This window comes from Electrophorus electricus, chromosome 15 (genome assembly GCF_013358815.1).
Source record: "Electrophorus electricus isolate fEleEle1 chromosome 15, fEleEle1.pri, whole genome shotgun sequence".
NCBI classification, from domain to species: domain Eukaryota; kingdom Metazoa; phylum Chordata; class Actinopteri; order Gymnotiformes; family Gymnotidae; genus Electrophorus; species Electrophorus electricus.
Window position 1 is genome coordinate 16,448,804 of NC_049549.1, and position 141,664 is coordinate 16,590,467.

Consider the following 141,664-nt stretch of genomic DNA (forward strand, 5'->3'; position numbering starts at 1 on the left):
GATAGATAGATAGATAGATAGATAGATAGATAGATAGATATTTCCTTATGTACCCCTGTTTTTTTCCCTCAGTTTGGACAGAGCACTCTCAAATGATTTCACTGCAGGTTATACTGTGTATGACTATGTATGTGACAAATAAACCAAACTTGAAAAAGCACACAAGTGAACAGATGGACAGAGGAGACCGATCCACAACATTCCCGATCAATTCCATGAATGTCATTTTGACTGCTTGCTTTTTGCTTTTTCACTTAACTTTTTTTGGTTGCCTTTAGTGCGTCCGTCAAGTCGTCTATCTGGCAATAAAAAGGTCGAAACATCCAGAATGTATAACATTGTATTTTTGAAAAAATGTATAAAGTGAATTTTATTGTAACATATGATAATTCAGGACATTCAGGAAAGTCGTGGATATAAGTCATCGTGGATATAAGTCACCGATATAAGTCACTGTGACAGCAGAGGTTTCTGAGGCTTGCTGTGATAAAGTGAGACTAAGCAGTCAGTCTGCAGTAATCACAGCATTCATTATCTCTGCTCTCACTGTGGAAGAGCTCAGCTAGAGAGGGAGATGGATATGAGATGGAGAGGGAGATGGAGACAAGATGGAGAGGGAGATGGAGATGAGATGGAGATGAGATGGAGATGGAGATGAGATGGAGAAGAGATGGAGAGGGAGAGGGAGATGAAGACGAGAGGGAGATGGAGAGGGAGATGGAGATGAAATGGAGATGAGATGGAGATGGAGAGGTAGAGGAAGATGGAGATGAGATGGAGATGGAGAGGGAGATGGAAATGAGATGGAAATAGAGAGGTAGATGGAGATGGAGATGAGATGGAGAGGCAGATGGAGATGAGATGGAGATGGAGATGAAGATGGAGATGAGATGAGATGGAGATGGAGATCGAGATGGAGATGAGATGGGATGGAGAGGGAGATGGAGATGAGATGAGATGGAGATGAGATGGAGAGGGAGAAGAAGGCTCATAGCCCGCTGCAGTCTCCACTTACATGGTAGCATTTGGCTCACCGCAAAACTCATTCCTTCTTCCTTCCTAATGACATATTTTCTGTTTTTTTCTTCTGTGCCTCATTAAACAAAAGACAAGTGTTTATGTTAGCACAATGTGAAGGAGAGGCAACAGGGTCCTAAATCCTAAATCCTAAATCCTAAATCTGTCATGTATTCAAGGACTTCTAAGTACTCATGATACATGATTGCATGAGTACATGATAGCCCAGAAAACTGTCAGTATTTGTTCGGTATTTGCTGAATTCTTTCTCAGTGTGTGGAGAGTCATTTTGAGGTCAGGCAGAACTTAGTCCATCATGATGATACTATTCCCACGCTAAGGCCGGATGAAGCATCAGAGGAGGGTGCACCTCAGACATGGCCTCATCGATCTGCTTCAGCTCTTCATAGTGGTCTCTCGAGTCCCGCAGGGGCTGAACCACGATCTCCTCAATCTGTGGGAAGAGCTGGACACACACACATACACACACACACACACACACACACACACGACATATGCATGGTTAAAGGAGACTTTTCAATGTTACGTACTTAACTTTATGCATTTAATGTAGCATATACTCTCACACGCATGCAAAGGATTATGTATTATGCTGGCATTTAATTTGACTGCCAAACATGACAGATCATCGTCTTTCCCACTCTCCGGTTTGTTGTGCCACAGCTGGCATGGCGTTAACAGCCCTCTGCAAGGCCATGGTCCTTACCTTCATGACCGTTTCAAACATGGGGATAAGGACGAACTTGATGAAGCCAATCTGGGCAGTGGGCTTGGTCACTTTGTCTCTGTCCATAAAGGGAGCGACGGGCAGACCCTCTGACTTCTCTCGGTCACTCTGAGCAGAAACACACATGCCCCTGACACCCACTGCACTAGCTCAGCCTAGGAGCCCAGAGTGAGGGGAGCACCAGAGAATGGGAAATGCTAACCTGCATGAAGTATTCCTCCAACAGGCAGTCCACCCACGGCTCGGCCACTTCTGTGGGTCGGACTTCGTTGGAAATGTCACAGCACTTAATCAGGACCATCTTCAGCTGCACACACACACACACATCAACAGAGACACAAAGAGAGCTTTCAGACTAAGTCTTCATGGCACACCAGCTCCACTGCAATAAAGCAGGCAGAAGACTGCTCTGTTTCCTGAGCCACATGACTGCGTGACACAGTGTACGTACACAAGTCACATGCTCCTCGTTGGTGAAGTCAAAGTTGTCAACTCTGTGCTTGAAGGAGTTCAGGATCTCTCTGTGGCGGGCCATATCTGTAGCCAGAATCAGCGTAATGATTGCCTGCAGATGGGAAGTTAAGCATGTATAATTCAGTTCTGTAGTATTGTCCACCTCTGATCTCCTCTAACAAAGCAATGTCTCAGTGTTGGACTCAGAGCTATTTCAGTGTGGGCCCGTGTGAACTAATTCCAAGCTCAAAATGCAAAGACTGCATGTGTGGACTGGCCTGCCGTATTTGTTTAAAGGCCTCAGCGTCCACATTGGCAAAGATATTGCACTCGGGCAGCGCGAGGATCTGGAAGGCAACGGCACAGTGGTGGTTCTCCAAAGGAGAGATGTCATTGTAGCGCACCGCTAGTTCTGTGCGGGCATTTATCTGATACCTTTAAGGAAAAAATCAGAGTTTAATTAACAAACATGCAGCGTACAGTAACAGGTTACATTTGCAACAGCAGCTGGACTCGTACGTGTTGTTGTATCCAGGGTGATCCAGGTCGTGGCATATTGCAGCTGTCATTAACATGCCCAGATCTGTCAGTGTGAGCTTGTCCTGTGGACCAATGCCACCCATGCATGCACACAAACACACATACACACAAATGCACATGCTGGGACCATGTGTTTAACTCACATGCAGCTATCAGAGCTCCTGTGACCTCTACCAGAACCTCTGTGAGCTCTATTCTGTAAGTGAGGTTCCATAAGTGATCTTACTCACGGAACTCACTCGCAGAAGCTCTGTTAGAACTAGCTGAGCTTCCATAAGTCTTCTATATGAGCTTCAATGAGTTCTATCTGGGATTCTGTAGGTGAGATCTATCTGAGCTTCAGTGAGATCTATCAGAGCTTCTGTAGGTGAGTTCTATCAGAGCATCTGAGCTTCAGTGATGTCTATCTGAGCTTCTGTAGGTGAGATCTATCAGAGCTTCACTGAGATCTGTCAGAGCTCAGAGATCTATCTGAGCTTCTGTAGGTGAGTTATATCAGAGCTTCTGTAGGTGAGATCTATCTGAGCTTCAGTGAGATCTATCTGAGCTTCTGTAGGTGAGTTCTATCAGAGCTTCAGTGAGATCTATCTGAGCTTCTGTAGGTGTGTTCTATCAGAGCTTCTTTAGGTAAGCTCTATCAGAGCTTCTGTAGGTGAGATCTATCTGAGCTTTTGTAGGTGACATCTAGCAGAGCTTCAGTGATATCTATCAGAGCTTCTGTAGGTGAGATCTATCTGAGATACTGCAGGTGAGTTCTATCAGAGCTTCTGAAGGTCAGATCTATCTGAACTTCTGTAGGTGAGATCTATCAGAGCTTCAGTGAGCTCTATCAGAGATTCTGTAGGTGAGATCTATCAGATGTTCTATAGGTGAGATCTATCTGAGCTTCTCTAGGTGAGATCTTTCTGAGCTTTTGTAAGTGAGATCTATCTGAGTTTATGTAGGTAAGATCTATCAGAGCTTCTGTAGGTGAGATATATCTGAGCTTCTATAGGTAAGATCTATCAGAGCTTCTGTAGGTCAGATCTATCAGTGCTTCAGTGAGCTCTATCAGAGCTTCTGTAGGTGAGTTTCTCACCTGAAGGTTGCACAGGTGGATCATGCCATACATCATCTGACTAACACAGAAGCAATGGCGGAAGTTATGGAAGGGGTTGCTACGGTAATTCTCCTGAATGGCAAGCTGGAAAGAAATGAATGATGAAATCAGAATGATGTTTGTACAACACCCACACATTTAAGCCATAAGCCCAAACACAAGCCAAAAAACAAAAACTTCAAATTCAAATTCAAATTAAAATCACGCGGTTCTAATTGCGTGTCGGTGTTGGGACATTAAAGCATTAGACAGCGAGAGTTTGGCAAACATACACTGAAGGATGGTCAGTAGTCTGGAAAACTAAATGGACTTTTTTACAATCAGATATGATCTGCAGCTCGACCGGTTCGAAAACAGCCAAAACTAAATTTTCCTCTATTTTAGGTTAGTAGACCGAAGGCATCCCCAATCTTAAATGGTCAGCAGTGGGTGACATAAGGCACTCTTTCAAGGTACTCAGCAACAGTGCGTGGCATAAAACCGTGAAAGCCGCATCGCACCTGGGGGCACCACAGTTAAAAGCCGCCGGGACAAAGTCTGGTTTTGAACCCTTTTTATCTTAAAACAGCGCTTGCGCTTCCAGCTACCCTGACCTGCTTTCATCGCAAACGCACATGTAACCCGTTATTTTCCTCATATCAGACAGACACATAAAGACACGTCCACTTTCCCACAACGGGGTTTTGACCACGAAGATCACTAAAATATTTATTCCCCAATTACTAACTAAATACAGCTAATTTATTTATTTTTCTCATGAGGAAAAACAATTCTGTTGTGATTATGAAATTTGAATCATGCATGGAAAATTATATAATAAAAATAAATTAAATAAGTAATATCCAAATTATGTAAATATTGATTTTATGCTCATCATAGTGAACAGCAATAATAATCATCATCATCATCAGTGCCATATATATCATCATCAGTGCCATATCTATTATCATCAGTGCCATATATATCATCATCAGTGACATATATTTTGGCTTGGATATTATATGTGGCAAGCTTAACCACACCTGGTGATCATGTGACCCAACCTCTTTTTGTAATTGCCTCGGATTAGTGCCTCTGCCGCGGGTCATGAAAATACCGAACGACACTCCTGCTCCGCCCACATGTGCCTGCGCTGTGGTCTCATGTCTTACTTCTGTGCTGGCGCTGTGCCCACAGTCTTACCAGCCAGCGTTTGAGAGTGATGGGATTAATGGTGAACTCCTTCACCAGGCCTAGGTCATGGTACATGTACTCCAGACAGCTCAGCATCTGAAACACACATGGCGAAATCACACCACGGCATGCCAACGCCACACGCAGCGCGTCGTATGCCAGGACTCATCACACGTCTAAATATTTACGTTCCACTGAGGCCAACTCACTTCGTTGTGCTCCCAGTGCCAGACATCAAAGGTCGGTTTCTTCAGAGCTTCAATCGTCTCCTGAGACAGTGTGTACTGAGGACATGGAAAAATGGGTGTGAAGACGTATTTTCTTTCTTCCCTTAGGCTGAATGTAATTCATTCGAAACATGTTGCTGAGAGTTAAAGCACCTTTGGATAGTCAGGCACGTCACGCCTAGGGGTTAATTTCTTTCCATCATCCGAGAAGTTGTACTTACATGGGCAATTCACTCTAAAAAGGAAGACGAGCTTAGTCACTGAGATAAAGTAGATTTCAACTGAATCTCGAAGGATCCCCAGTGGACTGGTGAAAATCACCCCAGATAATCTGTCTGTCGCGTCTGGCTTGGTTTGAATGAATTCCAGTAGTTCTTATGGTCTACTTTATTTACTTGCCTTCCTCCCCTAGACGTCATTTCATCTCTTAGCTTCTTCATGTCGTTCTTACACTTCTCAATCTCCACAACCTTCACACCTTCTACTGCGAAGAATCCTGGCATCACAACTTGCTTGACATCACAATAACTATCACCAGAAATCACATACTCACAGTAAGCAGAGTTAAACATGAGCTACGCCCAGAATACATACGCTCCACTCTCTTCTCCAGTGTAGCCAGCCTGTTTGCTACTTCCGTTTTCAGTTCGTCAATCTTGAAGGCCCTGGAGAGTAAAAGAGTGATTTCAGGCAGGCAGCGGAGGCCGTGGAGGCAGCGTGTGAGTGGCGAGAGAAGCGACTTCCTGTCGCTGGGAAAGCAAACACGTCTGGCACCTGCTGAACTGCTCTGCCACCTGTGATATCACGTTCTGGAACATGTCTTCCTTCTCTGTGGAGGGAAGCAAACAGGCTGTAAATCACAGCAAGGCCTCTGAATACAAATGTGTGAGGGAACAGCCAAGCAGAGCTATAAATGTCATCGGTAAAGAGAATCACAATAACTGAGCATAACTGAGGGCTGATACCTCCCAGCTGTCTGTCGGACACCGGGATGACTTTGTACAGTGAACTGCACAGGGGGAAGGACGTGAAAGAATATTACCAACTCAGTTTCACAATCCAAAAGTAAAAGAAGGGATGGTATAGTGACAGTGTGATGTAGTTATCTGGTGATCTGGTTAACCTGGCAGAGTTTGTAGGCATGGTAGGATCTATAGACAGCAGAGACCCCTCAGGGTCCATCAGCATTATAGCTGTGTTTCTGTGGAGAGACACGGGACCTTTCAGAGATTTAGTGAGCAGAGATTTACAGACTTGTGCCTTAAAATTACAACAGGTAGTTATGTAATAATACAGCTGGCTGACCTGGGGATGTTGGATGAGGAACACAGCAATTCTTTAATGTCACATGGGCTACAGTGACGACTGAACAGGACCTACAGATAATGACAAAAAGCAATAATTCAGCACCTCATTTTCATTTTCATTAGTCACTATATATGGGGTCACTACAAGAGAACCTGTATGCATTTCTGTAAGCTCATGTATCCACAGCTGTTTTGTGGAATATTTTGCTGACATTTCCCACAGTCACTGTGTGCCAGGGAGAATGAGAGCTCTGTGCAGAGTCCTGTGGACGTGTAAGTGGACCCCTCCCTTCGTGGCAGTCATGTGACCCTCGGTTCAGTCCTCAGGGACACACAAAGTAGGAGGTGCTGATACTGGAGGTCTAATGTGAGCACGCTAGTGGCAGGTGTTGCCATGGTGTACTATGGCAGTGGCACCTGTGACACAGGCCGTCTCAGGTGTTATTATTAATCTCAGCCCATTCCTGTTCCTGGGCTGCTCTTGAGTGCCCTGATGTAACTGTGTTCTGTCTGCTTGGTGAATTGTGTGATAGAAATCAACACTATTACACTGCTGTTTTTCGGTGGGCCTAACAGAGGTCATACAGTGCGTTCCATTATTAAATATGTTATAGTCTCCTCGTAACGTGTCCTGCAGGCTGAGTGTAGGTCATGGCCCGACACAACAGAGTTAGATGGACTCAGACCCGGGAAAGCTGCACACACACCAACACAGGTCATACTGTATCTTCCACGCTCCACTTTGGTTATATCATCTCAGGTTCAGCTCCCTGGAAAAATACCTCCAGGCTCCATCATGCTGAAAGCTTGAGTCAGGCCTATGTTTTTATCCATTATGGATAATCTAGGATTATTTTAGATTACGCTGAACATGACAGTGCTGATTCACAGCCACAGTTAGAAATGGATGAGATGGCTGTTTACGCACCATTATTAGATTATTAGATCATACAAAACATCTCACAAATCATTCTTGAAGCCACAATAGAGTAGGTAGTGTAAGAGAGAACATGGAAGGGAGAAAGAATGCATAGAGGGGTAAGAGAACAGATGGAGGGGTGAGAGAACACATAGAGGGGTAAGAGAACAGAGAGAGGGGTGAGAGAACACATAGAGGGGTAAGAGAACACATGGAGGGGTGCCCTGCCCACCTTCTGTACTTTGCCTTCCACATCCAGGTAGATGGTTCTGGGGGCATAGGATGAAGAGCTGGAGCCCATGTCAGCGTTGCTGAATTGGTGAGCTGACGCTACGAACCCTGAGAGCCTCTCTGCCCCTGTGGAGACAGCCTGACCCAAGGCAAACTGACATGGGGTCAGACCCTCCGAGAAGATGAGAAAGCCCCACACAGAACATCTGCACATGACTAGATGAGCAGACCAATAAGATCAGTCACTCGCTCTCATACAACAGTCACTGCATCCAATCTGATATGGAAATGTACAGATTAAATCCTTCTGAGGAGGGTGAGTTGGTCTGAAATACCTGCGATATCATTACCGTAAATTCATGCAGAAGGAAAGATAAATATGGTCATTTCAAACAATATTATTAAAATTATTCATTAAAATATTTCTATTTAAATTAAATCAGTACAAATCAGTTCCTTTGTCTTGTTGCCGCCCAATTAAATCCATTATCCAGAAAATAATTCACACCCCAAATCACCTAATTCATGCAAAAACCAAAACTGTCCCAAATAAAGATGCACACGTCTGTATGACTAGACAGGGTCATCTCCGTGCTAATTTGGAGTAGGATGTTGAGGGACTATTCTTACGCCCTTACCAGAGGTGTGTTTGCTGTGCTGCTCCCCTGTCGGCTCGGCTTCCTGGGTGCTGTGAAGGCAGTCAAACAGGGCAAGTGAAATGGGGAACCTTCTGGTATTGGAGGATGCTGGAGTGTTATTGAATACAGTTATTATGCTCCACAGTTGCCAGGTGATGGTTACCACGGTGAGAAAGCAGGTTGCTCAGTCCTTCATGGATGTCTTCAGTTGTGAATGCGGTCAATTTTTATACGTGGAATCAGGAACGATGTCACCTGATTCAAGTTTCTTTGTGCTGGGCATTTTGGTTTAGTTTGAATATATTGACAGCATTATTTAATCAGGGAGGCTCAGATGAAATTAAGATGGTACTTTAATTAAAAAAATCTCCTTTTTAAAATATAATCATTCATATACTTAAAAAACCCACAGACATGTGTGAGAGCAGGTCTGGACAAGGGTGAAATAAAATCACACAGGGAAAACATTCCTAGCATAATGAGTTCTCTCTTACAGACATGCCATTCCACTGGTTCACAGCTTAATAAATAGAGTCATGCACTGTATGTTAGATTTATTTTCATATTAGTTTCAACACACAGAGTTCTGCATTGTTTAACGTGTGTATGTACAACAGGGTGAAATGAATTAGACTGGTATTGCTCATCTCCTACCCAATTTCCCAGACACCAAACAACAGCTGTGCCCATTGGATCTCACTGGGTTAAGAAGAGGACCAGCTGTGCTCACTGGATCAAGGGGACCAGGTATGTTCATTGCAACCACTGCAGCCTTGTATGGAAACCTACTCTTTAAACCCATTTCCTAGCAGAATTATTCAGACAGGCTCCCCAAAGCTAGAAACCACACTCACACTCTCTTCCTCCCCACATTACCTCCCAGGGATGCAAGGTCATTATGGAGTCCTCGTGAACATGGGCTCTGATCATTAATGCCACAGGCAAGCGTGAGCCTGCCTCCCAATCCCTCATCCAACGAGCCACTTCCCTGAGGGAGCAGGCGCCTCCATTCACAGAGCCTACACCACACCTGGAACATAGAAAGAAACTGTAGGCCTGGTACCGAGGGGCTTACTACTGGTGAACCAAGACCCCTGCCTGGATAGGACTGACAAATCAGACCTTGGCCAATAACGCAAGTCATGGCTTTGAGGATAAAATCTGTAGTCTCCCCACAAACCATTTGCCTAATAAAGTTGTTAGTTGCTGTGTATTGGTATTGGATGGGGGACTGGAGTTTTATAGCAACTACACATGGGCAGAGACCTGAGAAGATGACTCTGAACACTGTATACCTTATCTGTGAATGATGACTCTGAACACTGTATACCTTAACTATGAATGATGACTCTGAACACTGTATACCTTATCTATGAATGATGACTCTGAACACTGTATACCTTAACTATGAATGATGACTCTGAACACTGTATACCTTATCTATGAATGATGACTCTGAACACTGTATACCTTATCTATGAATGATGACTCTGAACACTGTATACCTTAACTATGAATGATGACTCTGAACACTGTATACCTTATCTGTGAATGATGACTCTGAACACTGTATACCTTATCTGTGAATGATGACTCTGAACACTGTATACCTTATCTATGAATGATGACTCTGAACACTGTATACCTTATCTGTGAATGATGACTCTGAACACTGTATACCTTAACTATGAATGATGACTCTGAACACTGTATACCTTATCTGTGAATGATGACTCTGAACACTGTATACCTTATCTATGAATGATGACTCTGAACACTGTATACCTTATCTGTGAATGATGACTCTGAACACTGTATACCTTATCTGTGAATGATGATTTTGAGTGTTCTGGGACACATCATAGTCAGATGTAGGTGAGTTACAACAATAAAGGCTTAATATCATTAATACGCTAAAATAAAAGTGTCATAACTACACTAAAAATCTTTAGTCTTTGATTTTGATCTTTTGCTACAATTTAAAAAAAATCTGCTTTCAACTCCACTAACTACTTGTATCTAACAATAGTTTATTTGGTGAATTCATAAAATCTGAATATTTTAGGTCTGAATGAACTGAGAGAGTAACTACCAATAATTAAAAACTTGAGTTAACACTTTACCTTATAGATCAGGTTATATTGTAAATGTAGGTTTTACTTTTACTCACTTTTCATTTTATTTAAGCACAGTATGCTTTTTGTGTATGCAGGACTTTCTCCTATTTCTGCTTTTGCTCAACCTCATTTAATTAGTTTTAATTGACATTTACATTTATCCAAAGCAACTTAGAATTATGACTGAACACAACTTGAGCAATTGAGGGTTAAGAGTCTTACTCAGGGGCCCAACAGTGGCAACTTGGCGTTGGTGGTGCTTGAACCAGCAATCTTCTGTCACTTTAGGACCAGGACTGAGAAAACACACAATTCAATTTGGCTGCAGCTGACAGAGCAGAATGCTTTGCTAAAATGAGGGTGACCTCTAGCGGTTATGTGGGGTAAAGACAGCGGCCTCTAGTGGTAATGAGGAGTAAAGACAGCGACCTCTAGTGGTAATGAAGAGTTAATGGCCTTCGTGCATAGCGAAGGCTGCATTTTCATTCCAACTTAAGAGTGCAGCTGAATGCAATTGTTTAACCATTTTAAACTCTTAAAATGCTGTTTAGCTGATAAGCTGGCAAAAGTATGTTTGAGTAACAAAACAAAATGTATAGCGCAGGAAGATTCGAGCACCATACTTGTGCAAGGCAGTGTGAGATTAACAATGTCAGTACTACTTCAGTGTTAGTTTCTGAAAATAACACAAAAAATTGTTTTATATATTTCCCAGATTTCATTATTCAGTTTAAGTGTGTCACTAACCCTTCCTCTTTATTACCACTGTTTGATACTAACACTCCCGCCCCACACACTATTTGACACTAACACTCACACACTATTTGACACTAACACTCACATACACTGTTTGACACTAACACTCACACACACACTGTTTGACACTAACCCTCTCACACACTGTTTGACACTAACACTCACACACACACTGTTTGACACTAACACTCACACACACACTGTTTGACACTAACTCTCTCTCCCCACACATACTGACACTAACCCTCACACACACACCCTGATTATATCTCAGAGCACTAACGCTTAAAGAACTGCAGGTCCCTGATTAAATTAATTTTTTTTTTTTATTGTTCGTATTCTATCTTTACAAATATAGTTGAAAATTTAAGGCACTCATATGGTTACTGTGAATAATATATGAAAAGGTCACAGTAATATGGACAGATATTCAACATATTTACACAAACATATACATACACAAGACCCCATCCTGGTATCACATGTAATCTAATGGTATCCTGGCAAACAGGTATATGGTTATAACTATTATATTGGTTATATTTATATGTTATAAATATGTTAAACATGAACTTGAGTGTACATCATTCACACAATATATGTGGACTATACAGGTGTAAACACATAATCCACATTCAGAGCCACTTCGGACTAGACATCCTGTTGGACTTCTTCTTCCTCCATTTTTACTCATTATCACTGATTGTTGCTGGATTTGATAAAGTGGTTTCCAGCTTTCATTACACAAAGTTTTGATCCTCAGAGATGGAGGATGGAATATCTCTGGTCATAATTGAAGTAGTTTTACTGTTTACACGTTGAAAAATTAGATTTTTTTGAACAAATTGTCATAAGTACTAAAATTGAGAAGACACAGTTTAAGTCTCTTTAGCACTATTGCGCCATCATCTGGTGTTTCCGGTATTTTGCCTGTTCCTGTAAGTAATCTCTATTTTCTATTCATACCATGACTATTGATTACATTGCCATATTTACTTGGATGAACGTGCATTCTCTCTCTCTCTCTCTCTCTCTCTCTCTCTCTCTCTCTCTCTCTCTGTCCCCTTGCACTGTGTTTAGATGTGACTATGAATGCTGGCGTCTTGTGCAACAGGCAGTTCTTCTGTGTGTGAAAGGGCTGGGAGGCGGGGCTTGCGTGTCAAGCTTCGTAGGTGTGATGGAGAGGATGAGGGTGGGGTTGGGCTTGGTGAATGAGGGCTTGTAGGTAGGGAACGGACAGTAGTGCATGGATATCTTCTTCCAGAATGGACGTAAGAGTCCAGAGAGCTGGCTGGGAGGGAGAAGGTGCTGGGATAGTGAGGTGGACGCTGGGGATCCAGAGTGTGGATATAGTTACACGGCGTGTCGTCCTCTCCTTCAGGGAAGTCCTACGCACATATAAGAAATAACAGAACAAGTTCAACCAACTTGAAGTCATTTACGTTTGTATCTTTAAGATTTATGAGACATGAGTGATTCTAAAGAACTTTCTCTTACCGATTCTTTCAACACATACAAACCACCTGGGTTTTTGCGATTATGGTAATTTCTTCCAGGAACAATATCAACTGCAACTACAAAATATGGATATATTTATTGTTAGCATTTTAGAAAAGAAATACTATTTTATAGCTATTCCACTGTATCATCAGCAGAGCATGATGGCGGCATTTATAGAATGCATGTTCCTCTGAAACAGGTAATCCTTCCTGAAAGATTTTTAAGTGGTGTTACCTTCATGGTCTCCATTGCTCAGTGCTGTGTTTCGCCTGCTCTGTCTGAGTGGCTGTTGCTTGTTTCTGCACAATTGGATTAACAAATGAACATGGTGTTAACATGTGAAATAATCGAATTAGCAAATTGGCCAAACTGCTGGGTCACTTTGCTGAATGTTCACAGTAAAACAACACAGACTTGCTAAGATTTCCCTGCATGTGTTCTGTTGTATAAGGGTCAGCTCTTGACAGTGAAACACCAGCCTGACTGTAACCACAGCAACGTGAGCCAGGCTGTTAGAATATATGCTTCAGGATCCACAGAAGAAGTGTGAACAGGAGATCAGGAAGGTTACGTTTTGGAGGGCTTCCAGCACGCACACACGGTCACCAGGGTGATGAGCAAGAAAATGCCACCGGTGGAAAGGATGATATAGAGAGAGCTCCGCCCTGCAGAAAGACAAAAAGAAAAGTGTGTGGGGGAGGGGGCAGCGTTGTCATGGCACCTGTCTCTAGTCCCGAAGACACGCACCACGGCACAACCGTCTCTTTTTAGATATGTTCAACACTGCTGACAAATGATATCGCTTCAATAAAACAACCCCCCCAAACGTTTACAGTTACTGTGAAAATGTGTTAGAGCTCTTCAGACGCCAGCTTGGAGAAGCCAAACAGGCGGGTGGGCCCTATTGGAGTTTTGGTTGCCAGGTTTCCCAAAATGAGGCATGACTGGGGCTGCTTTTTAGTGGACACAGTGTTCAGTCCAAACTGCAGGGGACTGATGAAGGACAAGGAAGAGGAACGTATTAGCAGATCTACTGGGGAAGAGCTTGTCTCCTTGCTTTTTTAACCAGCCCCTTTGGAAACCCAGTTTCCAGTTCTGGGGCACATCAACCCTGAGTTTTGTGGGCTTAAAACTTAGAATGTAATGTAAAGTATACAGTGAGCCTGGTGGGCAGGTAGAATCACTGTACTGATTGCAAACACAGCCTGATGGGCAGGTAGAGTCACTGCACCTACTGTAGACACTGAGCCTGACAGTCAGGTAGAGTCACTGCACCTACTGTAAACGTTGAGCCTGATGGGAAGGCTCTTCATGTTGCTGATAGGGTTCTCCACCGTGCAGCTGTAGACATCATCGTCTGACAGCAGGACGCGAGCGATGGTCAGGACTTTCTGATCATGGGAGAGAAGCAGGCGGGAGTCATTGATCAGCGGCTTCCCACCCTTCAGCCATCCGTAGACGGGCTTGCTGCCGCTGTCGTGGGTGCAGTTGAGCGTGACCAGCTCGGTGAGCTCCAGCACGGAGGATGCCTCCAGTTGCACCAGTGGCTTGGACACAGGCACTGGGAAGATCAGAGCCATGGGCTGCTGTGAGGAATGAGCTTGTGGAGTGTGTTCTCTACGCTCAAACATATCTGGCATACTTACAAATCAAATACAACTATACACCAACTAATTGTCCTGCTGTTTCAGAATTTGGTTCTTTAAGAGCAACATTTTCTGAGCTAAAATGTCAGGAGGTTTTAACTGAAGATGCACTAGACAGAGCCTGACAGGAAATGCCCCCTTTTCCTGCCCCCACCACCCACTTACCATCTACAGTGAGGTTGACAAGCTTCTCGCCGGTGAAGGTGTCATCTGTGATGGAGATCTCCACCTCGTAGGCGCCCTCGTCAGACAGGCGTAGGTACCTGAGCAGGAGTGAGCCGTTCTCGAACAGGTGCACGCGGCCCCAGTACTCGGGCCGCAGGTTGCCGATGACATCCGTGCCGATGGACTGCACCACGGTGACGGGCTTGTACCGCTTCAGCTGCCACTTGATGACAGGCCGGTCAGAGCTGGAGCTCGAGTAACGGACGGAGAGCAGTGCGGATCCGCCGAGCGTCCCTCGGACCACGGGCCACGGGCTGGTGATGTTCACTGAGCTGGCAGCTCCGGGGGAGAACACACAGAGAAACGCAGATCCTAAGTCATGATGCCAGTCTTTCTTGTGGAAGACATGGACGTGTGGGCATAGTGGACAGATTCTCTAACCAACTTTGTGAGGCACGCGTGATGCCAAATTACTTCACTCTTCCGTCTATGCCTGATCAGGCGTCAAACAGGACAAAACAAGACAATAACAAGACTTTGCTTAACAGAGTGCTGGAAAAAAGTGAGTGTTAGCCTACAGTGTTCTCTCAACCCTCTACAGCCTCACAGAACTGCTATACCATTACGCCAAACCCTTCTGGATCCACGCTGCCAAACCCAGGCTGTGCAAAGCAACTCAGCATGGCATGTTTCCATCGCCCTGGTAACAGTCCTCCATGTTCACTGCCTGCCAAGATGAGCTAACAAAGACCAGGATTGTGAACCTTCCCTCATCCAGTAAGGGACAGCTGGGAGACAGCCATGCTCTGCTGTTATTGGCCGATGGTAGACAGTAGGGCACAGTGATTGTGCTAATCAAAGCCCAGCACAGTGACACAACAGTAGTGGTTGCAGGCAGAATTCGGCAGTTACGTGTCCTCCTATCCAAACAGGCCTCCTGTCCTTAATATCTCCATCCACCTTCCCCACAGGGCAGCAACCACACCATCCTCACACACTCTCTGTACGCTGAACACAGTGTCACCCTTCCACACATCCTCACACACTCTCTGTACGCTGAACACAGCTTAACCCCTTCACACCATCCTCACGCACTCTCTGTACGCTGAACACGTCACCCCTCCACACTATCCTCACACACTCTCTGTACACTGAACACAGCTTAACCCCTTCACTGCATGCCTTTCTAGAAAAAATACACGACAACTCTGAAAAATAAATTCATCACATTTCACATAATATGTTAAAGTCTCAGATTGTTTTGTTTCAAGTGTTTCACCCCAATCACAGACAGCCACAGGAAACATTTTTGTAATAAATCCTAATTTAAAATAAGAAATGTTTTCATGTTTAAATATTTTTAATTTAGCTAACATCAGGAGACATATATACAAAATTCAACACTTGGTTCAAAATAGTTCTTTAATCTGTAAATTAAATCATTCTTCATGCTACATCACAACCATACAAAAGCACAGCAGTGATCCTTGCAGTGCTCTAAGTGGCATCACACAGAAAACGTAAGACGTCGCACTCTTTTGCATTTTCTAACTTTTCCTTGCTAAACTTCTGCCTTTCACTTCCTCATATAATAGAGAAGGTTTTGCTGCTCCCGACTTACCTGCCACGAGAAAGACAAGAAGGCAAACTTTTTGGGAAAGTGCAGAAGTGGCTGGCTGTTTGGAGGAAGGCTGCCTCTCCGCCTTCATCTTGGGAACAGCACCGCGGCTCTCCCCCACACACACAGCATGATTTGGCCACACCAGGCACGTCCTGCGAGACACACAAAGCTTCCTGCCCGAGCGGAGTCTGTCTGTCGTGAATCTTTCTCTCAGGACCCCTGCCTGAACAGCTTTGTGTGTGTGTGTGTGTGTGTGTGTGTGTGTGTGTGTGTGGTGTGTGTGTGTGTGGTGTGTGTGTGTGTGTGTGTGTGTGTGTGTGGTGTGTGTGTCTGTGTGTGTGTGTGTGTGTGTGTGTGTGTGTGTGTGTGGTGTGTGTGTGTGTGGTGTGTGTGTGTGTGTGTGTTTGTATTTAGCTCTTTTTTGGGACTGAAGTTCCCTGATGCATGAACATTTTGATAATGTGCTCAGTCCACATGAGGTAAAATACAAAAATACTATTACTATTACAACTGCAGTAAAATCAACAATGCAATGACTATACCACACAATAACAGCAATACAACGATGTGTGTGTGTATGTGTGTGTGTGTTTGTTACTCTAGTCACTAGGCTGAGACAGGATGAGCCAGTGTGAGACTGCATTTGCTCTCTAATGCCAAGTACCATTACACTGTTTTCACTGCCTGAGAGAAGGTTGTCACATGTGGGTTTACACAGCAGCTACCCGTCATCCTAAACTCAACACATACTACTGAAATAAATACTCTCGTATCACGTCAAGTACACAGGAACGAGAAAATAAATGCCATGGGACTCTGATGTACAGCCTAATAAGAGGCTGAAAGCCAGGAACTCTGACCCCCTTACTCAACATAAAAGAAAGTCAACTGTAGAGTCGTTGGGCTCATATGTGAAGTCCTCAGAGCCTACAATGAATAGACCTGCTGTTCCTGAAAAACACCCCCCCTCCAAACTCTGCCACCCAGACACCAACCCACCCCCACCCCCAACAAGCTTCTTTAAATGGTACAGAGGACATGGTTTGCTTGCCTGCTAACAAACCTCACATCTGCCCCCCTCCAAACCTCCACAAAGGCGCTGAAGAGATGCAGTGGTGGAATGGAAAGAAAACGGGGAAGACCTGGAGGAGGAGGTGAAAAGGGGGAGGGGCTGAAAATGTTGATTGGTTACGAAAGGAGAAAGAGTTTAAAGTTTATTTCATGCCTTCATAATTTTATATGAAATTTTAGAAAGATTTTGGTAGGAGATGTAAAAAGATGGCTGCTGTTTTGCATGGTGTGCTGTATTCTGTATTCACAGTGCAAGCTACATTTCATTACTGCTTAACTGGAAGCAAGTTGCATAATTTTCCCATTTTTCCTCCATGACATGACATGTGACTAACACTTGCACCATCACAACTGTCTGAAAGCTGACGTCACTGTGCTGTAATTGTTGTTCTGACGAGTCTGATGTTTGTTGTTAAATATAAATACTGAAATGCAGGACACTTAGCGACCAGCAGGTGTATGTGTTTTAGAAAGAAAACATTCGCTGGAAAAGCATCAGACAAGCAGACATTTCACACTACATGCTACAGTTTCAGCTGATCAAAGCGACGGCCACCTCCTGCTGTCCGGCACTCAGGATAAAAGACAGCCCACCCCCACCCTGTAAAGCTCTTAATCATGTGACTGAAATACCAGTGAAGAAGGTCAACAAAATGTGAAGACGAAAGGTGCACGGAGCAAGCTAGTGTGCTCAGACATAGAACCTATGACCATTAAGGTATTATTTAGGCAGAACCTATGACCATTAAGATATTATTTAGGCAGAACCTATGACCATTAAGGTATTATTTAGGCAGAACCTATGACCATTAAGGTATTATTTAGGCAGAACCTATGACCATTAAGATATTATTTAGGCAGAACCTATGACCATTAAGGTATTATTTAGGCAGAACCTATGACCATTAAGATATTATTTAGGCAGAACCTATGACCATTAAGGTATTATTTAGGCAGAACCTATGACCATTAAGATATTATTTAGGCAGAACCTATGACCATTAAGGTATTATTTAGGCAGAACCTATGACCATTAAGGTATTATTTAGGCAGAACCTATGACCATTAAGATATTATTTAGGCAGAACCTATGACCATTAAGGTATTATTTAGGCAGAACCTATGACCATTAAGGTATTATTTAGGCAGAACCTATGACCATTAAGATATTATTTAGGCAGAACCTATGACCATTAAGATATTATTTAGACAGAAATTGACTGAGAGAAATAAATGTTATTTGAATTATTCACTGATATAATTTGTTATATCTCTATAGCAACATACACGCCGTTTCTTTTTTGAAAAAAAAAAAAGTATTCGACAAATCAGACCCATGTTTCATCTAATCGGATATGCCGGAATAAGTTCTCATCTGGTGTATCTGATCTGTAGGACGCCGCGATGGCCACTAGAGGGCAGAAGACTGTAGAATTACGAAAATGATGTCATCCCGTGAAATGCCTCCTACAAAACCAGTGTGTAACGTTAAGCCATTTTAAGAAAGTTAACTTGATTACGTCTCTACCTGAAGGACTACACAATATTTTACATTACCCTATCTTGCATTATTGTCTTGGCCTCAGGAATAGCCTACCTTATATTTGTGGGCCGCGTGGGACATGCCGCACACAGCTGTCAAGCGCAGTCTGCAGGGAACAGCTTCAGAGAGGTCTCTTGCGGCGCCTTGGGTTGCCATTGGCAACCTGCAAAACCCCGCGCTGCAGCCTCTAACTCCTGGAGCCGGTGACAGGAGTCGGCGCGCGCCCGTGGGAGGACGCGTGGGCGGGGAGCTCGCGCCACTGCTCGGATCACTATCTTGGGGGAGAAAAGCCAAGCATGCATGACAAAGATGACACGCTGTGCGCTTCTCTGCGGTTATTTCAGGGTGCGAGCTCGGGTTATTTCTGGGCTGTCGAGCGACTCGCTCTGCTCGCGCTCGTCTGTATCCAGTGGTCATCAAACGGAGGATGGTCGCCTTGATAGTTGCAGATGAGTTCGTGCAGCGTGATTCAGACACGATCGAGAGCAGCGTTGCTCTCCAGACTGATGAACTACGGCGTGTTGCGGAGCTCTATTCCTGAGAAGCATAACGTACAGGCAGCCTGCAGAGACGTGCTCGACCTCCTGCCCTGTGCCTTTGTGTAATTGAGATCCGCACGGCGCACTTCATTCATGAACCCATGTGTGCCATTAGTAGTATATAGTTAAGAAATGGACTCCTTGGGTTGTCACAATGAACTATATTTCAACACGCTACATTTAAATACAAAAAAATAACAAGACAGAGGAAAAAAGGACAACTGGCATTCATAACCACAAAGTCAAGTTCACCCAACTAGACTAAATCCACCCAGAGCAGGACGTGATGTGTGATGTCAAGGCTTCGTTTGACCATTATAAATGATCAGCCTGGCTCATTACCTGAGTTTCCAGCTGGGTGTCCCTAGTGAGATCCCTGAGTGGGACCGTGGGGAGAAATGCGTGGGGACCCACACCCAACAAGCTGCCCTAGCTGCGGCAGACATCTAAAGACTAATGATCTCCGCGAACAGCACAAAAATACATTTCAGAGCCTTTATTGGGTTTACTGGTGATACAGTGCGTCGCTACTCCATGTACATGCAATACAATCTTTAAAATCTTGCAAACTTACAGTTCCTAGTCAAATCAGTTCTTATGTTCTTCAAAATACAGTAACTGTGATGATTTCAAAAGAAGGAAGGAAGGAAACCCAGCCATGCTAAATGCAGGTTCGGAAGCTCTGGTTTCTTTGTCTGAAGCTACAGACTGAGAAAAAAAAGATTAAAGGGTGCAAAGCAAACAAATAACAAGTTAAAACAGATTAATTATACCAATAAATACATTATATCTTTCAATAAATTACACAGCCTTTAGAATGTTTTCTAAACACAGGCACAAAACCCCCCAAAACCCCCTAAGGATTTAAGCATCCTATATGACTACGATATTGAAGCAATCGTTCGAGCAAATATCAAATACAAAAGACAATCATAATGCATAATTTCAAGTCTAAAGTTACTTAAATAACTGATTGGAGCAGTGTGTAGCCAAACTGCAAGGGCATTCCTTCTCACTTTCACACCAACATTTGGAATAGGACATAATGCATGCCTGTGAAATACAAATGCATGCTGGTTTGGGCAATTACAACCCCAGACTGATAAGCAGAAAAGATTGTGTGTCTGTGTGTGTGTGTGTGTGTGTGTGTGTGTGAGAGAGAGAGAGAGAGGGAGAGAGAGAGAGCCCATATGGCAGATAAAGTGTTTAGCCTATGACTACCACTTTTCTATACAAAACAAAAGAGAGAAAATAAGAAAGAGAGGGATGTATCCTGGACCAGGGCCACTGTCCTGCTGTCCACAGCGCTGGATCCTCACTGCTCCGGCACTGATGTGTCTTCTGTGTCTACTCCGTCTGATCCCCCTGTTGTCCAAGCACACAGACGTTTTATAGCTTTAGTGTCCTCTGCCAATGGCACTGCAGGCCAAGGGTCACAACAACAACACCAACACCAACAACAACAATTATAACAACAAAAATAATCATTTTTAGAAGTATTTCTTTTGAAGCCTGAATATCAGGTTATATTTGGCCCAGAATTCACGGTCTATGGCTACAGCTTTCAGAAATGTAACGGCTGCTCTTTCAGTGCCAGCAACAATAAAACCTTTTTAACAACCCTGGAATCTTCACCTATAAGGTAAACATTATTGCTTTTATTTTGTAACTATTATTTTGTAACAGTATTATTCTTAACTATGTAACTGAGTATGTCCAGTATAATGCATGCTATTACAAGTAGGTCAGGATGAACAAATTCGCAATGCTACATGTAATTAATATCTTTTTGTTTCACTATGATCTCCATTGTCAATGCCGCTTTATTGAATGACATCTAATCGATCATTGACTGGCCTGGAACACGCGTTAACAATCGAAACATTACGTCCGAAACAAGTTATTCAAAATGTAATGCTTTCATACGGCTTGGTTGTGAACCATGGTCGTCCGGATCACCTCCAGATGTGATCATCGTTTCTAGGCCATTTAGCTCTAGCTTCCTCCTCCCCTCCATCTAGCCCAAGCCTCCCCAAACAGCCCATTTTCTCACCCTCAGCTCCGTGGTGCAGACGCACCTAGAGATAAAAATAACAGCTCCATACATAAAAATGCTTAGCGACCAAGAACTGGGTTGATGTTTCTCGACAAAAAAAAAAAAAAAGGCCTAAAATTCCCCGGACCTCTTCAGCGTTGGGGTAGTGTGAGCCGGAGTGGCTGAAGGTGACAAATCTAGGCCTGACGGTTTGAGCAGCTGCAAGGACACACTCAATCTCATTGCCTGCCCCACTTTCCCCAGGAAATGACCAGGTTTCTTCACTTTCTTCTCTGGTTTCGTGAAAGGACACCAGTACGTAAGTTATATGGAATAGATCTCATAACAGGGACACAATGCTTATGCTACACTGATGTCATGTTTTTCCCCTGTGCTGGATTTGCTGCTGCAGCAAAGTGGAATATCTGTTTCCCTGTTGAGGACCGAGTGTTTGGAATTAATTTGCATGGAAGCTGAGCTGATGAAACAGGTCCCTACTTATCTGTAAAACCGTGTGACTCCACGTATAACACACGTATCACAAAAAAAGACTTTGAACAAGAAAACCTAATGTGTTTGAGAACAAATGTGTTTGAGGTGTTTTCAGATTCAGCTCTGGAAGAGCTGGGGAGGTTTCAGCCACCCACGATGGCAATTACATTTGAGAGATTTGTCTCTGCTAAACCTGAGAAGCTTGGTGTCCTGTAGATGGGAGGATCCCCTCTGTCCCTATGTTAACTTTCTCCTCACTTGTAGCCTGCGGAAGGCAGTAAGACTTGTTGCAAGCGCTCTTCATTTTAATGGCCATCGCAAATCGTTTGTGTGTTCATTAATAATTACTGCAACATTTCGAGTTAGAGCAGCGGAAAGTGCCCTCAAGCATGTCTGGCCATAATTTATGCCAAAACATCTTATTAAAGATGCCTGATGGATTTTTATCTTAAACCATTTTTAAAAATATATGGTTTCCTTAATTCTCAGTGGTGATTGGTAATTGGTGAAATTACTCAGAGTTAGTATGCCTCATTCAAGTGTGGATGTCTCAGTTTCTTATTTTAGCCTCTCAGAACACAAGTTCAACGCATGTTCAGAAGTTTAAACTTGAAGAACAAGTTCTTTGAAATGTAATACAGGATCTTCAGGTCAAATCTTGGGCGTAAAATCTTACTGTGGGACTGAATGAAGAAGGGTAGTGGGACGGTACCTCTGAAAGGTCTCATGCTGGCTCTGAGGCTCTGACCTGTATTGCCCTGAGGCCCTGACATGTGTTGCCAAGGCACTGACCTGCGTTGCCAAGGCACTAACCTGTGCTGCCAAGGCAATGACCTTTGTTGCCGAGGCACTGACCTGTGTTGCCCTGGCTGCCGTTGAGGGCCTCACCGCCGCTGCTGCTCACCTCCTCACCAGGCTTGTCGCCCGGCTTCAACTTCTTCCGGGTCATGTGGCCACGGAAGCCCGCCTGGATCTTGGCCGCCGCCTTGTTGGCTTCTGGGTCGTCCAGTGGGATGTCCATGATGTCCTCCTCCTCCTGTGGCTGGTTGGACTCCTCCTGTTCACCAAGACATCTGATATCACCATTTCAGTGATGCACAGACGTCCATCTGTTTTTCTGCCTTCCCTTGCTTTGGAAGTGTTCCTGAGCATCTCCGGGGGAGCTGTCCTCATAAACCAATGAGATGGGTTTGGGCTGTTCTCTAACCAACTTAAGTCTCATTATCCTGAAGTGAATCCTTGTGGATGTGAAACCAGGATGTGAAACTAGGGGATCATTTACAGAAACAGGACTTCAATGGACTTCATTAAAAAAAACAAAAAACTCTTTTGAACCTAAAAAGCAGACCTTCTTATTCTCAGAAGAGGAGGATCCCCAGCCGTCCGAGTGTTGAAGCTGGGGGTTGTGGGAACGGACCCTGTCACACTGGCTATTTACGATGCTCAGATTACGTGAACCTTTCCTCTCCTGCAGCATGCGTAAAGGCTGGCAGGGCTGAAACAGAGTCCATGTGAGGGTGACGAGTGTAGGGTACATGTCACTGTAAATGTCTCCGAGTAGGAGGGTGACCGCCCGCTGAACTAAGAACCTACCCAGAACATTCTGACACGTTCTCATGTCGTGACCAAAGGCAGAGGTGTTGGACATGTTGCAGTCCTTTAATAACCATTCCCACATTGTACTGGCAGTTGTATAATCTTAATCTAAGGCGTGTGTTGGTTTAAGTTGAATCTAGTGACATTGAATCAACGCACCCAAAGATCGAATCAATTTCTATCCCAGGTGCGCAAGTCTGCTTGATGTGTCCTGGTTGCGCATGTCGAGCAGGTCGAGCGTGTTTCGGTAGGTAAAATTTATTTGCACTTTTCAAAGAAAACAGGGCACAAGCACTTTAGATCAGGGTCCACTATGGTAAGATGGCAAACAGTAATCACCAAGGCGTGGCGAGGACGCGCAGCTACCTTTAGCCATGCCACTAACGCGTTCCAAACGCGCGCGCACGCGGACTCCTAAAAATCCCTTTACATTTACGAGTAAATAAGTTGTGCCCGAGCTTTAACTAAGCACCGCATTCAAGCACGTTCAAACAAAACTTAATAAAGTTGCGGTAAAATTCCGCCCAACGTTAGCAGACGTAAAGGGAAGGCGTGTACGTTTAGAACTCTTTCTTAGGTGCCCAGCATCGTATTGCTCTGCACAGGAGGTCAGGAAACGGAGGCAATACTTACGACACGGCAATCCATGGTGCGCTAGGACGGACGGTGATGCACGCCTTCTTGGAACGTGCTAACTGCAAGAAATCATAAACCTCGAGCAAACACGGCTGTCTTCCAGCTATCCCTACTGCTCTTAGTCTGAAGGCGGGAGGGAAGGAAAGGGAGTGACGGAGAGAGAGAGAGAGAGAGAGAGAGAGAGAGAGAGAGAGAGAGAGAGAGAGAGAGAGAGAGAGAGAGAGAGAGGGAGAGCACCAGGAGCGTATCTCTGGAACCTAAGAGATCTTTATCCATCACAAATGACTAAGCCTACTACAATTTACAATATCACCCTGAAATACTAGTCTTGATATATAGGATTTTCAGTAATGCAACAAATACCACACACACACACACACACACACACACACACACACACACACACATATATATAAACTGTAGTGGAGTACACATGGTCAAAGACACAGGACGTTTTTTTCATCAGCTGTGCAAGCAAAGTGCTTCTGAGTAACCAAGAGGAAGAACGATTGTGTGTATGTGTGCGTGTGTATGTGCGCGCGCGCTTTTGTGTGTGTGTGTGTGTGTGTGTGTGTGTACACACAATATATACACAAATATTCTAGGTGAGTAACTGCATAGTACTGTAGTAAAAGGTGTAGAGATTTTTAAAATTGTAGTGATGTCCTTCATCAGCTGTGCAAGCAAAGTATATATATTAATATTATTATATGCAAACGCACTTGCATAATACATATGCGCACATTAACACTTACAGCAAACATGCAAAATGCAAGGTGTAGCAGGTAGAGAATTCACTGAGAGAAACAACAACATATGAGCTGGACCCCCCCCAGGTCCAAATGGAAGGAACCACTGAGAGTGGTAGAGAACAGCAAGGCTGAGGTCCTGCGGGACCTCCAGACCCAGACAGATGGAGAAGTGGTGGTGAACCAACCAAACTGGGTTAAGAGACAAGATGCAGAAAACAGCATATATAATAGTCCCAAGTGAAAGAAACACCCAAAGGAAGGAACATGAAAAGTTGGGAAATTACTGGGGCCTGACAGAGAAACAGAGAAATGGGAGTGGCTCCAACAGATCCCAGGAATGACAACATTAATCTCATTCCAGTAGAATGCAATTCCAGGAACAGCAAATACTGCAAAACACCCAGGCCTCTGGTGGAACTATGGAGTGTGAGGAAAAATATATGACCACCCACAGGTAGAGTGGGACAGGGTTTTTTATATAGTGATCCATATTACATTTATTGCAAAACCTAAGAGTGCACAATGCCCCCAAAAGCTCAGTGTCTAACTCTCAGACTCACCCTCCATGTGTCAAACTCTCTGACGCTACTGCATTGTGTTAATAGGCAGCCAAATCCTTTTGAACCTATTGTGAAGGACTATAAAGCTTGCCCCCAAAACTAGCACTCCAAACAAGCTAAAGATGTGGGGGTAAGAAAATAAATAACTGTAATATGTTTTCCTGTAATGTGTATGTTTACCTTCTCCAATATGCAGAACAATTAAATAAAATGAATCTCATGTAATAAATCAGAATATATAAAAAGACAAGATTACATTACAACCATTTGAGGGATTGATGAATGTCATAAATCTTACTCCTGAAAATAGCAACTACATCCTTCTCTGCTTTTCCTAAAATGTAAAAGTCATTGGACATGATATAGGTCAGGTTAGATGGCCTACATGACAGAGAGAGAGAGAGAGAGCGAGAGAGAGAGAGAGAGAGAGAGAGAGAGAGAGAGAGGAGAAACAAAATTACACAGATCAAATTATCCTCTCCAGAACTGGATGCTCATCTGTCAAGTACTCTTTTACTGTTTACTTTTTTTTATGAGAACTGAGGTATTTATGGTAAAATCAAATTGAACATATCAAGAAAGGAAACGAAAATGGTTGGTACTCTGTTTCCATGGAAACACACTAATAAATCTTTTTCCTCCCAAACTTCTTTTGAGAAATTCATCTGACATTTTGGTCCCACTATCAGACACCCCTTCATTTTTCCATCTGAAATCTTTGGGATGGGGCTATTCACTGCAAATCGTATCCGTATTGAGAACAAAGTAACGTTAATGTAGATTGGAGCTGTGCATCTGAACGATACAGTCTGTTACCCAGAAGCTGAACTATTCCAGAGGTATCTTCAATCACCTTTCTCCAGAGGCCAGAACAGAGCCACTATGTCTCACTGTTCATCAGACACGTCCTTGAAGTTTTTATTTTTACAAATTAACTTGGAACAAAAATGGGAACGGTTAAATCCAGGATAAGAGGCCTCGTACAGCAGAACAATTTCCATTTACCAAAACTGATATTTCAAATTCTGATAGTATGACAGTTTATCTTGAAAAGGCTATGTTACAATAAAAAAATGACTTCTCACCTGTAGGTCAGTCTTCTTTTCTGGATTGTCCCTCTGCTCATTCTCACTTTCGTGTAGAAGCTTTTGGTTGGTGGTCTTTTGCTTTTCAGACTGTTCGTCTGGATCTGTAACTGCCTTGTCTTCTTCAGTGTCTGTGTCATCGGCAGCTTCATGAGACAAAGGCCCAGCTCCAGCCTGAGCAGCCAACTTGCCATCAGACAAATGGTCTCCATTCCTCATCTCAGCCTCATTCATGCCCAAATCTTCTCCATCCTCAGGTCCATCCTCTTCAATCTCAACCTGCTGTGATACTCTTGCGTCTCCTTCTTCCCTGTCTTCAGTGCTTTCCTGTATGCACCCTCCCAGTTCCTCTACAGGGGCACCTAGGCGAGTGTCAAAAATGTCTGTGTCCAGGTCTCTAGGCTCAGCCTCTTCGTTATCGCTTTTCTCATCAACTTGTGCATCTCTCTCAGAGCTAATTTGCTGATGCTCAGGGCTCATAATTCTGTCATGAATAATTTCACCACCACTGATGCAATCCCAGTCACTGTGCTCTTCCCCCTGAAGTTCAGATGCTATATTTACAATGTTCTCACGTTCAGCACTGCCATTATCCCAACCGTCTTCTAGACTGAGCTTTCCCATAGTCGACAACGTCTCACTCATGGTTTCGGTTTCTGGCAAAGCCTCATGCGACTCCTGGTTTTCAGGTCCCAGGACTACTCTCTCTGTGCTTGTCTCATCAAACGTTTCATCAATACCTCCTTCTGCTTCCTGTAAAGTGAACTGCTCATCATGGCTATCTTCTGGTCCACCTTCCTCAAACAAATCATCAGGCATTTCAGAAACAGTGTTCTCAGCATGCGTGTAAGTGTAATCAATTTCATCCTCGTCCTCCGGTTCAGCTGGAGGGGTGACTGGTTTTTCACTGGCGGACATGTCACTTACTTCTCCATCAGCGTCCTGCTTAGGATGTGCTGGGTACTGGGAGCCAGACAGAGTGAATTCATCATGGCTACCCCGAACCTCATGAGGTTCAGGCAGTTCTCCCACTAGGAAAAACTTTGGGCTGTCTAACACGCCAGCACGAGCCACATCAATCAAGTTTCTGTTGTCCTCAGCATGTTCACATGCAGGCTCCTCTTCGTGCCAGGTATAATGCTCTTCTTTAGCACAGCTCTCTACATCTGCAACATCAAGATGTGAAGATAGGTGTGTGGGCTCCAGCTCAGTGGCACAGACATCTTTTTCAGGTGTTTCATTTTCTTCACTGACACCTCCAGTTTGGTCTGTGTTCCCTGCCATTTGCTCTTTGATCTCTTCTATACCTTTCAGCCCCTCAGCACATATGTCAACGTCTGCCATTCCACTGTAGGAAATATCAGCGGAGGGTTCAGGATCAGCCTCACCCGATTCCTCATCTCGTATGCTCTTAAACTCATTGCTTCGCTGTGCTTCCAGCTCCTTGCTGTCTTTAGTAGCATCGAGGTCTTCAGGGGAGGGAGAGGCTGGAGCCGGCTGGTTGATTTGACCCCCATTATGTTTGAAAGATTTGGCCTGATCGGCTTTTGCTCTGAAAATTGACAATTACACACAAGGAGCATTAAATGGCAATTAGGGATGATCTGTAGGCTAAACTGAAGCAGGAGCCAAAACAGTCTTCATAGTGATAATAAATGTCTGATCCTGTACTGCAGATGGACATCTCTGTTTTGCACTATACTTGGTCCTCTGGAACAGCTTCTCTGTCTTGTGACAGATCTATCTTGGCAAGACAAGCTGAGCAGCTGTGCTCTATTTTCCCATAATGAAAAAAAACACCACCACTATATTTAAAATAAAAGCCATGAAACACAGGGAATATCACCCAGAACCAGAGCAACAAACAATCAAGCGTGTGAAGTCCAGAATTTTATCTCCTATGTTTTTATTTCCTATCTTCTTCCCCTCTGCCTTTTTAATCAAGTGAACTGGATAACAGACGGGTGCTGTCTCTCTCATCTGAAACATTCTCAGGAAGAAATCAGACTCACTCGCTCACAGGGCTCCCAGCTGCTTTGGCTGAGCTAGAGTTTCCTTGGTTTGCTGTGTCCTGTTTGAGGTAAAACAAACAACCAGTGATCAAGATAGATTAGTTGTGAGATGAACAAATTTTCTTCTCCAGAAAATGTTTATTTCCGCTACGGACTGACTCAAGTCACCTCGAAAGCGTGATTATTGTGGAACCTGTCTTCTATACAAGTGCCCCACTCAGCTGCATCTAGGCCACTTTCTGTTGAAAAGAAAGTGAAGCAAAATGCATTAAAAGAAAACCATGTACACCAAAAGGACGTGTTTAAACCAAAATCAATCGAATGGTTTAAACAGTCATAAAGAAGAAATGAACTTAGAAGTAAGCTCACTATTGCCATAGACTTTTACAAAATGTCATTTTCTCAAATTTTATAGTTATCTTTGTTTACTAATCCTTTCATCAGGGTCAGTAATACAGTGGTTTACTAAAGGATGGAGCTGCGTGGCTGATTCTGCAGTAATGCAGTAATTGGGTTTGTAATATCGTACTTTAAAGTTACAGGACACCACTTAATGCTGATGGTCAATATCATTTGGGGGGACATTTCTTCACTGTTGTGCTCTGGTCAGCTTTGACTCTGCTCTAGTTAACGGTTGTGATTGTTGGTGGTACAGCTGTAGCCTGTAGCTACTATTTACTGATCATATGTAGACTAAAAATAATGGAGTGACAACTATGGGCATTGGTGTCTCAGTGGTTAAGGTAATAGTCTTGTAATCAGAAGGTTGCTCGTTCAAGTTGGAACACTGCCAAGTTGCCACTGTTGGGCCCCTGACCCTCAATTACTCAAGTTGTACTCAGTTATAACTGTAAGTCGCTTTGGATAAAAGCCTCAGCTAAATGCCATAAATGTCATGTAAACTAATAATGCAACTACCCTCTCTTTCTTTGAGAAGCGCTGCGAAGTGCCTGGCCGCGAAGGCGGGGATGTCGTCGGGTTGGTCCCGCAGCACCTCCCGGGCGAGCGCCTCCACCACGTCCCCAAACCCAGGCGGAACTCGGAGGGTGGTGTTCGAGAAAGCCACAGACATGTCCCGATTGCTTCTAACATTTGCCACATTTTAGGAAAATAGGTTATAATGGATACGGACAGGCAATGTCAGCAAGCTCGCTCACTTGTGTGCAGTGATATAGTTAGGCAGTTAGTAAGATAGCCCAGGGAAGCTCGGTGGTTAGTCTGGTAAAATACCCAATACCGACAGCAGCCTAAATAGTAGGTTAAGGCTTATTTATAAGATGCACCCTTGGATTATTGATGAATTGCCAGCTAACTAGGCTAGGCTAGAGTATCTACCGTAAGCGCAGTAAGGTTCAGCTGCCTGCCCATGTTAGCTACCTTATCTTAACTAGGTTATGTTGCTGTCACGGATGGTTTGCCCAAAAAGCCATAAACAGGCTAGTTTTACAGTCTATTTCTAAACCTGCCTAGTAATATCAGAAACCGCCCCCGAAAGAAGTTTACTTTAACCCTTTGAGGTTTGCCCTCCCCTTACCGTTTCGTCCTGGAAAGAAACTTCAGGTTGTTGTCAAGCGTTGCTATGCAACCGAGTCATAAACTTACAAACTACGGAGAACCGAGGGAGCCAAAAAGAGTGTAATCGTCATATGTAAAGAACGCACGACACAGCTACTGTAAGTAGTCAGGCAATTTAATCACAAACGAACTGTATAACTTTATAACTTCACTCACCCAGGAGAAAAGTAGTAAAAAACTCAACATAGTGAAAAAAGAAAATTATTTTTAAAAATTAATTCCACTAAAATATTACAGATATTATTTCCATTAAAACTTTTCATCATTAATAGTAAAAACCTGACATGCAGTTCTTACGATTTCCCCACTCCTTTTCCATTAAAGTTGCTCATGTATATAAACTAGCCAATCGCCTCCGCTGAGTAGGTGATGACGGCGTACTCTGAGGCAGTGCTCAACTTTCTGGAGACCTCCTTAGGGTGGACATGGAGCCTGTCCGCGGAGCGACAAGCATGCAGCTGGATTCCTGACGCTGCATCGTCCCTCCATCTCTGCACACAGGAGCGGCACAGTTCTTTTTGACTTCTGAAGCTAACCCACACCCGTGGAGCATCAGACGTGGTCTGATCTTTACTTACAAGTCTGGGATCCCGTGGGGTTTGGTTTTGGACTCCCGTAAATTCTGGAATGCTGGACCCTCTCACCGAGATTACAATGTCGGCATAAGGGACTTCGTGATCACTCTGGCACTCTGATACAAAGCAGCAAAATGCATTTTGGTCATCGGTGTTTTTGCAATAGATGTTGTTACAAAATAGCTTTGGAGTGACGTGAGCTTCAACTTAATAAGTGTTTATTTGTAGCGTTTATTTCATGGGAAATACATTTCTTAAATCAATAGCAACACTTTTACTGAACAATAAAAAAACAACAACAATAGAACCAACCCTGTGCGAGAGGTTTGAGGGCTGCGCATTCATTTTTGGGTCTTGTGCTTGAAAAATTATAAGATTGTTTTTATTAACAGTTGCTATAACATTCCAAGCATACCAAGATATACGTATATTTACACACACACACACACACACACACACACACACACACACACACACACACGTGTTAACATGTAAAAAGGCCTTACTTTTCATAGATCACTGCAGGCTCCGATTCTTCCAACCTGCGGCTCTTTTTGTAGCATAGGAATATCAGTTTAAGCATTAGCACAACCGCTGCGGACAGTACGATAGCTGCTACGATTCTGACCCACCCAGAATCATCTGTTAGAAAAGATCGGGTCGTCAGAGTCCGTATAATATGGCTATGTCTTCATTTTCATTCACGTATAATATGAGCTCACCATCTTTAATGACCTCTAACGTGACAGTGATCCCCTGGCCCGCACAGAGCGGATTCGCATGGCAGTTGTAGCTTCCTCCGTCCGCCTTGGTGATCTTAGCCCACCGCAGCAACGGTCCAGGGTTTGGGTTTGGAAGAACGCTGTGGTCCCGCATCCACTGGCCCGCGCAACGCTTGTCGTTGGAAAGACATTTGAGTTGTAGCTGTGTTCCCACTGGTACTCTGAGGGAGCCTGATTCAGATCTGTCAACCGAGTAATTGTCCTCGTTCCTGTAAACCTCCACTTTCATAGTCAAAGCTGAAACGAACGGAAGCGTTTTAACGTACCATGGAGCAGTGCAGCTTATTGAGTTTTCAACAAGCGCTTGTTGACTTTTCAGGTCAGATTGTGGACCCTTCATTTGAATGAAACTAAATTAAATATCACTTGCTTCTTTATTTTAAGACCTGTTTAATATTGAGAAAGTTGACTGAACTGTGTACCTGGTCAAACCTGGTGAATGTGCCCTGCTGAATGGCAGTTTTAACAGTATCACAGTATTGGAGACTCTGCTTATTTCACTCACCTACCGGTGCTTCATGAAGGCTGACTGTTGCCGTGGTCTTATCTACCAAAAAAAGGACCATGAATGGGTTCCGAAGGACCTCATCTGTCAGATTTGTTCACCAATATAAGCAGTCCTTTAATAAATACGCTTTGTGATTCCTACCTTCAATTTGCAGTGATACCAGCCTCTCCGTCTTACGAGGGAGGTCTTGGTGATCACTCATGATGGAGACACATGAGTAGTTGTAGACGGTCTGCTCCATGGTGAGATTTGGAGTAAACAAGCTCACCGTGCACATGCCTTTGCTCATTGTACCGTGCTGCGTCTCCCAGTTGCAGGTAGTGCAAGCTGGCGTGTCTTCCCACGTCCACAAACCGTGGATGAAACCAGAGGAGCAGTTGAATGTGCAGTCCACAGTTAGAGGTTCCCTTAGCCTTGCTGGAATCACCGCAGATGTTTCCACAGCCTTCCTGCTCCCAGCATCTGAGAAGAGCCAAAACATGAGTTGGCACTACATAAAGAAGCTGTGTTTGAATACCTCAGTAACGGCGCTCTCTGTGAGGGCAGCCAGGATCAGAGAGAATGACCTTCAGTTCCAAACAGAAGCAGCAGAGTCATATAAGTAAAAGACAACATGCTCTGGTGCTCACACGACGGGTTTTTTTGTTTCTGCCTGTGGAGAAGTTCACGACCACTCGTAAAAGTGGTGTGGGAATGTAAGAAAGCCTCATTGAGAGTGAAAATAAAGAAAGCTCCTCCTTAGGGGGTTCAACAGTGTCTCTGAAGCATGTACGTCCAGGAAACAAAAAAAAAATGTGCCAGTGCATTAAAGTGCAACACATATGAAATGAGTAATAAGATGACAGATATTGTGATATTGCTTATTTAACATTAAATATACAAATGTATATAGACATGTATGTATATGCCTCTATATTACTATGCACAACATATTGCATGGTAGAACTGTTTGTCCATTTGTACAGAATCTCCATTTTACGCACTTGGCAGACACTCTTATCCAGTCTTGCCCAAGCACTCCTATTGAGAGTATTCCGTTATCCTTTTGCTCTTAAGATCCGCAGTAATGAATCAAAGTGTCTTCTTCTGCTTTTTGATTAATTAATTGGCTGACTGTTGTAGTACATGAGATCATTGCAGTGGAAACTTGGGCTGGTGCAGATTGCACAAGAGCACATGAGCCAAGCTGCACAGTAACCTGCAGAGGCATCTGCTTGTGGTTGAGAAACAGGCAGGAAACCTCCCACCTCAACGGTACCACAAAGGAGAAAAAAGAGCTTCTCACTGTCATTTCACTTACCACCGCTTCTATTCCCCTCTGTGTTTTCTGGGCGTAGTAGATTCAGATGGAGTTTTTAGTGTTCTTTTCTCTTATGATATCCTTGTGCTATGATTTTCTTATAATCAGAAGTATTTTACACATGCAAGGACTTTGTCTTGCACTGGGGAATGCGTAGTGGCCTGACCGTGACCGGTGCGTTTGTGCGGATCCACAGGGATGTAAAAACAGTACGCGCAAAGAGAGTGTACGCTGTATCATGCAGCTCTAGATGTGGCATAGCCCAGCACTCAGCCCAGCAGGCATCCGATAGCCTGCTGCTGGCATCACGTTACACGCTTCGCATTTCACTTTCAATTATTGAAACCTGCATGTTGTCCAATAAAGCGCATGTGCATCCAGGTTCATATGGTAGGGCATGCTCGGACGGTGGAGAGTGGTGAACGGGATGAGTGAATGTGGTCCGCCATGTACCGATGGTTTAGTCTCCTTTTTTCCTGCTGTCAGGCATGGGGTGAACACCTGAAGACACCCAGTGCCTTCTCCTCAGGTAGGCACCAGGAGCGGGGCGTGGGGTCGTTCGTGAGAAGCGCTGTGTAATATCTGGCATGCAGGCTCTCAGTAGCTATAGTGTGTTGTTTTGTCTGGTGCAGGAGTAGTCACCAGCGCCGATGGTTTTGAGTGTATGAGCCATTGCAACCTGAGTCGAGTCACAGTGTGTCCTGCGGGGTCCTACCTTTCGTCAGGGCTTTGTCTTGAATGCCCTGCAGGACAGTAGTAAGTGTAACGCTGTCATTTTCTGCGTGTGAAGTGAAGGCATCATGTCACTACCCAGAGTTCGGTTGAGACATTTTTGCTTGTCTTCTGTCAGCTGCTTTGGCAATGTATCTGCGCCCAGAAAATGCCCATCCGGAACATATAATCTCCACCCTGTGAGAAGCAGCGTTCGGGACTGTCTGGTACCACTGTAAAATTGCATTGCATAAAACACTAACACATTACTAATAAAAATATAATATTGTCTGGATCTGGACCTATCCCACCATAAACGCAAGCAATTAAATATAGGCGTTACGTGTCTGAAACACTGCTGGTGTGTTCCAGCCCTGCCCTCCAGGGTTGATCAGTACAGATGATGGTGTGGATTGCCGGCTCTGCCCTGCTGGTTTCTCTTGTGAGGCAGTGGCACTAACAGCATGTAGGAATGGACAGTACTCGCCTGAGGGGCACACCCAGTGCCTGCCCTGCCCGTTCGGTTTTGTGTGCGTGGACGGATTTCAAAAGAAGGTAGGCCCACAGCAGTCCACGATGACCCTGAAGTGCTCAGCCTTTACGGGACTGTCAGCACCCTGCGTTGCTTTTCTAGGCAGTAATGGCTTCTCGTTTCTCTTTCCCCCATCATCTCGCGCGGGCGCTCTTTCAGTGCCGCCCTGGAGAGGAGCCCAGCCTAAACCGAAGCGAGTGCATCCAATGCCCCCAAGGCTACTTCTCCACCCTGTGCAGCGCCCAGTGCGAGCTGTGCCCAGCAGGTAAAATGGAAAGATCTTTTGCTTTATCATTAATTTAGGTCCATCTGATCACCTCCTTTCACCTGGATTCAGTCAGTAGAGAACACTGTGTACCTGATCACTTTGGTCTATCTGATCACCTCCTTTCACCTGGTTTCACCCAATCTAGAATCTTCTTTCACCATTGAGCTTCAGCTCGCTCTCTTTTGTTAAGACAGACACTGGTAACAGACACTGTTGATGAGGATGTAATTTCCAAATCCTGTACTGGTGAGTGACTGGGGTGCTGGCTCATGTTCAGTGCTGTGTGAGTGATTGAGATGTTTGGCCTATTTCTGTCTCTGCAGGCACTTATTGCCCCTACAGGGGCATGTCCCAGCCAGTGGCATGTGGCGTGGGGCAGTACACTGATAAAGAAGGACAAAGCTCATGTAAGAGCTGCGAGGGCAGTGTGGCATGTGGAGGGGCAATAGGGGCAGGTCGGGCAGGTGGTCAGCCCAGGGTCAGAGCCGAGGTGCAGCTGCGCTCCGGGACCAAGACACCCGTCTCCTGTCCCCCTGGCACACATCGAGATGGAGTAGGTCCTGGCTGCCATCCATGTCCTCTTGGTGGGTTTCTGTCGTCGCGTTTGTAGAGTGTGTGGTATGTGTCATGTCGAGCGCCTTGGCCTGTAACTGAGCGTGTGCTGTTAGGACATTACTGTGTGGGAGGTGTTGCCATGCAGTGCCCCGCTGGAAGATACGGGCCTAAAGAGGGACTCCAGCGAGAGAGAGACTGCGTCATGTGTCCCGCAGGTGAGCAGCGTGGAGGACAGCCATCCACAACACGACAGGACCACCATGCAGTCATTTCCGTCCAACACTCTTCTTTGATCATCTGCTCATAATATCTTAAAGTATAGATGTGAAGTGAGATGCTGTTAAAAGTGACGTTGGGTAAACGAGCGCGATTCTTTCCAGGGTTTTACTGCCTGGAGGGCACTTCCCGGAGGCCTGGGTCTCAGTTTCTATGCCCACAAGGCTATTATTGTGAGGAGGGCACTGCTGTGCCACACGGGTCACCATGCCCGGCTGGTACAGCAGGAGGACAGCTGGGTCAAACAAGCAGAGCCGCCTGCAACAGGTGTGCAGAGGGTCGCTACTGTCCTGCAGGTGACCTCGCGCTCGCACACGCACTAGAATGCCACATGTACGCAAAGAAATGCAAATGCGCCACACACGCACTCACACTCGAGTGAACTCAAATGTACACACGCACACTCTAGTACACTCACACATGCCAATGCACCACACACACACTCACATGAACTCAGATGTGTGTGTGTGTGTGTGTGTGTGTCTACACACACACACACACACACACACACTGGAACCCTGCGCACGTACACATAGACGCTCAAGTGTACTCACACGTACACATACACACACTAGTACACTCACACACATATACATACACACTCTAGTACACTCGCACACACACATATACACACTCTAGCGAACTCACATACACACATACACACTCGAGTGAACTCAGACATGCACACTACATATGTACATATACACACTCGGGTTTTGTTTTACCATGTTTAATATGTATAAGTTTGCTCAGCATCCATGTTGAAGTATTTATTATGAAAACTATATTTATTATAGAAACAGAGTGTGTGTGTTTGCAGCTGTGTGCGTGTGTAGCTTTTGTCTGTTAAATACATTGAAGGATACCTTTCTATATGTGCCATGCATATTAAACTAGAATGGCATGAACTATATTTGTAGGAGTGCTTGTTTCCTGCCCTCAACTGTTTCCTCACCTGTTTTGTGCAGAGGAGAGAGAGAGAGAGAGAGAGAGAGAGAGAGAGAGAGAGAGAGAGAGAGAGAGAGAACGTGTGTGTGTGTGATACGGATCAGAGGTGCTGTATCGAATGGAAAACTTCCCCTTTGTGTTTCTGTGTTGCTGCTTCTGTTTCAACTGTCACTTTTCTTTCGTTATTTAATCTTTCTCCTGCGTTTCTTTTGGACTTGGCTGGCCTGGAGTCAGATGGTTTTCTCTGAGTTAGTTTTGTGTGCTTTAAAAGTATGTCCCATTTCCCTAGGTGTCCACCTTATTTGACCTGTCTGTCCTTGTTGGCTGTGTAAGGCTCTGCAGGCCCTGGCTTGCTCTGTGCCCGAGGGAGATACTGCCCAGCAGGCACTGTTGTAGAGGTTCGGTGCCCACGAGGCACCTTCACGCCTCATCAAGGAGCTCTAAGTAGGAGCTTTTTTAATTCTTTGTATTTTCTGATGATGTGCTATTCCATCAATCCTTCTTTCCACCCACATTAATTGTGATTTATTTTATAAACTCCTCAGGTGTGAAGGACTGTCTGAAGTGCCCGGGAGGTTTCTACTGCCCAGAGGGCACAAGTGACCCCTTGCCCTGCCAGCCAGGCACATTTAACCCATTAGAGGGGCAGGATGCACTGGCAGACTGCAGGCCATGCTACCCGGGCAAGGCCTGTACACAGGTGGCATTGAAGTCACCTGACGTTGACTGCATGCCGGGGTAAACCCCGCATTACCACACATCCAGAACTTGGCTCACAGAGACGTTTAGACTATGACGAGCAGACATTTTCTTGTTGCTCAATGACACTTCTCACATTTCAGATTTGTATGCCCGCCTGGCACTGCGCGACCAAATGACCCTGCCAACGCGTGCCCACCCGGAACCCTGAGCAATCAGACAGACCTGACGGACCGCTCCCAGTGCCATAGGTGCCCGGCCCGCTATGCCTGCCTGCGAGGTGCCAGTCTGCTCTCTGTGCCGGTGTATTCGCTGCAGGGCATGAGGCGCCACAGCCTCTAAACAAGGTTCCTCTGCTCCTCACAGGCACTGGTGGCATACAGAGGCCCCCACTCTCATGCTTCCCCGGGCATTTCTGCCCAGCTGGAACGATGTTTCCCACCCAGCATAAGTGCCCGGCAGGCACCTGGAGTGAGCGCAGTGGGCTGGAGTCGGAGAATGAGTGTCGGCCCTGCCCGCGAGGATGGTACTGCCTGCCAGGTGTCGGCACTCCATCTGGAAGGTGCACCTCGGGGCACTACTGCCCTGAAGGTAGTTTCTGGAATACTGCACTAAATCATGCAACGAGAACTCTACATAAATATCCCAGCCATACTGAAACAGTGTCATGCACTTCTCTGCTTTCTGTGTTCCAGGCACTCTGTACGGAACACAGTTCCCCTGCCCTCGGGGCACCTACAGCACAAAGATGGGCAATGGAGGAAAGGAAAACTGCATAGTATGCCCTGAAGGATATTACTGTAAGGAAGGCACCTCCAAGCCTACAGCCTGCCCACCGTAAGTGTACGCCTCCCTGTCCCTATGGGTTACGACTGAGAGGTCCCAGACTTCACTGTCCCTCTGCGTCCAGGGCAACGTTTCGCCAGATGAAAGGAGGCCAGCGACTGGAGGATTGCTTTGTATGTCCAGCTGGCTATTCCTGCCCCCACGCAGCCACGGTCAACCCCAGAGTGTGTGGGACTGGCAGTTACTCTGTAAGCACGCCATCTGCTGGAGATGAGAAATATGACATGCATTATCTAAACCTGGGCAGATATGGTGCATGTAGCCTGCATACATACATTTGACATGCTACATACTGCACACGGTTACATACCTACAGTTGCATATTGCTGTACAATTCTACAGAACATGGTCACCATTCTCAGTGTATTACATTCCCTCCAACTCTCCTCAGGACGAGGGCTCAGAGGAATGTCTGCCGTGCCTCCCAGGTCACTACTGCAGTGATGAAACCACCAGTGAGGAGGCCATGCGCAGGGTGATGGTCTGCCCACCAGGCTTCCTCTGCTCTAAAGGCTTGGACCGGGAGCCCCAGCGCTCGGCCATTCTCTGCCCTATAGGTTTCTACTGCCCTGGGGGTGGTATTGTAAGCGATGTCCCAAGTGAAGTCTTATTTCACCCATTCAACCATCAAAAATAAGTCACTGCAGTCTATCTTTGTCTGTTGTAGAACCCCAATCCCATAGCATGCCCCAATGGCACATACAGTGACCAGCCCGGGCTACGCCAACCCTCAGACTGCACCATGTGTCCAGTGGGGAGGTACTGCTTCTCACCGCAGCCTCAGGAACAGCCCATAACCCAACCAGTACGTGAAGCTGGGCTCTTCCTCTGAACTCTTCATCCACACTCACACAGCTCTCTTCTTGAGGACTAGTGTTAGGAACTGCTAACGTTGAACTGCTAATGGATCATGGTAACGTTAAATCATCTTGCTCTCAGACTGGGGGCTGTCCTGATGGCTATTACTGTCCTCTGGGCACTGGTCATCCTCTCTCGTTCCCATGTGAGTCAGGATTCTTCAGAAACGAGTCCCACGGGCACAGCGGAGGCGCTTGTGAGAAATGTCCAGCCGGACATTACTGCGCCGGTGTGGCAACACGCACGCCTTCGGTCTGCCCAGAGGTAAAAGGAATTAAAGGTACTGTTTACAGAGCAAATGTGACTAATGTGTTGGGACGAAGACATGTCTGGCTGTCTTGCTGTGCTTTTTGTCAGGGCTTTTTCTGTGTGGAGGGGAGCTCTTCCCCAGTGCCGTGTGAGGAGGGCACCTATAGCTCTCGGCCAGCTTTGCATGAGGCCTCAGAATGTACCCCTTGTGGCGGGGGCAAGTACTGCACTGGAGTGGGCAGAAAAGAATCTTCAGGGGTTTGTCAGAGAGGATTCTACTGCAGACAAGGATCTACTAGTGCTGTAATAAAAACAGAATTTATTTATTTTTTAAGAAATAATGTAATGATAAGCATTTGTGTGACAGGCCTTTTCAGTAGATATAGAACTTGCATTTTATCCCAACACAGACACCTCTTGATGGGCACACCGGAGGCCTGTGCCCTCCAGGCAGTTTTTGCCCACCAGGCTCTGCACACCCACAGCCCTGCCCATCAGGAACCTTCAGCAACAGCACAGGCCTGACACACGAGAAACAGTGCATCCGATGTCCTGCAGGGTACAACGCAATGAGCTCAATACTTCCATTCACTGCGTTGTCACTGTGACTTGTATCACTAATTACAGCTCACTTTATTCATGACGTATACTGGCACGTTGACCTATGACCCCTGAAGTGCACTGGCCACTTTGTTTTGTCAGTTATTACTGTTTAGGGTCAAACTTGACCTCTCCGACTGGACTGTGCTCTGCGGGCTACTATTGCACTGGCGCTTCTACAACTTCTATTCAGTATCAAACTGATAAAGGTCACTACTCTCCAGAGGGAGCAGCAACAGCCATGCCCTGCCCTTTGGGCACTTTCCAACCAGTGAGTCAAATTCTTGCATAATTAAAATTTAAAAATTAGGTCCTTTTTGTTATCTTATATTACGACGTTTACGTTTCTTTGTCTTTGTTTCATTTGACCTTGTATTAGGGAAAAGGCCAAAGTTCATGCCTTGAGTGCCAGCCGGGTCGACTGTGCAACCTGACAGGCCTGTCCCAGCAGCCTCTATGCCCAGTAGGACATTACTGCCCAGTTGGGTCTTCAAATGCGCATCCCTGTCCCCCTGTCAGTATTCAATCAGTGTTTTTGTTAAAAAAAGATGTACCTCACTTAAGATCACTCCATGTTTGGCCTGCACTGGTGTACATTCATTTTCCCCCTACAAAAGGGAACCTACGGGGCAAATCCAGGAGCAGAGAAGGTGCAGCACTGTGGCCCCTGTGACGCCGGGCAGTACTGCCACATTCCTGGCCTCTCTGCCCCTCAGGGACCCTGTGAGCCCGGATTCTACTGTAGCGGCGGAGCCAACACCGCCACTCCGGTACCAACGTGCCACACAGTGTGAACTGCCAAATGCACTCCATAACGAACTCCACTGCTTCATTAGCTCAACCCCAGTGTGCATTTCTCCAGGTGAACTTCAGGTTCGGAGACGTTTGTCCTGCGGGTTATTACTGCCCCAAAGGCACCAAGCACTCGCGTCAGTACCCCTGCCCCCCTGGCACCTGGGGCAATGTGGTGGGTGCTCAGAACATGTCGTACTGCTGGCTCTGCCCGGCAGGATTCTACTGCAACAGCACTGGTCTCTCTCAGCCCACAGGAATATGCAGTGCAGGTGCTGTAGGCTAAAGCACATCTTTTTGCAACTGACTAAGCAAATAACTACATAATTAGTGCTCTGCTCTGATCTGGGCAGGGTTTTACTGTACTGGTGGTTCTAAGACCTCCATGCCTGAAGATGGAGTTACAGGAAACAGGTGCCCAGCAGGATATTACTGCCCCCAAGGATGCACTTCACCCCAACACTGCCCTGATGGCACTTACTCCAACACTACAGGTACACATCACTCTCATTTAAGTTTAACGCTCATCGCTAACTTCCTCTGTGTCAAGATCATTAAAATAGGCGACTAATAGTAGTTGTTGTGCCATTTACGGTGGAAATAACGCCACATTCTTGTACTTTGTTCCATTCATGACGTCTTCAAAGATTCTTGCTTATCTCATCTGCTGCACTTCCTCAAAAGGCTCTAGAGGCACTCCAAATACAGGCAGATAATAGACACAAAGTTGTTAAGTTCACATGCATGTCTGGTGTTCTCTCCGTGCTATTATACTGTTATTCTGTGAATGTTTCCATTTCATTGTTTTGTGCCTTCAGTAATAATAAAAAAAAAAGTAATGAATGATTGTTTTTGTTGTTTAATAGTAATCTACTTATCCTGTTATCTTTGTTGTTGTTGTTGTTGTTGAAAGTGACACGCTATATGCGCAGGTGCTACAAAGTGCAGCAACTGCCCTCCTGGATGGCTCTGCCCGGAAGGAGAGGAGGTCCAGCTGTGTCCAGAGGGACATTACTGCCTGGGGGGCACAGTGGAGGATGTCCTTCCCTGCCCTCCAGGCACATACAACTCCAAAGCAGGGCAGAGCCAAGTAGAGCAATGTTCACTGTGCTCAGCTGGTGAGAACAGTGCTCCTGCTTTACTCGCGTACATGGCAGTGTTAATAACGTTCGCCGGGCATTGTATTTATCACACCCGCCTATCGTTTTAAGGAAAGTACTGTGAGGACTGGGGACTGGTGGAACCATCTGGTCCCTGCCAGTCGGGGTATTTTTGTCTAGCAGGTATGCCAAGCCAGTTTCATCTGTCAGTTTGTCAAATTTTTTTTCTTTTGCACAACATCCATGTGGTTGGAGTCGCTGCCTTGACTGTGCTATGGGAAGGAAGTGATGTGCTTCTTAACACTTCAGGCATGATCTTTACCCTTGCAGGCATAAATTTCAGGAACCCTGATGGGAACTTCAGCACTGGGGTGGGGGGGGCATGCCCTGTAGGCCATTACTGCCCTGAGGGCAGTAGTCTACCCCTGCCCTGCCCCCTTGGGACCTTCTCAAGCAGGTAACACTCATCTGACAAACCCTCAGTACAGTCAGTGAAAGTGTGTGTGGCGGGGGGGTAACTAACTGCCTGTCTGGTCCTAGCCTGTACACGAGACAGAGCTCAGATTGCAGTTTGTGCCCCGCGGGGCAGTTCTGTGGCTCCGTAGGCCTGAGCAGGCCTTCTGGACCCTGTCAGGAGGGATTCTACTGCCCCAGTGGAGCTACCTCCCCCACCGGTATGAGCCCTCTCAATCAGTGTGGCAGTTATATTAGGTGTTTCCTGGTATATTGTTGAATATGTGGTGGGATCTTGCCATCATTATCATGATAATGATAATAATTGTATTCCATTGTTCTTATCTTTTTAATTAATTTCATTACTACAATATTTTCATTACATTTTTAAATAATCCTTTCTATTAAAAATGGTCTTTTATACCTTTTCTTATTTGTAAAGCACCTTGACTTGCTTTGTGTGTGAAATGCATTATGTAAATAAACTTGCATGCCTAATGCTACTGCAGTTCATGGCACGTGTAATGTGTAAGAACATGATTTGTGAAGGTAACATCAGTACGTATGTGCAGGTTCTGGCACAGATGGTGGACTCTGTCCTCGAGCTCACTTCTGCCCAGTAAGCAGTGCTATGCCCCTGCCCTGCCCAGCAGGCAGCTACACCAACCTTACAGGCCAGTTTAGGTGTAGCCCTTGCCACGCGGGATACTACTGCCCAGAGAACACCAGCAGCTACACCCAGTTCCCGTGTCCGCCTGGCTTCTACTGCCCCAACGGTATAACACAGACCCCAGAGGCATGTTATGTTTAGTGGCATCTGGCTGTGCACCTAGGTGAAGTACATTAAAAGAAAGTGTATATTTCAGCTGTGCTGAGTGACATCATGCATTGAAAACTTTCTATAGGCACGAAGCATGCCACCCAGTTCCCATGCCCAAGAGGCTACTATAACCCTGAGCCTATGACCCAGAGCCTGGACAGCTGTCTGCCCTGCCCCCCAGGCCACTACTGTGAAAGGGAAAGGCTGACATCTGTGTCAGGGAAATGTAAAGCTGGTTAGTTGCTGAATTTAAATCTTATAAGGGTCAAGAATCGGTTCTTTCAGATTATATCAGCTAAGACACTTTATGCTGAGATCTCTTCGACTTTATTTCTCTCTTCCAGGCTGGTTCTGTGTGTCTGCTGCCTGGAGCCCTCAGCCCTTTGATCTGGACAACTACACCAACGCCAACTGCCTGTGTCCAGCCACCTCCACCGGGGGAAGATGTCAGGCAGGCTACTACTGCCCGACAGGCAGTTCCGAGCCTGTGTCTTGCCCGCCTGGAGCTTTCTGCAATGCCACCGGTACATTACACTTATCCATTCTAATTGCAAAGTGTGGACACATTACTGAAAGTGAACGTATTTATAGAACGTGTGAGTCAGCATGTTTGAAGCAGCTCAGCCAGCTGAGACAGTTTCAGCAGAGTTTGGTTCTCTTGCTGAGAAGCTCCAGCGTAGTTTGATTCACTGAGACCTGATTTTGAATCCCAGCACCGCCACTCATATCTGCATGTGCTGCGCTTCACCGCAGCACAATTAGCTGCCCTCTCTAAGGTGATGGCAAAGATGGTATGCTTCTTGTCGCTCGTCTGATACCAAATGAGTCCCGGGCATCTCCTCATCCGCACAAAGCGGCTGCCTGTCCTTTCCAAGAAAACTGAGGTGGCCAGGGATGACATAGGTGGCAGAGCAAAAAGATTCTCATGGTCCGGTAGGCAGCTTCGTGTTCGTGCCCTTCCTCTCAGGTCATGACTCATGTCAACAGCGACACCGAAAAAAGTGGATATTAGGAAATAGGGGGAAGGTGAAAAAATAATTCTGTTGCCCTGTGGCACATATTTAGTTAGGAATAACTAAACGCATGCCCTGGCTTTCTCTGACAGGTCTGGCTTTAATGAGTGGCCCTTGCTCTTCTGGGTATTACTGCATCGGGGAGGCAACTGAGCCCAAACCAACAGATGGCGTTACTGGTGACGTCTGTCCTCCGGGCTTCTACTGCCGTACGTACTGCTCAGTCGCCTGTCTTTCTGCACGCTGACAGCACGGCACACTTTGCTCATGGTCCTGTTCCCGTTAACCAGCTGAGGGCACCAGTGAGCCTGAGCCGTGCCCAGCGGGGACCTTCTCCCCGGCGGCTGGCCTGAAGCGCCAGGCCGAGTGCCAGCCCTGCACGGCTGGTCACTACTGCAGGTCCAGAGGCCTGACGGCTCCCACTGCACGCTGTAGTCAGGGTGAGTGTCCTAGTCTGCTACCCAGTCATTATTACCAAGGCTGATTGTGCTGCAGAAAGAGTTACTGTTATAGAAAGAATGTGTTGAATTTTCGAGTGCTAATGCCCATGCAGCTAAGAAATTCATTTCTCTGTAAGCACATAATGGAATTTCACTTAAATAATGACTTCTGGACTAACACCAGAATCGTTATTCGAGTTTAAGACAGGATTTCTCTCTTTCAACTGCATGCAGTCTCCTTTACAAATATGGGACATACTCAGCCAGGTTGTATTTCCCTCACAGTCCTACCTGTCATGTTGGTGAGGTTACATCACTATTCTCGTTAACTGGGTGACAGGTTACTGGTGTCTGCCCGGTCAGACTGCTGACCTAGCTCTGCCTTGTCCGATGGGTCACCGCTGCCCCTCAGGAAGCTCCGCCCCAGTTCTGTGCCCCTCTGGGACCTACCAGGACCAGTGGAAGCAAGCCAACTGCATAATCTGCGGAGAGGGCAAGGCGTCATTTTCAACAACGACTTGAGCCGCAATGCGTACAAGAGTTGGTGCCGCATTGGGGTTTTTAAATCTTGCTTTTTTTTGGTCACTGTCGTCTTCAGGTTTTTACTGTGATGAGAACGTCACAGCGGCTAATGTGTCACTCCCCCAGCCTTGTATTAAGGGACATTACTGCCCTAAAGGAACAAGCTATGCCACTCAGTTCCCTTGTCCTGTGGGTACCTACAACCCGAGGGAGGGCATGGCCAGCCTAACTGGCTGTCTCCTGTGTCCGTCAGGACACTTCTGCCCTACTTTGGGCCTAGCAGAGCCTGCAGGTAAAACTTTATGGGACATATTTTTTTTGACATCTTTCCGTATTCTTTTGCTGTTCCATTTGCGCTACTATCGAAATGTGTCAAAAGGACGGTCTGTGCCGCTTTTTTTTACCATCTCTATGTTGGTCATAGTATGACTCAAAAATCACTGTTGATTGTAGGACTGTGCTTCTCTGGATACTGGTGTAGGGAGGGCTCCCACACTGCCAGCCCGTCAGGGAGGCTTTCTATACTGCCCATCAGGGAGAGCTCCCACACCGCCAGCCCATCAGCTGCTTCCATAGGTTCACTTTGTCCGGTTGGACACTACTGCCCTAAAGGTACTACCCAAGTCTCATCCATCACAGTCCACGAGAGTCATATACATCATGCAGTCATAAAACGCCTGCACCAAAAAGGACGTATATGATGATAAATGTGTATCCTTTTAGCACATTTGATAAGATATTAATTGGTAAATGATTAATTGGTATAATTGCTCATTTATTATTGTGTGCACCAACCATACTACTGATGGATTGAATATACAAATCATGTTACATTATTTCTAGTCTTAGAATATGGAGGTGTTTCACATTGCAGGCACCAGCAGTCCTGTGCCCTGTCCTGCTGGCACCTGGTCTGACACCACTGGGATAAAGAGTGAGGATGAGTGCCAGCTGTGCCCAGGAGGGTTCTACTGTGCCACCGCTGGCCTCATGGTGCCCTCTGGGCTCTGCTCAGAAGGGTGTGTGCAACACTAAACCCACTCCTTCCCACTTTAACTAAGGCTGTCGACACCTAAATAAAATTGTTTCTTTCTGAAAGGTTTTATTGTGTTGAGAAAGCAAAGATTCCCACACCTACTGACGGGACCTCAGGAAACGTGTGCCCAGAGGGTCATTACTGTCCTCGTGGAACCACTCGACCTATGCCGTGTGATCCGGGGACTTTTATGACTGCCACACAGGCCTCTCAGTGCTGGCCCTGTACTGCTGGCTGGTACTGTGTGGACGGGGCTCAGTTACCATGTCCACAAGGTTAGGTCCATGCACTCATCTCTCACAGTCCTCATGCTGCACATCTAGTAACACCTGCACATTATATGTTCAAACATTGCATAACTGAGCCAGAATGCCATTCTAATGTAAACAGTGCCACACTGTGGAGACAATAAGACACACATTTTATTCAGTATTGTTCTGATCCAGTGTAAAATAATGGTTTACCTGTAGGTTTTTACTGTATGGAGGGCACAGGTTATGACTGGGTGCCTTGTCCACCGGGGACGTACAGTCCTGACCCAGGCCTGAGGGCACGTTCCCAGTGCAGGGAGTGTAATGGTGGACACTACTGCGCTCACCAGAACGCCACCTCTGTCTCCGGTCACTGCTCTGCAGGCTATCACTGCTCTCGAGGAAACATCTCACCCAAGCCCTCCACATGGTCTGCAGGTAGACTGTTAAACAAAATGGCTCGTCCCCGTGACCGTGCCCCGGACCATCTCCATGACGATGCTCATAACTATGTCCATGTCCATCTCTGTGATCATGATTTAAATGAACTTTATTGGACTTTTTTTAGAATAAAACACAAGATGATTTACAAGATGATCGTTATATATTTTTTCATATTTGTCCAGAAATAAGAGTGTTTTCTTTTCTCAGGAGAAGGCGGACCCTGTCCTGTGGGTTATTATTGCCCACAGGGAACCGCTGACCCACAGGCTTGTCCAGAGGGGACTTTTAGCAACAGGACCAGACTAACGTCACAGGTATGCCAGCTCCATGCTCCTGAACCCAGTGTCTTCTTCTTTACATTAACAGACCTCTCAGGGATTTGCGTGAGTTTTGTGTAAAGTGAGCCATGAGTCATGACTCAGACATATTGCTATAGCTTGATAGCGACTCCACTGGTAATGTAGCTCTATATTAGGTCCCACGGCATAGAATCCACTAACAGGATCGTTCCCTCCTTCAGGACGAGTGCGTGCCCTGCTTGCCTGGCCGGTACTGTAACGCCACCGGGCTGACCTCTCCCACGGGGGAATGCTGGGAAGGCTTCTACTGCAAACAAGGAGCTTCGCTCCCAAACGCTTTGAACCGAGACAGCCGAGGAGGACCGTGTCCCACGGGTAGCTCAGGCACACTCGACCGAGGGTGAGTTAAACCTGTCTGCCTCAGCCTCAACCTCACCTCCTTTTCCTGCACACCCCTCCCGCCCCCCACCATCGTCCCGTGCAGGTTATTTTTGTCCCAGAGGATCCAGCGCTCCACAGACCTGTCCACCAGGATCTGTTAGCAACAGTGAGGGCCAGGCCAGATGCAGTCTCTGTCCTCAGGGGTACGCACACATACACACACATACACACACTCCATGACTAGGCAGTTGTGGTGAAATAATCACAGCACATTTTGAAATGGAGCCATATCATAACTGAGCTTTATTCCTCCTTTTGTTCTGTGTAGTTTCTTCTGCCCTGCTAATGGCTCTGCAGTCGAAGGTAGCGAATGCCCAGTAGGTCATTACTGCCCCCCAGGCAGCTCTCTGGAAGATCAGCATCCCTGTCCTCCAGGGACTATTAATCCATATAAAAGAAAGGGCAGTCCGGACGACTGCACACTCTGCCCTCCAGGTACACAAGCGACATGGCCTTAAAGGCATGGCAGCCTGCATTTAAACTGAGCTGCAGTATGTCCCTGTAGGGCTGCTTCATTCATACTTTGCCAATCAGCATCTGCTCAATTGCAGGGTTCTTCTGTGAGGCGTCTGGTCAGGGCACCCCGTCTGGACCGTGTGCCGCAGGACACTTCTGTCTCTCAGGGGCAGTGTCCCCAATACCGGAAGACGGCGTGACTGGTGACCAGTGTCCTCCTGGGTATTACTGCCTCTCAGGCTCCTCCTCTCCACAGCCATGTCCACTAGGTCACTACAGTACCAGAAACAAGAGTACTGAGCTCTCTTCCTGCGTGCCCTGTCCTGCTGGTGAGAGAATTCAGATCAATACATGGCAATACAAAAAGAGGAAAAAAAAATGCCATAGTGTTTCTGCAATTTTCATACAATGATTAGTGCGCACAGGTGACCTTCACAGCTATCTACTTTAAAAAAAAACACATGCACTAGTTTTTTTTTTTTTATCAGTGGAATTCTTCTGTCTTGTAGGATTTGCTTGTTCCAACAGGGGGCTCTCCGCTCCCTCTCATGTCTGCCATGCTGGGTACTACTGCCCACAAGGCCAGAACTCCAGCCAGCCTGCTGACTATGTCTGCTCACCTGGCCATAGGTGCCCTGCACGCAGTCCTGCCCAGATGGCCTGTGCACCAGGGACCTATCAGAGCCTACATGGACAGGTCCGATAAGAGCTAAGATCTTATCTTTGTCTGAAACTGCCCTATCCAGTTAAAACAGCTTTACACTGATCGGGTCCTACAGGCAGAGTGTGTGCTCTGCCTGCCTGGCTTTTTCTGCGCAGGCTCATTTCATCCTGGTACAGGGACTATGGGAGGGTGCAGTACACCTGCCCCATGTCCTCTGGGGCACTACTGCCCGGCAGGTAGAGACATCTGGAATCACACTACAGTGCGCATTAGTATTTGAATAAGAGCCTTTCCCTCTGTAAAGCTCTGCAATCTTTCACAGGTACACAATTTGGGGAGGAGTTCCCCTGTCCAGCTGGTACTTACGCTGCTGAGATAGGCCTGTCGAGTATGGAGCAGTGTACTCCCTGTCCTGCTGGGCAGTACTGTGGCTCTCCTGGCCTGGCCAGCCCTTCTGGAGACTGCTCTCCAGGGTGAGGAACCCCTGCCAAGGACCTCACCTTACCACACAGTTCTACTGAGCCGATCTTTTTCCAAACCTAACACACAATCTCTCCTTCCGGTTTCCGTTAGGTATGCGTGTATGCGAGGCTCCTCCGTCTCACAGCCACCTGGAGACATCACGGGAAGAAAATGCACAGCAGGCTTCTATTGCCCTTCAGGCACCAGCCACATGCAGCCCTGCCCACCAGGCACATTCAGCTCCCTAGAAGGTCTCGTCCCATTTTACGTAACTAAACAATTACTCAGCAAACTGAACAGACCTTGCAGTTTGTGTACTCAGTGTTGTGATGTACAGGGGCAGTATCTCTAACAGAGTGTCAGTCGTGTTCACCGGGGCAGTACTGTGGAGACTACGGACTAAGTGCGCCATCTGGCCCGTGCCGTCCAGGATATTACTGTGTTCTAAGTTCAGCCTCCCCCACGCCTCACCGTAACACGAGCAGTGGTAATGAGCAGTGGTCACACGTTAAGTCAAACCGGGTGTGTGGGAAATGACCCTATTAGCAGTGCACTTCCTTTGTTTCAGAGTGCAATGTGAATGTGTCCGATGCAGAACACCAGGGCTTCGCTGAGGTTCACCTCACCGGTGATGTCTGTACTGCAGGGCATTATTGCCCCTCAGGAAGCTCCCAGCCTCTGCCCTGCCCACCAGGTAGAGCTCTGAACCTAAGCAGACAGTGCACACTAGGAAAGTAAATCTGGCATTCTAATGTGATATCAGAGGAAACTCACACAGATTAGCCCAGAACCAAACACAAAGAGCAAATGATGGGAACTAACAGCAGCTGAACCAACACATGAAACAGCGCATGTTTCCTTCTTTCAATTAAACCTTTAGAAACCAATAAAAGCAGTTTTACAAGCAGAAGAGAACTTAGGCATGTCATCACACGCTACTCTGATTCTAGCTATGATGCTAATTGGTGCCAAAGTTATAGGAGACACATTATTAGGATTTTAGACACAAATTGGTGTATTTGTTTCCCCAAAGGAACATACGTGGGCCAACGTGGTTCTGTCTCTGAGCTTGACTGCGTGCCCTGTGCACCTGGGTTTTATTGTCCCGACTGGGGCCAGAGCTCCGTTGAGTTGGGCTGCCCTGAGGGTTGGTTCTGCCCTGTAGGCTCTGTGACTGGACGTCAGCCTGGTAGGCCTCATAAAGACAGCCAGGCGCTGAATATCCTTCATGTTCCTCAGAGGATGGAGGATAATAACACACTCTCACTACACACTCTTACCACACACTCTCACTGCACACTCTCACTACCACACACTTTTACTACACACTCTCACCACACACTCGTCCCACACACTCTCACTACACACTCTCACTACACACTCTTACCACACGCTCTCACTACACACTCTCACTACCACACACTTTTACTACACACTCTCACCACAGACTTTTACCACACACTCTCACTACACACTCACTACACACTCTTATTACACACTCTTACCACACGCTCTCACTACACACTCTCACTACACACTCACTACACACTTACCACACACTTTTACTACACACTCCCACTACACACTCTTACCACACACTCTCACTACCACACACGTTTACTACACACTCTCACCACACACTCTTACCACACACTCTCACTACACACTCACTACACACTCTTATTACACACTCTTACCATACGCTCTCACTACACACTCTCACTACACACTCACTACACACTTACCACACACTTTTACTACACACTCTCACTACACACTCGTCCCACACACTCTCACTACACACTTTGACTACACACTCTTACCACATACTTTTACTACACACTCTCACTACACACTTACCACACACTCGTTCCACACACTCTCACTACACACTCTTACCACACTCTTACTACGTACTCTTACCGCACACTCTCACTACACACTCACTACACACACTCACTACACACTTTTACTACACACTCTCACTACACACTCTTACCACACACTTTTAGCACACACTCATCCCACACACTCTTACTACACACTCTTACCACAGACTTTTACTACACACTATCACTACATACTCTCACCACACATTCACTATACACACTCACTACACACTCAGTAAATACTTTTACTACACACTCTCACTACACGCTCTAACTGCACACTCTCACTATACACTCTTACCACACACTTTTACTACACACTATCACTACACACTCACTATACACACTCACTACACACTTTTACTATACACTCTCACTACACACTCTTACCACACACTCTTACTACACACTTTTACCACACACTCTAACTACCCACTCTCTCATTAGTAAATCATTAGTTTTTACATGCTAGCAAGTCAACACACTGCATCAGTGCTGCTTTCTGTGTTATACATATGACATGTATTATGCTATGGGCTGTTATGGCTCTTTATAAATGATTAGTATATTAGCTGTTTTGCCTGTCTGGTCAGGTCAGCAATGCCCACCTGGTCATTCGTGCCCATATGGCAGTGCTGAGCCCTCCGTCTGTCCCTCTGGCACCTACCAGTCTCGACCCGCTCAGCCATCCTGCCAGACATGCCCCCCAGGTGAGAGCAGTACAACAGAATTACATCAGGCACAAATAATGACAGTGCAGGTTGTAAGTTCTCATTCTCTCCTGACCCAGGCTTTTACTGTCCAGACGGGGCATCCACTCCCATGCCCTGCCCAGCAGGCACACTGAGTCAGGTGGCAGGGTTGCTGGCTAAACAGGACTGCACTCCCTGCGCTCCAGGATTTTACTGTAACGCTAGTGCACTCACCAGCCCCTCAGGGCCATGTATTGCTGGTCAGTGTCTAATAGTGTTGGTTTTTCTCTTGTGCGAGAGCCTGTGCCCATCTGATCTGCTCCCTCCTTCCCTCCCTCTCTGAAGGGCATTTCTGTTTGTCCGGAGCCACAGAGCCATCCCCAGTCTCTCAGGTGTATGGAGACATCTGCCCATCAGGGCACTACTGTCCTGAGAGTAGCAGTGCTCCTTTGCCCTGTCCTGTTGGGCACTTTCTTCCAGATAAAGGAGCTTCTTCTATTGCTCTGTGCTTGCCCTGCCTTCCAGGCAGGTACTGCCCCACACTTGGCTCCTCTCAGCCATCAGGTAGATCAAACACAGTGTACCAAAGGAATTAATGAGGACCAAAGCATTTTTTTAAATGTGAATGTAAGTTATGTTGTAAGTTATTGGTTGCAGGGTTTTGCACCGCCGGTCACTACTGTACAGGAGGCTCAGAAACTGCAGCTCCGCACGCCAAACCTTCTCAGCGTGTGTGCTTCCGTGACGCCATTCCAGAGTTCTGTGACCTCATTCCAGAGCCCGGCCACTCGGCATACTGTCCCGCACGTCCTGCTCCCACCCCAGGTCTACCCCGCGATGCTGGAAGCATGTATGTGAATTAAACAGTTAATGTGAGGCATTTCTTGTACAGGTGTTTGGTTCGTTCCACAGGCAGCAACGCAGACTGCGGTAGGCGAGTGATGTGCGCAGGCTTTAGAGGAGACATCTGTCCCACAGGTCAGCAGGGGCTTGTTATATGTATTTTGCTCTCTTATATCTGTGATCATACCACTGTTAATAATTTCAAGTAAACGTTGTAGGTGCTTTGCCTTTAGTCATATACTACAGATTACTTAAATGTATAAAAATAACTTTGATTCACATGTGGTTAATTCAGTAAGAATTTAAATACTCTCATATCAAAGCCGACATTCTTCCCTTTAATCTTACTAATGAAATTTTGTTATGGTTTTATTTTTGATCAAATATTGTAAAGTACAGAGTGTGAAATGTGGTGACCCTGTGCAGGGTTCTACTGCCCCGTGGGGTCATCGCTGCCCCAGCTATGTGATGCAGGCTCTCACTGCAATCAGACTGGCCTCCAAACTCCTGCAGCCCTATGTCCTGCTGGCTTTTACTGCCCTAAAGGTTCCTGGAGTCCTTTTACTACACTCTGTCCTGTTGGACACTATTGCCCCAGAGGGACGACTTTGCCCCTGCCCTGCCAACTAGGCACACTGAAGAGTAAGAAAACACTGATCAGAAATAATGCTGTTTTTTTTAATGGGTATTAATGTTTCATGGGTATTCTGAATTAATTCTTATAAACTTTGAACTCAATTCACCTCAATTAACTGTCAGGGAACATCGTTAAAAATTATGAGCTCTTAGGATGCTAAGAGCTCATAATTTTTAACGATGTTCCCTGACAGTTAATTGAAGTTAATTGAATGCTTTTTATTGATCAGTTAAAAACCTGACTCGGAGGTAGCAGTGGTCTTGCGCAATAGGACAGACCCGTTTAGGATCTGGACTGCCAAATAAGTCTGGTCTGCTCTTAGGTACTGCTGGGGGAGGCAGCATAGAACACTGCTCTGTATGCCCATCCGGATATTTCTGTGACCAGAGAGGCCTAACAGAACCCAGTGGTCTGTGCTCGAAGGGCTATTATTGTCCTGGAGGGCAGAATTCCTCTCAGCCTTTAGAGCATAAATGCAGAGTAGGTCACTACTGTGAAGAGGTAAGAACATTTCCCACGCCAGGCATATCCAGACGTGCCACCTTTTCCACTGCATTTATTAACATCAGGAAATGACTTTGTAGGGAAGTGTGAGAGGTCGAGCATGTCCTGTGGGTAGCTACCAGCCTTGTGAGGGCCAGCACGAATGTGAGGTATGCCTTGCTGGCTTCTCCTGCCCTGAGGAAGGTAAGCAGCAACACTTTAACAGAAGAAGTTGGCTGATTTGTTTGATCACGGTTCATGAGCGGGAATGTTCGTTCACCCGAGGTATGACTCATCCAGCCCCATGTGAACCTGGATTCTATTGTCCAGCGGGAACAGCCAATCAGAAGCCATGTCCTGCAGGGACCTATGGAAACAGGTCTGGCATGACTGAAGCATCTGAATGCACCCCATGTGACCCAGGCACATACTGTGCAGGTGCAGGTACTGAATAGAGCCTGAACAATGGCTCTCCTCCACAAGCCGGCTCATAAAGCCAGTCCTAGGTCCCCCTCTGTGGCCATGACTCATTTATGTTTGGATGCAGGAAGTACCTCCCCCACTGGCCCCTGCACTGCTGGCTTCCTGTGCTTTGGTGCGGCTTCACTACCATCCCCTACAGACAATGTGACAGGCTCGCAGTGCCCACCAGGCTCGTACTGTCTCTCTGGGAGCCTTACTCCAACACTCTGCCCCAAAGGCACATTCAGGTACTGAGTGAATATGATGAAAGCTTTACTACAAAGCCCTGCCCCAAAGGCACTGAAAATGTCACGGGAAATGTCTGATTCCCTCTGCAGTGTGCAGCCTGGATTGAAAGATGCAGGGCAGTGCCAGAGCTGCTCCCCTGGCTTCTTTTGTTCGGAACCAGGCTTGTCTACACTTAGTGGTCCCTGCCTGCCAGGTCACTAATCAGAAACCAAACATGCGAAACGTTTGCATTGTTCCCATCTCTTTTATGCTGCGGTCTGTAAATAAATCTTGTTTACTTCTTCAGGCTATTACTGCACTGAGGGATCTCCCACTGCAGCCCCTGTGTCTGCGGCGTTTGGGGATCTGTGCCCTCCAGGGCATTACTGTGGCAATGGCAGCACTGTGCCCACCTCTTGCCCTGCAGGCACTCATCGGCCTGAGAGAGGTGGAAAGGGCACAGGGGATTGTATGCCTTGCCCTGAAGGTAATGCTTCATTTCCACTCTACATTCTGGACTTCTGCCCTCAATCTGAAGTCTGAATTTGGATTATAGGAGGCCGCACACACACTTGATTCTGCAGTCATTTCATAGTACAGGGTGTCTTGGGGACAGTTTCAGCTTTGTGAGTGTTTGTGTTCCTTTTACAGGACTGTTTCAGGATCAGAAAGGGCAAAAGGAGTGTAAACCCTGTCCTCCCGGCTTCCACTGCCCCTCCTCCACCCAACGGTCTGATGGGAGCAGTGCTCCACTAATCTGTCCAGAGGGTTATTATTGTCCAAATGACACACTGTCAGGCAGGCCTGTTCCTTGCCCCAAAGGCACATATAGTAATACTCAAGGCCTTTCAACAGCAGGTGATACTTGTAGTATTTATAGTACTAGAAATCAACTGAATGAAACATTTAACATTTGATAGCTATGAATTCCATATTCATTACTCACACAGTGGCTTTATTGTCTTTGTTTGGTCTTTGGGGTTAGATGAGTGCCTCGTATGTCCGTTGGGCTATTTCTGTGCTTCACACGGACTGGTCCAGCCTTCTGGGCGCTGTGCCTCCGGATTCCTCTGTTTTGTGCGTGCCACAGTTCCTAACCCCAATGACAACGACACAGGCACTCTTTGTCCACCGGGGGCATACTGCCAGCTGGGAGTCAAAACTGGTACAAATAAGTTATCCCAAAGCATCACACTTCACTGTGTTTTGCATGAATAATCTATAGCTGTCTGTTTCACTAGCAATAAGCAGTAAAGGGAGTGATTGAAGCTTAAAGTTATTTATTTGGTGTGTTTACAGGTGACTGCTCTCCAGGCTACTACTGTAATTGGGGATCTAGCAGCCCAGACCAGACACTCTGTCCAGCAGGATTCTTTTGCCCAACAGGCACAGAGAGACCCATTGCCTGTGGGGCAGGGACATTCAGCTCAGTGATGGGGAACAGTGTCAGAGATAACTGTGAACCATGCCCAGCAGGCTACTATTGTCAGGGTGGGTTACTGTTACCATAGGGCTGTCTCCTGGAGGCACCTTTATATTAAAGCCTTCTTTAGATATCGGCTTTAAATCTGCACCTTTAAAATTTAGGCGAAGGGGTGGTGGAACCTGCTGCGTGCCCCCAGGGGTTTTACTGCCCCTTAGGCACAGTGATTGGCACAGAGTTCCCATGCCCACAAGGGACAGTGCGTCCTCTGCCTGGAGCCTCTAGTGAAGAGGACTGCTTACCATGCCCTTCAGGTTACACTGTTACTACCACAATTATCTAATAAAAGTGATGTTATAGATAAGTGAACTAATGATGCTCTCTATATATGTAGGCATGTTCTGTGCTTCTCCTGGGCTTTCCGAGCCTACTGGGCACTGCCAGGATGGATACCACTGCCCCCCTGGAGCCATTAGCCCCAATGCCACAGGACAAACAGTATTTTGAACATCAGTCACATGCACATTGAAATTGACCTTATAGTTGTCTAATATAGGCTTTGTCCAGGAGATGGTGCTAGAAAGCAGCTGTAGCTAAAACTATACGAGTATCTACAAAAGCACTGCTTGTCCAGCATAGGTTGGTGATTTCCTTGCTCAGACACAACTGATTTAACCCCTCAGTACCCCTCACTACATTTAGTAGCGTAAGAACAGGAGAAACTCCAGCCTGAAGACCAATTATTCTATTCTAAAGTCTTTTCTGAAAGAGGTGCAAAGGAACACACTTTTAATATGCAGTCTCACACTGATTCTGCTGTCCTTAAATCCCAGGCATTCTTGGAGCTCTGCAGCACCTTTTCTGCCCCTTGATGGACAAAACCTCAGATGAGCAACTTTAATTTGGTTTTAATCTCACTTGCCCCAATGCTTTTGTGCTTTGCAGATGGAATCTGTTAGTAATAACGTGTGCCCTCCTGGACACTACTGCCCAGTTGGCACTGGTTACCCTTTCCCGTGCCCTGCTGGCACATTCTCCAGCACCCCAGGCTTAAGCAGAGTGGAGCAGTGCCAGCCATGCCCACCGGGCCACTTCTGTGAGCAGCCTGCGATGGTCCGACCCTCCGACGCTGTGCTCTGTGATGCTGGGTAATCCCGTCTATTCCAGGAGCTATATGCGAACGCCTGACTTAAACACACCCACATCCATTTGAGTTTGGTGTTCTGTATGCACTCGTAGGCTACTAATGGACTTTAGTGGATACACTTCTGTCCCCCAACCATCATTTATCTTTTGCACAAAACCCTTTTGCTCAGGCTGCAAACTGAAACCCTATCTGTATGTAGTTGACAGCATAAAAATGGTGGCTAGGCAGCAGTATAGAAAAGGGAGAAAGACCTGTATCTTCATGACTGATGCATTTGGTGCTCTTGCTTAGGTATGTGTGTCTGGGCGGCAGTCGCAGTGCTCGTCCGGTAGATGGTCTAGAGGGATACCTTTGTCCTAGTGGGTATGGTTGCTCCATTGGTACCTCTGCGGAAGTGCCTTGTCAGCCTGGCACCTATAGCAGTGCCCCCGGGGCAGCCCACTGTCTCCCTTGCCCAGCTGGCACTATGTGTCCCTCTTCAGCCACTCAGGAGCCTTCCCCATGCCCTAAAGGTGTGTTGGTCTCTCTTTAGTCCTGTATCATGTAAGATGTGATGTGTATAGTTGTTGTCTGGAATATGGCCATTGTATGCTTTTATAGCCTCACAGAGATAATCAATATTCCAGCCTTTACAATCCAATCCTGTGTCTGGTGATTGATTTGGTGATAATCACATTTTTATACAAGCGTGACATAGTGCGTTCGATACTCGATGTAACACTTATTTCCATGTTGCTTGCATCAGGTCATTTCTGTCCTGCTGGTAGTGCCACAGGCCTGCAATGCCCAGCGGGAACTCTTGGTCTGGTCAGCAGGGCTCAGTCTGAGGATGCCTGCGTGGCCTGCCCAGCTGGTCTCTACTGTGGCCTCCCTGGCGCCTCTCAGCCACAAGGTCTGATGTCACCAGAGGAGTAATAGTGTTTCTCACAATATTCTCTGTTATTAGCTCTGTATGGATCCAAATAATCAATGGTCATTTGTCTCATTTGTTTAAGTCATCTGACTTATTTAACTTATTCGTGTGTTATAGGTCCATGCCAGGAAGGATATTTTTGCCAGAGTGGCTCTTCACATCCAGCCCCACTGAACACATCCAATGTCCTGAGGAATGGCCCCTGCCCACAGGGCCACTTCTGCCCCTCAGGCACCCTCTCACCACTGCCCTGCCCAGCAGGCAGCGTTCGTAATCTCACTGGTGAGTAAGCACTAGTAAACTAGTCATAACTAGGCACTGTGGCTATCACAGTATAGTGCGAGCCATAGCAACCATGCACTCATGAACTCCACAGGTGGGTCTTCCATAGAGAGCTGCCTGCCCTGTCCTTCTGGGTATTACTGTGCCAGCGAGGGCCTAGATTCTCCCAGTGGTCCCTGTGCTGCGGGCTTCTACTGCCCTGCAGGTTTCTCCTCCACCACACCTCACCCTTTCCTCTGTCCTAAGGTCAGCCCCATCTTCACATAGCCTGCCTCTCTTAAGGTAATCAGAGCCTAACAGGCTGTTGACTGACAGACTGTCCTCTCTCAGGGCCACTACTGTCCCTCGGGCTCTGCCCTGGCCTTGCCCTGTCCCATGGGACAGTATCAGCCCAATCCAGGCTCAGACAGCTGCATACCATGCCGCCCAGGCTTCTACTGTGAAGAAGTAGTATTGGGAGACCCTTTACCATGCCCCCCTCACTCCTACTGCCCAGCAGGTATTTACATAGCAAATACTGATATCAATGTTGTCCATACACACAGCTGTAAATATGTGCACGCTTCTTTGATTTTGTATATGCAGCTACTATGGTGCCACGGCTCTGCCCCAATGGCACTTATACTCCTCCCAATATAGGAGGTCTGCAGGATGAGAGAGAGTGCCTGCCCTGCCCCTCAGGAAGGTTCTGCAGGTAACTGCATCCACAAAGCTGCGCTCTCTGCCTGCAGGGTCATTTGCCGTTTTGTGGAAGAATACTCAAAAAAAAAAAATACACGAGCCATCTCCTTGGGTCATAGGGGCGGTCGGATCCAAGGGCCGTGCGCCGCTGGCTATTGGTGTGTGTCTGGAAGTTCTGAGTTGTCCCCGCAGGGCACCGTCCTGCACAACAGAAGCCAGTGTGAGTGGCGCCTACAGTGTGCTGGGCCCTGTCCTGCTGGTAGGTCACTGAGGACACTGTCCTAAATTAGACTATTTGCTGGATATGACCCAATACACAGTGATACGACCACACAGAGTAGCACAGGTTCATTCTGAGACAGGGTGAGATTCACAGGCTCTTGCGTCACAGAACGCGAAGGTGTGACTTTCTGTGTCGGCAGGGTTCTATTGTCCAGAGGGCTCAGAACGACCTCAAGCCTGCCCTGCTAATACTTTAAAAGAAACTGTGGGAGGAAGGAGCATAAATGATTGCCTTCCCTGCCCATCAAGACACTGGTGCAAAGAGGGTAAGACAAACCCAGTCCTGCAAATGATGTGTTGTCTACTAAACCGATCTTTCAGATTCTACCTACGAAGACCACTTTATGAGCGGATTCTAAAACTCCACAGCGTTGATTCCACACTCTAGTATGCAGTGGTAAGGAAATCTGTACCTCAATCCTCCATGTAGGTGATCCTGTGCTCTACATGTGTCCGGAGGGTCATTACTGTGATGGCATAATTGATTATGAGTCTAAGGGTAGGCCTGGTCCAAAGGAGTGTCCCCAGTTCACCTACCGTCCCACCGCTGGGGCCGGGAGTAAAGGGCACTGTGTCACGTGCCCCCCCGGAACTTTCTGCAATGCTACAGGTCAGACACCCACATAGCTGCATTTAGGTGCATTACATTTTTAAACTGTGCAAGAATAATAGTGGCTGTATAGTAGATCATGTTCAGTCAGATAGAAGACGTTTTGATGTATTGATCCTTGAGGTCAGTGCTTAGATCTTAGAAACATTATAAATGAATAAAAGATCTAGGTTATTCTTAGAAATTATAAATTATAATTATAAATTATAAATTAGAATGATCTAGGTCAGTTTTTGGGTCAGGTCCCTTTGTGTCCTTTTTGTAATAAAAGACATTTTTTCCAGGTCTCACTGATTTCTCCAGTTTTCCCTGCCCCTCTGGTTACTGGTGCAGTGGGACAGGCCTGCCAGTCCCCTGCCCTGCAGGCACCATGAGCGCACTACCAGGGGCAGCTTCTGCCAGCCAGTGTGAGCCCTGTGCAGCTGGTACCTTCTGCCCTGACCCTCGCCTTACAGGCCAGCCTAACACTGCAGGTATTCCATGCAGAGCATCGTACCAGTGCCCCACAGGTAGGTTCACGCTTGCTTTCTTTCTTATTGACCAGGTTTCAGAGTGTGGCTGAAAACCTGGGATCATTTGTACTAATGAACTTAACAGGATCAGCGGTGGAGACCTTGTGCAGAGCAGGTTCATTCTGCAGACCACAAACTGGGGAACCTACACCATGCCCTGCTGGCTACTACTGCCCTGAAGGCTCACGCACCTACAATACACCCCAGCAAGTGTATGCCAAATTTAATCTCTCCTGATGTATTTACATTTTCAGTAATAATGACTAATACAAAAATTAATGCAAACAAAATAAACAAAACAAAACTGTTAATGGTTGATGTAGCGATGGTTCTCTCGCCAGTTGCACATACCCACATTACTGCCCAGCCAACAGCTCTACAACGCTCTCCTGTGATGGTGGGTTCATGCCCTTGAACACCAGTGGCCCGAGGGTTTCTCACAACACTGCCTGCATCCTGTGTAAGGCAGGGACCTATCGGCCAAGCCACTCGCCTCACTTGCACTGCTTCACCTGCCCACCAGGCTACCACTGCCCTCCAGGTTAGGCTCCTCACATGGGCATCTGTAGTGGGAGCCACACACATGAGCCATGGTTGACAGCTGTGGAACATGATTGTCACAGTATTATGTGACATTATTTTTTGGTCCTATTTGGTCTACGGGTACAACAATAATTGTGGTTAAAATGAACTGCTCCTCAGGTGCAGACCACTTTAGTGGTCAGTCATGTCCAGTGGGGCACATTTGCCCACTGGGGTCTTCCAGCCCTGTCCCATGCCCTCCAGGCACCTACGGGAACCGCACCAATGCAGAGCTCCTTGAGGAGTGCCACCAGTGCCCTCCAGGCACATTCAACCACCTGCACGGCCAGAGAGCCTGCTTCCCTTGTGGGAGCTCCTCCACGTCAGGCCGAGGTCTCTGAGCAACCACAGCATGTGTCAACCACATACCATGGACCTTTTTAGCTTAAACTTTGCTATGCTGAATGCCTGCACTGATGCCATAATGTGGGGTTTCTCTGTCCTCTCTCCAGGGGCAGCCTCGTGCACGTGCATGGGCAAACACCGGGCATTTCAACGGTCTGACGGTTCCTGTCTGTGCAAAGCTGGCTATGTCTTCTATGACGAACTGGACTTCAAGAGTTCCAGCGCTGACAGCGACCTGGACTGCCAGCCCGAGGTCAGAGACAGGCGCTCACTCGGACTCTGTACATACGAGTCCTCTGCTTCCTAAAGTAAATGTGTATCGATGCTAATGTAAAGTCCAATGAAGATGTGAATTCCCTAAAGGTGAATAAACGCTGTGGAGCTGGACAAGTGAGACTGGCTTCCTCCCAAGAGTGTGTTTCCCCCTCTCAATACTCCTGTAACATTACCTGTGGACCTCAGGGTGGGAGTTTGGACGTAGGCTTGGGCGTGTGAGTTTACTGCCATTGCATTATGAGGTGATGGTTTCCAGTGCATGTGAACGGGACGGAGACCTGAATGTCGTCCTTTCTGCAGCTGTCACTGTGAGGTGTATGTGTCAGCAGAGGAGCTGTGCGATGCCTTGTGTATGTCTACACTGCCGCTGCTGTCTGTCCGACTGTCTTCAGATGGACAACTGCTGCTTAGGATTAAAGAAATTGATGAAAGCAGGACCTGGAGCAGAGTGAGCACTGTGTGTGTGGGGTGGGGTGGGGTGGGGTGGGGTGGGGTGGGGTGGGGTGGGGTGTGGTGGGGGGTTTCTAGACTTGATGGATGGATGCATCTTGTATTGATTGCTAAAATCATTCTTGGTCTTGTGACCTTGCATATCTCTTCAGAAGCTGCTGCATGTGCTGGGGCCTGACGCTCACGTCAGCAACATCGGAAACCTCCACTTTGTCCAGTTCTCCACAGAAGGACTGTTTGGTTGGATTTTAAAGGACATTGCACTGATTGACACCTTTTTGTCAGGTACCTTCAGCAGATCTCTCATAGTTTAGTTCATGTATTTAGTGTTTAGTGTTAGTATCTAGCATGTACTAAATACTAATATTTAGCAACTATTTAACAGTTTTTAATTGGTCACTTACACACTCTTAATAACTAAACATCCCAAACTATGATGCCATCTATGGAAAGACAGACCCATTTCCCAAAACTGGAAACACTGTATTTTCACACGATTCAGATTTGTTGATCTTTCCGTGAAAAACTGCACACAATTCCCTTCATATATCACTGGCTGTACCATGTGTTCATTTAGAAAGCACTGGCATTCAGTGTTATCAACTCAGATCATCACAGCTCGAACCCAGTCAACGCACAGCTCCCCAGGTGGAAACACTCAGAGTCCGGATTGTCTACACACCAATCAGAGCCTCAGGTTAGATATATAAGAACACCATCGGTCAGTTCCCTAGTTTTGGAACAATGGATCCACAAACGTGCTGAAAGAGGAAGAAGAAGACAAAGACCATGGGGACAGATATTTTCTGATGAGACAATGCGGGACACAGAGCGCAGCCTTTGTAAGCCGACCTATAGAGGAATGGGTAGGTCGTTTACACGGCACTCTGTAGTACTGTATGCTGTCTGAAATGCATGTCGCAGTTACAGTGAGGAGTTACTGTGGGCTTCTATTACACTGCTGTATTGCTCCAGTTACAGTAAAGAGTTACTTATTCTCCTTTGGAATTGCTGTATGCTCCAAATTTGCAAAATGGATGGTTTTCTGTGATCCTATCAGGACTTCTATTTTTACAGAGCTGAGAGATGACCTAATGGAGGCAGAAGAAAGCTATTTTCAGAAAAGTGAGAGATGGAAAATTGTCAGTATGGTCATAGCCAACGGTACATTTGCTTGAATGAGATAGAAAGGAGTGTTATTGAGGACTATAACAGTACTACAGTACTATACTATACTATACTATACTATACTATACTATACTATACTAAGACTATACTATACTATACTAAGACTATACTATATTATACTATACTAAGACTATACTATATAATAACAGTACTATACTAGTACTATACTATATTATACTATACTAATATACTATACTATATTATACTATACAAATACTATACTACATTATACTATACTATATAGTATGTGTAAGTATGGTTTTTCATACTGTAAAAACTCAAGTATTTGAGTACCTTTATGTATTACGGCAATATATACTGTGCACTATGCAATGGTCTGCTTTTGTGTACTACAGTAACGAGTGCTCATTTACTGTACTGCATTTGAGTTCTTTCGCAGTGTAGTTTCCATGGTGTTGCTCTAGTTGCAGACTGGTTCATGAACTGATTCAGAATCATGACGGTGGAAGGTCTGCAAACGAGACCCCTACATCCATGCTCATCTACTCCTGGCAATTGGGGGGGGGGGGTTGCTTGTGATGATGATGAGGATGAAGATGATGTTGAAGATGATGATGATGAGAATCTCTGGCCTGACCCGGCCCAGAGGTGGCATGCCCTGGCAGAATAAATGTGATTTTCATTCTTTATGTATAAGCTGTTTCTTTTTTGTCATTAGCATATATTTAATATATTATTTTACTTTATTCTATGTCCTTTATCAGTTGCATATTTTTATAGTACATTTACTTTTTCACTCAGTTTCCACCTTATTTGAGTGTAGTACACTGAGGAATTTTTAAAAAAATGAAAATCTGTTGAATCTTAATATTGTTTTCATGATATATAGAGGAAAAGCACAAGTGCCATCACTCGTCGCAGTAACAGGTTTTTGCGGTAGTGTTCTGAATCAATCTCTCCGGTGGGTAATGATTATTTTGTACGTGTATTTGATGCTTTTGTGTGATGTCTGAAGGCAAAGTTTGGTTTAGATATACACTTACATCATTTTAACTGGAGAGATTTGCTTTGACATGGAAGTTTGAAATTTGTGAAGATTACTGTGTTATGCACATGTGTGTATAGTTTTGGGAAATGGAGCATCATTTCAAGAGATGTGTATTAGTACTCAAAAAACCCTGTAATGGATGCTTTAGTACAAATCGTTGCGTTTCAATAGTCATTAATTTTTCTATTAAGAACCATTTGAAATTCTGGATGGAAATCATAGAGAGAGAAGGCACCCCATTGAGGAAGAGTTCCTGATGTCCAGGCCCCTATCTCGCATCCGCAACCCCATAGCCTGCCTGTCTCCCTCCGACATGCTCATCTTCCAGATAACTATCAACTTCACTGGTAAGCATATTTGCACCAGCGATGTCTCTCTTAAATACCCAGACAAGAATATGTGTATTGTGTTTAATGTTTCTCATGATCTAGACCGCCTGCTCAGCCACTTCCCAGTCTATCAGAAGGATCATTTATTCAGCAGTAACCCGGCCTGGGACTTTGGCTCTTTCCGACGTTTGTCGCGCCTCATCAGACATTCCCGCATCAACTCCACCAGGTGTGCTTGCCGACATCTACAAAAGTTGTCGAACGTGACTTATGCAGAAGAGCTAACACGCTGCTCTGAAGCGATTTGGGTGCAGATGTGTCTACGCTGTCTCTGCCTTCTGCCCAGGTTCGCGCATGTGTTCTCTGAGCCCGGGCAGTATGTGTTTACGGACAACGCGGTGCCAGACTGGAGCCTGGTCGTGGTGGTGAGAGACGTAGGCACGGAGTGCGACCGTGCCACCTTCCAGCCTGCCTCTCCGGCCCAGCTGGTGCGCCACGGGGTCATCAGGAAGCAGCGCCTCAACCTCCTGCCTGACTGGGTCACTATCACAGGTACATGTTCGCTCCAGCCAGCTGACTCCACTACCACAACACTCCAATGGTGGACTCAGCAGCCGAGGACCTGTTTTCAGAATGTGCTAACTGAAAATAGTGGATATACTGCAGGCCTGACTTGGCTGGGTGGTTATCTGCAGGGATCTTGATTCTGTTGCTGGTGCTTGTAGTCGTGACAACCGTGTCTGCCCTACTGCTGGGGTCTAACCGAACAAGTCTCATTGCTCATGGAAGACCCAAGCCCAAATGGCGCAGCCTGGGACAACCTAGTGTTCCTGCCGAGTACATTTACAGCGGAGAGCCGTGAGTACACAGCTGGGGCAACGGTGGGTCAAAATAAGTCACATGACTCTGAACGGTCTGTGGTTTTATTTTTGGTTTTTTTGCACTGCAATGTGGACAGCAGTGGACCGGCAGGACTCCGGGGGGCAGGTGAGGGTGCAGAAGCAGAGGAAGCTGCTGTATGCACAGGTGACCAACCACCATTTCACCAACACTTGATATGCATTGGAACAGTGCTCTAACTGATTCTGTCCAAATGCCAGGGAAGCTGTGTGTGCAGGTTGAGAGCGCATTGATGAAACGCAACACAATGAAACGCAATGCGTTGATGAAATGAAATGTGTTCTTTGCAACGTGTTCTCTCCAATAGGATGTAAGAAGACACTAATGGAGCTGGAGGAGTTCAACGTGAAAACGCTGTATGATAAACTGGAGGACCAGAACCTGCACATAGCATCACAGCTTGCCAAGCACCGCAAAGACACACAGGAGTTCTACAGGAACATCTGCCAGCAGACTGACGCCCTGCAGGTGAGCGACAGGACTAGGCAGGGCACCTCTGAGGTCTTAGTCGTGGTATTAGCGGGATTGCTTTTTAATGGACTTGGGCTCCTTCAGGACATCTTGGAGAACATGGAACCCTCAAAGGCTATCGAATGGAAGAAGATGATGGAGAATGATACACAAGCCAAGAAAGAATTGATCCGTGGTACGGTGGTCGAGATAAATATGTGAACTACTGGACTGACTGCTGCTGTTGGACTTTGGGTACTGACGTGTGTGTGTGTGTGTGTGTGTGTGTGTGTGTGTGTGTGTGTGTGCGTGCGTGCGTGCGTGCATGCGTGCGTGCGTGCGTATGTGCGTGCGTATGTGCGTGTGCGTATGTGCCTGTGTGTGTGTGTGTGTGGCTTTACGAACAGTGGAGCCATGGCTAGGCTTGACAGAAGCTGTCATCAGATCTTTAGAGGCAGTGTTGTGCGGTTTGAATAGAGAAAACACAGCAGCCAGCAGGCACAGAGACACTGCAGAGAGTGAGCGCCACACCAGCTACACCCAGGTCATCCATCCGGCCCACCTGGGACCACGCAGTTACCTGCGTCCAATGCCAAACCATCTTGTACTCTTCAGTTTCTGAAACAGTGTTTATATAAAGCCATGGGTCTATGATCTTCTATAGATTTCCTCGGCTGACATGAGCAAAATGAAAATCAGGCCTGACACAGAGGTGACTTCCAGTGATCCAAGTAGGTGAAAATGATAGCCCAGAGATCCCGTCCACACACGCACCTCATTGGACATCCCCACGTGCTCATCACAGATGCGTTCGCACATCACATTCTGTCAGCAGGCCAGTCGAGCACCGCAGCCTATGTGAGTGAGGAAGATCTGGGCAAGTTGGTGGCGTTGACCCCCCTCACCAGGACCCTCCAGGACATCCAGCAGAGGCTACAGGCACTCGGCCACACGCCCAGAGCAGAGCAAGAGCTGAGTATGGCATTCAGTTTAGCCTCTTCAGAGGAAGCAAATGGTGTTGGAAAAGCAGCATCAGATATCCGTATAATTACGGCAGCCTACTTATATATTGTAGAGTGATAGATAGATAAATGCATTCAGAGTTCATTTGGAAAGAGTCCAGTAATTTGCATTCGTCCATCTTTTATTCCAGATTAAATCACATGAATAATTCCAGATTCAGATGCTATGGTGAATGTTAATCTTTGTGATTCATGTCTGCTTGCTTCCCTCACCAGTAATACCCAATGACGCAGCAGATGGTCAGCCAGCGCACCTGATCCCTGTTGCCCTTGACAACCTCCCCCCACGGTGCTTTGCGGTCTTCCTGTTTGGTTGCCAGGTTGCGAGGCTTCTGAGCAGCGAGTGCTCCTTCCCCACCATCATGCTGCTGCCAGCCAGGGCTCTACCGCTCACACGCGCATGCTTCCCATGTGCCTGCTGCCATGGTAACGTCTACTACGACACGCCCAACCAGATCCTGTATGTCCTCGAGAGCAAGCTCCAAAATGCCGGGGAGTTTGTCTCTGTACTCTTACACTCCATGGCCTACATTAGTTCAGGTATTAGTCCTCCCTAAACAACCTCTAGTTTATTTCCATGAATAAACTGATTGATTAGGTTTTGATCAGTTCACTCAATACCTAGGTTTTTTTTTAACCCTTCCAGGCTCTGCTCCAAAAGACGTCAGTAGGGCTCTCCATCTGGCTATATCTGCCCTCAGCACACAGCTATTCCATGTCTCCTTCGCGCCGGAGCGATTGAAAGACGAGGTCAGAACATACCTGTGCGCCAGGTAAACTCACCTGAGATACCTGCAGAAATACATGTTATGACACACATGTTTTTTCAGTTGGACGAGGAGAGTTCCCAGGTCGCCTTTGGAACATTAGTGGAGGACTTCCTCAGCATTCAGGTTCCTACAGAAACCCAGTTTTCTCCGGCTCTGCTGGCAGAACGGTGTGTTCTCCCCCCTACTTACATATCCACTACAGTTACATGAGTATTCAGTGTGGCCATACCCTAATCCTTCCCACTGATAACAGCTTGCAGGACTACAAGTACTTCAAACTGGAGCAGCTCCTGTTGGAGTTGAAACCACCTCCGCCCAAGAGATCCACACACAGTAAGAGAGCAGCAGAGAGCAGGAGGGATAATCTCATCATGAATGCTAAAATAAAAAAAACCCTAAAAGGTGGTTTAAGTTTAGGAAACACTACTTTTATCTTTATCTCAGGTCCTGGACAGACGGGTCTTAAAATGCCCGTGCAGGTGAGTTGGACGCCATGCACATGCAGATTGCTTTTATAATGATGTGTCCAGACGGCTGAGAGCATGGGTTGATGTGTTTCTATCAGGTACTTTGTGCGGAGCAGGAACTAGAGCGCCTTAATGAAGTTTACCAACAGCTCAGCTCACGCCTTTCTGGTACAGTGCACACGGAAGAGAGCCAATTACATCTCAACAAAGCCCTACAGGTAACTGACACCTGGTCTCGCTTGGCCTCAGCCTTGAGTGCAGTGTAAGCTATGCACCTGTGTGGCTGCTCCTTCTCTTAGTTGTTTTTTTGGGGAGTTGGGGGGGCGGGGCATCTTTGCTCATGGGTTTATTTTGGGGCTGTGATATCTGTGGGGCTTTCATGATTTTTGAGCTACTCCCTGTCTGCTCATTTGGCACTTGATTTCATGCTTGGTCTTGTTCTCTCTCTCTCTGTCTCTCTACCCTCCAGGAGCAGGCGTCGATGTTGAAACTTCAACAGCACACAGTCGAGCAGAAGCTGAAGGAGATGAGAGAGAGGCTGTCTAAATTCAGCCCTGTCCGTAGAGCTGAGCGTCAGGGTGACAGCCCCTCCCAAACTACAGAGCAAGCACATCCAGTCAGCCAGTCTCCCAGCCCACAGCTAAACAGTGGCGCAGATGTCCAGGGTCCAGGCACTGAGTAGTCCCCCAGATGTCCAGGGTCCAGGCACTGAGCAGTCCCCGAGATGTCCAGGGTCCAGGCACTGAGCAGTCCCCCAGATGTCCAGGGTCCAGGCACTGAGCAGTCCCCCAGATGACCAGGGTCCAGGCACTGAGTAGTCCCCCAGATGACCAGGGTCCAGGAGGAAACAACACTGTAAGCACCTGCAAGCTGTGCAGAGGGAAAAGACAGGGTGGCCTCAGCTGGTCTCCTAAAGAAAAAAATAAAATGCTTACAAATATTACTTTTTACCCTTTGACCCATCCTGAAATATCAAAACAACTGATCATAATGATCTGAGTATAAAGTAAATACCATTTTTAATTTAAGACAATTAAACCTTTTGCTTTAGTGTTTCCTAAACTATGGCCATGTCCCCTAATTTATTGACAGTTTCTGGACTTGTAAACGATGTAGTTTTGTATTTACAATTTTGTGTCTCTTATGTTCATGTATCAACTATGCTGAAATATTGTTGATTAATCTTACAAAGAAATTAACAAGTTTCTCTATTTTAATTATACATATACTTTAGTTAAATTTGTCTTTCATGATTGGTGGTTCTTTTTATTTCCTAATAGAAATGGAAGCCCGTTCACTCCGATATAAAGATGATAAAAGCTTACTTTGTGTTTTTGCAATATAAATTGCCTTCATTTTTCAACCGGTTCCCTAAGGGTGACAGTTAACCAATCAAGCAACATCATCAACCACTATTTTAATGAACTCTGTCTTAAAAGACCCGCCAGTTCTGTCTGGCTTTGGGGGATAAATGCTAAAACCAGCCTTTATCACAATGCTCCATTTATTTCTTTTAAGGGTTACCATCTATACCCACATGTCTCTTCAACAGATCGCGCACATCACTAAACCTGTGGCCTCCTTCCCAGCATTGCGCCCTGTTAATTGGTGACTACTTCCAAAGTATTCGCTCAAAAGAGAGTCGGCCTATTGGGAACTGTTAGCTGGAGTAACCGCCCCCCCCTCCCCCCCGGAGCTCCCGCCCTCCACCCGCGTCGCCAGTGGACTGATTAGGTTTCCATCTTGCCCCTTATCAATTAGATTAACGGTAAAAACGATCGCGCGTGCTGCGCCTGGCCAACTAGCCACTTAACATAGCTTTCATCTGCTATCGTGAATGTCACACATGACGTTGTGCCTTTTTGCCCTCGCTGTCGGTTTAACGAGGCATTTGGAGACTGAGGCGTTTACAGGTTGGCATTCTGTGTTTCTGCTGAGGGGGCTGTGCTCCCTGTTGTCATAGCTATTTCTGTCCTGGTTCTCTCCCTTACGAACAGCTGAGAGTTCAACGCTTAAACTGCATAAACAATTCGATCTGGTGCAGCACACAGGCGACTTCTGTTTGCTGCAGCAGTCAGTGGTTTGTTGGTGCTATGGGACCTTTGTAGAAGGAATAGTCTTTCCATTAAGGAACCCTACTCTAGTAAGTGTTTAAATTTATTATTCATACTGCATAAAGTGAATGTTTACTTAACTGCATTGGTTTACCTAGTGGAAGTCTGGAAAGATCTCCCAGTAAGTGTAGTACTACATACAAGCAAACTTTCTTTGGAGGTGCATCTCATATCTCATAAACAGTACAAATACATACACAGAACAACAGTCTCAGTACATGTGTTGTATGTGGGGTATATCCCAGGGGGGTTACTGCCAGATACGTGTAGGGTTCTGCTCATTCTTTCCTGTTTTAGGAGCAGAGTTTCTTCCTTGAGTCTGTTGATTAAACACATAATGTTGGAGAGTAACTCAATACTGGATGGTAGTTTGTGCTGGTCAGCTGCCAAGCTGCAGAGGACGAGGAAAAGAGCAATAGCCCAGGATCATAATCCTTCTGTGTATGTACGGAATAACGGAGATACCACACAACTTGCAGAATACATGACAAAGCAATCTGTTCCACTGGATAACTGTTGGATTTATGCAGTTTCATCTGTTCTGATATTTGAAATACTACTACTGTTCAATAAAAATCTTTTTTTTTTAATTTACCACGCAAACAGACAATCATGGCAGCTGCAGTAAGTAATTCATGATCAATGATCATATAGACATCTTAAAATCTGTTCTTTTATTTGAGTTTTTTCTTTTCACATGTTGTTTACACTCTCCTAAACCAAATGCCTATTTGAAGTATAGATGAAAAAAGCATCACAGTCCTGTTTTTTGCTGTTTTTGTTTGCAATTTGTATAAACAACAATCGTATTAAAGAATATGATGGAAATTATATCAATTTTATGTTCTAGAGTGCTGTGATATAAAATCTATTGTTATTCAGTGCATATTAGAAGTTGACGTGCTTGTGAAATGTATTTGTTTGGATGTCTTTAGCTTGCCTGAAACAGAGGAACATGCGTTTGCGATCACAGTGGATAAGAATGCTAGCTAAAAGTAATGGCGGTAGCACATTGTCCTGGAACATCTGGAGTTCTAAGCGTTAAACTGAGAAGCTCCCTGCTCATACCTGAAATGGAAGGTGAGGAGGTCAACCCGCTGCAGGCTTTGGCAGAGTCATGGTTTGTTCTTGCTTTCTTCACCTCACAGTTTAAGCTACAGGTGAAGATCGTGGTCAGGGCAGGCAGCTACGTAATGGAGCAGTATTGTTTGTCTGTAAAGCGGGCATGTCCTACCCAGGCTCAACAGCTGGTGCAGGTCATATTCGTTATGCAGGGAGAACAACACTGGCCGGACCTGATCACTGCTCCTTGCAGAGAGAGCCAAACAAAATGTTAACCTCATCTACCTTATTCACAAAGGCCAGAACATCCCAAAACCGCTTGGTCATGTGTGCTTGGGAAGCTTTTCTACTTCCTCACGACTGACGCTGGTGAGAACGCACTCTTCTCTTGGGCTGAGGGCATCACCAGACACTCCTGACCTGTGGCATGCCATTCATATCCATCAGGTCTGCCTCAGCTGCCGACATTAAACAGCAGGAAAGGAAACGTCAGTCTCATAAATCTGAAATGCCTACACAAACGTGAGGTACAAATGGCAGGTCTATGAGGACACACAGGGTGAAGAAACATCAAAACTTCATGCTTTCAGCCACACTTCACTTGAATACAGTCTAAAAGGGCCATTGTGTTACACATCTGTAGATTACAGGAGAATACTGTATATGCACATTAAAAGTTCTTCACCATTATTGTAAAATACAATACACCCACAGTTAAAATATGCAGTACTTACCTCCGTGCAGCATGGTAATAAGCATTTGTAGTCTGCTTGAGGTACCAGTCCAGCAAGCCTTTCATAAGTCAAAGACAAAAGTGTGACTGATCCAGGGAGGTGCGGTGGAGCAGCGTGCTGCGTTGGTTACCATCACCTGACTCCTGTGTGCTGGAGAGACAAGAGCATTGTTAATCAAAGTGGATAATTTAGCATGAAGCTTGCATTCAGGGTTTAGACATATCAACTCTTTGGGATACAAATTATGCACACCTTTCTGCAAGTATGGCTATTTTGGAGCAAAGACGCTGAAGTGCATGAATAAATCACATGCATTACGTGCACACGAGTAGCCCTGGGTTATTTGGGAGAACTCTCTGCTCCCACCCAGATGGCAGAAACGCACAGCCGAGCCAAGCTCTCCCAAGGGTTCACGACCCCACCTAAGGGAAATCCTCTCCACATGCCTGACTCACTATATGGTGAGGAACAAATGGCACTGTTTTGGTCTTACAATAGCTACAAATGCAATCTACAAATGTACACCATAATCTATTTTATATTTTAGTGGGGTGGTATAATAAATATAAATGTAACCTGAGCTGTTAATATGCAGTGGTAATCATTTATATTTCCTGACCATTGTAGAAAATAAATATTTGCTTTATGTTTTTTTTTTTAAACCTTGGGTTGGGACCAATTGCAGTGAGGAGCAAAAGGTTAGTTTGCTATGGACAGTGGACTGCTGTGTGTGCTGTGTGTAGAGATGTGTAGAGATCACCAGTAGAGGAGTACAGCTCCCTGATCCCCTCCTGGGCGAGGGCACTATCCTGCTGTTCAGTGCAGCCTGTCATTCTGCATCACTGTTGCCATGGTTTCTCTATCTCGTGGATATGGCAACCAACAGGCCTGCCATTTTTAGTCTGAGTTTCAGCCAACTGCCATTGATCCGCTCTCTCAGAAGCACACGATTGCTGTTGTTCTTTGGATAAAAGGGAAAAGGCTCCTCTTGGTTCCCTGTGCATCAATATCTTGGTGAGATTCAGGACAATTAAGGACTAGACATTCACAATACAAATCTCGTGGCTATTTTAGTGTCCTCATCAGACAACTGACCCTGCTCCCATATTGACTGACTAATTTAATACTTATTGTAGGGCATTGTTTATGTTGCTTAACAAACTCTAGAACTGATTGTTTATAGCACTTATCATTGTTTAAGATAGACCTTATGTATTCTGCACTGTATTCTACAGTATTCTATTTCATTGGTATGTTTAATTCTAACCTACTGTACTGTACTAGGATGTATTCTATGAATAAATGACAAAGCACTTTTGTAAGTCGCTCTGGATAAGAGTGTCTGCTAAATGCCGTAAATGTAAATGTAAATGTAAATGTCAGGTCAGCTGCCTTTGCAAATAAAGACAAATCTGTTTAATCTATAAAGAACTGAACATGAAGACTACTATACATTTCTAGGAGCCCTGTTACTGTGTAAATATTTTCATGGGTGTTAGTATGTATGCGAAATGGTCATGTGTGACATCCTGAGACACAGAAAATAAGACATTTTATTGAAAGATTTGGAGCATATGCCCCAATTTGTCGATTGTCCATATCCTCCAAACTCACTGTGTCTGGGTTCTGATTCAAGACTCTGTTCGGTGTGACTCATAATAATTACTGTAATTGCAGTAGAGCTGCTTCTCCTCGCACTCGCAGGTTAAGAGGGTGGACTGTGTGGGTTTGAACGCTGGAACAATCAGTTCCTGCTTTTAGAGCTGACAGACGTTTGAAAGCGTTCCGTTATTAATCAGGAGCGACTTCGCATTGTCCATCGGCGCATGGGGGATGCTACTGAAGACGTAAGATGAGAGACGAGGAATACATGTTCATATTTTCATCCCTAGTCTGTGGTCAGACGTGTAACGTTTGACGTTTATGGTCTAACACATCTAGCATGGTCCGTCATCGCGAACGATCAATAAATGGCAAAGAGAAATCTCCTTCCAAGAAAAGACGGTCATCCAAAAATATTTGGAAAAATTGAACAAGAGCCAAAATCCAGAAATCTCATTGTTTATGTCAGGATTCATATCAGTTCCTAGATACAGATGCGTTGTTAAAACCTCCCTCTCACCGAGACTCTGCATTTTCATTTATTGTGCGCTATCACCTTTGTCTACGTGCAGAATTGGGTTAGTTCGTTGGCGCATGCGCATTTGAGAGGAAATTCATGAGCAGGGTAACTGGACAGCGAGTGAAAAGCCAGAAAGAAAGACGGTGCTTCCAGGGCATCCTTACTATTCGCACCGACGGGAAAGCAATGTCATTCATTGGCTGTCAGTGATTATATGTAAACCATCTCAGTGTGGATGCATTATATATCTATGTTTCTGAGGGAAATTTCCTTGTAGAATTTTTTTCTTTGTTGGAATCCACAGGTCGTTTTGTTGGCGGAAAACCCGCGTTGCTCCGATTAACAAGTATCGCTACCATGAAGAAACCTTCCAGGGAAATACAGCGCTCATTCTCGTTTTTCTAGATGTAGTCTGTCTGTCACGGTAGGATCAAATCTCAAACTTCCTCTTAAAAACTTGCATTTCCTGAACTGTTTTTTTTACTATCTTAGTAAGACCTGCGCTTTAACTTTTCTACATCTCACTGACGAAAACATGTTGAATGTTTCAGTGTAACCTGATGATTTACGTGCCTTGTTGCTGTATGAAAACGTTTTTTTTTTGTTTTTTTCCGGAATGAATAGTCGATTTTTAAGGCTGGCTAGTTGCTGTCCATGGTTCTGAAGTCGCGTAGGGCTGCGGGCGAAATGTGACTGATGACTTCACTTAAAACCGGGAGAACTTCAGCGCTCAGGGCCACAACCCGCTGGTTGCTTTATATTACAGGTTTCGCATGACACTTTTACCACGAACTGTGTTTCTTTCGTTGTAAACAGGGAGACGCAACCCAAGACGCCGCCCTCTTGTTCGAAGCATGATAACTCAAACGAGGGTTCTGTTGCATTTCCTTTCACTACTGATATTTGCTGGTAAGTCGTCTGAGTCTTTGTGAAGTAGGCTACAAATTAGCACTTTAAACACGATACAATATAAAACAATTAGTACTTTGCAAAAATGCTTTTAACTGAATTCTAAAATAAATAAAATAAAATAAAATAAAATAAAATAAAATAAAATAAAATAGTCTACTGTGGAATATTTTAATTGTGGACAAGTATTCTAAAAAGTATCTTATTTAAACGCAGGTGTGAACGGTAATGATTTGATTTACAGTATTAGGTAGCTTAGGTTTCTACATTACCAGTGAACAAAACACTTTAATTAAACATATGAGACATGTCTAGTGATAAACCATATTTGGTGCACATGAAAGGCTCAGCTAGTATGTACAGCATGCCACAGTGTCCATGCAGTAGGACAGCACATTAATAAGTAACCCTAGACTGGACAAGCCATTTTACCTCTGTGTTCACACAGAAACTGGCCTGCTGATGGCAAAATGATGTGTCAAAATCAAATTTGTCGAGTGGTTCTGTGTGCCAGTTAGGTTCAGTTCTCCCACTTGCCTGTCTGCCTGTTAAAAACAAGCAGGTGTGATGAATGTTGATGGTGTCGGCTCGGGGCTGCGGATTACATAAGACAGCCTCCATTTCAAACAATGGCTGAAGCTGCTTTTACAGTCATGGCTGTGGCTCGCACACCATGTTTGTTAATACAGCATCACTGCATTACACAATTAGGCCTTTTTCATTGGAGTACAGAGGCTACGGTGCCCGGTGTTATGTGAAGTGCTTATCCATCTGGACTTAAGTCAGGCTGTGTGAGAGCAGGCTGATGAGCACAAATACGTTTGACTCTTTCTGGAATCCCCACTCATGACGGCAAATCATGTCCGTCATGCTCCTCATCTCCCTTGGCAGAAGCCTGCCTCCCATTTAATTGACCTCCTTAGCGGATGAGTGGATTGAGGCTAAGTGTTGGCAGAGGGAAGATGCGAATGTGTGCCAGCTCTGCCTCTTGGGCACTTAGGCGCATGGTGCGATCTCAGCCAACGGACCAGATGACTGACAGCGCATCAGCCGTCACAGGGTTCCCAGTCTGCTAACAGTAAAAAAGCAAATGTCCAATAGCATTTAATATTCTTAAGGCTACATACATTACATGCTGTGTTCTTAAAGGATGTGGCTATCAGTAGCACTAGTTAATCCGTTTGTCTGAGAGGGATTTAATGAACCATTCTCATTAAATTATTTAGGAATTTTTGCATAAACATTCTAAAGTAAAGGTACAAGGTTAGCCTTTGTGCCACACATGTGTTCCAACAGTAAACATGTACATTTCTCTCTCTCTCGCTCTCTCTCGCTCTGTGTGCATGTGTGTGTGTGTGGTTCCCCTCTGCGTTGTGCGCAGTGCGAGAATGCAGGCCAGTGTGTGTGGACGCCGTCTCAGACACAGAGGCGGTGCTGGGAAGACCGATGAAACTGACCTGTGTCTCCTGTATGAAGCGGGAGGAAATCAGCGCTGAGACCAGGGTGAACTGGTACTACACAGGCCCGGACGATGACCGGCAGTCTGTAAGCTCGCTACGCACCTCCGCAAGCTGTCGCCTTTAACACACTGTGTGTTTTGCATGCTGGAAACAATTGTATTATTTAAAATGTGTTTCCATAAGTATTTGAAATAGAAAACTTCATTACAGTTCCCTAAACAATAAGGTATAAATCGATATTTGACAAAACTAAATGTTTTTAGTAGGAGCTCACACTCTTCAATATAGTCACTCATTGTCATTGTGGAGTACGAAAAGTAAGAAATTACCTTGAAACATTTGATGTCTATCCTGGACTGTCATTGGAATCATTTGACTGTTGATTGCTTGACTCTTGATTTTTGCAGTTTTGCCTGCAAATCTCCTGAACAGGTAACACTGAAACATCAACACCTAGTAGTCTTTGCTGTGTGGAACAGGAGCAGCTTATCGCTGCACTGGCTGACTTGTCATCCAGATGGACTTGTGTTTTGATTTTTGTTTTTTTAAGTAACAGTTGGTCCAATTTATTTGATGGTCTTAAATCAGGATCCTTTCTTGCTTCATTGTTTCTAGCCTGCTAGCAAAAGCTACATTCGGTGCCTTACTACTATGTGCTATAGGTTTGTGTAGCAGTTGTGTAACAAACTGGTTGTTCTATACTTATCTATATTTGTCTCCCTCAGAGCTACATATCTTTCAAATTAGTTTCTGTGACGTAGCTCTTAAATAATTCATATTAGTTATTGAATTAATATGCCTTAAGATTAATGGATAAAATTGAATACTGAGCCTGGAGTTCATGAGGGTAATGGAACCCATCGGTGTGCACTCCTGACCTGCATGCCTCCTCTCTGCGCATTAGATATTCCTGTACGATGGCAGACCGCGGGACCTCGAGGGTCCCTGGAAGGGGCGGCTACAGTGGAACGGCAGCAAGGACCTGCAGGACGTCTCCATCAGCATCATCAAAATCAGGCTCAATGATAGCGGCCGGTACGAGTGCGTGGTCCACCGCCAGTTCTCCTTTAACCTCTACACACCGTCCATGGAGAAGCGTGTCGAGATCAAGCTGGTGGTGAAGGAGAAAGGTAAGGAGGACACACCCCCTGATTGTATTTGACCCCGCCCTCACTGACCGCCCCGGACCAAATTTGACCCCGCCCCCACTGTTCCCATAGACTCTCTGGTTGTGTACTGCTCTGCTTTGGTCTCATCTTTAATGGATGTGTTCGATGACCTAATCTCTAACCTTAGATAAGTCTACGTGTCACCACACTCTTAGACGTTTCCGTAAATACGCTTCTCTCGGCCCCTTCTGTCTCTTTAAATTGTCTGTGTTGCTCGAGTAATAGTGTGCTTTGTTCTGTTTTTATCACTATCTATGCCTTCTGCGTACGATGAATTTTATCTAGCCATCCTGTTACTACTGTGTCTGTTTTAAGGGGTAAAGTACAGATTCTGGCTTGTATGCTATTCTATGGATGCCTGCATTGGAATTGCTGAATGCACAAATATCGAATATACTTTACTGAATGTATATTTGTTTGTACTTACTCATGCTACCGCAATGGATTATCTCTATCTGTGTCTCTACCACGGCCTATTTGATGCACAGATAGAAATAGACTGAGTGGTATTTAAGTTGTGGATTTAGGTGTTTGGGAACTATAATTTAATTAGCAGCCACAAAGAGTAGAACACGGCTTTTCCATTTCATGCCATTTGCTTGTAATGCTGTTGAGTGCAGTGCAATAGCTGGTATGGCCATAATACCTAAACCTGAAAAAAGGCAAATATATTAAAATGAAAAGGTAGTATCAATTGACCAGTATTTCTGCAACCAGTATGAACTCAATTATATAGACCCTTTTAAAACTTTTTCACATGCACTGTACTACTTGTGATTTGCCATTAAAACAGCAATTCTCAGCTTCTCTCCATCTTCCAGCATGAGAGGTATAACTGCACACATAAAACATACGTAGACAGAACGGCTGTAGCACTGATGAATGTGAAGGCTTATAAGCTCTGTGCTGTGTTCTGCTCACCACTCACCTACGCACTGTTTGCTCATACTGTGATGATTTGTTTCATCTCAATACTATATGTGTGTATCTTTGTGCGTGCGTGCGTGTGTGTTTGTGTGTGTCACACAAAAAACTTTCAAACATACAAGACTGTTTCAAAACATTCAAACATACTGTTGAAAAAGATTTCATGCTTGCAAGCATCTTAGCACTGCTTACTGCCCTGTAAATATTGGTTATTATTTCATTACTTTTAATAAAAATGTCAGTTGACAGTGAACAGTTTACAGTGATATATTTCTCAGGGTCTGTTAGGCTGTCCATCATGCATGTTAATTCATTAAAACATTCTGCTCTGATTTTTTTTGGTCATGTAATATCTAAATGTCAAAATTCAAATTGGCAAGCAGTCTAGTTTCACAATGTCACATGGGTACTGTTGTATTCAATGATATTAAAACATACTTTATTTAATTATCTTAAAACATATACTTTATTTAATTGTTGTCTTAGCTCACCAAAAAAAAATTGCCACTTTGAGAAGATCAGTTTGTGATTAAACCAGTTTGTGATTGAACCAGTTGCTTTCAGTCATTTGTATGACTGAAGATATAATTATTTTATATCTTAAAATAATTAGTTACATATATAAATTAAACTCTGATCAGATGACTCAAGGCATTGGGTTTTTCAAGCCATCTAAAATTTTGTTTTAATTTTACATCTAAAATTCAACATTTTACAGGGGTCTGGTAGTTTGACCTGTTTGATTAACGGACCTGTTCCTGCTGGTTTGTGTTCAGATAACAGAACGCCTAGAGCCACTGAAACAGTAATGTAGTGCAGGACAAGGCCGTGTGTATAGGATGTAGTGTTACATACTGCACATGTAGGTGCTGGTGGCCTTCTAGTAACACAGAACAGCACACTGATTTTCTGTTAGCAAATGCCCAGAAAAAAATCACAGTGTACCTGACATATCTGTTGCCTGTAGCTTTAAAATCACAGTGTACCTGACGTATCTGTTGCCTGTAGCTTTAAAATCACAGTGTACCTGACGTATCTGTTGCCTGTAGCTTTAAAATCACAGTGTACCTGACGTATCTGTTGCCTGTAGCTTTAAAATCACAGTGTACCTGACGTATCTGTTGCCTGTAGCTTTAAAATCACAGTGTACCTGACGTATCTGTTGCCTGTAGCTTTAAAATCACAGTGTACCTGACGTATCTGTTGCCTGTAGCTTTAAAATCACAGTGTACCTGACATATCTGTTGCCTGTAGCTTTAAAACATAATGCATTTCAGAGCCATAGAACATATTTAGCACTATATGTGACAGTGTGTTTTTACCTATATCTAAAGTCTAATGTATCGCATGTCGTGTGTGATGTGTGTGTGTGTATGTCAGCGAGTACTGACTCCACAGCATGGTACTCGGAGATCATGATGTACGTGCTGTTGGTGTTCCTCACCTTCTGGCTGCTGGTGGAAATGATCTACTGCTATAGGAAGATCTCCAAATCAGACGAGCAAACCCAGGACAGTGCGTGAGTGTCCACACAGATCAGACGAGCAAACCCAGGACAGTGAGTGAGTGTCCATCTCACATAGATCAGACGGGCAAACCCAGGACAGTGAGTGAGTGTCCACCTCACACATGAGGTCAGGAACTCCTCTCCCATATAACAAAATGCATCTAAGCTCAGTAATTAGAATAGGGGTACATGAGTTCAGGTAGGTTACAAAATTATAATCAGAGTGAAATGGCAGGATAATACTGCAGAGACATGGGTGATAAATTTTACACTGTTTGTGTTATCAAAAGTTCACACTACATCTTGCCCATAGGAAGAGAAGTTTCAAGTACATGCAATAAACATCTCTTTGTAGTCCTTTTTTTTTTTAAAGCAGCCAACAGTATTAGAAAGGACTTTAGAGTCAGTATACACTGACTCAGTTACCATGTTGAGGCAGTCATATTGTTAAAACTCATAATTAGCACACACAGCATCCAGAACATAAGTTTGGTTGCACGATTAATGAAAGTCTAGTTGGCAATCTAAACAAACATAGATGGTGTCAGATCTTTGGAACGTTCAACCAGTATTGATGAATTGTTAATCAGTCAGTGAGTCTGAATGAATGAATGAGTCTGGGTTAGTTCAAAAATCTGAATAAGTCAGTGAGCTGTTGCACGACAGAGCACTACACTACCAATTCATGTAGACATGCACAAATGCATGTACGTGAGCGCGTGCGCGCGCACACACACACACACACACACACACACACATACACACACACACACAGATGTCCAACAATAATGCATCTGTCCATAGCGCTCCAGCTGTATTAGTGAACCTTAATCATATCAGTCACTTAGATCAGACATGAAACCCTACACCCCAGCCCCTCCAGGCTGATGTGTGCTAATCAAATTCTGTAGTGAAATTCATCCTCTCTCAACCTTGACACAATATCAGAACATTGTGTACCTTTTTTTTTTTTTTTAACTGTAACCTTTTCGACAGGTCGCAGCCATTGTTTGATGTTTTTGTTCAGCCCTGTGTTTCTATGATCGTTTTCTTTGATTGCTTTATTTTGCTTGACACTAGCGCTCATGGTATGAGGCGCCTGTGGGGCTCATTATCATCCACCATGACGCAGTGCTGGGGGGTCGTTATTTTGCCCTGACCGGAGCCCTGTATAAGGACCCCACCTAGTCTTAGTCTCCCTTTTTCTCTGTACCCATGTGTCTACAGGACAGACTACCTAGCCATTCCGTCGGAGAATAAAGAGACTCCGGCTCCTGCAGTAATGGAATAAAAGTGGTTGTCTCTCACACACGATACGGTATTTTCAATTTACCTACCGCTCAGTCATGTCTCCTAACCCCTGGCCTCTCATCGTGTTTGGCTAACCACCACACCTCCCTATCTCTGTTCCTCTCCTCTGCACCTTTGTTCTCATGAGCTGACGACCTGAAATCTGTTCCTATCCCCCTCATGCCTGCTCATTCCAACCACGTGTTCTAACAGTGAACGCTGCCTTTTTACTAACACAAGCTATCCCCGAGGGCAGTCAGATGCAGAGGGGAAGTCTAGCAGAATATTAGTTCATTGCAGAAACTCTGGTCTGTTGTTGTTCCAGAGGCCACGGTGGTGTGGTAATTGTGTGCTGGGTGGGAACAGCCAGTAGGACGTTTGACAGAGATTCCTACTGAAAGACCGTTTGTGGTGCTCAGAGGTCTGGAGCTCTGCTTTAATGCCATTTCTGAGCGTGTTGTGGTCTGTGCTCCGTTAAACCGATCTGTAGCTGGTTACGACATTCTAGAAACATGCTCAGAATGGACCATTTCCAAATTGCCCTGTTGATTTATGGAAAATGCAGTAAACTCGGTAGGGGAGGGGAAGACGATGTTATAGCAGGCAGGGCTGTCTTTTCTTCAGTCCAGTTAGTGGTGGCATATCTGAGATGCAGCCAGTTAACTGTGTGTGAGCAGGGGATTTTGAATGACGGTGTTTTCTATTTCAGGTACTGATGACTCCTTCTGGTGATTGGCTTGAAAAGCAGGCGAGACCTGATCCTGCCCAGCCTGACAGATGCACTGAGATAACAGGAAACCTGCCAAAACAAAGTCCTGTCATCTCGGTCACGTGGTGTGAAGGCAAACTCCCTCCTGATTAATAAACCACCCCTTCTCTTTCTATATTTCTCTTTCTCTCAGAGAAGCTTTACACACCTTTAACCCTAAAATGAAGACGAGGTCATGTTTGTGTTTTTTCAATTATTGCCTTAGAAGAAATACAACATTCAGAACAGCAATCAGAAAGGAAAAGCTACCACACTGCCTGTTTCCAGGAAGGCAGACTGCTTTGCCTAAGTTTGACGCCCATCGTGCCCTTTGACAGACCTCTGGGCCTTTGGTACACTATGTTCTTACTATTTTGATAAAAAAAAAAAAAATCATTTTTTAAAAACACAATCTGGCATCTTTTCATCCACTATTTTATATATGAAATAAAGGAATGCTGGTACATCCCAGCGTTGAGAGTCCATATCCAGCCCGGCTACCTTAACCAGACGGAGTCTCTGAGAGTGAGTTGAGTAATCTGCTGTAGTGTGTTTGTGGTCTCTGTGGTTTCGTGTGTGAAAGACCCATGGTTACCTTATATGTCAGTCATGGTAATATGCTTTTTTAACTGACGTGTCGCTCAGCCATTTTAACCTGAACATTTGAAGGTATGTGGGCTAAATATTAAGAGAAGCCACCCCAAGGATATGTAGTTGTAGTTCCATTCAATCTTATGTAACAGGAGTTCTAACATGCACTGTAATCATATTGATATCACTTATTGTGATTGATAGATCAATAATGCTCTGTGATGACGCATCGTTACTGATAACTGCTCAATAATGCTCCGTGATGATGCACTGTTATTAATGACTGCTCAGTAATACTCTGTGATGACTATGGAATACTCTACTCTGTACTCAGTGCTAACCTTACAGACTGTTGGATAAGTTGTGCACTATGCTATGCCTACATCTACAAGTTCTACACCTATATCCAGTTCTTTTTACATGTGGATTTGGTCTCAGATAGACTTTTTTTTTTTTTTTTTTTTTTTTTTTTTTACAAGACTCACATGCTATAACTTAATCTGCGTAAGGTTTTCACTGTCGTCAGTGGCAACACCATTGTGTGCTGGGGTTGATCAAGTCAGATGACTGTTGAATGCACTGCTGCCATTAGTTTACCTACAGTCGGTATCTACTTTTACAGTTTGTGACAGTGTAAAATAACTCTGCTATTATTTGTACTTTTTTCCTCTTTGGAACAGTTGCCTTTTGCATTGTTTTATAAGATGCTGCCAATATATTGGGACAAATGTAACTGCCAAAAATAGCCATATATATATATATATATTGTGTGTGTGTGTGTGTGTGTGTGTGTGTGTGTGTGTGTGTGTGTGTGTGTGAGTGTGTCTGTGTGTTTGTTTGTTTGTTTGTTTGTTAAGCTTGTCATCTACTATTAAGGAAATTAAATGCATTCTAAAAGTCCTTGGGCTTCCTGTCTGTCTGCTCTGACACTTACTGTGTCTGGTTTCACCTGATTCCACTTCCTGTTTTCTGAAACACATGAGATTAAGATGGTGAACAGATGGGATTAAGTCTTGATTTTTAAGACCAAAGAGATTCCACATCATTAAAACTTCATTGCACAGGTCTAGAAAAAAATCTGCCATTTAGCTAGTCCAAATCTCTCAAAGATGGTAAATTATGTAGCATGCTAAGTGACGCCCTCATAGCATGTCAGAAGGTAGTACAGTCTAATAAGTTCAAGAGAATAAGTTCATTAAAATTCTTCTTAGGGGTTAGTGAGCAGCCTGACTGATGAGCTCACTCAATATACCACAACTTGGAATAGGAGTTTGGTTATAATCATTTAATCCTAGTTTCTTTAAACAGAACTGATCTGCCCAAAGCGGAGTGCTTTATTATCCTGTGATCTCTGTTCAGGCTAGAATGGTCTTGCACTGTCTAGCACCCACCATGCACACATGACATTGTGACTTTGTCCACTATTTCATTAACATCCTGTGAAAAGGGTGGTTGAGGTCAGGTGACAATGAAATAAAGTGTTTTTATGAACTGGAAATTTGATTGAGGAGCTTGCTAAGTTAAAAATGTATAGACATAGACATACACACGTAGAGACTTGTATATTCCATTCCTTCCATCCAGTCATTAAAGGTTTTAAAATGTAGACAAAACAGTTTACATATCATGTGAAAAGCTGGTGACTGAGTTTTTCATGATGGTCTAAAATTGCACCACACCGCACGTTTTGGATGCCATAGAACTAATGTTAATGTATGGAATTAACTTCCAGTAAAAGTTACAGCTGTGTCTGGTTACACTCACATTTGTGAATGTTTTGTGAAAACGCTGTGTCTTTCCCCGTAATGACGGGGGAAAAATAGAATTTCATCTGCATAACATACGGTGTAGGGCTATGGATTGGAAGGCGTTTGAATGCGCTGTAGCGCCACCTGAGTAGCAGGAGGGACTACTACCTATTGGCCAAGTTTGTCTATAGGTTTGGCCTGCACGATTCATTTTAAGGGAGAAAAACAATAACAAGAAGATAAACTTAAAGAAAAGGATTCCAAGCACTAAAAGCACTAAATAGCTTGGACCCTAAATATGGGCAAAATCGGTCAGCTTGCAATTACTTATGGTATCTAGTTTCCTGTAGAAAGCAGTCATGCCAGAGACCCTTGTACCAACATTGTCCTGTACTATGAAACTGTTCCCCCATTGACCACTGGATGGCAGTATTGTCTTGCAAACAGAGGCACTATCGACATGTGCATACGTTCTCATCACTTTTTTTTTTCATGAAATCCTCTTATACAGAGACAGAATGAATATAACTCCATTCCACCTTTGCATACTTCGATAATTTAGCAGCAGTTCTGTGCCCAGCTATAAGGCCCATGAGATGTGTGATCAGTCAACCAGCTCACGGTTAGGCCAGTGATTTCTAATACCGGCTGTGGGGAGCACATGATTTAACCTCGGGGAGTGGTCTTTGTCCTGTTTTGAGCCTCCCGTGATTGCATTTACAGTGTTGAAGAAGAAGAAGAAGAAGAAGAAGAAGAAGAAGAAGAAGAAGAAGAAGAAGAAGAAGAAGAAGAAGAAGAAGAAGAAGAAGAAGAAGAAGAAGAAGAAGAAGAAGAAGAAGAAGAAGAAGAAGAAGAAGAAGAAGAAGAAGAAATTCGACTTATGTAGTGCTTTTCACTTAATTAGTTACAGCGTTAGCGCCTTTGTCCTGCAGTACACGCTGGCCAGTGTGCATGATCAGAGATGCGCTGTCTGATTGAGGGCAGCTTCTGCACATCCTTCATGGTGCATGCGTTCATTCCCTGCAAGGCTGATATAACGCGTACACCAACTCAGCGTGCTCGCATATCGTTGGCTAAACAATGAGGGCGAGATAAATGAACAGCTCCATTATTTTATCTGCGGTGCTGATATCTGCCGACAGTCCACGCGCAGGCACACAGTCGCGCGCTCATGCGCGAGAGACTAAATGAAGCTCGGCTGGGCCCACAGCAGAATTACACTTTAATACCCCTGTACGACTAAACCTTTAACAAAGCATCTTAATAAAAACTTCAAGCATCCGTAATTTAATTTGTCGCAACTCTTAAGTTTTGCCCTAAAGAAGGCATTAGATTGTCCATGCGAGAGAGAGAGAGAGAGAGAGAGAACGCGTATTTCCCAGAAGCCAGGTGTTCAACGCACTATCAGCTCCATCTTGTGAAAAACAGCGCAGCTCAAACGGTGTGTAGTGGTTCGGGCCGATAGGAGTTATTAAATATAAAATCAGCTTCCCTCTTTAGCGTGCTGTGCTGACTGAGAATCTTCCCTTATCTGACATTAACAGTAGTCCAACTACACTCAGAAAGGCACGTAACTGCACCGGCGTGGCAGTCACCGAGGATTGCTGTGTGTCCCCTGTGCTTAGAGCCAGAGCTCTACGAGGCTGTGTTAGCTGGAAACTTGAGTTAAGGTTTGATTCAGGTTTTTCTAGCTGGTGGTTTTAAACAGCTCGTTTCTGGCTGGGCTGGGGTGGGGGGGGGGGGGGGGGGGGGTACGCTATTAGAAAAAGAGGAACTACTGGTACAGAGTTTGAACAACACTTACGAGGAACTCTAATTTAAACATTCACATTTACGGCATTTAGCAGACGCGCTTATCCAGAGCGACTTACAAAAGTACTTCGTCATTTCCTCATAGAACACATCCTAGTACAGTACAGCAGGTTAGAGTTCAATATACCAATGATCTAGAATACTGTAGAAATACAGGGATCACTGTATAAGCTCTATCTCAGAGAATGATAAGTGCAATAACAAGCAATATCAAACTATACATGAGTTTCAGTTACCCAACACTAATATGGCTTTCATGGGTGCACGATCAATGGTCATTTTAAATATTCCACACATACATAAGTCTTTAGTCTGCGATTGAAGACTACAGGAGATTTTGCTGTCCGGACAGCCAGTGGAAGTCCGTTACCCCATCTAGGGGCCATGACAGAAGAGTTTCGGGGTACACGACGTACGATCGGGCTTTGACCACCGTCATCATATACGGAGCGGCTGGTCCGCTTTTGGCTTTGCAGGCGAGCATCAGGGTTTTAAATCTGATGGTTATGATCTTGTGGTTCTTCTGTAGCAAAACCTTTATTAACATGAGAAGTCAGAGTGAGCAAGGTTTGTTAACTATTGAGACGTAAGACTATTTTCACTTAAATGAAGAAGAAAATAAAATAATGTTTTAGCACAAAGGACTTATACTGACATTGGGCAAAGGTGAAGTCAAGGCCATGCATAGGGAAAAAAACATCATCGTGTGGATAGTGGAGCTGTGCAATTTGTCTAAGCACAAAGGACAGACTGCCTGGAGTTTTAATCTCTTTTATTCTTGGTATTAATTGGTCCGCTAGAAATAATTCTGTCTAATCTACGCCACCAAGTGCTATGCTGAGGTGTATTTATCTTGAGATCGTAATTGTGATCACTCCTGCAGTGAACCTCTTTTTGCTGGGAGTTCAAGACTGGCTGGCAAATGGCCCAAACTGAGCTATGGGATTTAATTGCGTTGCGCAAACACGTGTCTTGGTATCTTTACTTTTATTTTTTAATTATGTCGGCTAATGAAATAGTGCCATTATAGCGCTAAAGATTTTAAAAGTTTTTCACACGTTTCCTCCAGTGCATCTCGGAGAAAAACGGCGTTTTTTGTACTATGAAAGAAGCGGTTTGTCGGTGCTGGGACGTAAAGTAGCCTTAATGACGCGATGGTTTTTGGTCTGCGATCACTTAAGCTTCATTATTCCTCCAATAACGCGTAAGAGCCCGCGCAGGCACCGCCGTGTCACCGCGCGGATGACCAGGTGTTCATTACACTCACAATGGCAGGCTCCCCCCGCGCGGCGCTCATTACCGGGCTGCTGCAGGCGCGGCGAGGTAATGCGCTTTTTGTTTAAGCCTAGACTTTAAATACAGATGAATGAGATTATAGATATGAGCACATGAGCGCGAATGGGAATGGGGGACTTGTGTACCCGCTGTAATAAAATGGTAGCGTGTGCGCAGGCTTTCTTCGTGCCTGTTGTGACATTAACAGTAACATTGCTGCTTGGCACATGGCATATTGACCATGCACCTCTAGCAGCCGTTGCGTTTTGCTGCAGTCCATAAACCAGGGATGTTAAAATGTGGCACACCAGCACACAAGCTTCAAAACATTCCACTGCACTGAGACAGGTCTGAGACAAGCCTGGAGCTTTGTGAAGACACACTGGTCTCACTAGTGAGGCTAATATTTCTCTATTAGTATCTAAGTATCGCATCTGTCAAACAACATATAAACCGCGTGAAACGTGTGAATTCCGTCCAGCCGCTCAGAACGTGAGTGGCATGTGTAACCACTGCCTTTGGTTGTGGCTCCTCACACTTATAGTCATCCAAGCGGTCATCCATCATGTGTGATGGCTGAATGATACTGGGGGCGAAAGAAGAAAAAACAAACCTCTCGAACCCGGAGTCGGGGTTATTACCGCTGGCTTTCTTACGCTTTAAGACAGACGTTTCATGAAGAAAGTATTTGTTCCAGGAAGTCCAACTGCGATCCCTCCCAGCAAAACCAGCAGGGCATGTCTGCTCTCTGCAGGGCTGTGCAGGCTCCTTGGATCCACTCCCATCCCCAACCCCTCCCTGGGTGCACCATGCAGCTTACCTCACACTGCAGAAACTGGAAGCAACAGGCCCAAATTTAGTGGTGCATGTGGACTCCAGCCCAGACTCATACATCACAGATCACCCCCCACCCCCACCAACCCCCGGTCAGGTTTGCTGTATCCCTCATCCGAACACGGTCACCAAGTCACTTCACCGTCACCTTTCGAGGACCGGGGAGGGTTCAGAGAGTGGCAGGAACTGAGTAGTTCTGATATATGTTTGGACCTGTAGATGTGTTCTAGCTTTGTATGGGGATAAAGATGATTCTGGCACAACAGATGGGAAGTTTCTATCTACATTGACAGTGCTCGCATGCCCGTGCTGTCTTGGGTTCCTGTTATCAGACACTGAGCTATGGCCCAGTATAAGTCGATTTGCTCATCTGGTCTCTTGGTTCCAGATTTCAGAGCATGAAAACAATTTATTCATTATGACCAAACTAACTCCTGGTTAGTGCTGGCTGTTCTTGGGAGTCCAGCATAAAATTATTTTAGAAACCTTGGTCTAATTTACAGACCCAAGCACAGTAATAGCTATTTGGAAAATGTGTTGCCAAATGTGGAAGCTTTTTTTTTTTTTTTTTTTTTTTTCTGACAAAGAGATAATTTATGCATTTTTAAATACATTTTGTGAAATTCGTGGCCTAATTATACTTGCATATTTTCTGTTTCAACACTTGACCTTGTCAGTGTGATTATTATTATTGTGTGTGTTCCATCAGTCACCGTAGTAACACAGAATGCAAGTCTCCCCCGGTCTAAGCTTCCTCATCTCACTTGCTCCACTAAGTTTAATGTTGTGCCTCTTTTATAATGGAGTGTTTCAGCTGAAGGGTTTTAGCAAAGCTGCTTACGCCACTGTTTAAAAGTTGGGATCAGAATAAATTGGGATTCAGCACCAAAAAAACAGCAAAGTAAACTAAGCATGTAAGAGGCATTTATTTGATCACTGATTTGTTTTTGTTTCCTTTGGTGTTTTTGTTTTGTGAGTGTGTGCTCACTGCAGGTTAAAGGTCCTTACATAGGAGGAGGAAGGGTCAGAGGTCACAGCTGACTGGGAGCATGCAGTGTTTGACCTTGCAGTTGTTGGCATCCTTGGGCTAGTTGTGTTATTTGCTTAATAATGGCATTTACTTTGCTTTATTTCCTTAATCTTTGTCAACGGTTATGCCAGCTTTAACGAAGACTGCAATAAAACAGGCCATGTTTATTGAAGGTCACTTCAATATTGAAGGTCACTGCACACGTTTGCAACAAACAACTCCGGGATCCCCCACTCAACACAAATAGGCAATTAGTGACCTGCTGAAGGATGCAAAACTTGAATAAATGGTCATAACAAAGCAGATTAACATAATAAACCCAAATCTGGAAATTGTCTGCATGGATCTCAAGCACATAATGTGACACAGCAAAGTGTTCATCATCTTTTGGCTGGTTTTCCTATTTTAAGTAAATTAATTTCTTCTGTTTTCCTTCACTAGTCATTTTTGAATTCTGAAAACTAATGGCTCAGCAGGTGCCATTTGTCTCAATCTGTCAGGAGTGGCTGCCATCCTGGTGTTCCTGTTGTCATGGTTTCCCTGTCATCTGTTTTCCTGCACTTCCTGGCTTCGCTCCTTAGTTTCGTGTTTCGCCACCCCTCATCTGTTCCTTCATTCCAGTCCGTGTTTTGGTTCTCCCTGTTCCCATGTTCACCTGAGTCTGTTCTGTACCTGATTGTCTTGGTTATTTAAGCCCTGTAATTTGTCTTCTACTTTGTCGGTTATTTGGTAAGTCTAGTCTGGCCTGGTCTAGTCTAGTCTAGTCTAGTCTGGTCTGGTCTGGTCTGGTCTGGTCTGGTCTGTTTCAGTTCCGCTCGCTGCATTGTCGTTACCCGTGCTTTTCGTTCGTCTAGCTCATGCGTTGTTCTACCTCGTCATCTTCCCCTCACCCCTGTTCATTTTGCCCTTTGTGATTGTGTTTCCCTTGTTAATAAACCGGCCCTGCACATGCATTCTGCCTCACGCTTGTTCCAAAGGGAATTTGTTACACAATCAGACAAAAGTAAACCTCTTTAGCTGCTGAAAAATGGTGAAAAACGAATTCTCCTTATTCATTAAAATCCTTTTATGTATGCTACAGTGCAGAGCAGTCCTGCCCTACTCCTGCTATCTGAGCAATCCTGCATAAATCAGAGTCACAAAGTTATAAATGCGCCTTTGGTTTCCAGATTTCACCACAGCTGTACTCTGCTGAAAGGGTTATGCCTCTAATAGAATGGACCTCCTGTAACTGCAGTATTGTAAAACTGGATTCTGCAAGAAGATGTGACCTTTCCTTCCTTTCGATATTAAATCTATCCCCTTGTGATCAAAAACCCCTAATTATAGCAAACACCTTGTAGAATTAACTTGGCTGGGAATTATGCTATAAAACTTGCACCCCCCAGACAAGATTTGAATCATTAACTTTGGTATTTAAGAAGTGTCAGTGGTCGAAACGGCGGACAGTAAGCAGCGGTGTCTGTCAGGGGTATAGGATTCACTGACCTAGGTCTCAAGTCTGCTTCTCTCCCTACAGCCTTCCAAACCATAACCAACTGACCTTAATCACACCCTATCTACACTTCATTAGTAAAGTGTGGACATGGCGAAGACAGTGTGACCCCCCCCTCTCCTTATCAGAGATGTACAGTTAGAATCCATATCTTGCCATGCACAGTCAGACAGCTCTTCATTAATGATCAGCTTCTGATGACAGGACCGCTGCCGTTTTGATGTTTTGATGTGACTGACCTCTTTCACCCCAGTGACACTGACACTGTAGGGATGCACACTTATTAGTTACACATCCTCATCTTGAACATCTACAACCGTGCCTCTGTGATGAGGGTGTTGCGGCTTTGTTGAGGGAGGTCCAACAGCACTACTGCAGTAGGAAACTGACCAGAGGAGAACACACGGCATTCTTCAGTATGTGCACTTATAAATGATATGCGTACTTAATATAGGGGCCGGAAAGTGTTTTTAATGATGTGAGTGATGAGTGTATAGACCAGGGATGGTGTACTATATAAATATCCTACATGGCCTATAGGTAGGTCCTTACAGACCTACATTACAAACTATAGACTGTGTAGTACTGCACATTTCCTTGTTAGGTTTTGTACGGTATATTGCAGTGTTTACTCTGAAGAAGAGTCAAAAGACATTTTTGCTGGAGTAACAAGCTCTTTAGCACCATGGCAAGGCCACTGGGCAAGAGTCAGACCCAGAATGGCACTGGTCTAATGAGAAACGTAGGGGAGCAGAGGTGAACACCAGACACACATGAATGTATCTCTAACACACTACTTAAACCACTAAGAAAACAATTCACCTAAACCAAGACATATGCACCATTCAACAACAATATTAAAATGTCAAATTTAAGTAATTAAAATCTGCTCTCCCACTGGTCACCCACCCACAGTCCAGTGGCAGACATCATAATATTTTGACATTTTGAATTCTCATTTACTATATTGCTTTGTTTTATGCTGTCTGTCACTGCACCTATTTGATGTGGTCTGTGGCAGGGTGAACCAAATGTTCTTAGAATTTCCAGGTTTGCACAAAATTCCATGTACATCACATGCAGGGTTGTGCAGAGGTCAAGTGGGGTTGTGCAGAGGTCAAGCAGAAAGGCAGACGGACAGTTCACCTTTGACCCCAGCAACCGATTTAAATATTTCTTTTCACCAGGCCTGAGAGTCTTTTGCTGCAGATATATGCAAATATTATATGCAGATATTTAGCCTGAAGTTTCATCTGTGTTTATTTAAAACAGCGACCATAAAATTTAATCTATTCACAAAAGTAAAACATGCTTAAATTTTATGAGTGAATATTTTAATTTCATTTATCATAACACTTAAAAGGCATTTTGTTAGGCTACAGACCTGAATTTGTACCTGAGCCTTTCACTCTTTTATTAAGCCATAGATTGTTTTTTTCTTTCTTCCTCTTTTTTTGTGTCTGATCCACTAAACTATTCCACTGGAGCTCCTGTACCTGTGCCCAGGCCTGGTGAGCAGTGCTCTGGTTTCTGCCTCTGACCCCTCAGTCCTGCACGGGGCTCTTCACTGCTTCAGTTCTTCCTGACACACCCTTTGACCTGTTTCTCTTGCTTTTCATTCATTGCTGTGTTCACTGCACATCGAGAATCACCTTCATGGCCAATTCATCGACACCTCTTCCCAGTATGGAAGACTTCAGCAGATGCCCAGTTAATGGGGTTAGTGTGATATGACCGCTGTACTGGGGACAATGGTGTCCTTTATCTCCATCTGCTGTTCCTTCGGTGATCTATGCTGTATGTCTAATACACCTGCATCTCTACCTCTTCTCACCAAAACACTTTGGTTTCTGCATAATTTCAATTTGCCGAAGGCCAGAGATATTCTTCTAAATTACCATCAATAGATTAGTTCCCATTCATTAACTGTGCTCTTTTCTAAGAGGAATTTTTTCAAAAGGTTTGCTGTACTCTAACTTAAACTTAAGACTTGACATATTGCAGTTGTTCCCTACGGACACCCAAACCATTTAATGCTCTGGTGCCTGCTGACACAGGGTTGTTAGAGTGAGGGGTGTTGCGGGAATATTCAATACTTACATGAGGCTGGGTGTTCATTCTCATCACTCACCCTCAGCTCACCTTGGCAGCTGTATGATTTTGCAAGAAAGCATCAGTGAGCGTTCTTCTAGAGTGTTCCCTATATGTTCTGACCACCCAGGCAATGACAAGTAATCCAGAAATGTCCGTTACTCCCACTACACAGATCTCCCTTACCCCCACTACAAAGATCTCCCGTACCCCCACTACAGAGATCTCTAGAGATCTCCTATACCCTCACCACAGAGATCTCCTATACCCCCACTACAGAGATCTCCCGTACCCCCACTAACAAAGATCTCCCATACCCCCACTACAGAGATCTCCCGTACTCCCACTGCAGAGATCTATAGAGATCTCCCATACCCCTACCACAGAGATCTCCTATACCCCCACTACAGAGATCTCCCTTACCCCCACTACACAGATCTTCCATACCCCGACTACACAGATCTCCCGTACCCCCACCACAGAGATCTCCTATACCCCCACTACAGAGATCTCCTGTACCCCCACTACAGAGATCTCCCGTACCCCCACTACAGAGATCTCCCATACCCCCACTACAGAGATCTCCCGTACCCCCACTGCAGAGATCTATAGAGATCTCCCATATCCCCACCACAGAGATCTCCTATACCCCCACTACAGAGATCTCCCTTACCCCCACTACACAGATCTCCCGTACCCCCACTACACAGATCTCCCGTACCCCCACTACAGAGATCACCTATACCCCCACTACAGAGATCTCTAGAGATCTCCCGTAACCCCACTACAGAGATCTCCTATACCCCCACTACAGAGATCTCCTGTACCCCCACTGCAGAGATCTCTAGAGATCTCCCGTACCCCCTCTACAGAGATCTCCCGTACCCCCACTACAGAGATCTCCTGTACCCCCACTACAGAGATCATCTATACCCCCACTACAGAGATCTCCCTTACCTGTTTTTCGCTAGAGAAAAATATTCTTTCTCTGCTGGTGTTGAAGCAGCATGTACTCTAGCTGGACACCCCTATTCAACAGAGCTGAAGTATTATTCCCAGGAAACACTAGTCCAGAAAAAGTTACCGTTCTTCTCTGCAGGAAATTTGAGGAAGAACTATTCCACAGGAAGTTAGAGTTCTCCTCTGGAGGAATTCTGATCAAGCGCTGTTTACACAAGCTTCATTTACTTGCGCTTGATTCCACATCCGGAGAGGGGTCCTCGTGAGATTTGGCTGGAGCAGCTCAACATCAGAAAAAGAAGCCAAAGTCCCGTGATCACATCTCCCACCAGCACACTGCTGTCGGTCTGCAGGAGCAGCTTTCTGCCAAGCCCACACAGCTTGGCTTAACCAGCCTGAGCAGGGAGCCCTAGATGTCACACTTCACCTCGGCATTCGGGAAGAAGCCCCTTTGTGTGATGGAGCATCACCTATGGAGCCTGTACAGAGGCTCTGTCTCAGTCTGCAGTGCACAGGAGAAGGCTGCATTAGGAACAATGGGCCATTTGCGCACTTCTTAAAGTTCAGATATCTGCCACAGGGGATTAAAATGTGACGTTTCAGATAAATTTCTGCTTCTGTTCAAAGTGCAGGTATAGTGCACCATATTAACATGGAGGTCATTGCTCAGACCTGGATCATTGCCAAATTGTACACTTTTAGTTCAATCACAGATATAAAACCTACAGTTCCATTACTAGGAAAATACCAAAAAAAAAGTAATTTATCAAAGTATAAATCAAAATTTGCATTTGCTTTCTCCCCATCACCTCTTTTGATTAATGCAGTTCGACCCTGTTAATGTCTATATGATTAATTGATGAAATATCCAATTCCCAGCATGTATATATGATTCTACTAAATCAAAGCTGACCTTGTTCAATGCAATATGACCATGGAGCCCATGAAACAGATAGAAACCATGATATCAAAATGATATCAGTCATTATTATTGGATGACACTGCATGTAGTACATTGTTGTTGCTATTATAAATAGATGAATTAAGGATAGTTGGAGTTTATTCCTCAATCTTTCTCTTTAAATGATGGATGTTGCATAGATCCACATATAAATTCTACATTGTTGATTATGTCCCCAATGCCAGGTGGCAGTTATTGACTTTTGAATTAAATACTTCCATATTGGAAAAATTGGGAATTGATCTAAACAGCTGACTGCGATTCAAACTGGCGGTCACCATGGCAAAGCCAGCAGTAACTGCCCTTGTGCAGACAACCTGAAACTTCATGAAGTGCCTTTATAAAGGTGAGACGTGCTGTTTTTCTACTCTCTGTTGTCAGCCTTCAACCTTTAGCACACTGTTTTGTCTCACACTCACACTCTCACACTCTCACATCTCACACTCACAGCGTGTGTTCACTCCCAACTTGCATCCTAATCTCCCTCTATTACACTACACACGGAGATGCTTTTTTGGAAATAAAACACGCCTATTTGATGTGAAGATAAAAAGCCAAACTTGTTCAAATGAATCATTTTATACCGTCACAGTGTAATAATCAATGAATTACAAAAAAAAAAAAAAAAAAAAAAGAAAAGCTTTGATACGTTAAAGGGTCAAAGTGGAGACTAAATGCAATTAACTGTTTATTGCAGTCAGTACAAATCTGTGCATGCTTGTTTGGTTGATCTTTGTGTCCCATAAGATTTGAGTTGATACTGTGTCACTGAAGGATCTCAGTTGGTTGAGTCTTCTTGTTCTAACAGAGCTCATCAGATCTTTTTGAGAGTTCTGCCTTGTCGTGTCTCCTGGCCTGTCACTGTGCTCTGTTGTTCTACTGGTCCTTACACCCTGCACTCCTCTGCCTTCTGGAAACTTTTTCATCTGTTCTTCCGCCAAGTTTGCTATGTGAGCCCAGCGTGTCCATTAATGAAGACCTTTGGTAGCATTCATAAGCTGCTCATAAGCGTTCAAAGGGAGAGGGATACTGGCAGTTATTAAGGTCAGTGTTCGCAACTGACTGCGATTTGTTTGTGCAATGTGAGTTTTCTCATCAGTGGGAGTTAATAGAGGCCACTGTGCCAGAGCTTTGTTGTAGCAGTGTGCCAATGGCGTTTTCATATGACATATGCCAAAGCCTAGCAGCAGAGTTATAGATAGGGGACTTATAATTGTGTCGTTAGAAAGAAGTGTTTGTGACATTAATGGAAGTTATACTTCTTAGAGTTGTTAAAAAGGTTGCTTATTTTGGCATTTTGAGGGAAATAACTCTTTTGCAAGGACATTTATATTTTCCAATCTTTGTCATGCTTTGATTGTTAGGATTAATTTGTATAGTGTGTGTGCCCCCGTCAGCAGTCTATGTTGTAAATCATGCACCACGTATGATGGACAAAGGCCTCTTGTGTGTTTAGGAAAGCATATGTCCATGAGAATTGTGAATGAGCCTATCTTATGCCAAAAAATACGTCCCTCTGATGTTCACAGAAATGCCATCCATGAAAAAAAGAAGCAAACAGATTGATGTTCTGTTTTCAAAAACAAATTTTAAGAGTGGAATTAAGAAATTTAAACCTACTGAAACCAATGAACTGGGAAAAGGCTTGTGCTGTTGATGCCATAATTTAAAGTCTGTTTTATCACAGCTATAACAAAAGATATGGTCTGATAGGAAAACAATCTATGGGGAGGGGGTTGGGAGGGTCAAGGGTCAAGGGGAAGACTTCCCTTATGGAGAAGGATAAGAGAATGGCAGCACTATTAGGCATTGCAACAGAGGCTAGCAGTAACTAGCAGTATTCAGTAACTAGCAGTATAAACATCGCAAAAAACTACTGCAACAATGCAATAATTCATGGTTACTTTATCACGATCAGCTGGCAGACTGAGCGATGTGGTCTTGTGCAACCTCACGGTTTGCCCCACTCTTCCAGACATCCCAGTGCAGCATGATGCTGTAAGACACCAGAGACAGACGCCTGGCTACTGTTGTCATGGACTGTATTGCCGGAAATCAGCTTCTTGTATTACAATTTGAATAGTATAGTAAAAAAAAAATTTAAAAAAGGAAAGAAAAAAAAAAGAAAAAGTCAAACACTGTGATATGATCATGGTTACATTTAAGCTTATTTGATATATAAAAACTACATTTTTCAGAAAAATTAAATGATGCAATGTTTTGTCAAAAAGCAAAATTTGTTCCCTTGGGAGAACAGCAGACTAATTATAGCCTTTATGACGCCTTTAAAACGCACCTGGGCAACTTGTTTGATTGTTCATGATTTTGCAAAGAATGTATTGTTTTTGCATGAGGCCAAGTGAGTTGGTAAAATTTTTCATCGTTTTGTATTATACATGTTATTTATCATCTTAATATCCTGACATCTCTGGAGTAATAAATTAGTGTCGTTTGTAATTTCTCTTCAAGGTTTTCAGGGAGGCTGCGCTACCTGAAGCAAACCGCCTGCGTGCCGCGTGGCTTCAGAACTGGGGACACGTTTGCAATAAATTGCAAACACTGTTCATTGTCTGTACAATGTTCATTGTTGGTACGATGCCATGATATAGACGTATGTCTTTTGCATACTTATTTATTTCCAGTCATATGCGGTTCTACTACAAATTAGCGGAAAATGTTATATTTGGCCCTTGACAAAAGAATGATAACTCCAACATTTTTCATTGACAGAATATGAGTGGTGCATTTTTTAAACTTTGCTAAAGCATTCTGTGTTTGTAACTGTACAGTTTGATTCTAAGCGGATTAAAGTTGTTTTTATCTGTGCAGTTTGATTTGAAGCTTTTTAAGGTTTCCGTTTTGTTGAAGAGCAATGGCGTTCACGCGGATACTGGCAGGATTTGTTCCAAGATTTGATCTCTGAGACACAGTTCTTCCTCTACTGCGGCTTCCTGCTCCACCTGAGCGCCTTGTCAGCAGCGAGCACAGAGCTCGTATTTCCCCGACACTAGTCCTACAGATCCAGTCCTCTCAAAGATGCGCATCAAAGTTAACCCACTCGCACTGCTGTCGTTACCGGCATTACCGTAGAAAGTCCGTGACGTGTAATTAATAACTTTATTAAAAACCCGGAATTTTGGTACTTCAATGCGGACACGTTCGAGTTATTGCCACTGTGGTTTCTAATGGATATTCGTATGAAATTTGACACTGAAGCTGAAACAATGCAATTTTGAGATCTGCAATAAAACGAACACGGTGTGAGCATCCCAGCCCGGGACGCTAGAACTCCCAGACCCCTTGCTTTCTTTGAAGCGTGTAACGCTTCTATTTTCCAGTGCGTGCCTTCAGAAGCCCCGCCTTGCGTCTCCTTGCGCAGCGTCAGCCTGGTGACCGCGTGCGTAAACGCGCTTTCAGCAGCCGAGGCGCGAGGCACGGGAATTAGCGCGTGGTGCACAGAATTGGGCTTCGGCTGCAACGATCATGAACGCCGCTGAAACGACACGTTGACACGTTGGATGAGTTTTTTTCGTTTGGAAGAAGTATTGGGGTTTTTTTGGCTGGTGGAGCAGGGTCCCGCTGGATTTCAGGTCTTCCTCATGGACGGGCGCATTGGCTTGAAAAACTTGGATGTAAAAGACAAGTAACTGGATACGTCTTCTCCGTTAATGACGCGTAGTCCGTGAAGGTAGGAGAAGTTGCGCTCTCTCTGTACCACGCGTGAATGCGCACCTTGGTTTAATGCTGGGTTACGTCGTACTGCTACTGAACCACCGGCACGATCATCACTTTAAAATAAAATATTTTGTTGCCATTTTAATGATATTTACTGAATATGAGTCCTTTTGAACTCCTTTGGTTTACTGAGTAGGATCTAAGCGCGGTTACTGGCTGTAGGATTCCACTCTGAGCCAATGACCGAACAAAGTTACCAAAATGCAGACGGTTACTTTCCTGCGCACGAAGTGTGTGTGTGTGTGTGTGTGTGTGTGTGTGTGTGTGTGTGTGTGTGTGTGTGTGTGTGTGTGTGTGTGTGTGTGTGAGAGAGAGAGAGAGAGAGAGAGCGAGAGCGAGAAGAGCGTTTGAAGGAGAGGTATAGAGAGGTGGAGTAGGGCAATTATGAAGGTTGTGTCATATTTATATTTTTCAGTTCTTCTTTCCAGTTCTTCGGTACTTCTTATCTAAACACTGACTATTTTCGACGATCATGTGTTTACTATTTTAACGTATTAACTAAACAAGTTGTATGTTTCTGTGTACAAACAGTTCTGTTAAAGGATTGGGAAGCCTCTGTGTTGTAAACACGCTTGTGCTCATCACACAACCTCGAAGATGCTGTTCATAGTTAATAAAAACCAAAAATAATTTCTGTGTATGTATGAGCCACTGAGCAGACTTATCCACCGGGACACGTAGCATATACAAACCCGTAAAGTTGTGCAATTCACTGAAATATGATGAGTGAATGTTTTTAATTATTTAAAAATCATCAGTATGTGGCATAATACTAAAACATTCTTTCAATCTGCTATTAATGTTAATTCTCTAAGGCTGATCCTGAAAGGGTTAAACTGGCAATGTATGTACATACTTTTCCTACACTGGTGTAGGTTTCTGCTGAGAGTTACATGGTGCACAAGGGTGGAACATATGAAGTGCTGCAAAAACATTGATAAAATAGTGCTTGATAAATATAGTCATGACAGTGGACATATTATGTTGTAACTGCATGTAAATGTTAATTTCTGAATTGTATTTTGCTCTCTGAAGGCCACTGCATGAATAAAAGGTGACCACAGCACAGTCCGATAGCTTACGGATAGCTCATGCAATTCTAATCATTTACTTGTCAGTTTTCACATCGTTCATCTATAATAGGATCCAAGCTAATATCTGGTCATAAATAAAGTTCATATATGAATTTGGTGTTACCAATATGAAAGGACAAGTATATTAAGAATTATACAGTTAGCATTTTAACATGCATTGCTCATCTTTATAATAAATAAATAAATACTTATTCTAAATATAAATAATGTATAATAGCCTATAAAGCCTAGCCTTACAATTATCTTGGGCTTCATTGGATGGGGTTTCCATCATTAATTCATAGGAGTTTACATCAGTAAAGCAGTCTTGCCCTTTTAAATCTCAAGTTCATCCAGTGGTCAAGCTGGTTTGACCAGTGAGTGCCTTTCTGGAGCAGGCACAGGAGCTCATGTCTCGTCCCAGCTGTTTCCTTCTTCGCTATAAAAGCTAAGGCACACCACTGGCACATCTGTGCCACACTGTCAAGATCACCATGACCACTGAGGGAAAGGATGCCAAACGATGCTGACAGTGTTATCACTGATGCGGCCTTGTTGGTATCGCTGTCTTCTGAGAAGAGTGTCTGCATTTGCTGTTCACTAATTGGAAGCAGTGGAAACTAATGTTAGACCAGATATAAGCACTGGGGTTTAATTCTGTAAGGATATCTGTTGTTGTTTTTTTTAAAGATCTGCTCATTAATGGACCTATATGACAGTGTAGCAGCATTTGTGAATGGGCCAGAAAGATCCAAGAATACACTAGATGATGGGAATGTTCAATAGTTTATCTTGAAGACAACATCATGCATTCCTGGGGCAGTAGAAATGTCTTAGAGGTCTAGGGTTAGGAAAAAACCTCTTTGAAGATCTTGAATACATTTTTTTGAGGTGCTCATCAAGATAGTGTTAGATGTTAGCTGGCAAAGTTAAGTGAGAGTAATCATAAAAAAAAGCTATCCAAGTTTGTTGTTTGAATTAATGAATTCACGGCAGATAGGTTACATTGCCTAGAGTCCTGTGGTATTATGTTAGATTTAAAATTTATCTCAACAAAAGCACTGAGATTCATTTTTTGCGGTAACCCTTACGGTACAGGTACTACCCAGGTTGCAGTGCTGGTGAAGGGGTCAACCCAACGAATACACTGAAAGGGTCCACTGAAATATCAGTGTATTATAAAAATGAATGCACACAGTCTGTTCATCAACTAAAATGTGTCTTTCACAGGAGACAGAGAGACGCTTATGGCTATAAGCGGAGATTTTGACTCTATTTAGTCTGGTTCAAAAGACTCAACTCTAATTTGGGTTTTCACACATCACTTTGAGTTCAATGTCAGGAGTGAATCACATGAGTCGGTTGCCACACAGAATTACCACTTGAATGATTTCACTTGGAGGTTTCATTTTGCATAACCAAAGGAGTTGTTGTGGTATTATATCCTAGGGCATGATAAAGGTAATCTAAGCAATTTCATGCAAGAACTGGACAATGTGTTTGGCATTTGAAGCAATCAGGAAAAGCTTGCAAAGTGTGTCATGATGTGGCTTTTATAACATGTACATTAAAGGCTGACGTGCCTCTGTAATGTTTAACAGTCTCAGTTCAAAACAGAGCAGCACTGTAGCATTTTAAACATCTTTAATCAGTGGCAGTTTATAACACTGTATGGCCTCTGATAATATTTCATTCTTTCTCTATTTTTAATTTTGAGGTTAATGTATGCTGAGCTCCCAAATGTGACATTCCATGCTGGAGTGCAGTATCCTTAAGTGTGTGCTGAATAACAATTGCAGCTCATTCTTTAATAACTGTGTACAGACGCAACGTGCAATATACTGAGATGCTCCATGGATCTCTCCTTACGCACGATCGCTCCCTGCACACAGTCTCTCCCTGCACACAGTCTCTCCCTGCACACAGTTTCTCCCTGCACACAGTCTCTCCCTGCACACAGTTTCTCCCTGCACACAGTCTCTCCCTGCACACAGTTTCTCCCTGCACACAGTCTCTCCCTGCACACAGTTTCTCCCTGCACACAGTCTCTCCCTGCACATGATTGCTCCCTGCACCATCCCATTACTGAGCTGATAGCCTGTATGGGGGAGTCTTGTTTTTGTTTCCGTCCTATGAGATGGTTCACTGTAGGCAGGGAGAAGGATTCTGTTCCAGTTTGCCAAAGCACAGGCGCAGTCTAAACAGGCTTTAAGAGATCAATGTGAACAGTATGGGAGAGGCATCTCCTACAGGTAAAGAAGGACATCCAGACAGCCAAAGGTATCTACAGGCTAAAGGAATGGTCTTAAGTCTAAAGCTGAAGGCCTTAGATACTACAGAGAACAAGATGGGGACCAAGTACATACGTAAATTGTTCTAAGCGAAAGGATTCGTGTAGTCTGTAGTGGAACTGAAGGTAATAGCTACCAGATACCTGCTTTGGTGGAGAAGGGGCTAGAGGTGTGTGGTTGATGCAGTCTCAACAGTGCCATGTGTGAGTACACACATGAACCTTCACTGGTACCCTCACAGGAAGCGCTTCTTACTCCTGTTCCTCTAGGCCCTTATCTGGGCTGAGGCCCCTGGTAGCTGATGGAAGTCTTCAGAGAGCATGCTTACAACGAGAGCCTCCTCGACACTGGCTTCTTCAGCCCCAACGGTACACGTGGGGCCGGGAGGCACCAGTATAATTACTACGCCATGCTGCTCACGCTTCTCATCTTCGTCATCGTCTTTGGCAACGTGCTCGTGTGCATGGTTGTGTCCCGGGAGAAGGCTCTGCAGACCACCACCAACTACCTGATCGTCAGCCTGGCGCTAGCTGACCTGCTGGTAGCCTCACTGGTCATGCCGTGGGTGGTGTATCTAGAGGTAGGCTGAAGCACACACATTACCCTACATATGTTTTTATCTTATATATCAAATTAACTGATTATCTGTCATTGGTGAGAAAAGAAGCGTTTTAATATAGATAGTTAAAATATAGATTTTATATATATATATATATATATATATATATATATATATATATATATATATATATATATATATATATATATATATATGGTATTACATAATCCTTAAGTTGGTGTTACTTTGTAAATGACAACACTGTCAAGAGGAAAGCCTCAGTAAATATTGTGTAAGGAGATTTATTATCAATGTACAGCGCTAAATTCTGACTTTTACTAATATATAGAATAAGTCACAGAATTTTATTTGAACTTTAGAAATGTCAGTTTTCATCAGGCAGTAAACTTGAGCACGAGTTGAAGCATCCCCTCATATATCATCAAGACCACCAAAACCATCAATTAAATTAAACTTGAAGTCTGCTGTGACTGAAATCCCTCAACTGGGTGAATGAATCAAAGCGCCTTCCTGACAGTGGTGTAGAAAAATTGCATTTTGCGTGGCATTTAAGGCAGCAGATTCCTAATGACTTCTGTGTGCTGTCGCTGCTGTAAGTGGTTTTATCGAAGAGATTGAGTGACTATGTTTTCAGTAAGTAGTCCAAGCCATAATAGAAATGAGATTTTATGGTTCATTCTGCTCACGAGAGCCACGAATGGCACGAGAGGCGTTGTGAAAAGGGGCTGAAAAATGACTCAAATTAAACAGCGGCATTCCACAATGAGCAATAAAGCTGCTTATAGTGAAGGCGCCTTACAGCGGTACAACGGCCCGTGTATGGCCTGTGATATAAGTGCATCTGCTTTGCACTGTGCAGTGAAAGGAAATGGTTTGGTTTTGGCAGTATATTGCATGGCACGGTCTGTATTATTGGCCGTTGCATGACAGACAGTGCAAGGGGAGGAAACTGATCTTCAAAAAGTGTGTTTCTGTGACGGGAACTCTGAGGATTAGTGCTGCGCTTCTCTCTAGGTGCAAGGTGGACTGAGAGTCTGCCATAAAAAAAATTAAATAGTACCAAAAACATAATCCAAGTCCCGGGCACATCCTGCTTGACAACGCTGAAATGGTTTCAAATGCTTTTCGGCAAGGATGCAGATGTGTGCTGTCAGACCATGACGTCTTCATCTAGTCTTATGTAAACGCATTTCCGCAATTATGGCATGAAAATGACCAAATTACACTGGAGAGTGATTATTGAATTGGGCCAAATTCATCATAGCGCCTCTCCAGTAAATCTCCACTGCCTCAGAGATTGGTGCTGTACCAAAGTCCCACCTCGCTCATTAAAATTACAAGAAAGGCCTTTTTCTTCTTAATCGCTGGCTGCAAGATGATTGATTTGTTTTAGCGTTTCAATCTTTTTTTTAATGATGAACAGAGAATGAACATGTGAGTCCAGCAATGGGTCTCATTATGGTGGAATAAAAACAAAAGCTGTTAATAAACTGGTCTCGAACAACCAACATCCGAGTTCATTAGGGGGGTCAGACATTCCTTTAATCAATGGGATCTAGACTGCAGAGGGTGTGAGTAGGGGCCCGTCTAGCTGGGCGGGGCCCCTATTAATCAGCAGCTGCAGGGAGAGCACAACCACACTGCTCAGGAGAGGGAAACCAGGGATTAGATTGACCCGCGCTAGATTAAACTCTGCCGGGTTTACGGCGAACAGCAGCAGAGGAGGCGGGGCTTGCACATGCTCAGTGAGGATTCACAGAGGTCACTCACGTCCAGTTGCTCGCCTCGTTCCTGTTCAATTTCGTTTTTGCTGTGGTGGGAATCAGTGACAGCTTTCAAACGTGATAATGCGAAAAAGGAATTTGCATGTTATAGAAAACATACGTGCAGAGAATTTAATATACAGGCTTTAGTGTTTGTCAGGGTTTTCAGACAATAGGGCAACAAGTGCAAAGAGTCAATTCTCAAAAGCAGAAGCAAAAGATCCCCACACAGACACAGACACAGATAGACACAGACACAGATAGACACAGACACACACACAGACACAGATAGACACAGACACACACACAGACACAGATAGACACAGACACAGATAGACACAGACACACACACAGACACAGATAGACACAGACACAGATAGACACACACACAGACACAGATAGACACAGACACAGATAGACACAGACACACACACAGACACAGATAGACACAGACACACACACAGACAGACACAGACACACACACAGACACAGATAGACACAGACACAGATAGACACAGACACACACACAGACACAGATAGACACAGACACAGATAGACACAGACACAGATAGACACAGACACACACACAGACACAGATAGACACAGACACACACACAGACAGACACAGACACACACACAGACACAGATAGACACAGACACACACAGACACAGATAGACACAGACACAGATAGGCACAGACACACACACACAGACACAGATAGGCACAGACACACACATAGACACAGATAGACACAGACACAGATAGGCACAGACACACACATAGACACAGATAGACACAGACACAGATAGACACAGACACACACAGACACAGATAGACACAGACACAGATAGACACAGACACACACACAGACACAGATAGACACAGACACAGATAGACACAGACACACACACAGACACAGATAGACACAGACACACACACAGACAGACACAGACACACACACAGACACAGATAGACACAGACACACACAGACACAGATAGACACAGACACAGATAGACACAGACACACACACACAGACACAGATAGACACAGACACACACATAGACACAGATAGACACAGACACAGATAGACACACACACAGACACAGATAGACACAGACACAGATAGACACAGACACACACATAGACACAGATAGACACAGACACAGATAGACACAGACACACACACACACAGATAGACACAGACACAGATAGACACAGACACACACATACACGAACACACATACTTATACCAATGGCTGCACATGAATTGACAAAAGTGTATTATGTATGTGCACTTTTAATGAAATCTTTGGATGTGGACATTATTCTCACTCCTGCGGCTCAGAGAGAGCTTACGGTGCTCATTTGTTCCCTCCAGGTGGTGGGTGAATGGAGGTTTAGCACAATTCACTGTGACATCTTTGTCACCCTTGATGTGATGATGTGCACAGCAAGCATCCTTAATCTGTGTGCCATTAGTATTGACAGGTGAGTAATCCTGTGATAACTGATAGGTAAGTAATTATGTAATAATTGATAGGTTAGTAATTGTGATCATTAATAAATAAGTAATTCTATAATAATTGATAGGTTAGTAATTCAGTGATAATTGTTAGGTTATTAATTGTAATAATGGATGGATTTATAATTGTGATAATTGATATTTTAGTTATTGTGATATCTGATGGGTTAGTAATTGTGATAATTGATGGGTTAGTAATTTTGTGATAATTTATAGGTTAGTAATTGTGATAATTGATGGGTTAATGTGTGATAGTTGATGGGTTAGTAATTGTGATAGTTCATAGGTAATTAATTATATGATGATTGAGAGGTTACTAATTCTGTGATAATTGCTCTCATCATCATTATCAATTCAGTATTAAATGTAGCCTGACAAGCATCTTGTCCAGGTGACTTTGAATGGATTTATTAAATACATTTCAAGAGAAATCCACTGGATTTTCTGTGGAACGTAAAATATAGCATGAAATGTCACAGAATACATTGCAGCTTATAATGTTTTTCTCTATGGCACATATTTAAGATTGACTTCAAAATTTTATTGGATGGTCTCCAAAATTGTAGTCAACATAAATGTAAAGAAATCAGAATCCACTTAACCCTCCTGCTGAGAATAGTGTGACATGAGCTTGGAGCATAGAGAATGAACACACATAAATGACTATAAAATCAATAACAGAGATAATTAAAGTCACAACAATCAATAAGAATAAAATAAAATATACTAAAACATGCATAGACAATTGCATAACATAGCTACCAGAGGCAACACCCGAGGTGTAGTGCACTTCGATGTAGTGCACTTTGGTGTGGTGCAGATCATTTTGCCCCGATTTACTCGCTGCCATGGAACTACATCTCACAGCAGGCTCATAACCAGTGACAAATTTAATATGCTGTATATTTTATCACAAATGAGTGGGCACAAACCCAACTGGGTTTGGCCTTCATTTTAGCAGTAAACAGATTCATATTTGCATGAATATCTTGTCTAATTATATTAAATCCATATAATTAGCTAGCTAGCTACATCCCAGTTACTGCAGTTTTCTCTCTCTCTCTCTCTCTCTCTCTCTCTCTCTCTCTCTCTCTCTATATCTATCTATCTATATATATATATATATATATATATATATATATATATATATATATATATATATATATATATATATATATATATATATATATATACACATATATATATATATATATATATATATATATATATATATATATATATATATATATATATATATATATATATATATATATATATGTGTGTGTCTCTTTCTGTGTGTGTGTGTGTGTGCGTGTGTGCATACTGTTCCATCTGATTGGGTTCATTTTTTTTAATAGCTACAAAATTAACTATTCTTTTCTACCTGCAGTATCCAAATATACTAGAATGATCTTTTTAAAATACCTGTTTCTAAACAAGTCTTACCAAAAGGGAGTTTGGGGGATATGGGAGGATGACACTTGTAAGTAAAGAAAACTTTCAGAATGCCAGATGGGTTACCAATGCTGGATTTGTTGTTTGTCTTCTGGGGACCCTCCTTATGTTTCCAGCAGCACACATTAGACGAGGGGGATCAGACCCCACTCTGTTGATATCATCCACTCTATCCCCCTCTAGGTACACAGCGGTTGCCATGCCAATGCTGTACAATACACGCTACAGCTCCAAGAGACGAGTCACACTCATGATCTCAGTGGTGTGGATCCTGTCTTTCGCCATTTCATGCCCCCTGCTGTTTGGTCTCAATAATACAGGTAATTCAAACAAAAAAAAGCCCCAAGATTTGTGTTGGTTCTACTACTCATTGCTCAGAGTAAGGTGTGAAGATTGCAAAAGATGGTGAAATCTTGACCACGTGTGGAGGAGAACTATGCCATGCTGATATGTGCGGCTGTGGTCACAGCCAGTGGTGTGTAGCGCTGACGCGTATGTCCGTGCTGTTCGGGGACCCGTAGAGAGCCGCGACGACACCATGTGCGTGATTGCGAACCCAGCCTTCGTCGTCTACTCCTCCATCGTGTCCTTCTACGTGCCCTTCATCATCACCCTGCTCGTGTACGTGCAGATCTACGTCGTGCTGCGCAAGAGGCGGAAACGCGTCAGCACCAAACGCACATGCCTGGGTTCCTCAGCCGAGGCAGGCACGACCTTGAAGGTACCGCCCCTTTAGGTGTACACTAAAGCTCCTGCCCAGGTAAACCCTGTTTCTGCTGCCTTGCACCTTGGACAAAATGCCAGTGCAGTAATGACCTCTATTTTAAAAGGGGACACATTTCATAATTATTCATCGGAATTGCTGTCTAAAGGTCAGCACGCATTTGTTCTCTGCGTAGGACATAAATAGCACCTTTTTGTGACCTCTAAGAGTCTGGCTGAAACTACATTTCTACATGGCCATTTTGTTTATTGATCCTGGAGGCATCAATATATGCTTCACAGGAAATGAAAGAATCTTATAGGCTACTCCATGATCCTGACACGTGCCTAATCTGTACATCACTGGAATCGGAAGCAGAATCACAGACACATTCTAAGGAATGTATGTGTCCCTGGGAAAAAATTCAACAGACTTTTTCCCCCCAGACTTTATTGCTTTGTTAGTCCTTCAGCCTGAATTATGCCTGTGCATTAGGATGGGCCTGCTACACTTGAGGAGAAAGTATATACTCTGGGTACATGTACAGAGATTCAAGACCATGTGTGTTTTACAAGAAGACTTTAAGAACTGAATAACCAAATGCCTTGCTAATTCAGTCAGGCTTGCTCAGACTAAGATCTTTGTTTATGCTATAGTCTTTAACAAAGATTTGAAATGAGAATATAGCATATTTGGAGTAGGCTGTTGGCCTATCAACGCTCTGTACCCACTTTGAAATGTTGCTTCACCCTTAGAGCTAACTGCTTTCAGTCAGCGATTATTTTTAAATAAACATAAAAGGGTAACGGAACTGTAAAGGGGATGCTGTAGGGGTTTCCAGCGGGAGGGCAGGTGTGAAAGAGTAGAACTGACATTAGGCTCTCTTTGAAACCATCACTACAGCTAGTGACTGCACGCTTCTCTTTCTTGTTTCAGAAAGGCGCTCATCCTGATGAGGTCAAGCTGTGCACTCTCATTGTCCAGTCCAGTGGGAGCTACCCGGTTAATAACAAAAATGTGGTCTGTCCCTTTTCTCCCCCTTCAAAAAAATGTTTAACTCTTCCCAGGAGATCTTTCTTACCTTACGAACCTATAAGGTCAAACTCTCTACTGCCTGGAGTTATGTCGTTGACTTATGAAACATTGTAGAAAGATGTCTTGCATAGAGTGGCATTAATTTAAATGAAGCTGTGTACTGTTTCAGTAGGTCAGTGTGGTAGAAGCTAATCTCTGATTATACAGTGAAATCCTACGGTGAGTTCCTTCAGTGAAATCCTGCATTGAAATCGTACAAAAGCCTCTAACAATATCTACATTTACTTTTGACTTCTTTTTTTTTTACCTTGTGCTTCAATCCATGGGATTTTAACTAAACATCACCTTTTAATTTGATGCTATTTGCTTCTATACTAGGTGAACGCTATATGAATCACAGCCCTTGTATATTAATGTCCAGTAACTCAACAGATTAACCTAATCAGCTTCTGGAACCCCTTAGAATGACGTGGGTAGTCAGGAACATTCCCTGTCTGTTGACCTTAAAAAGTGTAATAATCATTTTTGAAGTTTGTTTCAGGTCATTGTGCTGCTTACGTTTAGCGACATTCAGTTGAATATGGGCTATTGAGATGCGTCCGTACACTTCAGATCTGTAGCTGTCCCCGCTCACCTCATCAGTGAGGACGAACGAGGCATATATCTGCTGGCACTCATGCATTCCTCTGTCTCCGTGTTTCTCAGATGACGTGGTATGGTTAAGCTCATTCCATCACTCGGGTAATGTAAGGTTTAATCTTTGTCTCATCTGTCTATGAGACATGGTCCCAGAGCTCTACCAGCCTGGACCTACTTCTGAGAAAACTAACAAGATTTTGCTGTTCTTGAGCATGACGTATTCTTCTCTTTAAGGTCTTTGAAACATTTATTCATCTATTAAACAACATGAATGAGAGTTTGCTTCAGACATTCATCTCTGTGGTCTTCTTAAGTGTTTGGGTTGCTATTGCTAAACATCTCCCTTCTTAACGGTTGGATTTGACACGTATTTGATTGCAACTCTGATCGATGCATTCAGATTTTTCAGTTTAATAATGGCCTGCTTCCATCGTATTGATGGTTTCTGATGACGTGGTCTTCCGTGGTTTCTGATGACAGCAGACAACAGCCGAAGTCCCCAGACGCAAATGCACATCAAAAAAACAACTCAAAACCTTTTTTATGACTTTCATGAACTAATGATTAAAAACAACACACAACTGGAACAAAATTGTTCAAATTGTTTGTTTATGCTCCCCAGAAATATGCATGATAAAAGGTTCACCTACTATACATGCAAATATTAAATACTACTACTACTACTACTACTACTACTAATAATAATAATAATAATAATAAACCATAAGAATAAAGTATGACATCCTGCACTTTATCTTCATAATCACTGTTTTGTTTCAAACCCAGTGTGCTGAAGTACAGAGTCAAACCGACACAAACTGCAGCATTGTTCTGTTATTAAAGTCTGCAACTATGCCACAGTAAAGGGCTGTTGGTTTAACTATCTGAAAACATAAGAAGTGGCTAATTAGTTCAGGATGATAGCTGGTAACAGCACCATTGCTTTATCTTTCACTACCCAGCTTCTGCACACCTAAATGCCAAATGGAAGCTCACCGTTTGAGGCTTAGCAAGTACACAGTAACCTGTGCAAATAACACACGTGATTAAAGTCAAGCAGATCTCAGTTCAGCTACTTATTCAGTGGAACAATATGACTGAGCTTCTGTTAACTTTTGGATAATGTATGTAAAGCAGCGTATTAGTTTGTTGTAACTGATGGAATTCATTGCAGATGTTGTGGTGGCTTACATTTACATTACACTGAGAGCGTTTAGCAGAGAGACTGACAAAAGAGTTTTGTCATGTACTCATATCCTAGCCAGTACAATGTTTTAGAGTTCAGGTACCACTGAACTGGGATACTGCTAGATAGAGGAATTAATGTTGCTTCAGCTGTATATAACCTTTCATAATGTAGAAAATCTGTAGCAGTAGATAACCTGTAGCTGCAGATAACCTGTAGCAGTAGATAACCTTTCATAATTGCACTTATCATTGTCTGAGATAAAGCTGATACAGGTTTGTACTTCTAGGCATCAGCATTGAGCCTTGTGTTTCAACAGTATTCTAGTTCAACGGTATCTGGACTCTAACCTACTGTACTGTACTAGGATGTATTCTATGAGTAAATGACAAAGCACTTTTGTAAGTCAGTCTGGATAAGCACATCTGCCAAATTCCAAAAATGTAAATGTAAATGTAACTAATATCACTGTATCATTTAAGGTCATTGAAAATATACTGTTAAATTTTATGCTGCCATCAAAAGCATGTTTTAGTACATCATTAGAGTATTTGCCAAATAACAGAAGTCTGATTTCCGCTTTTGTTTGCAGACTTTCATAAAGGAGGTGACAAACAATGGAGATGTCGACCAAGCAGACGAAGTTATGAACCCGGCTCCACCAAACCAGAGCACACTGGAGCAGACGGACTGCAGCCAGCACGGCCTGCCCCTCGACTCGAACCACGAGCCGGACGTGCCGCTCCCTGGTCCTGAGGCCTCGCTCAGACTAGCCAGGAATGGCAGCACTTTCCACACATCCAAGGTGGCTAAAGCATTCGAAACCCAGGTCTCCCCAAGTGGCAAAGCACAGTTGTCTGTGAAATCACTCAATAAACGCAAGATCTCTCAGCAGAAGGAGAAGAAAGCTACGCAGATGCTGGCAATCGTGCTCGGTAAGCAAAACTGCCATCTCCATAACTCCATAACATCTCCATAACCATCATTGGACCGATTACTTTTAGATTTAAGGGCAGTGTTTGATACAGTACATCATGATGCTCTTATGAACAGTGATTGGACACTTTCTTAAAGGTAGAAAGTACTTTATTGGTCTAGCTGAGCATCATTCCAATAAATATTATTTATGGTGTTCTACAAGGTTCTATAATGGGTTTGATTTTCTTTTCTTTGTACGTGTTTCCATTAGGTCACATTATTTAAAAAAAACAACAACATGGAATCAGTGACTCTGAAAACACACAATTGTTGTAGTGCCAAATGACGCAGTCTGTCCAGTATTACTATGTTCAAAAGCGTCATCATCAGGTGTGTTCTCTTTCCTCACATTCAGGTGTATTTATCATATGTTGGCTGCCGTTCTTCATCACCCACATAGTCAACACTTACTGCCACGTCCCAGTTGAGCTGTACACGGCCTTCACCTGGCTCGGCTACGTCAACAGTGCGGTGAACCCCATCATATATACCACCTTCAACATCGAGTTTCGCAAGGCTTTTATTAAGATCCTGCGTTGCTGAAAGAGCAGACTCACATTAGGAAAGAAGTGCAACTCATCTGTTCCAGAGGCGTGTTTCTAGCTCTCAGAAGAAAAACAACAGAACTGCAGCTCTGGTCGATTTCTGCAGAAGATCACTGAACTATATGAATGTACATAAAGTGATGTATGTATTATAACATCAGGCTATTTTTCCAGTCTTATCGCACAACAAATTGATTACTGAATGATTGCTTTTAGTCTCTCAATAAAAGCTCAGCAGTATTACTTTTCCTTCTTAATTAAGCAATCAGGCAAAAATAAAATCCATTTAAATTATAATATAGCCGTTTTCATCTTGGTGATAAGTGTCATAAGTGTAGCAAGTTTTAAAAAAGTTACAAAAACATCTTGTACAGCCTTGTGTAAAGATAGACATTTTTGCCTTAAAAGCAAATTTACTCAAGTTTAAAACTTTTTTTCATAAACCTACAGTATGACATGGGTCTATAAAAAAAGCATTATGCACAAGAGTTAAACATGTATTTTAAAAAAGTGAAATAATGCAGGGATATCATGGTCCTCGTATACATGGTAGCACTGACCATTCCTGTTCAACCATCGCTACAGAGACACGTTCTGCTGCTGTAAGCTCAAAGAAGCCAAACAGATTTGAGACTTTCGAGACCTTATAATTCATTGCAAAAGTCACATCCAACACAGCAAGAGTTGGTACTGATGACCTAGTGGGTACTGATGACCCAGTAGGTACTGATGACCTAGTGGGTACTGATGACCCAGTAGGTACTGATGACCTAGTGGGTACTGATGACCCAGTGGGTACTGATGACCTAGTGGGTACTGATGACCCAGTGGGTACTGATGACCTAGTGGGTACTGATGACCTAGTGGGTACTGATGACTCAGTGCAGCAAAAGCATGTCAAATGACTGTGACAAATGACTGTGAATATTCATCCAGTACTGCTCATATGAACTGTTCATGTTTTGTAATGATTTGCACGATGTGCCCATGCTTTTGGTGATATCTTTTGAATGTGATAAGCCTATTTTACAGTGTAGTGCATGATATGTTCATTCCATGTTGCACTATGCCAGAAGCTTTTAAAAAAAAGTGAAAATAAAAACAAAATGTAATGATGAAATAAAAGGTAAAATGGTGAAATTAAAAGTTTTCACAACAAGTGTTCATTTGGATGAGCTATTCCGTCGCACCCAGCCATATAGGTTTGTTGGGAGCATTGTGGTTTGCTGAGACCTGCATAGCGAAGATAAAGAAGCAGAGGGAGGCAGTTTGGCGTTCGAAGGCGGATGCTACATGAAGTAGCTTGATGTGCATCTGGTGCTTTGGATGGGCCAGTATCATTAACCCTCATGGCAACCTTCCGTGGAGAGACAGGCGGCTCTGCTTACAGTGGCTTGGTGTCCCTGCGGCCCTCTGGCTTCATAGGAGGATGCCACAGGTAGGGGACGTGGTCTGCCAGCTTCACCATAAACACCTGACACACACACATCGCCAGCAGCGAGGTTCCATAATGTCTCACACATCACACATTGAAAAACTATTACAACGCTCTCTCCTTTTCTGAGGAGTTATTGCCAGTATTATTGCAGTCATAAAAATTGCAGTTGCGTTATGCTCCGAATCTTTCTTCCAGCTCATAGTAAGTATGGGTTTCAGGCTCAGATGTGTGTGTTTCTACACATAACAGGTCTGGTTTTTGGCAACTACTATAGACATGTGAAAGGAAGGATTTCTCCTGGGCAGGTTGGTTAATATCTGGATTTTAGTCCAATGTGTAGGTGGAATATTCAGTTCTTCCACATGAAGGAAGGAAAGTTTTGTGCAAAAGGCATTTTACCTCTGCACTGCAACACGGAGACTTGATTCTGAAAAGGGAGGCATTGTTACATACTTCATTATCATTGAATGACTGAAAGGTACGATGAAAGATTCTCATGAACTGAAATATGTTATTTTACTACTACAACATTCATGGCGCATCATGGGCTGTGTTTGAGTAGAATTTTTTAATTCTGAGAAGCAGCTCATTATAATAAATTAGCATGTAGCTAATTAGCATGTAGATAAATGAGTATGTAGTGCAAGGCCATGGTCCACCGAAATATCCTCACCAGAGTCCAGCCAGTCTAGCGTGAAGGGGAGAACACCACACACTGCCCTTACCTGACAGTGAGACATGTCAGACTGATAAACTGATGTCTTAAATATTGCTGACTAAATTGTGGCTTTGCCTGCACAACTGAAACACTCGACAGCAAAAAAAAAAAAAAAAATGAACGCCAGATGAAGAGACACTATTTAATTTACGGCACTCCAAATTCTAAAAGTTCCTGTTTAAAAGCAACTGTAAGAAGTCAGTCAAGCAGAAAACTGCAGTAAGAGGAGCTACAGTTGTAATCTACTGGAGTCATGGACAAGTACAGGTGCACAGCAACATCAATGTCCAGCAATCTCCGTCAGCAGCAGTCGGAGCAAAAGGTCGAGAACATGAGGAGACAGAGACAAAATTTCTGCATAGCCGTTGTTCTGGGGGGAGACGGGTAACATGGTTCCTCCCTATTAATTCCTGCTCACGCTACTCATATAATGTGTGAGGTTGGGTGGTGTGAGTGATGTCCCCTCACACTACTCATATAATGTGTGAGGTTGGGTGGTGTGAGTCATGTCCCCTCACACTACTCATATAATGTGTGAGGTTGGGTGGTGTGTGATGTCCCCTCACACTACTCATATAATGTGTGAGGTTGGGTGGTGCGAGTGATGTCCCCTCACACTACTCATATAATGTGTGAGGTTGGGTGGTGCGAGTGATGCCCCCTCACACTACTCATATAATGTGTGAGGTTGGGTGGTGCGAGTGATGCCCCCTCACACTACTCATATAATGTGTGAGGTTGGGTGGTGTGAGTCATGCCCCCTCACACTACTCATATAATGTGTGAGGTTGGGTGGTGTGAGTGATGTCCGCTCACACTACTCATATAATGTGTGCGGTTGGGTGGTGTGAGTGATGTCCCCTCACACTACTCATATAATGTGTGAGGTTGGGTGGTGTGAGTCATGCCCCCTCACACTACTCATATAATGTGTGCGGTTGGGTGGTGTGAGTGATGTCCCCTCACACTACTCATATAATGTGTGAGGTTGGGTGGTGTGAGTCATGTCCCCTCACACTACTCATATAATGTGTGAGGTTGGGTGGTGTGAGTGATGTCCCCTCACACTACTCATATAATGTGTGAGGTTGGGTGGTGTGAGTGATGCCCCCTCACACTACTCATATAATGTGTGAGGTTGGGTGGTGTGAGTGATGCCCCCTCACACTACTCATATAATGTGTGAGGTTGGGTGGTGTGAGTGATGTCCCCTCACACTACTCATATAATGTGTGAGGTTGGGTGGTGTGAGTGATGTCCCCTCACACTAATCATATAATGTGTGAGGTTGGGTGGTGTGAGTGATGTCCCCTCACACTACTCATATAATGTGTGAGGTTGGGTGGTGTGAGTCATGCCCCCTCACACTACTCATATAATGTGTGAGGTTGGGTGGTGTGAGTGATGTCCCCTCACACTACTCATATAATGTGTGAGGTTGGGTGGTGTGAGTGATGTCCCCTCACACTACTCATATAATGTGTGAGGTTGGGTGGTGTGAGTCATGCCCCCTCACACTACTCATATAATGTGTGAGGTTGGGTGGTGTGAGTGATGCCCCCTCACACTACTCATATAATGTGTGAGGTTGGGTGGTGTGAGTCATGCCCCCTCACACTACTCATATAATGTGTGAGGTTGGGTGGTGTGAGTGATGTCCCCTCACACTACTCATATAATGTGTGAGGTTGGGTGGTGTGAGTGATGTCCCCTCACACTAATCATATAATGTGTGAGGTTGGGTGGTGTGAGTGATGTCCCCTCACACTACTCATATAATGTGTGAGGTTGGGTGGTGTGAGTCATGCCCCCTCACACTACTCATATAATGTGTGAGGTTGGGTGGTGTGAGTGATGCCCCCTCACACTACTCATATAATGTGTGAGGTTGGGTGGTGTGAGTGATGTCCCCTCACACTACTCATATAATGTGTGAGGTTGGGGGGTGTGAGTCATGCCCCCTCACACTACTCATATAATGTGTGAGGTTGGGTGGTGTGAGTGATGCCCCCTCACACTACTCATATAATGTGTGAGGTTGGGTGGTGTGAGTCATGCCCCCTCACACTACTCATATAATGTGTGAGGTTGGGTGGTGTGAGTGATGTCCTCCTCAAAGTTGAAAGAAAACCTGTCACTGAGCTGCTGTAGCTGATTTATCATGAGAACACTTTTGCTAAACTGTCCTCATATCCTGATAGGAATCACTGAAATAGTCACTCTGAGACAATACATTTTCTCTGCGACAGTCCTGGAATCTGTTATCGAAAACAAAAATACAGTTTGTCTTAGCCGTTCAAGACATTTTTTACATGAAGACGGCACTCGCTTCCTAACAATTATTATTATTATTCATTAATACAGGACAATTTAGAGTATGCAATCAAACTAACTTCCATGTTTTTGGACTATGGGAGGAAACCCACACAGACTCAGGGAGAACATGGAAACTCCCAGGTAGGGACTCAAACCCAAGACCCTAGTGCTGAGACACCACCGTGCTGCCAAATTGTTATTATTTTGCTTGTGCATGTAGGTAGGCTACAAGGTGAGGCTAAGCACCAAGGTGAGGCTAAGCACCAAGGTGAGGCTAAGCATGCCTTTGAGAGGGAGGGCATTGGAGATTGGTTTGGCTGTTTGGTTCCCCGCAGAGAACAGTATGACTTCTTACATTAGGGGGCAGAGCCCCTGGGGTGGGCCTCAGCTTGAAGTGAAATGTAGAGTGACAGGCAGGAAGCGGGAGGAGCTCCCACAGTGCGATGGCTGCAGTCATGTTGTTTGTTGAGGCTCAACCCCCTTCAAGGCCAACTATATAAGCAATTAGGCTGCACCAGCTGAGCTTGTGACAGATGTTGTGTTTGTTTCCCTAATGTGTTAATAAGGCCACTCCTCCCCCCTTCAGACTGTGCCCCATGGCCCGCCCTACCCAACTGCAAGGGATTTATTCATTTAGCAAACCTACTACTGTCATGCATTACAAATAGAAGCACGTCGTCTAGCCTGCTGGTCAATCGTTCAAGGAAATAGCAGTGATTTACAGCATCTCTCTACCTTTGTGCCCTACAAAGCAAGAATAACCACCGATTTATAGGCTGTCTTGTTATTACCAAGTGAAAAGAAGATTTCCACACAACACTGGATTAAAAAAGAAGGCTCAATAAGAAGAGGAACTTAAGTGTTTAATAGAGGCACTTATTGCTTAATTGTGGTGTGGCTCAGATGTTTCACATTATACAGGCTCAGGTTTCTACACACTAGAAAGTCTATAAACACTAGACTTCATACAGACTTGGCTGTGTCCTTCGTCTAAGAAGGGATGATTTGTGAGAGCAATATCTTCTTGTGAGAGATCAATGAAAACTGTGAAATGCAATTTTCTTTTTAAGTTGTTCCACCATCTCTCTCCCTTAAACCTTCCAAATATCGTTAGAGCACCACCAATTCATTTGTCCACACATCAGTGAAGCTTCTATTTTATAATGTATCATAAATCTGTCTGTAAAGCTTTCGAAATGCAATTTTACATATTGCATCTAATATTATACAATGGGAGTTTTTCCAAGATGGTGTGAAGTATTGCAGACTAAAAAGTTAGCCTCTGTAACTACAGATGTAACTAGCCTCGAATGACATTGTGCCACTCTGTACAAAGAGCTGGTATCAATTGAAGTCAATCATTCTGCACAAAAAGTTTTATCTATTATCCACATGCTTTCACCATCATAAATAGCTTTGATAGTGGGAAAATGTTCACATGTTTGCTATTAGTGCAGATAGTCTGCTGTCAGATTTTCCTCATCCATCTGCTACCTTCACTGTATATGCTCACACCTGGTCAATTAACACTGTTTATGTTCACACCTGGTCAATTAACACTATATATGCTCACACCTGGTCAATTAACTCTATTTATGCTCAGGCACCTGGTTAATGCATACTATTTATGCTCTGGAACCTGGTTGATTAACACCTCCTACACACCAGCCACCAGACCCCAGAGCTGAGCAGCATGTTTGGCTCCTGCAGTATCTAAGGGAGAACACATACCTTACTTTAGCACATTCAACCTACAAACTGCTTTTAATGTCAGAACAAACTTACCCTGGTCCTAAACATACCATCTCTAAGTTTATCTATAAGCGCTTTCCATAACAGAGTGAGAACTCTGAGTTCCAACACCAGATGATTCATCAACCACCCTGCATGATCTCTCAGACTGACTTCATTACACGTCATGATGCCAGAGCTTTGAGTTCGGTATCATACTTGTTCTCATTTTGAATTTCATTCTAGATATCAGCATTGACTATGGAATCTAGCCATATCCTATGACAATAATTCAATTTGACTCTAACCTACTGTACTGGCCAGGATACATTCTATGAGCAGATGGCACAACACTTTGTAAGTCCCTCTTGATAAGAGCATCTACTAAATGTTGTAAATGTAAATGTAGAGTACTCTGGCTAATCGAGCTGCCACTAAAACCCCACAGAGCTCCAGGTGAGGAATAGTATAGGAGGAAGTTACCTGTGCCAAGATGAAGGACAAGAAGACCTGCCCTTATCAAACGTCCTCATTCAGTGTATACCATGACCCCATAGCCTTATTCTGAGACTTATTCTGATCGATATCAGATGACAGGTAAGCTCTCAGCAATGAAATAAGACCTCTGCCTCCCAACTGTGCCACAACTACAGACGGTCTGAGGGGAGGTTTGGGTCATCCCAAGCACACTGCGCCAAAAGTGTCTAATGAGAATCTTAGCTCAAGAGGTATAGGGCAAGAAGAACCCTAGAGAATCATTCACATATTCCCCAGGGTTAGAGTATCATAGACAATGGCTTCAGATTTTCAGATTGTGCCACCTGGGGTAAGTGGCTTAGGACACTTGGGACATTACAGGCTCATAGGTGCAGCTCAAATTCATTTGAGGCCAGAAGCTCCCTCAAAGTGTATCCACCCGTCATTTGGCTTCTTCTGGCTTTTGCAGGCTCTGTAAACAGTTGTTGTTTTAGAACCCAGCCAACCCAGCAAATCAAGTCTTACAAGGTCTCTGCGTGTAATGAAGTGGGGCTGATCAGACCCCATGAGTTTTTGGGGCTTGACATCCATTAAGGGCTGGATGGGAAGACCTCACCAGCTCCTGTGTTTTTTCTAAAGGTGATGTACCTGCCAAGAATGGGGGACTAAACAAATGTGATGAGGTGTAAAGAAAGAGCTTCTGGGGTATCTTACATGCACCAAAACTTGCTTGCCCCACCTGTGACTGGGGCCTATTTAAAGCCTTTGATCATCTTTTCTCAAGCTTTATGCTAAGTTGCCCCCTGTTCTCAGTTCTCTACGGTGTTTAGCATAAGTGTGATAAAGAAATGACAAAGAAGTCAATGTATGCATGTTTTTGAAAAAAAACAACAAAAAAACCCCCACAAGTTTATTTATCTCCGTAGTTTTTCTGTGCCTTCTCACAAGTGCCAGACCCAGCCTTTTCCTTGTGATGGGCTGAAAGGTCATTTAGCTGCACACTAGTCTTCCAACCCTCCTAACCCAGGTTCACATCCAGAGTTGGGCACTTTGGGGCTTTTCCTCTTGGACCTAGCCCTGCTAGTCTAGGCCAGGTGAAGCTGACTTTAGTTACCACAAGTCCCTATTTCCCGTCTTGGATTGAGGTGTGGTACACTGCGTTCGCATCCCAGGTGTGTTACAACTGGTGTTCTAATCTGCTACTGAGCCATTTTCCTGTTGACAGACAGAAGACCACAAGGTTTCTTCAAGTGCATACCAGGATGCTGACTCCTTTTTATTACACCGAGGATGTTTATAGCTCAATTATGTACCCCAACAGAACTGTGATCAAAACAAGGGACGCATCTCATCTAGGAGAAAGGGAGTGGAGGCAAGAGAATCAATTTCATTTCAACCATCCCACTGCCCCAAACTTTGGAAGAATGGGGGAAAGTACTGTCAGTCAAATCTGCACTCTATACCACAGCACATGCAGGTACCTGAAGAGGTATTTCTTACAATCCTTGACAGAGAGGCTATCATAAATTAAAGCCTTATGAGTTTCATCTCTGGTGATATTGCAGATGCTGACCTGGTGACACTGAATAATCTACTCATGGAACAGCCAAATGGATCCCTGCTATAAGTGGATCCTGAAATCCTGAGTTGTTGAGTCCAAAGGGGAGGCATTCACAGGTCCTATTGAATCAGTTCTGTTCCAGGTTTATCTGCAACTAACTTCCCAACCTACAGACCAGACACAAGCGACACATTCTCAGCTGATGTGAAACACAGCTGGCGGTAGGACAGTGATTTACAGTCCCAAATAACAACTGACCATTAGTGGAGGGGCAGGGCCAAAGTGACCATTGAGATTTTATCAGTCTGTGAGAGTCCACAGATGTGCACAGCAGTGGGGGGGATACAGGAACATGACTTCACAGATCAGAAATTGGCCTACATCAATATGCAGAGTTTACAAACATTGTAACTGCATTAGTTATCGACTGTTCAGTTATATTGTTTTATGTATTCATAGATAAGATTAACTGAACTCATTGTTTTAGTATATTGTATCTTATCACTGAAATTCCTCATGGAATTTGTACATTCTCTTGATATTTTAGACTATTCTTGGAGTAAAGGACCTATTGTACAAACATATCAGTACAATCTGAGAGAATAAGCCTTATAGAGTCATCTCACCAACAGTTCTACTGTGGCATAAATATGGTCTGAAATAACTGATAGTATATATTGTGATGCTATATAACATAACCTGTATCATCTACATTTAGAGCTGTGGGAACATTATGGATTATTACAAAAAATATTACATGTATGTGTAGATGGTAGTGTGTTATGTACACGTGTGTGTAGATGATAGTGTGTCATGTACATATAAGTGTAGATGGTAGTGTGTTATGTACACGTGTGTGTAGATGATAGTGTGTCATGTACACGTATGTGTAGATGGTAGTGTGTCATGTACGTGTGTGTAGATGGTAGTGTGTCATGTACACGTGTGTGTAGATGGTAGTGTGTCATGTACACGTGTGTGTAGATGGTAGTGTGTCATGTACACGTATGTGTAAATGGTAGTGTGTCATGTACACGTATGTGTAGATGGTAGTGTGTCATGTACACGTGTGTGTAGATGGTAGTGTGTCATGTACACGTGTGCGTAAATGGTAGTGTGTCATGTACACGTGTGTGTAGATGGTAGTGTGTCATGTACGTGTGTGTAGATGGTAGTGTGTCATGTACACGTGTGTGTAGATGGTAGTGTGTCATGTACACGTATTCGTAAATGGTAGTGTGTCATGTACGTGTGTGTAGATGGTAGTGTGTCATGCACACGTGTGTGTAGATGGTAGTGTGTCATGCACACGTGTGTGTAGATGGTAGTGTGTCATGGGGGCACCCATTTGTTTTTGGCAAGAATGTCCTAACAATACACTCTCTATACAACAGCACATTTCCATTGTGTTCCTCATAGTAAATGCCCATGCTGATCTTTCATGGACCTCTGCCTGTGCTATAGAGAAAACTCTATGGCATGGGCTTATGAAAGGTTTCAGTGTCACACTTACTAGTCATGGGTCAGTAATTCATAATTACTCTTTAATATATTCTAAATTATTTGAATGTAATTCATATTGCTAATATATAACCTCTTGAGTCTCTTTTTTTGTCAGATTTTACAAATATGTATTTTTTAAATAAGAAAATAAAAATTGTGTTTTGTTTTTTCATGTGCTTATGCTAGCTACATGTACCTATACAAACTGTTCATGGATTTTTCCTAATATCTTCAAATTATAATATATTTTTAGGGAGCAATGACTTGTATCCATGGACACCCATAGGCATGGCCTTGCAGATTAAGGAAAACGGTAGGAAAGGTTGCTTTCCGGAGACATACCAACAGCCCAAGGCACAAAGAGCCATAAAACAAATGGTCTGGACAGGATAGCACTTAGAGAGCTACAGAGTGTACGTGACCTTGCTTGACTTGGTGGACAGGTACAGACTGTGTATGTGCACTCAGCAGACTCAGGGGATTCAGTGAAGAAAAACACTTTCATAAGAAAAACAATTCCTTTAACAACACTGAAATGGAAATTTCACAACGCATTCCTAACAGTCTGTGACATCATATGTTGCTTGTGTAATGATGTGTTGTATGAAAGTGTAATACTTTTTTTCCCTTAATTGTATATGAAAAATTGAAGATAAACCATGTTTCCTCTTGAAAGAAATGTAAAATCCTTCATGAAGCAATGAGATGATTTAGAAAATTATGTGATACACCTGTTACATGATAAGAACGTAAGATGAAACTTTGTGCAGTTATCAAAGAACAGCCCTGTGAGGGGGTGAGATGGGAGTCAATCAACCAATCAACATGGAGAATCAATCAACACGGTGGTAGTAATCAATCAACATGAAGGACTAGGTGTGACAGGGATGTGCCCACTGCCCACCTTCACACCCCTATAAATCATAATATCTCAACTTTCAAGGAAGAACTAAGCACTGAAGGCCTGCTGGACAGCAGTCAACAATTGAGGGTTGAACTTATGGTTCCAGTTTCTCAGCTAAAGCACAGGTAAGTGAATGCTCGTCAAGAGATGACACACTCCCTCCAACAATCTGGATTAAGTGCACAAAAGGTCTGTTTCTGCAGTACCCAGAATCTCAAAGTTTTCAAGCAGGCCATCACAATACTAAGCAGAAATAGAAGATGCTTTCTCTGCTTTTTCCTCCCTGTGGTGTTTAGTCCTGATACTTTGACATTAGGAAGAGTTTAGTCACTGTCTGTAAACTAGTCCTACTCTCTGGTTTGGGTTTTTTTCCTTTCCACTAATTTTTCATACATTCCCTATTTCATCTTGGTGACTGTGTATGCTGATGTTTTTATTTTATACATCTTTATACATTTTACATTATTTTTGTATTCTTCCAGTTGCTTTATTTTTAAACTTTGTCAATCTTTTACCTGTTGTTGTGGGTTTTTTTTTTTTTTTTTTTTTTTTTTTTTTCTCGTCACAGAAATTAGAATAGCTAGGAAAAGTACTCCCTTAAATTTGAGCATGCATGCTTGTCATGCAGCCCTCCAGAGCCACCACACACTACACTTCCCAGAATCCTCTGGGGAGATCCTCATTCCAAGAATATTGATTTGCTTCACCTGTGCTTCATTACAATATCTATTTATACGCTGCTCACAGGTGTACTCCTTCTGTATTGTAAGTATTGAATCTGTCATAGAGCATACCGAGTGCTGAGTTTGCCTTTTTGCTTATCCGTGTTTTGACCATTTTCTGTGTTTAGTTCGACTGAGTTTTGCCTGCTTGCTCCTGTGCTGTCTCCTGTGCCTGCACCTCCACTCTGTATTGGATTTGCCCTTTTGGGTGTGTTTTGCCTGGTCTGTAATGTTATTAAACTATTTGCTTTATCGTCAGCTGTGAGTGAACAGTTTTGCATGACAAGTGATCAATTTGCTTCAGATATAGAGAAATTTATTGTCTCTCTGGTTACTTCATGTTAACCATGTGTCATTCTAACACTATTTAGTCCTTTTGGGAAGGTTTCCCCGTTAATAATAATAATAATAATAATAATAATAATAATAATAATAATAATAATAATAATAATATAATTGAGCATTACAAGTAATCAATTTAATAGTTAATAGCTAACTTGATAGGAATAGTTAATGTAATAGTAAAGAGTAACAATAATTAAATAGGTTGCCAGTTCTAGCTCCACCACTGCCAAGTTGCCATTGTTGACCCCCTGAGCAAGACCCTCAACCCTCAATTGCTCAGGATGTTTTCAGTCATAACTGCTTTGGATAAAAGCGTGGGCTAAATGCTATAAATGTAATCGTCCCTCAGAGCTCAAGGAAAATGCTTGTTTCTGTGGAATTGCTCATTCCTCTGGTATATAATGTCAAACCTTAAAAGGAAGGTTTTATGCCCAAAAGGGAACCAGCTTGTGGTTTTGATTCTTAACTGAATTTTGTGATTACCAAGAAGCTATTTCAGTCCTGCTTTCTCTATTTATAAAATGTTAATCTCATCCATAAATGGACTCTTCAGGAGAAGACATTCTTCGTCTGTGTTATCATATCTAGACTATTGCAATTCTTTGTTTACATTATAAACCCTGGCTTGACTTCAGTACCTCTGGAGTGACGCCACTCATCTTCATAAAAAACCCAATGCAGAGAACATTACCGTGATGCTGACCTGCCTTCATGGGTTACCAGTATATTTTAATGTACGTTTTTAAAATTGCTGGTACCAGGCTTTATATGGTGAAGATCCTGAATGTCTTCATAAATTGCTGTGCTCTAGTAATAATGACATCTCGGATCTTCTGACCATGGTCCTCAGAACCAGGTAAAACTGAAAGAGTAGCTGCTGTCTGAGTTTCCACACTTGGGAACCGTCTCCCCTTTGAGACTTTTCTAGTAACTTATTTAAAACATTTTTATTCTCCTGTTCCTGACTTTTCTATTTTTTGTTGCTGTTTTGTCATCTTTAATTTACTGGTGTCCTTCTGTGATGGACTGTCACCCTGTACAGGGCTGATCGCAGCCTTGAGCCACTTACTGCTGGGACAGACTCTGGCCCACCACAACCCTGAGTAGGATTAAGCGGTTTAGAAGATGAATGAGTAAATTAAGATTTCTTTGTCCCATTTGCACTTTAGTTAGATCCAAAGTATCGAAAATTGATGAACAGAAGCCAATGAACTTTATTTTCTGTGCTCCTTCCCTGCCCAGCAGTAGTCGAGGCTTTTTTTATGGTGGTGTATGTAGCAGTGATGTGTAGGAATGTCTGCAGACATCTCTGAGCCAAATGCCATCCGACAGCTCAGGGTTTTATCACTCCGAGCAATTGTTTAACACTGCTACAGCAGAGATGCACAAAAGTCCTTTGTTTCCAGATTCTTCCACTAGGCTTTGTGTATTTCTTTAGGGGAAAGGTGAAGGGTAAGGGTTTAAAAAACACTGAACCATTGTACTGTAAATCAACCGAAACATTATTTTATGATAAACCATGCAAAACAATCTCTGCATGTGCACCTTAAAGGGATGATATCTTTTATTTTATTTATTTTTTTATAGGAAACCAACATTTTCGCTTTTAAACCATTGATCAAACAGTACAACTTTGAATTCACTCTAACACGCTCTTAAGCGGTGCTCCTGCCTGTCCTCTCCATGAAGCAGACCCCGGACTCTCTCCACACAGCAGTGGCATACAGCTGATCTTTCACTGATGAACACAGTGGCCACCACCTTAGAGTGCTGCACCTAATGAAACAGCAATGGGTCCAGGCCACTATTTCTCATGTAGTGCACAGACAATTATCCAATATGCATTTCTAGATTCCTGATTTTTATAAGTGATTAGTTTTATACGGTTTTAAACTTGTATGTTCACACAAACACCACAGGAGAAAAAACTAACTCTAATAACGTGGTATGTTTGCTATGACTATTCACGCTAATGCAGTAGACTACGATAACCCAAACTCATGAAGTGAATCCATCTTTATTGTACTCTACATTAGTAAGATGTAGCACTAGTGAGGTAGAAAAATGTATTAAGCTGGAGAAAAATAGCATACATGATAGTCTACACATTTACAGTATGTGTAGTACTACAGTACTATATGTTTAATGGAGTATTTTTGGTATGATATTATGTTTTATAGCTATACACTGATATGTACTTATTATAAATAAATACTGTTTACACAGCTCATGCACCGGGAGGATATACAGACAAAAGCCAACAGACGGCAGTGAGCAGGATGAACTTGCAGAGGAACGGGAAGAATGCTGGTAGTCCAGTCCCGCGCACTCGGCCGTGGAAGTGCCTGGAGGCACTGGAATTGCAAAGACAGACTTCATTCCTTTGCAATGAGATTATTTTCCTTGGCTCAGTAAGACACTGGTTCCTAGCAGGGGTGACTCACGCAGCTCTGAAGGCACAACGTGGCCGCTTACGTTTGGAGCTCGGCGGAGGTGCCGCTCTCCCGCTCTGGGGAGATGAATCCCTACTGGCTCCCATGGTCTGGAAGTGGCTTTTCATTCCGTTCAGTGAGACATCACGTCAAATCCCCCGGTGCTTGATCGATTAAAAATATATTAACAACACGAGAAGAATAAATCTGAATAGCGACAGCTAAGGCAGGATATGCAGAGGAAAAGAATCAATATAAGAAATCAATGCGTCTTCCATCCTAATGCATTTATCTGTCATTATGTGCTGCTTTTGTGATGTCTCGCTCAGCTATGTCTGAGATGTTCAGTAACTGCACGATCTCCTCGTGTTGGCACTGCTGAGCTATGGCAAGGGCTGTGAGACCTTTGGAGTTTACTCTGTCCCTGTTGGTGTGATTCATCAGCAGGGCTTTGACCACGGGAGCATTGCCGGCATGTGCAGCTAGGTGCAGAGGCGTGTTCTGACTGTCGTTCTGGGCGTTGACGTCAGCCTGGTGGGAGATGAGGCGCAGCACGGTAGGGAATGTGCCATTGTGGCAGGCCAGGTGGAGGGCCGTCCAGCCGCTGTTCTCGGCCAGGTTGGGGTCTGCGCCAGCGGTGAGCAGCACGGCTGCCGCCTCCTCCCGCCCGTGGTGGCAGGCCAGGTGCAGCGGCGTCCACCCATTCTCACCACGGGCGTCCAACATCCCCCCACGTTCCTCCAGCAGCAGCACTGTGTCGTGGTGGCCCTTGAGCGCGGCCAGGTGCATGGGCGTCCAGCCCTGGTGCGTCTGGATGTCAGGATCCTCGCCGCGGCTCAGCAGTAGCCTACAGATGCCGGTGCAGCCGCGGCGAGCGGCCAGGTGCAGAGCAGAGTAGCCGCACCCATCCACGCAGTTGGTACACGCCCCACTCGACAGCAGCAGACGCACCAACCGGAAGTGGCCCTCGCCGGCCGCCAGGTGCAGCGCAGTGGCTTGGCCACTGTCCGCCGCGTTCGCGTAGGCGCCCCTGGCCAGCAGTAGCTTGGCGATGCGCAGGTGACCGTACATGCAGGCCACTTGCAGCGGCGTCCTCCCATCACATGCCTCCTGCTTGTCCACGGCCTCCAAGCGCGGGAGCAGGAGACGCACCACACCCTCGTAGCCGTTCTGAGATGCCAAGTGAAGGGGCGTCCAACTGTCCTTGTCCTTGACATCGGCGCTCGCGCCAGCGTCCAGCAGCAGACGGACGGCGCGGTCATCGCCGCCCTGCGCGGCAAAATGTAGCGCCGTCCAGAGGTCCTTGTCACCGTGGTTGATGGCAGCGCCACGCTCAATCAGGAGGGCACAGATGTCGTGGGACTTCTGCAGCGTGGCGATGATGAGAGGCGAGTATCCTTTGCTGCTCTGGCAGTTGACCGAGGCACCCAGGTCCAACACGGTCCTTACACTTTCAGCGTCACCGCTGGCAGCGGTATGGTGCAGGAGGGAGTTGTTGTCCTTGAAGACCATCGACACGTGCTCTTTAGTTACAACGTGCTTGAAGGTTTCGAAATCCTTCCGTTTCAGGTAAGAGTAAATACTAGGACTCGAACCTTCTGTAAACAAGAGAGAATGCCATCTGCAGATTGCACACCAACAATTTTACATCCTACATTTTTTGTTGTCAATAATACATATTATATTTCAAAAACGAACCTGACTTCTCATTCGGCATATCTTCTGAGTCCTGAAAGAGCAAAAGTTACAGGATGAATTTATATAATACAATTAAAAGAGGACAAATTCTGAAACATGTATTCAGACAAAGGCCCAGAAGGAAACACAAAAGAAATGTTGAAATGGAGTTCAAATACTCAACTCAACTGCTGACAGTGTGCTGCAAATGAACACTCACCCCCCTCGACAAGGCAGGCAAAGGTGGCTTACATCGGAGAGACTTCTTTGTTTCTCTGCCTGAAATCATGTCTGGAAGTTTCAGTACATCACTCAGGGCTTCGATCTTCCACACCATGTCTGTGAAGCAGCAGCGAGTTTGGTGCTACTGAACGGTGTTTTGCACAGAGCTCAGTAACAGCCAGTGCCAATGTGCCCAGTTGTTTTTCCCTGGAAAACCCTGGAGTTGAAGTCCAACCCTGTTTCTACTGACTCCCAACCCACATTCATCAACCCCTCTAAGCAGGTGTGGTGATGGAGTGTCTTAATCAAAAGGTGCGTAACATAGGCAATAAACACGTAGGGAAATAACCATGCTAATTATATAGTCATTTTATGCCCAATTTTATGCCGCATTCATGTCATTATATAATACTGCATAGAAATAAGATCTTATTAAACCACTTTAAAGCATGAATGCAAATGACAATGACTTGTGGTCATTAGTACAGCTGGTAAATCAAATATTTAAATTTATTGAAACCTAATTTGATTCTTTACTAAAGGTGACCTATTCAGTCAAAACTTAATTCTTTGATGAATCCAATTAAAAGATATAATCAAGACGCCCCATGGGCACGGTCCTCAGAAGACCAGATTTGTTTGGTTTGTTTCCATAGCTACCTAATCTTTACTCCCTATAGAGTGAATGTCTTACCACTGAAGGCAGGCCTTTGGCTGGACTCCTGGTGCCAACACTGTTGCATAATAGCCAGCATTTCCTCACACTCTGGAGGCTTGTCATCCGGGATCTTCTCGACACCAGGCCTTTTGCCAGATGTCACCCTGATCAGTATTTCTGTCATATTCACTCCTGTGTCAAAGAGCAGAAGGGTGTTGTACTTACAGGTAACTAAGGACAGTGAAAACAGCACCTCATAACGTGTGAATAAAAGCATATTCTTATCAGCGACGTCATATGGTGTTAAGAGAGTAATGAGGACGTAAACATACCTTGGTATGGTCGGTTCTGGGTTAAAATCTCCCACATCACAATGGAGAAGCTGTCGTTATAATGGAGGAAACTGTCTTTAATGAGAGGGGTCTGTCCACCTTTAGATACAGTTAGTTCTGTGGACTCTAAGATGGTGTGGCCAATTAACGTTGCAAATGCTCACCTGTAAACATCGTACTTGGCCGTGGGAGGTTCAGGGTTCTGGGTGAAGGCTTCTGGTGGAATATAGCTAATGTTTCCACGAGCTGCCAAATGCTCGATGAATGTCATCTTTCCTGACGTTTCTTCCCATGTAATTAACCCAAAATCAGATAACTTACAGAAGCAGAAGAACAAAGTTACTGTCTGAACCATTTTGTTTTACTTTTGTTTCTATAGCTCATCTCTGTCTTCAGTCTGTTTAATTGGTCTAAGGCATGCAAACTCAGTAAACAAAACCCACATCAAGTGTAGCACCTTAACATGGAGACGATCATCAAGAAGGATGTTGGCTGGCTTCAGGTTCAGATGAAGGAGATGGGGCTTCATGCTGTGGAGGAAGTCCATGCCCCTTGTCACCTCATGGACCATCTGAAACTTCTTAGGCCATGTCAGAACATGAGTCGGGAGAAGGTTGTTCAGAGAGCCTCTATTCATGTACTCCATCACGACTGCAGGTGGGTCTTTGCAAAGCCCATAGATTGATACCAAGTACTTCAATTTTGCCTTTGCTATTTCTGAGACCCGCAACATGCTCCTAGGGAGAGAAAGACACCACATGATGTATGCTTAACCCATGTAGAAGTAGCAGTAGACAGGTAAACTGGGGCTAAGCATTCAGGTCCTACTATAAATTCCTGGGGCTTTGTAAGAGTTGATAAAAGATGCAAGCTAAGGTCACCGTACTTTCAGTGTGGCCATGTGTCCCATGTTTGGATAGGCATACCTGTAATCTCTGGAGCTCAAAGTCTTAATGGCACACTTCTCCTGTTTGAGTTTGAGCTTGACCTTGTAGACGCAGCCAAATGTACGCTCAGCCACTTTGACCCAGTCCACTTCGAATTCCTCTTTTCTAAAATAGTTTAATCTCTCCAGGTTACCATATCTGACAGTGCCTATCTGCGAGGAGCTGGTTTCTGTCATGCTGCCGTTTGCTGAGATCCACACTTCCTGAAACTCAAAACGTGGGTTTCTGTTTAGCAACTGCACAAACCCTTTACCTGCTTTTGGGGAGGAGCTTACAGCTCACTGATTATCTGAATAAGAATGTTACACAGCAAGTTGTACAGGTGAGATTGCATTGGCACAGTGCAGTTTTTATAAATGTTTACATGAACAGTAACACAGCAAAAAAAAAAGTTTTACATGAATTTGTATTGTTACTGTCTATTTTTACAATTTCTACTGGTTGCCAGTTGAATAACCATAAAACTAAATAAGAGTCATGTGAAAATGCCATAAATCCCCTATTGTTGATCATACTTTTCCTGGAACTAAGATGGACCGTGTTCAGTCTTCCATAAATCTTTCAGAAACCTCTCCTCATTATATGCTTGCACTCAGCAAGGCTTTTGCCTCAGGGTGATGTAACTAATGCATACATTTCATAGACCTGGACACACATACTTTTGCATTTTGCTTCCTTTTGGAACTTGACGAAAAAAAGCTCTAAAGTAAGAACACTGCAGTGCGTCTGCAGTGTTGGGGATCTCTGCTCTATTTGTCTCCCAGCATAAGACTCAGCTGAAGCCGTTACTGGGACTTTGGCTGCCTGCTGAAATGCTGTTTGTCTAGGGCTGTGTTTTCTATGTATAGTATTTCTGTTGGTGTCGGGACCTGATTGAAGGTTATTTCTTCTTTTTTTTTTTTCTCAAGGCCTAGCATTGTTCTGCTTGATATGCACACAGTATAGCTACCTCCATTTCATTTTCTTTGATTTAAACTTTAATGTTGAAGGTGTTTTTTTACTTCAGTGGTTTTTTAGATTTTTTTTTTTTTTTTTTTTTTTTTTTTTGATAAATAATTAAACGGTAATCTCTGCAGAGTTCAAAAGGGTATAGTCTTTGTAATGCTGTATATCTTTTGGCCACAAATTCTTTAATACATGTTCAGTAACTAGCATTAGTATCTTCTAGTAATTTCAGTCATTCTATAACTAATTTACACTACAAATGCGTCCACTACAAATGCAATTTCAAAAGATATAAGACTTTAATTCTAAATAATCCTTGCTATAGTTACATTAGTTGTTTGGCCATGAACACTGTATATAAAGATAGGAAAGTCTGGTTAACTCTCTGCCTTCATGTTACTACCAGTGGTGATGGAATTAAACACATTTCCCACCTTATGGTTGCAGCTGGAATCATACCTAAACTAAGCCTGTCACATTCTCCTCCTGAACTTTTCCTCTCTCCATCTTCCTCTCCCTTTCTCTCTTTCTTATCCGAGTTCAGGATTCATTTCAAAATGCTCCAGGAGCCTGCATCGTTTCCAGGCGTCTCTGTTTTCATTCTGGCTCCTGTGGTGACTAGATTTACAGCAGGAAATGGAATACTTTCAATTGCACAGTACAATTAAGGATTTTATGAAATGATCCTCTCTGCCACCCGTGCCTTGTCAGGACCGTGCCAGTCATCTAAACGGAGATGCCCTGCACACAACGCCTGCATTATTGCCACCTTCTCTCTCTTCATCTTATACACTGTAGATGGAAAGCAAATAATGACAAACCACATATATTGAGGTGGAGCTAAACCAAAGGCTGCATTCACAGTGTATATTATTCCGTGTGTGTGTTCATACATTCACATGAATATTGTGGAATGGAGGCGGGTTCAGAGATGAATATTTCCATACTAATTTGCATTGTCGTTCCTCAAGAGTTATTGTAAATAGGCCTATTTAAAAATGAGGCCTAATGAATTCCAAATCAATTACAGCCCCAATTGGTATTTCTTGAAGCAAACGTTAATCTCCAGTTCTCGTCTTCAATGCCTTCTTGTCTTTCATGTCTTAATGGAGATGATTACAGAAACAAGAGGAGCTAATCATAGATCTACATTTCTAACCCGAGAAGTGTGAAACGCATGGGTGGCCTCATCAGAAGATGAACAGCCCATTCCGCTCCTGGAGAAGTTCCAGCAGACACAAACATAACAACAGAGCTGCATTTTAAAATCCGAATTCATCACAAACACTGACTAATTTCCCCACGCTAAATTGCATTGTACTGGATGATAAACCTCCAAGCTGTAGGCACAATAACAGATGATTTGAAAGCAAATGCCACCCCCCCTCTTATATTTTCAGAATTCAGAAATAAATGAGCACATTAATTCACAGATGCAGCTGGATGGCTGACTGCTGGCATAAAAGTTCAGACCCAACACCCCATAGTGAGCTGCAGAAATCAAGGAACACAGTGAGCAAAGCAGGCCCCGGGTGACCCTGCCGGGGGTGGAGCCGGCGACACATGCTACCGGTTTGCATACCAATATCATTTAAGGTGCTCTGACTTTTATTTGCAGATTCTTTTGCTACCAAGTCCCAAACATTCTATCTTGAAGCAGGCCAGTACAGGTGGGATTAATCATGCGGTTATTGAATGTTCTTTGCAGGACTGGGCCTTGTCCTGCTCACAGTACGATGGACTCGTGGGCAGGTGGGGGCAGACATGGGCAGCTCGGCGTCCTGACCTTCGTGAGCAACGTTTGTTAAGGCAGAGGAGGAACACAGCCACACAGACGAGAGAGCAGACCGACACCACGCCCAGGACCAGCGTCTCCGCCCCCATCACTCCTAGTACTGCAAACAAAACCAGGCGCTGGGAAATATTAAAACCATGAGCCAAACTTGAAGGAAAGGTGTAATCCAAAATTCAATTACCTGTCTCTACAAATGAATGATTGTCCATTTCCTTCAGAACCGGACCAACAGAAATGCGATTCCTTCTGCCGATAACGCTCACGCTGCCATCAGTGGGGTGAGCGCCGTGCCGCCGATGGTGAAGTGAGCAGTGGAAGACTCATTAATCACTTCATTTGAAGACCTTGCGCCTAAAACTTCAGTGAGTGCACATATTATTATATATCTTTGGTTTTTTAAAGTCAAGCCCCTTTGAAGGCTACAGAGCTGAGAGCAGTGAGAGGCTTCATGCTTGCGCTTATACAGCTGAAAGGGCCTCGCAAGAGGTGATTCTAACAGAATCAGAGGGGAAAGCAGCACCAAACAGATGCTGAGTGATGATGGGTAGAGAATCACACGTGGGAAGACCAGACGCCCGCTCACGAGTGACAAATGTTCTCCAGGGTTTTATTGAAAGAGACTCACCCTCTCGCACCCAGAGCGGTTCCTCAGGCGCACGCTCAGATCGCAGTGTAGGGATGCAGTGGAGTAGTTAATCATCTGGAAGAGACTGATGGGGAAACTTGCTCTTTGTGACAGCACGCTGGGGAGCGGGAGGATGACTTGCGGGTCTGCGAGTAACCTGGTGAGTTGCACGCAAGACAAAGATACTTCCTGGACAAAAGAAGAATTTAATATACATAACACGACATGCACAGTGACACTACTGAAATCTATCAGGGTGTCCATGTGCAGCAACCTGGCAGGAATCATTAGGTTTCACTAACAGATTGCCTTAGTTGCAGCTGATGTGTGCTTGTGTTAATGTTTACATATTAATGCAGTATTACTGTAGTGAAAACACAAATGTTACATTAGCATAAGTTCTGCATTTTTGCTTTTTGCAAACATGGCTACACTGTCCTGCAGTACAACACTCGTTTCGAAGCTTTTAAGCCTTAAACCTTCATGTTGCTGTGAATTCTGCTAATTTTACCATCACTGGTCATTTTGCATCACACCAGAGGAAAGGATAAAAAAAAAAAGATCATCTTAAACTCAAAGGTCATCATTTGACAAAGACAAATGAGTGGCCTGTAGATTACCGAAGACTCGGTATGAGGGTACATTTTGTGCCGCTGTGTGGCTTTGTGGCTTAGCTGTAATCTAGTGCATTATTTCCACGGCCTAAACCAGCACAGGAAGAAGACATGGTGGATAGACACAAGCAAACAGCAAGGGCACACATCAGCCAATTCATCATACTGCATGCAATAAACACAGCTTGGATCTGAAGAGATGAGGTAATTTACAGCTAAATACAGTTGAGCTCTTTGGACAGAACTTTGGCTCTGCCAGTGCTGGTCCTCACTGATAAGACTCCAGTGATTCAGGAGGCTTTGTAGCCATTTCCCACAGATGGGAGGATTTGCACTTTCTGCCACAAGCTTGTAAGATATGGATATTCTATGACCATTCAACAGATGGCAGAGTGAGTATTTCAAAGCAAATGTACACCTTGAAAACAGGCAGCAGGTTGCATTGAACTCGGCTGGTCTGATGGTGGCGGAGAGGCAGCAGGACTTTATCTCCAAGTTCACCCGTGTGTCATTTGTTTTCAGGCTTATGAGAACACGCAGATCTCCGAGAGCAGAGACAAAATCCCCAGGCACGATATCGCGCTCCATGTTCAGACGCATCTCCGCGGTGTAGTTTCCACTGCCACAGACATCATCAGAGACCTGGGCCAAACTTAGGGAACATGTGTATTTATCCAAACGATCCTCGAGCAATACACCTTGAGCACAGTGGCAAAACTTCCCTGGAGAAAAAAACCTGATCCAAAGACTTGATCATTGTTTATATTAATTAAAGCTGTACACTAAAATATTGAAGTATGATACAGCTTCTGCGGTGTTCTTGCAGTGATCCAAAAGTAAAATGTCAAAATTACCCGCTTAGAAAATCCTCTTCTGTGTCAGCGGCAGGTGTGACATCAGCTTGGCTGATTTCACCAGGCCTGACTCAAACTGTGTAGTGGTGGACAGGCGAACTTCACTTTGTACCGGACCTGTTTGGGTCGGTTCTGTTGCTTCTCTCTCTGAACCTATCAAGTTTACCTCTACGTGGTCAACGGCAAAGAACGTCCCTGCATCAACAGGCATGAGTGTAGCCTGTGTGGAGTGTTCTGTAATAGCATTTCTCCCCACAGGGCCTGGCGCCAGGCTGCGAGGCTGAGAGGCGCCTGGACGCTCTCTCGGCATGGCTAAGAAGCCTGTCAGGTGCCCTAATAGGGCTGTAGACAGTGGAGGAGAGGCAGGCTGCATGTCAGTGCCATGTGCAGGACGTGAGGATCTCACAGAGGCTGTGGGTGGAGAAGCTGCTGGCGGAGGAGATGGGTTTATGGCCAGATGTTTGGTTGAAGTGTGTATGGCTTGCCTCATCAGAGGGTTTGTGGTGCTGGCAGCTTGGCTCGACACAGTCTGATGGTGAGGGTCCCTTTCAGCTGCTCCATTTTTGGTTGCTTCATACAGGAACACTGGGCCATAAATGTCCTTTCCATTTGATGCAGGGACTATGATGGATGATAAAGTAATAGGAGCTGAACTTTCCTGATTGATTGTATCCAGACCAGTTTTTGGAGTTTCAGCATTGCTCGGGGAAGCCAAATGTTGGGCAGGCTGGAAGCTCTCGGTAGCAGCTGGTGAAACAGATGCTTTCATTTGGCCCTCAGTAGTTTCTTGACTGTGGGAGGATGACACTGTTCTGCAGTACAGTCGTAGCTGGGATCTGATTCTTGCTTTTTTTGCTAAAACTGTTCTGACCATTTTGATTAAATGCTACTGGCCCACTGGAATTTTCTCCTCTGACTAAACTATAATGACTCTGCTGTGTTAGGAGTGTCTGTGTGGGTGAAGCTGCTCCCAATTCCTACAGATGGAACAGGACTGCTCAGACTTGTGAGGTTTTGACCATTTGCTCAGGCTTTAATGTCTGGTTTATAAACATGTCTCTGCTAATTCCACCTCCCTGTGCGATTTCTAAGAGCTTGAGGATGACAGCTGGACGGCTAGGATGTGAGACTAAATCTTGTGGTAAGCTGACTGAAGTAATTTCTTGTGATATTTTTTTATGTAAGAGTTTGAGAAAGAAAACGTCCCATCTACCCCCAACAGAGGCAGTGGACAAGCTTTTTTCTGCCAAAGCAGGGATTGTTGGAATGTTGAGGTTATATGTTGCGGGGCTTTGGGGAGCAGGTGTCATGGAAGAAAGACTCCTTTGTTCTTTGTCTAACCCTGCTGCTGTGCTGGTTAGCTGTGTGAAAGAGAGGTTTACTGCACTTTTTTCTGTTGCTGGCCAGGGATTTGTGGACCTTTTTATTAGCTTCTCAGAGTGTGATGTTAGCACTTTCTGCAACACAGAGTGCTCTCTGTTGTTCCCTGCAGAATGGGAACTTGCCGAGCCTTGTGCTTTTTCTGAGCCGTGTAATGCCACAAAGGTAGACGAGGATGCAGGGGGCCCTAAAGGCCAAACCAGTGATAGTTTGCTCAGGACACCAGCAGACTGAAAGAGTGCCTGGATGCCTTGACTTGATAAAGTCAAAGGCTTTGAACTTCCTGTTAGAAAGAGAGATGGAAGCTGCCTGACAGGGATGGGAGTGACAGAGTGACCTTCAAAGACTAATGACAAGTTCTGCAGCTCACTCACAGGAATCTGGAAGTAATGTTTGTAATGGAAGTAATGGGTATTTTCTGTAACTGAACAGGGTAGTCAGATGTAATTGAGTCATGCATGTTGCTGAAGGGCTGAATTGACAGGCTTGAAGCTGGTCTTGTTAAAATTCTTCTACTATAAACTGTTGAATCACTTGTACTCCAAGGAGATGGAGTTGTAGGTCTCACAGCAACAGGAAATGTCGTGGTACTGGAAGTATGTGGCATCAATCTATTGACCACTGTGTGAAAATGTTCAGGTCTGTCATCTATTATGGATAATCTGCCAGGGTTTTTCTTCTCTTGAGGATGGAGGGTTTCATTTTCAGCTTTACAGGAACAGTCCGATAAATTGAAAAAATGGTTAGTAAATGAAATGTTTTGAAGGAGCTTCTCATCCATACCATGTGGGAACACTCTCCACATGCTTAATGAGCCTTTGGTGGTGTGAGATGTTGGGCTTCCTGTCCATAATGGGGTGTCGACATCAAAAGCACTGATGAGGGTAGCTAAGCTCATATTCCTCTGCACCACCTGCCCCATTTCAAATGCCTCCCCAAGGTCTTGGATGATCCCTTCAGAAGCTCAGTGCGTTCTGTCTGACTGAGCTGCCTAAGGCACTACGTCAGGGCTGCCCTTATGTATGAAAGACCTTTCTCCACGTATGAACACGGCCTTGCCAGCATTCGAAGGGTTAGTGAGTGCCAGAAACTTTAGAGGTTTGTGACTTTCCCGGCTCCTTCCACTGTCCCCACCATCTCCCCAAGGTTATCAATTATTGTTGGACCGGAGGCTGTTGCCACAGGAAAGCTCTTCATGGGCAAAGGAGTAATAGAATCCATGACTCTTTGATTTTTGCTATTAAGCAGAGCATGAAACGAAGCAGTGGTCTTTCCCCAGCCTCTAAATGAGCGGGCTGAAGTCATCACGGTACCATTGATCCTTGGCCCAGAACCAGCCAGCACGAAAGTTAGAACACTCTCCTCCTCTGTGTGGGAGATCAATGGGAGACACATTACAGGAGGAAGAAGCAGGTCTAACGTGTTCTCATTGCTCGAGGTGTATGAACTTGACCCCTGGTCAAAAACAAATTCCTCTCCTCTTGTGCTAATTACATCTTCATTAATAGCATTCAGTGTATTTGCAGTACATGAATGGTGCCTTTCTTGTAGTGTATGGAACAGATCTGTCCCTGGAGAATTGATTAGTGCTGTAGACAGGATAGGAGCGCTCTCTGTGGAGCCTTTGCCACTGGGCTTTTTTTGGTCTTTTGAAAATCTGAAGGGCATACTCTCCGTTCACAGTGACTGGTAGCTTTGCAAGTTCCCACTTTTGGCAATAACTGAGCAAAAACACAAATCCAACATTAAAATCTAGATTATTGCAAATGTGACAAGTATGCAATTTTTAAAACATTTTTTTTCTTTATCAAAAATAGTTCAGATCAAATGCATTATCTGGGAAGATGGGATGCAACAGTCAAACAAGACAATTATGATACAATGGTAGTGATTTGCTTTTGATGGACAATAACACATTTGGTCTCTTTACATAACCCAAGATTTCTCCTTATGAATAACTTAAAATCCTACACATTTCAGAGAAGTGAATTTGCATTAATATATAATTTCCTTGCATTTGTTTGATCTCATCTGCATGTTTTATTTACATTCATCGAATATTCCTTAGCATGGGAAAACTGCAGCAGCATCTACACCATAAACCACTGCCCTAACACGAAGTTCAATCACATACATACCTGTAAGTCCAAACATAATAAACACGACGTCAAACTCCATCATGACCGGCACTCTACTGCCGCATGCAAACAGAACATTTTACAAAGCTTGGCTGAAATAAAACAGTTAATTTAATACCATAATAATCCCAGTCAGAGCAATAATTCAGAGAGCCGACTGTCCTGGGCAGCTCATCCTGTCCTGGAAACATTCCCTTCTATCTCAGCTCATTTATACTCTGACTGGATTACTGACATGGGGGAGTAAAAAGGTCTGGGGGGGGGGGTGCAAACATTTTCATTCATCTGACTTATTATTTGACTTCTGAAGATTTATTTCCATCTGGCTAAAGCACCTCAGAATGATCGTTATGATATTGAGATCCCTCACAAACCAACGCTTCCCCTGGACATAGCAGCACATGTGAATGAAAACTGACATCTTGCAGAGGCTAAAGAACATAATGTCGTGCTCATCAAGTCTCTTATAACAGGAACCTCTTACACATGAACGACTGCAAGTCCAGATCAGCATGAAATCATAGCCGACATGAAACCGTTCATGAAATGCCTCATGTTTACTGAACAGCGCTGTTTTAGGTCTGAAGGGAGGTGATAAAAATCCATCATGTGTTCTTTTCGTTATGATTTCCACAAATAATTAAGCACTTGTTCAACAATGAGCAAAAATACAGGCAATATGTTTCATTAAAATGAATATCCATGTTAAAAAAAACACATACAATAAGCCATGACTGCTCTGTTAGGCAATAAGCACAGAACACAATCAAATCAAACCAAGCCATGTAAAGTGAGTCAGTCAGGACGGAAGGTAACTAAGACGTGAGTGGGCCGCAGTGGGCTCCTTTAAAGAACGCCGTAGGCTGCGGTCAGCTAGCGGTAAAAACAGGCCATGAGCACCAGTTTTCTGACCTTGCTTAAGATCAAGAAGGAAGTACCTGATGCGAATCCCAGCAGCGCTGTGAGGGGCAGTTCTTACTGCATGCCTGTTCCTCATCAAGTCATCTCTGGCGATGCCGATGACTGCAGATAGGCGTGAGCTACACAGAGCCCTCCAGGAAGCCAAGACACGATACTGACTGAAGCAGGAGGGCCACTACAACACTATTGACGCATGGCGCAAGAAGTGCGGGAAGGACTGCAGCGCAGCACAGGCCGTCGGGTCCAGAGCAGGGCAGGGCAGAGATAAACAGGCATGCCACACTGCCAGCTGCGCTGAATGATTGCTGCACCGGTTTTAAAGCCCTCAGCGAGCCTCAAAGGATCTGCTGTGGCTACATAGATCACACCAAGGGCATCATTTATTCTGTGGCAGAAATAAGCAGAAGGATAAATCCAGGCAAAAGCTACTGGCTCAGACACTACCCCTGGTTGGGCACTCAGGTCCTGATCATTGGAAGTGGCTTTGCAGACATATTGACCCTGGCACAAGTCTCAGTACTCACCTGTTTCAAGACACCCTCCTCCCCAAGACGTGCCCTGACAGGTGTCTGATGACGACTGAAATCATAACCCACGTGCAGAACACACTGCTCACCTCGGACCCTCTCCAGCTTGCCTACCGTCAGAACAGATCCACACTGACACTGTGATCGCTGCCAGGGACAGTTATGAACAGTATTCCCATCAACTACAGTAGAGAATTCACTGTTATACCATCTAAAGTGACCACAAAGCTCCACAAGCTCGGACTGTCAACTACCCTCTGCAGCCGGGTGCGGAATTTTCAAACAGGTAAACATCAAGTCCAAGTCTGCAACCATACATCCAGCACACAAACCATAAACAAAGGACACCCCACCCATGACTGTGTGCCAAGTCCCATGCGCTACAATCTCTTAATATATAACTGTGTTGCCTCCCAGATCAACACCAGTATCACGTTTGCTGATGATACTACAGTCCTTGGACTGATCACTGGAAGTGTACAGAAGTGAGGAGGCAAATCTGGTGGCATGGTGCCAGGAATACCAACAAGGAAATGATAGTTGATCCACGGAGGAGGAGGAGGGAGGAGCATGCGGCCGAGGCAAAGACGGCGAGGGTGAACCATCCAGTTCCTCGGCATTCACTGAGGCACAATTTCACTGCTGAACTCTTGACTGCAATATGCACATGACACATTACAGTGAATTTTTGCACAAGGGCATTTAAAAGTCTTATGGCTCTTAATGCAGCCTACCTCACATAATATGCTTTTATTTTCTAATTGATCCTTTATTTAATTTTTGCTTCTTTTTTACATCTATATATTTTTAGATTTATTCTTTTCTTAGGTGGAACAGAAAAAATGCAGAGTAAGAATTTCCTTGTTCAGTGTAACTGAATGTTTACTACACATATGACAGTTATAGTCTTAAGTTTTGAATCCTGCGTCCCAGTTTCTGGGTGCGTGTGCCTGCGCGTCCTGACCGGCAGCCAGGATGAGGATGTGGGGCTTCGTCATGCTACGAGATCAGCTTCATACAGGCGTGAAGGATCTCCAGACCGTGGAGCTCCCTGAGTTTCACCAGGTGCCTGAGAATAGATCATGAGAAGAAAAAAATAGCGTCATGGGAGTCAGGAGAAAAAAAACGGAATGGTGCTGGGCTGAGAAAAGAAAAGGCAGAAGACGACGCCTCTGGAACGCCTTCGGAGAAAGACAGAAAGAAGGGTCATCTTATCCTAATATGCTGCTTCCGTTTAAGCATGACCCTGATGACATCCCAGTCTGTCTAAAACACTTCTGTTCCAGCACCTGCTCTACTCTAGGTTATTATATTCCATCCTAAACAGTCGTCTCGGGCAGCGTGTGTCACACTCCAGCCAGCGTGTCTTCCGAGAGGGGTCAGGTTCTCCACAGCAGACACTCGAGAGTTTCTCCTCTATCAGACAGTCTGAGCCCTGGCGTGTCCTCAGAACATCCATGTTGGAACATCGCGGAAAACAAAACTCACCTATATGTGGGGGTTGGATTATACTTCCTGCTCCAACATGCTTACTGGGGCAAGGCTGCTCCACAGATCAAAGGCAGCCATCAATCTACATTAAAGTCTTGAAAATTCATAGAGCATCTCAAAACGTCTCCTCGTAAAACAACTACCTTCCAAATCTTAGCCTTGCATTTGATTTCTATAATGTTAGTGAAACAAATAAAAGAATAAAGTGCTATGCACCCTT

General features: G+C 44.3%; 9 protein-coding genes across 13 annotated transcripts in view; 3 read left to right on the top strand and 6 right to left on the bottom strand.

Annotated features, from left to right (window-relative positions):
- Positions 1-1,042: 1,042 nt before the first annotated feature.
- pde9al (phosphodiesterase 9A like) lies at positions 1,043-7,784 on the bottom strand. Its single transcript, XM_027013672.2, has 18 exons — positions 7,716-7,784; positions 6,563-6,633; positions 6,381-6,458; positions 6,223-6,266; positions 6,032-6,086; positions 5,852-5,922; positions 5,657-5,741; positions 5,411-5,492; positions 5,240-5,314; positions 5,040-5,126; positions 3,837-3,941; positions 2,738-2,820; positions 2,497-2,653; positions 2,217-2,330; positions 1,968-2,072; positions 1,745-1,873; positions 1,388-1,483; positions 1,043-1,093 (listed from the first exon to the last, which is right to left on the bottom strand). Exons 1-18 carry the CDS (start codon positions 7,782-7,784, stop codon positions 1,043-1,045), a joined length of 1,557 nt encoding a protein of 518 aa, XP_026869473.2.
- A 3,748-nt stretch (positions 7,785-11,532) lies between these two features.
- On the bottom strand, positions 11,533-16,419 carry hepacama (hepatic and glial cell adhesion molecule a). The gene is made up of 7 exons (XM_035533919.1): positions 16,158-16,419; positions 14,537-14,875; positions 14,005-14,286; positions 13,297-13,390; positions 12,960-13,024; positions 12,723-12,799; positions 11,533-12,613 (listed from the first exon to the last, which is right to left on the bottom strand). Exons 1-7 carry the CDS (start codon positions 16,243-16,245, stop codon positions 12,302-12,304), a joined length of 1,257 nt encoding a protein of 418 aa, XP_035389812.1. The 5' UTR covers positions 16,246-16,419; the 3' UTR covers positions 11,533-12,301.
- A 3,372-nt stretch (positions 16,420-19,791) lies between these two features.
- spa17 (sperm autoantigenic protein 17) lies at positions 19,792-30,140 on the bottom strand. Of its 2 annotated transcripts, none has more exons than XM_035534374.1 (7): positions 30,013-30,140; positions 29,397-29,563; positions 28,647-28,717; positions 28,479-28,537; positions 26,467-28,018; positions 22,742-22,894; positions 19,792-20,675 (listed from the first exon to the last, which is right to left on the bottom strand). In XM_035534374.1, the coding sequence occupies exons 2-7, from the start codon at positions 29,548-29,550 to the stop codon at positions 20,658-20,660; spliced, it is 2,007 nt and encodes a 668-aa protein (XP_035390267.1). In that variant the 5' UTR covers positions 29,551-29,563; positions 30,013-30,140; the 3' UTR covers positions 19,792-20,657. The 2 variants fall into 2 exon arrangements, with proteins under 2 accessions (XP_035390267.1, XP_026869467.2); XM_027013666.2 differs by having other exon boundaries at positions 22,693-22,894; positions 30,013-30,134.
- A 31-nt stretch (positions 30,141-30,171) lies between these two features.
- LOC113579606 lies at positions 30,172-33,982 on the bottom strand. The gene is made up of 8 exons (XM_035534376.1): positions 33,934-33,982; positions 32,060-32,380; positions 31,916-31,957; positions 31,351-31,647; positions 31,135-31,270; positions 30,941-30,987; positions 30,632-30,744; positions 30,172-30,544 (listed from the first exon to the last, which is right to left on the bottom strand). The coding sequence occupies exons 2-8, from the start codon at positions 32,205-32,207 to the stop codon at positions 30,395-30,397; spliced, it is 933 nt and encodes a 310-aa protein (XP_035390269.1). The 5' UTR covers positions 32,208-32,380; positions 33,934-33,982; the 3' UTR covers positions 30,172-30,394.
- A 347-nt stretch (positions 33,983-34,329) lies between these two features.
- Positions 34,330-72,495, top strand: LOC113579608. Its single transcript, XM_035533965.1, has 100 exons — positions 34,330-34,371; positions 34,621-34,726; positions 35,053-35,313; positions 35,398-35,499; positions 35,665-35,856; positions 36,842-36,952; positions 37,054-37,246; positions 37,351-37,487; positions 37,574-37,798; positions 37,903-38,044; positions 38,118-38,241; positions 38,445-38,636; positions 38,721-38,858; positions 38,993-39,175; positions 39,269-39,463; positions 39,571-39,719; positions 39,863-40,031; positions 40,140-40,274; positions 40,378-40,530; positions 40,623-40,824; positions 40,906-41,046; positions 41,485-41,670; positions 41,764-41,835; positions 41,983-42,109; positions 42,193-42,326; positions 42,678-42,881; positions 43,011-43,160; positions 43,270-43,449; positions 44,031-44,147; positions 44,229-44,378; positions 44,719-44,871; positions 44,977-45,192; positions 45,354-45,512; positions 45,775-45,919; positions 46,000-46,211; positions 46,407-46,625; positions 46,839-46,945; positions 47,152-47,305; positions 47,415-47,514; positions 47,640-47,806; positions 47,923-48,156; positions 48,337-48,524; positions 48,607-48,727; positions 48,814-48,964; positions 49,065-49,204; positions 49,291-49,440; positions 49,522-49,647; positions 49,987-50,142; positions 51,436-51,552; positions 51,633-51,794; positions 51,880-52,098; positions 52,192-52,359; positions 52,447-52,512; positions 52,804-53,019; positions 53,337-53,515; positions 53,599-53,701; positions 53,783-53,941; positions 54,045-54,207; positions 54,298-54,401; positions 54,495-54,674; positions 54,839-55,045; positions 55,173-55,352; positions 55,487-55,678; positions 55,775-55,924; positions 56,005-56,108; positions 56,556-56,758; positions 57,049-57,269; positions 57,503-57,649; positions 57,788-57,952; positions 58,047-58,198; positions 58,283-58,451; positions 58,538-58,646; positions 58,753-58,892; positions 59,056-59,181; positions 59,346-59,525; positions 59,810-60,034; positions 60,123-60,249; positions 60,379-60,578; positions 60,740-60,952; positions 61,072-61,217; positions 61,328-61,455; positions 61,541-61,688; positions 61,843-61,975; positions 64,079-64,234; positions 64,319-64,445; positions 64,563-64,768; positions 64,912-65,074; positions 65,175-65,242; positions 65,424-65,584; positions 65,672-65,762; positions 65,974-66,110; positions 66,231-66,297; positions 66,399-66,542; positions 66,805-67,128; positions 67,235-67,338; positions 67,419-67,525; positions 67,612-67,691; positions 67,803-67,837; positions 67,924-68,043; positions 68,295-72,495. The coding sequence occupies exons 1-100, from the start codon at positions 34,330-34,332 to the stop codon at positions 68,505-68,507; spliced, it is 15,414 nt and encodes a 5,137-aa protein (XP_035389858.1). The 3' UTR covers positions 68,508-72,495.
- Positions 69,600-83,358, top strand: scn3b (sodium channel, voltage-gated, type III, beta). 4 transcript variants are annotated; one of them, XM_027013656.2, is made up of 8 exons: positions 73,045-74,059; positions 74,162-74,281; positions 74,674-74,766; positions 76,148-76,311; positions 77,131-77,356; positions 79,703-79,841; positions 81,057-81,147; positions 81,829-83,358. In XM_027013656.2, the coding sequence occupies exons 3-7, from the start codon at positions 74,712-74,714 to the stop codon at positions 81,118-81,120; spliced, it is 648 nt and encodes a 215-aa protein (XP_026869457.1). In that variant the 5' UTR covers positions 73,045-74,059; positions 74,162-74,281; positions 74,674-74,711; the 3' UTR covers positions 81,121-81,147; positions 81,829-83,358. The 4 variants fall into 4 exon arrangements, with proteins under 4 accessions (XP_026869458.1, XP_026869457.1, XP_026869456.1 ...); XM_027013657.2 differs by lacking the exons at positions 73,045-74,059; positions 74,162-74,281 and adding an exon at positions 69,600-69,968; XM_027013655.2 differs by having other exon boundaries at positions 73,045-74,281.
- A 14,780-nt stretch (positions 83,359-98,138) lies between these two features.
- drd2a (dopamine receptor D2a) lies at positions 98,139-113,290 on the top strand. The gene is made up of 8 exons (XM_035534241.1): positions 98,139-98,352; positions 102,033-102,343; positions 105,487-105,596; positions 107,269-107,405; positions 107,607-107,806; positions 108,725-108,808; positions 111,241-111,583; positions 111,982-113,290. The coding sequence occupies exons 2-8, from the start codon at positions 102,065-102,067 to the stop codon at positions 112,167-112,169; spliced, it is 1,341 nt and encodes a 446-aa protein (XP_035390134.1). The 5' UTR covers positions 98,139-98,352; positions 102,033-102,064; the 3' UTR covers positions 112,170-113,290.
- A 12,653-nt stretch (positions 113,291-125,943) lies between these two features.
- Positions 125,944-130,330, bottom strand: ankk1 (ankyrin repeat and kinase domain containing 1). Its single transcript, XM_027013689.2, has 8 exons — positions 130,134-130,330; positions 129,665-129,944; positions 129,372-129,523; positions 129,208-129,257; positions 128,912-129,067; positions 128,216-128,334; positions 128,017-128,047; positions 125,944-127,916 (listed from the first exon to the last, which is right to left on the bottom strand). The coding sequence occupies exons 1-8, from the start codon at positions 130,328-130,330 to the stop codon at positions 126,607-126,609; spliced, it is 2,295 nt and encodes a 764-aa protein (XP_026869490.2). The 3' UTR covers positions 125,944-126,606.
- A 7,774-nt stretch (positions 130,331-138,104) lies between these two features.
- The window catches only part of ttc12 (tetratricopeptide repeat domain 12), a 12,762-nt gene continuing 9,202 nt past the window's right edge, over positions 138,105-141,664 (bottom strand). The window contains exon 21 of the mRNA XM_035533921.1: positions 138,105-141,022. Within this exon, the coding sequence (XP_035389814.1) occupies positions 140,953-141,022 (70 nt within the window). The 3' untranslated portion in view covers positions 138,105-140,952. The remainder of the gene's footprint in view (positions 141,023-141,664) is intronic.

Excerpts from the sequence above, each read along its gene's own strand:
- ankk1 (XM_027013689.2), bottom strand. The coding sequence starts at position 130,330 with ATGACAGAAACCAGCTCCTCGCAGATAGGCACTGTCAGATATGGTAAC. Across the intron at positions 129,945-130,133 it reads TTGAGCTCCAGAGATTACAG|GAGCATGTTGCGGGTCTCAG; the intron begins GTATGCCTATCC and ends TTCTCTCCCTAG. Across the intron at positions 128,048-128,215 it reads TGCCTGCCTTGTCGAGGGGG|GACTCAGAAGATATGCCGAA; the intron begins GTGAGTGTTCAT and ends TTGCTCTTTCAG.
- pde9al (XM_027013672.2), bottom strand. The coding sequence starts at position 7,784 with ATGGGCTCCAGCTCTTCATCCTATGCCCCCAGAACCATCTACCTGGAT. Across the intron at positions 5,742-5,851 it reads ACTGGAGAAGAGAGTGGAGC|TAGAAGGTGTGAAGGTTGTG; the intron begins GTATGTATTCTG and ends GATTCTTCGCAG. Across the intron at positions 2,073-2,216 it reads ACGAGGAGCATGTGACTTGT|CTGAAGATGGTCCTGATTAA; the intron begins GTACGTACACTG and ends GTGTGTGTGCAG.
- scn3b (XM_027013657.2), top strand. The coding sequence starts at position 74,712 with ATGATAACTCAAACGAGGGTTCTGTTGCATTTCCTTTCACTACTGATA. Across the intron at positions 74,767-76,147 it reads TTCACTACTGATATTTGCTG|TGCGAGAATGCAGGCCAGTG; the intron begins GTAAGTCGTCTG and ends CGTTGTGCGCAG. Across the intron at positions 77,357-79,702 it reads GCTGGTGGTGAAGGAGAAAG|CGAGTACTGACTCCACAGCA; the intron begins GTAAGGAGGACA and ends TGTGTATGTCAG.
- LOC113579606 (XM_035534376.1), bottom strand. The coding sequence starts at position 32,207 with ATGAGCAAAGGCATGTGCACGGTGAGCTTGTTTACTCCAAATCTCACC. Across the intron at positions 31,648-31,915 it reads CCTTCATGAAGCACCGGTAG|CTTTGACTATGAAAGTGGAG; the intron begins GTGAGTGAAATA and ends CGTTCGTTTCAG. Across the intron at positions 30,545-30,631 it reads CCCCACGGGATCCCAGACTT|AGATGGAGGGACGATGCAGC; the intron begins GTAAGTAAAGAT and ends TCCTGTGTGCAG.
- hepacama (XM_035533919.1), bottom strand. The coding sequence starts at position 16,245 with ATGAAGGCGGAGAGGCAGCCTTCCTCCAAACAGCCAGCCACTTCTGCA. Across the intron at positions 14,287-14,536 it reads TGTCAACCTCACTGTAGATG|TGCCTGTGTCCAAGCCACTG; the intron begins GTAAGTGGGTGG and ends TGATCTTCCCAG. Across the intron at positions 13,391-14,004 it reads CATCAGGCTCAACGTTTACA|GGCGGAGCTCTCTCTATATC; the intron begins GTAGGTGCAGTG and ends GTCTTTCTGCAG.
- spa17 (XM_027013666.2), bottom strand. The coding sequence starts at position 29,550 with ATGTCTGTGGCTTTCTCGAACACCACCCTCCGAGTTCCGCCTGGGTTT. Across the intron at positions 28,019-28,478 it reads GCTGGGAGCCCTGTGAGCGA|AGCAAAAGCCGATCAGGCCA; the intron begins GTGAGTCTGATT and ends GTCAATTTTCAG. Across the intron at positions 22,895-26,466 it reads AAAAGAAGACTGACCTACAG|GAGGAGTCCAACCAGCCACA; the intron begins GTGAGAAGTCAT and ends CTTGGTGAACAG.
- LOC113579608 (XM_035533965.1), top strand. The coding sequence starts at position 34,330 with ATGATGGTGTGGATTGCCGGCTCTGCCCTGCTGGTTTCTCTT. Across the intron at positions 45,513-45,774 it reads TGGACACTACTGCCCTAAAG|GCACCAGCAGTCCTGTGCCC; the intron begins GTACTACCCAAG and ends TTCACATTGCAG. Across the intron at positions 61,976-64,078 it reads GATTGACACCTTTTTGTCAG|AACCATTTGAAATTCTGGAT; the intron begins GTACCTTCAGCA and ends TTTTCTATTAAG.
- drd2a (XM_035534241.1), top strand. The coding sequence starts at position 102,065 with ATGGAAGTCTTCAGAGAGCATGCTTACAACGAGAGCCTCCTCGACACT. Across the intron at positions 107,406-107,606 it reads GTTTGGTCTCAATAATACAG|AGAGCCGCGACGACACCATG; the intron begins GTAATTCAAACA and ends GGGGACCCGTAG. Across the intron at positions 111,584-111,981 it reads GATGCTGGCAATCGTGCTCG|GTGTATTTATCATATGTTGG; the intron begins GTAAGCAAAACT and ends CCTCACATTCAG.